The sequence below is a fragment of the Ruditapes philippinarum genome, unplaced genomic scaffold (assembly GCF_026571515.1).
Source record: "Ruditapes philippinarum isolate M1 unplaced genomic scaffold, ASM2657151v2 ctg538_1_1_1_1, whole genome shotgun sequence".
Classification (NCBI taxonomy): Eukaryota; Metazoa; Mollusca; class Bivalvia; order Venerida; family Veneridae; genus Ruditapes; species Ruditapes philippinarum.
This window is the reverse complement of record NW_026867197.1, coordinates 7585-151763: the sequence shown is the minus strand read 5'-3', so window position 1 is coordinate 151763 and position 144179 is coordinate 7585. Positions and strand designations below refer to the sequence as shown.

At 34.3% G+C, this 144179-nt stretch overlaps 10 protein-coding genes and 2 long non-coding RNA genes across 16 annotated transcripts in view; 8 read left to right on the top strand and 4 right to left on the bottom strand.

Moving 5' to 3' along the window:
* The window catches only part of LOC132735239 (CUB and sushi domain-containing protein 1-like), a 15545-nt gene extending 14360 nt beyond the window's left edge, over nt 1-1185 (top strand). The window contains exon 7 of the mRNA XM_060722171.1: nt 1-1185. This exon is cut by the window's left edge and continues 2924 nt beyond it. The gene's annotated coding sequence lies outside the window, so the exon portion shown is untranslated.
* Nucleotides 1186-3456: 2271 nt separating this feature from the next.
* On the bottom strand, nt 3457-5965 carry LOC132735234 (uncharacterized). The gene is made up of 3 exons (XM_060722167.1): nt 5615-5965; nt 4975-5046; nt 3457-4538 (listed from the first exon to the last, which is right to left on the bottom strand). The coding sequence occupies exons 1-3, from the start codon at nt 5868-5870 to the stop codon at nt 4045-4047; spliced, it is 822 nt and encodes a 273-aa protein (XP_060578150.1). The 5' UTR covers nt 5871-5965; the 3' UTR covers nt 3457-4044.
* A 3728-nt stretch (nt 5966-9693) lies between these two features.
* On the top strand, nt 9694-24127 carry LOC132735243 (heterogeneous nuclear ribonucleoprotein R-like). 5 transcript variants are annotated; one of them, XM_060722177.1, is made up of 11 exons: nt 9733-9753; nt 11616-11765; nt 14340-14399; nt 15494-15603; nt 16735-16958; nt 17447-17498; nt 17589-17637; nt 20027-20270; nt 20753-20883; nt 21534-21673; nt 22833-24127. In XM_060722177.1, the coding sequence occupies exons 3-11, from the start codon at nt 14384-14386 to the stop codon at nt 23490-23492; spliced, it is 1626 nt and encodes a 541-aa protein (XP_060578160.1). In that variant the 5' UTR covers nt 9733-9753; nt 11616-11765; nt 14340-14383; the 3' UTR covers nt 23493-24127. The 5 variants fall into 5 exon arrangements, with proteins under 5 accessions (XP_060578159.1, XP_060578160.1, XP_060578162.1 ...); XM_060722176.1 differs by lacking the exon at nt 11616-11765 and having other exon boundaries at nt 9694-9753; XM_060722179.1 differs by lacking the exons at nt 9733-9753; nt 17447-17498 and adding an exon at nt 17357-17408 and having other exon boundaries at nt 11192-11765.
* A 4290-nt stretch (nt 24128-28417) lies between these two features.
* On the bottom strand, nt 28418-32165 carry LOC132735236 (uncharacterized). Its single transcript, XM_060722169.1, has 5 exons — nt 32051-32165; nt 30290-30506; nt 29847-29974; nt 29343-29503; nt 28418-28959 (listed from the first exon to the last, which is right to left on the bottom strand). The coding sequence occupies exons 2-5, from the start codon at nt 30485-30487 to the stop codon at nt 28421-28423; spliced, it is 1026 nt and encodes a 341-aa protein (XP_060578152.1). The 5' UTR covers nt 30488-30506; nt 32051-32165; the 3' UTR covers nt 28418-28420.
* Nucleotides 32166-32388: 223 nt separating this feature from the next.
* LOC132735232 (putative methyltransferase C9orf114 homolog) lies at nt 32389-54820 on the top strand. The gene is made up of 11 exons (XM_060722165.1): nt 32389-32549; nt 39281-39311; nt 39882-40013; nt 44969-45057; nt 49271-49341; nt 49703-49842; nt 50186-50316; nt 51890-51959; nt 52545-52752; nt 53864-54011; nt 54664-54820. Exons 1-11 carry the CDS (start codon nt 32499-32501, stop codon nt 54733-54735), a joined length of 1143 nt encoding a protein of 380 aa, XP_060578148.1. The 5' UTR covers nt 32389-32498; the 3' UTR covers nt 54736-54820.
* A 2753-nt stretch (nt 54821-57573) lies between these two features.
* LOC132735244 (uncharacterized) lies at nt 57574-64069 on the top strand. The gene is made up of 3 exons (XR_009626428.1): nt 57574-57707; nt 63217-63386; nt 63873-64069. It is a non-coding gene; the product is annotated as an uncharacterized LOC132735244 (long non-coding RNA).
* LOC132735241 (serine/threonine-protein kinase rio2-like) lies at nt 58762-61752 on the top strand. Its single transcript, XM_060722172.1, has 2 exons — nt 58762-59796; nt 60807-61752. The coding sequence occupies exons 1-2, from the start codon at nt 59002-59004 to the stop codon at nt 61188-61190; spliced, it is 1179 nt and encodes a 392-aa protein (XP_060578155.1). The 5' UTR covers nt 58762-59001; the 3' UTR covers nt 61191-61752.
* Nucleotides 64070-70519: 6450 nt separating the features above from the next.
* On the top strand, nt 70520-101682 carry LOC132735246 (uncharacterized). The gene is made up of 6 exons (XM_060722181.1): nt 70520-72136; nt 89526-90587; nt 94319-94451; nt 94607-94771; nt 98239-98375; nt 98733-101682. The coding sequence occupies exons 1-6, from the start codon at nt 71741-71743 to the stop codon at nt 99162-99164; spliced, it is 2325 nt and encodes a 774-aa protein (XP_060578164.1). The 5' UTR covers nt 70520-71740; the 3' UTR covers nt 99165-101682.
* Nucleotides 101683-102166: 484 nt separating this feature from the next.
* Nucleotides 102167-105376, top strand: LOC132735231 (uncharacterized). Its single transcript, XR_009626426.1, has 2 exons — nt 102167-104689; nt 104841-105376. It is a non-coding gene; the product is annotated as an uncharacterized LOC132735231 (long non-coding RNA).
* LOC132735230 (uncharacterized) lies at nt 105081-111627 on the bottom strand. Its single transcript, XM_060722163.1, has 2 exons — nt 110421-111627; nt 105081-108522 (listed from the first exon to the last, which is right to left on the bottom strand). Exons 1-2 carry the CDS (start codon nt 110883-110885, stop codon nt 107656-107658), a joined length of 1332 nt encoding a protein of 443 aa, XP_060578146.1. The 5' UTR covers nt 110886-111627; the 3' UTR covers nt 105081-107655.
* Nucleotides 111628-116648: 5021 nt separating this feature from the next.
* On the bottom strand, nt 116649-120394 carry LOC132735242 (uncharacterized). Its single transcript, XM_060722174.1, has 2 exons — nt 120186-120394; nt 116649-117291 (listed from the first exon to the last, which is right to left on the bottom strand). Exons 1-2 carry the CDS (start codon nt 120214-120216, stop codon nt 116654-116656), a joined length of 669 nt encoding a protein of 222 aa, XP_060578157.1. The 5' UTR covers nt 120217-120394; the 3' UTR covers nt 116649-116653.
* An 8260-nt stretch (nt 120395-128654) lies between these two features.
* LOC132735245 (uncharacterized) lies at nt 128655-129976 on the top strand. The gene is made up of 2 exons (XM_060722180.1): nt 128655-128814; nt 129363-129976. The coding sequence occupies exons 1-2, from the start codon at nt 128655-128657 to the stop codon at nt 129974-129976; spliced, it is 774 nt and encodes a 257-aa protein (XP_060578163.1).
* The last annotated feature ends 14203 nt before the right edge of the window (nt 129977-144179 follow it).

The following is a 144179-nucleotide window of genomic DNA, read 5'->3' as shown; positions in this document are numbered from 1 at the left end:
TGTCGCGTTATGCAAAAAAACATTATATGACTAGCTACTTTTTTCAAAACAGATATACAAAATTGTTCTCAATTCATATCATTTATATGTTAAATTTAATAAATACATTACTGAATTGTTAACTTCAATTGTTATTAATTTTCCTTACATGTGTAGTTATGTTTACATTTGCGATTTTTATTACAAAAGCAGTCCATTTTATCAGAGCACAGCATTTCTTTAGTATACATTTGTATTTTTGTTAGTAGTTTTTGTTCTTGAACCAGAAATTCATCTTTATCCCCAAAAATATCTTATTGAAAGGAACTTTTTTGAATGTCCTTGTATTTATATTATTTTGATAACGAGGTCGCAAATTGAGAAAAAAATATATATAATTGAAAAGAACGTTTTTAAATGTGCTTTTATTTACATGTATATAATTTTGACAATGAGGTCGCAAATGGAAAAAAAATCCTTAATGAAGATGGCAATCAAATTCTCAAAATTAGCACACACACAAAAAATTAGCAATTAGCTTTTTTCTCATATCATCTCTCTCCAAGAAAACTGTTAAAATAAATTGTAAACCATTTTTCAGAATATGCATAAGTCCTGTGTCCGTCATTTGGCGACCCCCCTGTTGTAAAAATACTCTGCACCTACACCTGAGAAGTAAACAAACGTGTACACTGTACTATAATAAGTTTGTAAATACTATTTTGTACACACAACACAAGTAATTTCTCTACCATTGATATATGGTGGGCACTCTAGGCTTTTGCCACATGAGGCTTCAACAAAGTACAAGATACTCTCGTCATCATTATTATGCCCTCCAACAACAGTCTCCGGTCTGTTATCCAAACAAATGAACTCTGATTCGTGTTTAAAACCATCGTTTGAACTGACAAGGTATCCGCTGTATTCTTTGGTCCATCCATTGTAACAGTCTATCCTCCCAGGTATCATCAAGCTTGAACCCCGTTGACTATGACAAACGGCACAGGTGGCATCATCATTAAATACATTATGACCGAAGAATTTAGTAGCACCATCGTAATGATGGGGAAAAATTGATACTCAACTCCTTTTAATCTTGTATCACTTGTAATCGATTCGTCGTAGTAGCTCCACTGGGGATCAGGTGCTAAACACAAAAAGTTAGACCCTCCGCCTGTGTTATCATAACTCGAGCTTGCAATGTAGCCTACATTTATATACAAACATTTGTATTAGTACGAGTATTTTTATGTTCTTAAACGTTCCTATAGTATTGATTAACATAATATCAATTATTGAAACTTGGAAACCATGATAATTGGTCAAATCAAAATGTTGCAAGCTCGGCTGTTTGAACCTGTTCACAGATGGCAGTGGTTAAAAGATTCTACCACCAACGCTCCCAAAATCAAGCATTAATAAGTGCTATATTTATGTCAATAAAAACAGAAATACATTGCGACAATTTAGACTTAACATGCGGATATTTCATTGAAATATAGACTTTGTCTTTGGGTGTCACTCAGGATTTTCAAAGATCAAGGTAAAGCTTGTCAGGACAGATTTTCATATTTTTCAATTATTTGTCAATGAAAGTACAGAAAGTTAACAGTTTATATCTACTAGTTACAACGATTCAGTTCCAAGTAAAAATATTCATGTAAATTTGTACATAACTTGTACATTTGTTTGAATCTTAACCAGATGAAACTACTTTTGTAAGAAAAAAGTATCATAATAAAGTCAATGGCAAGGAAATTCCGACTGTAAAAGAATTGCGTTCTTTCCGAATCGGTTCTAATGTATAACAAGAAAAGTGAAAATACTAGTAAGCAAACTTTGAATCTCTGTTCACCTGAGTAAACAAGTTCAGTACCATTTGTCACACATGATGTGCGGCCCCATCGTACATATGTTGAACCACATTCTGAAAAATAAGCTCTGTAGTCATCAACTCAACTTTATTTACGTAAATAAAGGCATCTGGTCCAAAATACACATCACTATAAGTCTATAGAGGATATTTGTCTGTTTTGCATATAAGATAGAAATATATTTCACAGAGTGAACACCGAATGTAATACTTTCACGAGTGGCGCATCCCTCGTATTGATTACAAGAGAAACGGCAATTGCCCAATTGAAATTATAACAGCTCAAGAAAATATGGGTCTTCCATGGCCGAGTATTTAAAGCCATTGTCTTCAAAGCATTGGCCCCTCACCGTTGGGGTGTTCGAATCCTGCAATGGACATTGGAAACTTTCACGTGAGGCAACTACCTAGCTAGTTAACGGAACGGGTGTCCGTTTGTGTCTAAAGGAGCACGGATGGGGTATCTTGGGTCTAAGTAAACAGGAAAGTCGATATGTAACAATTGCAGTGGTAGTGTGACGCAAAAACCATAACAATAAAATCAAGAAATCACCACTTTTTTAGAAAAATACCGAGGTGAACGTAGTTATTGAAATTTAGTGAATATGTCTATTCTGACCATTGTTCTGTTAAACACGAGACAGTATATCAACTCAAGATTCGTTGTATACTTTGTCCTGATATCAGTCAACTTACAAGTTTTAATGATTTAGAGAAAACCGGAATCCTTAAAGATTGAGTTGGTTCATGGACGTTAGTGGTACTAGTAATTGCAAGCTACTGCCACGTCCTAGCAGAATTCACAACCTTAACATGAAAAGTTGAAAGACTTACTAAATCTCAGTACCTGTATTTATTTAAACAGCTTGTTTCAACCCCTCAATTTCTTTTTCCTTTTTAGCAGACGATCGTGTCAATTCATTGAGTGTAATATTCAGGCCAACAATGTCTTTATCCTTTGCAGTTGAAGACCGTTTCAATTCATTAAGCGTTATATTCAAGTCAACAATGTCTTTATCCTTTGCAGCAGAGGACCTTGTCAGATCACTGATTTCTTTATCTTTCTGCGTTAATAGAGTTGTTAAATTTTCAATCTTTTGATTTATTTTGAAAATTTCTTGAGCAATATCCGTTTCACTATGTAGGACTAAGCGTTTTTCACTCTTTGATTCACAAAAAAAGTTGAGAATTAGAAGAAGTTCTAAAACAGCAAACATTTTGAAAGTTTGATGATATATCCTTATGTTCTAATTGACGACTATTTCTGTTATCAGTCGCCCTTTATGTCATACATTTCAGACAGACACTTGTATATACCGATAACCTTTAATAGACCTAAACCTTTTGAGTTCTGATGACACACTAACGATGGACAGTTTTTATTTCAAATAAGCGCGAGTCTTTTTTAAAATTCAATATGGTATGGTGCGGTTTTTAAGATAATGCGAATTCATCAATACATAAAATAAACGTCATTTTAGATACACTTGTGCAAGACGCATTAATAGCAATTTGCATATTCAATATCTCGGTTATTTAATTTTTCTCTGATAAACACTGCTGTGAAATTACGTCGTGGTGGTCATGCTAGACTTTAAAACTTCTTATATCATTTATTTAATACCGTTTATACAGAACGTATAATTATCGTACATTAACAGCGATATCTTACAATAAATATAATTAGCTGTAAGAAATTTGAACTGGGTCACGATGATGATTCTGTTATTTTGTATTTTTCACTTTTTTATTAGAACGTTAGAACGTGTAAATGTTTGTGAAGTAAGCCAGACATGCGAAGACATTCTTGCCAAATCTGGCTGTTCCGACTGCTCTGGCTAGCTGCAATCATGTTCCAACTGACCCGACTAGGCAGTAAAACCAGTACAAAATGTCATCGGTTTATCTGTAGTTTCATAATTAATGACCTCGATCTCTGGCTAGTCAGGACAAACAGAACTACGCCTACTATTACTGACGACATAGTTTAGGATAAGTGTTTTGTGTATGTGTCCGTGTGGCCGCTGGTATAATTGTATCTGCCGGGACGTTAAGCCGAAAATCGCATTATCAAGTTCATCAATTTAAGTAATATGTTTGCTGTGCCCAAGCCGCAGTAAATTATTTTTGCATAAAACCCTGTGTAGGTCACAAAATACATGTAGTAACAAACTTTCATTTTTCAAATTTTATTTTGTACATACTACACAAGTTATTTCTCTGCCATTGATATATGGTGGACATTCCAAGCTTTTGCCACATGAGGCTTCAACAAAGTACAAAACACTCTCATCATCATTATCGTGCCCTCCAACAACCGACTCCGGTCTGTCATCCAAACAAATAAACTCTGATTCATGGGCATAATTATCGTACTCACTGACAAGATATCCGCTGTATTCTTTGGTCCATCCATTGTAACAGTCTGTCCTGCCAGGTATCATCAAACTTGAACCCCGGCGACAGTGACAAACCGCACAGGTGGCGTCATCATCTAATACATTATGACCGAAGAATTTAGCAGCGCCATCTGCATAATGGGCATAGAACTGATACTCAACTCCTTTTAATTTGGCAAGACTTTCTATCGACTCGTCGTAGTAGCTCCATTGTGGATCAGGTGATATACACAGGTAATTAGATCCACCCCCAGTGGTACCGTGACTCGAGCTAGCCATGAAGCCTATGTCATTAACAACAAAATGAGTTTTTATGATGAATTTAATTTAATTCAAGTACAATGTTGTTAAAATTAAACCAAACGTAATGTCCAGGATGGCTAAATTCATAATGTTGCGGGCTCAATGTGATTGAGCTAGTTCAAAGACATTTGTAGAAAAAACTTCAATTTATGTATGGTATATACTTTTTTTTCTTTTTGACCGTACAATTCGAAAGACTTCCCCTTAAAATTTGGTTTATTGGTTGCATTAAGAAGAAAGTAGCCCGGAAAGACAGCAATGAATATACGGAAAATCTGATAAACTGCAGTGAATAATAAATTTTAGAGTAAAAATACAGAAAAATGAAGATACGCATTTTATTTTACCAATTTCCATTTATAAGAATATAATAATATAATATTCGTTTTTCAGAACTGTCTACTAATATTCATTTACCTGAATAAACGAGTTCAGTACCGTTAGTAGCACATGTTGTTCGTCCCCATCGTACATATGTTGAACCACAGCCTGAAAAAATAAGCTCTGTAGATATCAACTTAACTCAACTTTTTTATGAAAATCATAAATACACATCAATATAAATACCATATGATATACATGTACTGAATGAAGTTGCCCATAATAAGATTAGAATAAAATTTTTGAAGTTAAAAGTTCGAACTTTTCAACAATTGAAACACTAACACAAATAATTTAGAAATGGTTTCTTCACTTTGCGGGTTCATCAGCGAAAAACAATCATTAATTCTTGTTCCTCTTGTTGCTCTTTGAATACCAATTACAGAGATAAGTAGGCAGTGAGTGAAATTAGTCTCACTGGTGTTTTGCTTTTTAAAGCAACATATCTTTTGATAACGAGGGACAAAATCTTTTTATTTCAAGTCAAAAACATATAAGGAATACATTTAATGTCTATTTATATTTATGGTAGTTTCATGACCTAACGTGTCAAAGTTTACCATTGTCTTGATTATTTTCATCACAAAATTATGAGATTATAAGATTTACGTACACACAAAGTTTACTTATTGTAAATCATTTGCTAACTAATAGTATAGAGAATCTATCGTTGTACCTTTATTCTCTTCAAAAGCTTTCTTCAACGCTTCAATTTCTTTATCCTTTGCAGCAGTCAATTCATTGAGCTTTGCATTCACGCTTATAATTTCTTTCTCCTTTTCCGCAATTACTGTCGTTAAATTAACAATCTTATTATTTACATTGGCAAATTCCTGCGCTATATCAAATTCACTGTGAAGAACTAAACGTTTTTCGTTGTTTGAATTAACAAATACGACGAAAAGATTGAGAATAAGTATAATTGCAAGCATTTTGAAATTGTAGTTAAACCCCAAATTTGTAAATAACGATAGTCCTCGTAATCATTCGCACTTTATGACTTTCATTAAATTGATAACATGACATTTGTTAAACTGATAACCTCTAATGAAGACAAAATAGGTTTTACTCTCTGATTAAGGCTACTATATGTTTCAGTCATGAACTCATAATGCGATAATGTAATATTGTGAATGAGGTTATAGGCTTGAGATAGGATCCAGAATCCGTAGCAGAAACAAACCTGTATTCAGCAAAGTGTTTAAAGTTTCTTGCTTACAGATACAATGGCTAATACCCCTTGACTGAGTTTAAAACCTCATTAATCTATTAGCCCAACGCTATAACAGTCGTCGAATATTAATTGATCGTTAAAATTAGGTCATTTTTAACAGTCAATTTTTCTTTAGTTTCAAGGTTGGATATTGTATTAGCTACAGCTTATAGCTAACTAAATCCATAAAGGAATGGTTAAATACAAGATCCAAAAGAAATTGTTTTATACTCTTTTAATAGCAGCACTACATTTCACAACTACAGTCTATCTCTATATCATACATGTAACACTAAACGAATGCAATCAAAGGACGGTGCCCAGTAGGTGGAGCTTATGTACTGTTAATTATGAATGACATCATTACAGACATTGCCTGACTATTCAGTGTTGGAAGAATCAAATCATATAACAGGCTTCAGTATTGACATCAAAGGATTTGCAAGACCGAGTTCAAAGGGAAAACGTTGCTGGGATATGCAAGATAATCTGTATTTGGACTGGGGGCTGTTAACGAAAACTTATCTTACTGATGTCTGACAACTTTGTATGTGTAGTCGCAGTTGGGCACGATTATCGAGAGTAGAATAAAATGGCCACAAGAATGTTTAAATCCTTTAATTATGGTTATTTTGCGAACAAAATTACCGATTGTTTGACGTTGTCGCGATACATATGTAAAGGAACAAAGATAAACTTATTTCTGTGTGATAATTATGTATTTGTTTCTTGTGATATTTGAATTTCATAATAAATACAACATCTAACAAAATACATGATATGCATGTATCATAGAAAGCACCTCATGGAATTTTCCCGCCAAAATAAGTATTACAATTGGGTATTTCTGTCGTTGTATCGTCAAACAATTTATTTTTCGACTGATCCACTAATGATAAATTTATAGATAAAGTTATCACCCTTTTCCACATGGTGTGCACAAGATCTAACTATATAGAGTACTATACCAAATGACAAGACGGGGTGTCACCTCCTTGGTGTAATACATTATTGCATGGCTAATGACCAGGGTAAAGTCATATCTTTGATTAACTGTTGTAAGAATATTTTGTAATCTTTTGGATATATTCATAATAATCAGATTGTACATACTGAGTTATATATAGTGATATTGCTCAAACTCTCAAAAATTGATTGGCATTCTGTTTATTATATGAATTAAAATATCTTATATAAAATGTTTCTCACGGAATATATGTTTATTATTATTTTTTTTAATACAGCTTTAAAACCTTCATTATTCACAAAAAAAGGTATTTCAATTCCTTTTTTTGCAGAACACCATCCAAAATCTGTTTGACTTTCTAAGAAATTTACAGGAAAGAACTGAATATAAGTAGAATTTACATTGGTTATTTAAAATAACTGAAATCTGGGAATCTCAAAACTATGTCAAATAATATACAGGATCTTTCTTTCTGTAATGGCTTATGCGTATAATTTTTAATTGATCTAAAGGAATTCCAGAAAACAAACGTTCGATCTGTCTTCTTATGTTTTTTAGATTTGTAAGTTCTTTCAATTTCTGGTTAGGTTTTTCAGATATTTGAGTTTTGTTTAACCATGTTTCCTTCCACAAATTACTTTACATTGCTTTTTCACATGTCATTATTGAGTTAAAAATTGTGTCCAAAACAACGAGACCACCAATAAAATAACTGGCGTGGTTGAAACTCAGCATAGAAATTTAAATAAAAATAAGATATTTAAAAATTATGCATGCGTTGTTGAGAATGATTCTCAACTTGACAGCTGACCTTTCTAGAAAACGAAATGAAAAGATTAACTGTTTTGACATCTGTCTTTTAAGTAGCTTCATTATTTCTCTTGAAAAGCGTGATATGTTTAGTTCTAAAGTAGACTTGGAAGACAACTGTTCTGTCAGAAAATTACCATATTTTCCATTACATGTTCCATTAAACGGTTTTCATTACATGTGTAAGCATTGCTTTCAGAAGGCAAAACTGATTTAAGATTACCATTAATTTAAATATAAAAATTAATTTTCATGATGAAAACTGCGCAAACAATACTGTACGTTATATTATTCATAAAATCAAGAATCTTAATTAATTACATAATTCCGTGATAAAGTTTAAAGCATACACTAAACAAATCTTATAAGTGTGCATATATAAATGGTGTCATATGTGTGTCAATTTTGGTAGGATCCTGCTGAAATTTTCAATAGATACAGTCGAGACATGATATAATATTCCAATTATTAAATTTCATAAGAAACACAAATTTGATGAACATGTCGAATAAATGTGATGTTGCGTTATAAGCAAATGTCACAAAATAAAATTTTAATCTATCATTGAAAACTATTCTAATATTGTATGCCTGTTCTGACTGTTGATTACAACCTGCCAGTATTGTCGTATGAATGTGAACCAACATTTTTCATAATATTGGAGTTTATTTATTCACTATGACACTTTTCGCATACTTGTAGGCGATGGTTTGTGGCACTGCACCAAAACTTCTTATGAGGATGTTCATTTCACCCCGTATAGCTTCTGTTGCATTTAAGTATAGCTAGAAATTTTGGTGATATTCCATTAGGTTGATGTTGTTTATAAATGTTCAGAAAGATTGTTGGCGCTTTGAAAGTGTGTATCTGTAATATCACATCCTGTAGAAACTGCAGTCATATGTTGTTCTTTAGACATTGATAAAACTTTGGTATGAGGTTCATTATATTGGTAGCGATTGGCACTGGGATAACCGTTAATGAACATATGGTTAGTGATGTCCAGCAGTCTTCCTGAACTTCCATGCGAAGTGCAAATTTAAGACAATCGCCCAGTAACGAACCAAGATTTCTTAAAACTAAAATCTACCAACGATAAATCAAACTGCAATGATGCATATTAAAGTCAAGGTAGGCACACGTTGGTTTAGAATAAAAATCACAGATGTAATAATTTTTGTGACATTTTAATAGTTTTCACGCATGTGTGTTGAACTTGCGTTTGTTATGAAATTAAATAACTGGAATATTATACCATGTCTCTCGATTGTATTTGTGGAAAATTTCAGCATGATACGGTCAATATTGACTCACATTATAAGATGTTTTACATACACACTTATAAGATTTTTTAAGTGTGTGTATGTGATAGTCAAAATATTTTGACGTGCCAAAGCTAGATTATGAGATAATTAATGTTCTGGGTACGAATCTCGTAACTATTGTCAATACACAAAATAGCACAATATCTAAACGCGCAATCAGTTTGACTAACGTAATTTAATTACTTTTGAACTTTCCTCCCGGTACAAATTAATGTTGCCCATTGGCCTATTGCGCCAGTGAGCTATTATATGTTATCCCGCATATTCCTTCACTTTCTAAGAATGTTAACTTTGAATAAATCAATTTAATGGCCTCATGAAACTATTTAAAACGTATTTACATCTCAGAAATAAAATCGGTAAGTTGCGAAAATTTGCAAAATGATGTCGATAAATTATATTTATTTTGTGTAGTTTTGTCTTCTTTCGTGTAGTTATTTTTCTTATCTATACTTTGAAAACCAGTCACAGCTTTTAGCATCCGGTCTTTAGCAAGCGAGGTAAAACAGCAGAAAAATTAAATTATTGATCAGATTCTTTGTCCATAATAGCGTTAATAACATTTTTCTAATATTTTCAATACATAGATCTGTATTTCCAACCATAAGTGCATTTCATGTAGCCGCCTTTGTTGGGATTGTTCCCAGCAGCCGGCATTTTGTGGCATTTTTTTGAATAATCAAAACCGAAGGTGCTAGTGGATTTGACCTAAAATGTGATATTTATGTAATAAAATATCCATTTTTTAATATTTTTTTCTTTTTATGTTTTTAATATATGGTTATTTTATTGCATAAATAACATGGTGTCAAATCAATGCCACTAGCACCTTTTTTCAAAACAACCTATGGCTATGGCTGTGTGGAAGAAAAATTTAGCACAATAAATTAGAAAGGAACATACAGATTTCATATTATCTTTAAGCTTATTCACGAATTCGAAAACCTAGCTAAACGCATTTCTAGTACTTTCTGTAAACACAGGTCTAGGGAATTCACCTAAAGGGCGTGTACTGTGTAGAAACGATCTGTATGTTTTTTGGCATTATTTGGATTAAAGTGTAATAAAACAATTATTTCTTTCTAAGTAAAAAATTAAATATATAACTGTGTGAATAATTAAATGTAAAAAAATAAAAGTAAATACATTAGTTTCTGCAGAAAATATCTATTTATAATTTTATTAATAGCAAATGCAACAATGACTGTTTTAACGTACCGGAAAATGGTGTTTAGCTAGGTTTTCGAAAAGGTCAATAATGAATAATCTGAAAATTTCACACAGGACAGCTTAGACTTCCTCACTAATGAACTAATTTGTTTAGTTATGATTATCTACCTATATCAATTATCATATCCCCCATACCGCCACTTTACTCAATTACTGCTAACGATTACACTAAGCAGGTATACATTGAATTGAATTGAAAGACAGCTATGAGATACAATCAGGGAAGCAGTCCCTAGCTGTTATTAAATAGACCCCATGGTTCTTTTACATGCCCACTGATAGCACTGATACATGCGAGGATTACCAGGGTTTCTTACCAGTATACCTCTAGGTAGGTGGAAAACACTGAAAGTGTCTGTGAAAAATCCCAACGGTTTTTCCCAAGATCAAACCCTGGACCTCAGGAGTGATAGTCAGTGGTCTTACCAACTGAGGTATTGCACCACCTTACTGATTATGTTGACACATTTGAGGTCCGTCAAGAATAGTTGATTTTCCACACTACAGTACCTTGTGCCAGACAGATATTTAATGACATTGATTTAATCCAGATAAGAGCTTGGGTGTTTTTTACTATTTTATCTTTTATTTTTAACTTGATGTACAATAATTCAGCAGCAAATGCTGTAGTTTTGGATATTCTAAATCTTTTGTTAACTTTGCAAAATTAATGAAACCAGCAAGTACATTGTACTTGTAGGCTTATATGGGCTTTTGCGCTATTGATATCAAAATTTTCAACGTCAACGTTCTTAAAAAAGATATTAAAGTAGTACTTTTGACGAAAGTTAAAATGAATTTAATTACTTATTTATAGAAGAAACATACATAAATTGTTGATAAATAAGTGACTGATAGATCAACAAACACTAAACAAACAAAAAAATAAATCAGGCATACATGTAAACTTGTCATAATCATATACAATTTAAGAAGGTGAAAGTAAAGTCTAGTTGGCTGTTGGCATAACACAGTTTATACTGATTACCTTGGTATTGTGGTTTTATGATTTTTATAAATATAAATTTATGAAATATTAACCAAGAAGGTACCAAAGGGCACCATCCTACCTTTGAAAAAAAGAAAAAAAAGGCCTCGCTTAATCTTATTTTATTTTTCTTTCACTATACAGATCAAGATTCAAGAGCTGCATGGACATAGACAATGTAATTCTGGCGAAATTGTCATATTCCAAGGATTGCAGATTATACATGTTGTATTAGATATTTTGAATATCCTCTTCTAACTCGAGGAACAATTGTTCTGTACTCTTGAAAAAGAAGTAATTCTCTCTTTTTGTATTTCTTGTTAACATTTATTTGTAACTCAAATATGTTAATTATTTAGTTGAATGAAGTGGTGATCTCGATGGAGTTCTTCAGTGTGTTTTTCAGAAATGACAGAAGTCAGAAAATGTTGCTGAGGCAATTCTGTGTCTTGTGTAAACTGGTCTCAGACATCTGCTTTAATAATCGTTTGTTAATATTTTTTTCTCACACCTCTTACCCGTTGTTCCTCTGTAACTCTTTGAGGAAAGATTACTAAACTGCAAACTCATAGATACAGTTATGAAATTTCCTCAGTATTTTTTTGACATCAAGAGTACTTGAAGTTCAAACCTATTGGTGTGAAATGTATTTCCTCTGTTAGTCTGTACCTCTTTAAGGAAGGTTGTTTATCCTCAGTAGCTCTTTGAGAAAAAGTAACTGAACCTGAAACCCATGATAATATTTATATTTCCATAGTAATTCTTTGAAGGAAAGATACATGAACCTCAAGCACAAGCACAAGTGATTTTCCTCAGTACCTCTTTGGGGAAAGATTGCTTCAAATTGTCTCAAACTGGAGATTGAATTTATCCTTAGCTTTTTGATGAGTAAGTTGTCCACTCAGAGTTGGATATTTCCTCAGCATGACTTATGGCAAACTCAAGGATGGAAATTACCTCTGTTACGTGTACCTCTGAGAAAAGATGGCTGAACCCGAAACTGGATCATGAATATTTCCTCACTACCTCTGGGGAAAGATAGCTTTTTGGCAAACCTGAGATAGGATATTTCCTCAGCACCTCAGTCCTCTTTGAGGAAAGATGGGTTATTGGCAAACCTTAGATTGTATATTTATTTCCTCTGTACTTCTTTGAGGATTCCAAACTGGATAATGAAAATTTCTTCAGTACCTCTGAGGAAAGATGGCTTAATTTTATTGGCAAACCTGAGATTGAATATTTCCTCAGTACATCTTTGATGACAGATGACAAAACCCCAAACTAGTCTAGATAATGAAAATTTCTTCAGTACTTTTGAGGAAAGATGGCTAAATTTTATTGGCAAACCTTAGATTGAATATTTCCTCTGTACCTCTTTGACGACTCCAAACTGGATAATGAAAAATTCTTCAGTACCTCTGAGGAAAGATGGCATATTGGCAAACCTGAGATTGAATATTTATTTCCTCAGTACCTCTTTGATGACAGATGGCTGAATCCAAACTAGATTATGATAATGAAAATTTCTTCAGTACCTTTGAGGAAAGATGTCTTATTCACAAAGTTGAAATCTGAGTTAGATATTTCCTCTGTACCTCTTTGAGGAAGGATGGCTTTTTAGCCATCCTGAGATATATTGGATATTTCCCCAGTATTTCTTTGAGGGAAGTTGGTTGAACTCCAAACTGTATAATGAAAATTTCTTCAGTACCTCTGAGGAAAGATGGCTTATAATTTACAAACTGAACCTGTTTGATGACATGTGGCTGATACCAAACTGGATAATAATAATATCTTCATAATTTCTTCAGTACCTCTGAGGAAAGATGGCTTATTCACAAAGTTGAAACCTGAGATATATGGGATTTTTCCTCAGTACCTCTTTGAGTAAAGATGGCTTATTGGAAAACCTTTGATATATTGGATTTTTCCTCAGTACCTCTTTGAGGAAAGATAGACTAGTAAATTGGGAAACCAGAGATTGGATATTTCCTCAGTATCCAAGGTTGGATATTTCTACAGTAACTATAGAAATATGCCTCAGCTACAAGGTTTAGTGTAATACGGACTTTCATGTTACTGCTCAGAAACTCAGTTTGGAGATGGAACTACTTCCGACATTGAATGTCAGCCTTGAGGAATAGAGGTAAATGTTAGTAGATTAAAGAGCTCTTCATATATGGTGAAGATAAATGACAACAATAAATGTGAAGACAATTTCTGCATTTTGTTTTGTGCAAAAGTTTACAAAGACAAGTATTATTGTTGCCCTGGGAGACTAGTAATGCTATTATCATTACACCTAAGAAATGATTCTTATATGTATAGAATAAAAAAAGGAAAATATAAAATGAAATACTCTAGGCAACATTTAGATAGATATTATTACACCAGACAGAAATTTTCATTTTCTGTGTAATGTTTAAGAAGAAAATTGGGTTGAAATGGACATGGGCATCAATGATGAAAATGGAACAGATGTGCTACAATTCGTTAAATTGAAGGATTTCCCATTCCCGCAACTCTGAATGGCGTGAACTTAAGCTCTTTGTTGATGTTAAGCAAATAGAGTAAATTTATCAAGGGGAAAAAAATATCTTTACATACATATATGACTTCATGGTGAACAGACTTCTGAGACCATCTATAGAAAAAGTATGATGTACCATTTTAAGACTGCTTGTAAAAGAGTGCTACTTCCATATAATATATGTATTCATGCTTGTAAAGGTCTATTAATAAGAGTGGTACTTCACATAGAAGTAATTTAGTGGAATATTTATTCATTATTTTTAATTTTAAATGTTAAGACTTTAGTGTATTCTGGCAGGTTTTAAGTTACACATGTATGTTTACTTTTTGTTTCAGTTCTTAAAATACAGAAATTGGTTTCTACAAAAAGATAAAGCAAGATGCAGATGTCGGATGGTATGTAAAGTTCACAGAGTTCTAAGATGAATAATTTTGATAAAATATTGTTGAATTTTGAAAGTGGATATTTGTGTCTCTATAACATATTGTGTACATTTGTATTTAAGAGCAATAATTATACTAAACAGATGATTTTATATTCATAATAATATTGAGTACATGCATACACTTATTTATATAAAGTTATGAAAAACTTACATATATGATATATAATTTTCTAGTGTACATGTAACTAACAGCGAGCTAAGCTCAAAGGGAGAGCATTCGATTTGTTGTTAACCTGGTGTTGCATGTTCAACCCTTGCGAGAGGCGAAAAATTCTCTTACACAATAGATAATTCTTTTTAATGGCATCTCGAATATATATATATAAATTTGTTATTTCTCACTCACTGCTGAGCTAATTTTAAAAAAAGTGTGGGATAAGTAGTGAAATTGGCAATTACTGGTTAGTTATACAGGAAAACTAGTTAGGTGATGGCCAAGATATCGCCAAAAAAAAATTTTAATCTGCATAAAAACAGATTAACGAGCATAAACAGTAACATGAAACAATTTTTCAGAAATGTTAATTTTTGGACAGAAAGTGTACATTTTGATGTACATGCTGTTATAAAGGTCAGTCAATATCAGTAAATAGAAATGTTATAATTGAAGACATTCAGGTACAGTGATGTTTATCATATGTATTATGTATTACAGGTACAGTGATGTTTATCATAATATTATGTATTACAGGTACAGTGATGTTTATCATAATATTATGTATTACAGGAACAGTTATGTTTATCATAATATAATGTATTACAGGTACAGTGATGTTTATCATAATATTATGTATTACAGGTACAGTGATGTTTATCATAATATTATGTATTACAGGTACAGTGATGTTTATCATATATTTGTATTACAGGTACAGTGATGTTTATCATAATATTATGTATTACAGGTACAGTGATGTTTATCATAATATTATGTATTACAGGTACAGTGATGTTTATCATAATATTATGTATTACAGGTACAGTGATGTTTATCATAATATTATGTATTACAGGTACAGTGATGTTTATCATAATGTATTACAGGTACAGTGATGGAGACCAGTCAGACATGTTTAAATGTCAATATCCAAGAAACAAAAAGTGACGAGGTCGTACAGTGGGAGAATAATGTCCGAACAACCTCACAATTCCAGGTATTTATAAATACACCTGACCCGTCTGATCAGTTAAACTTGTTTTATTTAATTATTTATTTTATCACATACCCGTGCCAATTTTGTGACTCCGTAACTAAAAATGGTATTGCATGGCCGTGCATATATTTTGACGTGACGTCATTAGTTTATTACAAACATAGTGTAATGTTAACATTATATTATAGGTGCGTCAATGAAAAATAACTCTTATTTCCCTTTAAACTGTCTTTGGGGCATGTGATAAATAGAATATTAAATTCGTGTAAATTCATTACTGAATTTATTGAACTCATCTAATAAAATAATATTATGCTCGCCAGAGGCTTGCATAATATAATTTTATTCAACTTGTGCAACAAATTCAGTATTGAAATTGCACTCATTCAATATCCTCTATATCACACACACAGTGGTTCAAACTTTATTTATTTTGAAAATAAAATGACATCCAACATACATGAGAACTAGGTCCTGGTCGAATTTTTTCTTGCTCCTAGAACTACCAGCACTACCAGCTTATTAAAGAGTTGGCATATTGATATAGTTTATGTTTAGGTTAGTACAAAACCTTTAACGTGAGCTATTTGAATAATTTCTCTGCTGTTTGTTTGAATTTTACTGCTTAGTTTGAATTTCTCCTTTAAACCATAGGAATGAAAACATTGGTTATTTAATACAAGTATATTGCAGGCAGCATCTTCCTTGCTCATTTAAAACAGTATGACTTATCTTTATTTCATTAAAAATATTAATTTTAAATAGTAATCCTACATGAATCAAATAAAAAGTAATGGAATTCAAGTGCCTGAAATCAAAATCGAATGGAACATTTGGTGAATCATTGCAGCCCTTGCTACTAACCATTTTCCCATTTTAACTCGTGGGAGACACATTGGATTCTTTCACGGCAAGCTTACAGAATGTCGGTGATTTTGCACAAGTGCATATGTATACATGCCTAAAATAATGCAGGTAGAGGCATCTGAGTACTTCCTAGTAAAAATGGAAAGTGGCCACATGTTCTTTACAGTGTCTGTAAAATGTAAAAGACCTGTCCAACCAAACAAACAATCAGTCAATAGTTCCATTACATGTTATAGTAATTTTCAGCGTATTGTTTTTTTGCAGGAATTGCTACAAGACAACTTAGAGGAGGACGTTATATTTGAGATATTTAAACTTGTTGAGCGTGGTTTCATTGAGCTAGAAGACATTGACGAGACAGTCAGGAAGGCGTTGACTCGGTTCAGCAGGAAGCAGGGCATACAGTTTTTCAAGGTGCTGGCAAACAAAGATCTAAGTCACATAGCTCGTAAAGCTCCCTACATATGCTCACAGACCAAGATTTTTGGGTAAGCAGTTTGTATGCATTGACTGTCCTTTTCTGTGGACTTGACAAGTTTATTTTTTGCTTCAACTCTGGAAGAGGCATATGGAATTGCCATTGAACTGCTGACATACTGTCCGACAAAACAGTGGAACATGGGGGCATCTGGACACATTTTTAATTTAGTATAAAGTGTATCTCTTAACCACAGATTTTTTGACAGTTTATCTATAGACAGCTTTCCATTTACATATTACTTCTTAAACATAGACTTTTGAATAAGGAAGTTTAAGAAATGTCAAATTTTGTTAAAAACTGTTAGTGGTCTTGTGTCATTTAACTCCCATCCTTGTCCTTATCATGAAATATTAAAAGTTATTGTTCTGTTTGAAATGGACTATAATTTCTCTGTACATATTTCAGGTATTATATAAAGAACCAAGCTACGATATTTAATGGACCAAACCAAGATAAGGTCGATGATCTACTGTAATTTCTCTGTACATATTTCAGGTATTATATTAAGAACCAAGCTACGATATTTAATGGACCAAACCAAGATAAGGTCGATGATCTACTGTAATTTCTCTGTACATATTTCAGGTATTATATTAAGAACCAAGCTACCATATTTAATGGACCAAACCAAGACAAGGTCGATGATTTACTGAATAAGACACATTATCCACTCAAAGTAACACAAGGTTTGTTTTGAATATCTTGGCCTAGATATGTAAAGATGAAAATAAGATTGAAAACAGTCTAATAAACTAGTTAACCAGTCTTGTAGACCAGTCAAAATTTAATCGCAGGTTTGAAAAGACTAGACTTAGTGCTGAATTATGTGATTGAAGCGATGGCTTGTTGCAAAAGGGTAATAACTCCTATGAAATAAATAAAGGAGTAAAGACCCTTTCACACCAAGCTGTAGAAAGCTAGTATGCTTGTATTTTTAGCTCGACTATTCGAAGAATATGAGAGCTATTGTAGTCGCCCCGGCGTCGGCGTCAGCGTCTGCGTTGGTTAAAGTTTTTTGAAAAGTCAAATATCTCAATTATTACTTGAGATATTCAATTGAAACTTACAATACTTATTTATAGTAACAAGGTACATCAGATTGACAAGTTGGATAACTCTGCCTACAATATTGACAGAATTATGCCCCTTTTTAACTAAGAAATTTTGGTTAAAGTTTTTTGTAAAGTCAAATATCTCAATTATTGCTTGAGATATTCAATTGAAACTTACAATACTTATTTATAGTAACAAGGTTCATCAGATTGACAAGTTTGATAACTCTGCCTACAATATTGACAGAATTATTCCCCTTTTTAACTTAGAAATTTTGGTTAAATTTTTTTCTAAAGTCAAATATCTCAATTATTGCTTGAGATATTCAATTGAAACTTACAATACTTATTTATAGTAACAAGGTACATCAGATTGACAAGTTGGATAACTCTGCCTACAATATTGACAGAATAATGCCCCCTTGGAACTTAGAAATTTTGGTTAAATTTTTTTCTAAAGTCATATATCTCAATTATTGCTTGAGATATTCAATTGAAATTTAAAATACTTATTTATAGTAACAATGTTCATCAGTTTGCAAAATTGCATAACTCTGCCTGCAATATTTGCGGAATTATTTGCCCCTTTGAAACTTAGAAATTTTGGTTAAGGGTTAAAGGTCTTCAAAGATATTTACTTGAAACTTTACACATGCACTTAGGGTCATAATTGGAGGGTCATAATTTTATGTCACTGACCAAGTTCCATAACTCTATCTTGCAAAACTCTATCTTGCATTAAGGCTGATTCATATCCCCTTTTCTACTTAGTCTCTTGGTTAATGTTAACATGCAAGTTTTACATATCTCAATAACTATTAAAGATATTTATTTAAAACTTCACATATGCATTTAGGGTCATAATTGTAGGTCACTGACAAAGATCCTTAATTCTATCTTGCATTTAGGCTGATTTTTCTCCCCCTTTTTCAACTTAAAAATTCATGGTAAAGTTTTGCTTGTAAGCTGTTATCTCAATAACTACTGAAGGGTTTGTGCCTTTTTTGGAACAATTTTATGTGTTCATAATAATAAAGCAGTGATTTACTTGATAAAACATCTTAATAACAAGCCTTTGTACCTTTTCTGTCAAATTTATGTATTTATAGGTAATTAGTATTATTATACTCAATAAATACCCTTGTGACATTACCTTCCGAATAGTCAAGCCAATACTGTATAATTAGACTCTCTCTAAGGCCTAGACATGAATTTATAAAAAAAAAAATAGCCCTTTATGAACTTAAAAAATTTAACATTATCAAGGCTCTTTTACTATCAAGCACTTAGAATAGTCGAGCGTGCTGTCCTACCGACAGCTCTTGTTTTGTTTGCAAACATTTTCTTGCAGTATGTGTTTGCGCTGACATTGATAAAGTGATATTGATATATATACATGTATATATATATATGTGTGATTTTCAAGATCTGATTAAATATTGATTTACAATTTAGAATATTTATAAACTTTAAAACCCAGGCCTTCCTGTCTTGTGAAAACATCTCTCTGTTTTGTCTGAAGAGAGGTGTTGAGGGGAGTGATGGCCTTGTGTTCAAGATGTCTGCCTCTTAACCCAGGGATCATGGGTTCGAGCCTTACTTTGGTTACGATCATGTTTCTTCATATGACACCAGTACTGGCCTCAAGGCTATAAAACTTTTTTGACACTAATCTCAAGATTTTCATTGGTCAGTGTACAGTCTCTGGGAACTTCTGACCAATCAAAAAACCGAGATCTGAGTTTGAGCTTAGAGAATTTCTTTATTACCTCAGACCCTGGTTGGTGCCAGAAAGCAGACTCAAAAGTGATTGATATAAGTTGCCAGAAATCGTTTTGAAATTGAGCTGAAGTAAATATGTTAAAACTAAAAGCAGTTAAATGTTGTCTTTGGTTTTATTTGGATTTAACATGTATAATTATTAGCAAATACATGCATATTTGGTTATCATCATTGAATTATGTTGACATGATCTGCCATTTCATAATATTACATTAAGTCACAACCGTATTTTTTATACCAGGTCAAAGATGTTATGGACCTGCACCAGACTGGGAAGGCCTGGAACCGGAACATCGTGAGATTTCTGTCAGTAAGATTCCGTCAGACTGGTACGAAGACAAACTGGTTCCAGTGTTTGCAAAATTCGGCAAGATTTATGAGTTACGTATCATGGTAGATAACATCACGGGATTGACCCGAAATTTCTGTTTTATTAAATATTGGGACGAGGAAGAGAATGAAAGGGCTCTCCGGAAGATTGATGGGTGAGCTTACTTATAGTTTAAAATATACTGCAGATAATAGATTTATGAACAGGGTTTTTTTCTGGCCCATTTTGATGACCGATAATAATTGATAATACATAATTTCAGATCTTCAATTTTTTACACAAACAGACTATTTTAACTGTTTACCAGAAACCTTTGTTACCGCTATATAGATTATTGAAAAGGTGACTTAGTATTGATGATAGTGTCCATTGTTTGCTTTTGAACATAAGCAGTTAATTTTCAAGCCTGCTGATAATGATAATAATTACTTTTTAAGGCCTTTACTTATGTTTGCAGTTATTAATGTCAGGTAATAATATTTTGTAGTCAAATTAAAGATGGAAAAACTGAAGTTTTAACATTTATATTCCCTTTACATTTCAGTTTGCAATACTTGTACTTCTTTAAGCAAAAAAAAATCTATATAAAAATGTGTTGTTTTGTTAAAATGGTTTAAACATCGTAAATCTTTACAGAATGATGATCGAGGAAGGCCAGACATTGAAGGCAAATTTTTCATCTTGTAACAAGCGGATTTTTGTCGGAAACGTTCCTAAGACAATGACTGCCGAGGCGTTGAAACAGACTTTTGGTGAATATGTTGAAGGTACAATGATTAATCCATATTTGTGTAGAAAAATATTATTTTTATGCAACTCGTATTTTTGATTTGTCAATGCTTGTATAATAATTAAAAAAATTGAAACAGGAAAATGAAATAATTAATTTCACGACCTTCCTAATTTGTGTTTGTATCTTGAATGTTTGATAAAATCCGTTGCACTCATACAGGAACATCTCTGGGTGAGAGGTAAAGGTCATTCACTTTCAAACCACTTGCTCTGCACAGGGGTGGGTACGAATCCTGCCATTTGATTTTTTTATGTGAGGAACCTATCCTTTAGCTTACAAAGTTGTAGTTTGTGCCTAAAATAATGCAAAGAGGGGCACCATAGGTCTTCCTCTACCAGTAAAGCTGGAATTTCGCCATATGACCCTCACAGTTGTTGTTGAGGCATAAAACCCAACCAAAAAAAAATATATCTATAGGTATCAATGATGTTTATTGTTTGTGTAGTGTTTGGAATGCAAAGAGTTTGATTACTGTGGAGATGTGTTGCTCTACAGAGCCTAAATTTATTGTGAACAGTTTATTACTTTGGGAAAAAATGATACAATTTATTGTTATAAAGAGGTGATTCCTCGACTGAAGTTTGCTCTGTAAAGGTTACAGTGTATTTACTATTTTATGTACAGGTATAACAGATATAGAAGTGTTTGTAAGTGAAGAGAGAGCTGACCAAGGTCACCGTAACCGAGGTTTCTGTTTTGTCGAGTTCAAAAATCATGGTCTGGCAGCTGAGGGGAAGAAAATGCTGTCTGGTATTGGACCAAGAGTAAGTTGCATTACTTGAAATTAAAATAATTGACATTGCAGCCATCTTCTTGATTTTTGTGTGCGAGTATCTTCATTTTGAGATACCCTTGTGATAAATAAAATCTGTTGCACATACCTTGTATTTACATTGAATAATGAATAAACAAAAAGTTCAGTAATGAAAAAGAATTTTTGCTATGAAATGATTAAATACCGTAATTTATTGCAGACTTGTATTGTTTTTGTTTTTTATCTTAAGGGAATATTTAAGTAAGTCAATAATAAATAGATGGAAAATTGACTTTTACCTCTCGTAAAAAAAACAAACAAAACTTCTTGAAATTTTACAAGATAAATGTATAATGATTAAAGGCTTATGGGCCACTATTATTCCTACAATACAGAGGCTCTTAGCCACCATTATGATTTTGGGCTACAGGGCCAGTGGCACATTTGTTAAAGGGGGCGTCTGTGGCCGAGTGGTTAAGGTCTTTGACTTCAAACCACTTGCCCCTCACCGCTGTGGGTTCGAATCCCAACAGGGACTTTGGAATCTTTCATATGAGGAAGCTATCCAGCTAGCTTATGGAACGTCGGTGGTTCTACTCAGGTGCCTGTTCATGCCTGAAATAATGCACGGAAGGGCACCTGAGGTCTTCCACCACCAGTAAAGCCGCGATATGACCTATACTGTGTTGATGTGACGTAAAACCCGAAACAAACAAACAAACATTTGTTAAGTGAGACAGTGTTACTCCTACAGTTATTAAAAGGGGCAGTGTTTATGAAGTGATTTTTGGGCCTGTTGTTTCAAATTGCAAGAAAACTAAAGACTTTTGCAAGGTTGTCAATAAAAAAATTCGGAGACAGTTTCAAGGTGGCCCATTTCAGACATTCATTTTGGCATAATATTATAGCCACCTTCTAACAAGAATCAAGAACTACTAATTTATGAAGTTCAATTATGCCTATCCATGTTGAAATAGTTAGAAAATTATGTCCAGAACCATTCATTGGTTATAAATCCAGATGAAAAAATTGAAATAAGTACTGGTATAAGTAATGGGTCATTAGAGACCTACATTGATTACAAATTGTTGACCAGTTGTACAGACCAGGCTCTATAAAGTAAAACTACAAATGTATCAACAGAATACAATTTTTACTCTCTGTTTCAGCTTTTTGATGGACAAATGTTAAAGGTTGAATGGTGCGAGCCTCAGTATGAACCCTCGTCTCAAGAACTGGTCAAAGTAAAAGCTGTCCATGTTAGTAACTTATCATCTGACGTTACAGAAGAGATGCTGAGAAAGAAGTTTGAATATTACGGAAAACTGTTCCACGTGCAGAAAGTACGAGACTACGCATTTGTTCATTTTGAGGAGCGGGAGGACTGTTTGAGAGCCATAGAGGAAGCAAACAATACAGAGTTTGGTGGACTAACTATCAAGTGTCATATTTCAACTTCGGGACCGTTGAAGAGAAAAATCAAGCGACAGAACGAGAAAGCTCGTATGCGCGGCGAATTTGGATTTGGAAAAAGGAAGGAAAGACAACCACCACCTCCGCCCAAAAGAAAAAATGATTGGAGATTAAGTGATGGTGGCGGTCATAGACAAGGGGGAGGTGGATACAGGCAAGGAGGTGGCGGTTACAGGCAAGGAGGTGGGGGTTACAGGCAAGGAGGTGGGGGCTATGGTGGTGGGAATAACAGATATGGCGGAGGTGGAAATGACGGATTTAGGGCTGGAATGAAAAGGAGGCACGATGATCGAGATGATAGGTACGGGAACTACGGCGGGGGGTATTCCGGTGGGTATAAGCAGGCCCGATATTGAGAAAACTATGAGAATTATGGATGAAATCTCTGAATGATCTAGTTTGCTGAAGACAATTCAGTTGGAAGTTCTTTGATATATTTGACGATGTACAACAGAAAGTACTTTAGAGTGAGCATGACAATGAAAGAAGGAAATGAAATTTTTAGTTTGGACTTTTGTCTTTTGTCACTTCTTTGTACTAGCCACTTCTGCTATTTTACTTTCCTACACAGTGACTTCAAATTTTTTGAAAAGAATTTTGAGTTATTTGTAAATGTCTCATTGATTCATGATGAATTAGATATTGGTCATAAGGAATTCAATAGGTATGAGCATAACATGTACAGGAAAGGAGTTTATCAATAAACTTTATCAACTATGAAATATTAGTTGAAGAAAGTATGAATTTTCAGAGGTTCTTTATTGCTTTTCCGTATGGCAGTATGGTCCAATTTTCAAGTGATATTCATTTTAAAGTTTGGTCTTTTAAATGTCATGCCATTTTCATTTTTCATATGCCATTTTCAAATGTTGTTTGTAAGAAAACAATTCTTTGTCATTAAATCTGTTGTTAATGTTTTGTTTCTTATTTCATCAATTATCATTGATAAATCATGGTATTTTTTAAGAAATAAAAGTCTGAGGTAAAATGATCAATGTTTTATGTCTTGTTATGCCTTATTGTTTGCCTACCAGTTTAACCAGAGGGGACTGTAGGTTTACCCTCCATGCTTACATTTAGATACCTGTATGGCTAGAGAAACAATAGCAAATTGTACTTGATGTTATTCATTCGGAACGATTCTGTATGCTTTTTTTATGGCTAAATAAATAAAATTATTTTAGAAATACTCCTTATAGACGTTAAAATACGATTTTTTTTTCAAAAACGGTATATTAAGCTTTCGCAATCAAACCGAGTTGTATACTTTGTTTTCATTGCGTCATTTTGTTTTTGCTCAGTTGATAACAGGAGACATAAACGATATTTAGTCCGGATTACCGAACGTTCTTATCGCGTTCTGAGTCCGTATGTAATCGGGATGTCCGTATTAAATAAACATGAAAAAAAATTATATATGAAGAAATATTTCAACCGTTAATTTGAAGAAAAGTAGATAACATCAAAAAAGGAGAGGAACACTCGATATACCATCAAGTCTCAATAAAAAGTCTCAATAAAGTAAGACTTGATGGTATACGGTATTTTTTCAAATATGTAAATATTGTTTGAAAACCATTTTTATCGTTGTAATAGATGTCCCATTCGTGTTTAAATATTAAAATTGTTTTGGTAGAGTGTTTACAGGGGCGTATCACGTTGGGGGGCAGGATTTGACCCCCAAGCGTCTGTGGGTCGAAAGTGTGTTGTTTCGCGTATATATGAGGTAAAGGGATAAATACCAGCCGAAATTTTCTGAAGAAATTACATAATGAACATTTTCAAATTTGATTTTTAAACCAGTAACTTATAGGTCTCTTGTATTTACATATACATTTGTACACACACACGTATACATGTAGATACACATTACAGAACTTATTAATGCAAAATTGTTGTATATAAATCGATTTTTAACACAGAAACGAAAGTACCGTTGTTTATACATATATCCTAAAAAAATGAAGGTCCCTTCGCATCAATTGCGGATTTCATAATTGTAAATAAAAGAAACGTCATAAGATGATCAAAACAATTACATTCAAGTACTTGCCCATCATATTCTGGCGTTTTTTTTCCACAAACGCCCCAACAAAAACAATAATTTCTTTAAAAAAAAAGTATTGCAGGTATCAGCAATAAAAGAGTGACATTGGAATTTGCTTATTAATTTGTAGTGTTAATTATGAAGTTTCAAGTCGTATTTGGATTACGATGTTTTTATCCATGCCGGAAACCCGTCTGAAACCTTTAATGCCAGACCGCTCATGTGCTTAAATGACGTCATTATCTTTATGAAAGAACGATTTTAAAAATTATTACGCTACTCTTAAACTATTGTTTACGAAGAATATGCAAGTGTTCATCCGTGTTGTTCTATTTCGACAGGGGCGATAGCGACCGGAGAATATTTCTTATTTCTGTAGAACAGCTACGGATGAATACAAACATACTTAGTGTCAAGCTTTATTTGGCTTCATAAGTATTAACTTTATTTCATCACTATACCTGTCCATTTGCACAAATGCGGTTCTATGAAGTACTATGAAAAATAAAAGGCTGCTATGAACGGACTTTGATATATCATCGACTTTTGTTCTTCTATTCTATGAAAATTTACACAAATGTTTTTTAAGAAATACAACGCTTTCATTGGATGACAAATAAAGCTGAACACTTATATTATTTATTTCAGTTTCTTAATTTGGTTCTACACATCCACTTATGTCTTGTAAACATAACTTTTCTATTATAAAGAAAATCAGTTAATCAAAAAAAAGCGCCGTGCGTTATCATTGATATTTTGTGCGCCATACGTTATCATTTCCGGAAAATGCCCCGATATTAATATTTACAGCAGTAAATCTAGCCAGAATTGGCATGATTGCTTACTTGAGAACATATAACAACTTTTTTAAGTCAGTGGTTTCAGTTAATATACATATATGTAAAAGAAACAGTGAATTTGAGAGAAAAAGCCGTACGTTACCACGATCAAACCGGTGGAAAATTTTCTCGTGAGGCGCATTTCAGATGAAGTACGGGACGAAACATCATGAAACAACATCCTGTGTGCCAGGAAAATTGTGTAGAAGGTTGTTATATGTACTTTAACATCAGAACATCACGAATTTCAGAGAAAAAAGGGGAAAACCTACTTTTTGGCTGCATCCGCCATCTTGTTTGTTTTGGTAACGAACGGCGTGATTCTCCCCCGTGAAATATGGTGAGATGCAATTAAAAATGTATATAAACATCTGAATTTTTCAATCTAATCCGTTTGTTTACTTTTAGAAACTATGAAATAAGTTTGTTTTTTGAAGAAATTGAAATATATATATTTTAATGTTTTTAGCTCACCTGTCACAAAGTGACAGGGTGAGCTTTTGTGATCGCTTTTCGTCCGTCCGTCCGTAAACTTTTACTTTAAATGACATCTCCTCATAAACCACTAAGCCAATTTAATCCAAACTTCACAGGAATGTTCCTTTGGTGGTCACCTTTGAAAATTGTTCAAAGAATTTAATTCCATGCAGAACTCTGGTTGCCATGGCAACCAAAAGAAAAAACTTTAAATATCTTCTTCTAAAAAACCCAAAGAGCTAGAGCTTAGATATTTGGCATGAAACATCTTCTAGTGAGTGTCTACCAAGTTTGTTCAAATAAAAGCCCTGGGGTCAAAATTGGCCCCGCCCCAGGGGGTCATTGATTTTCCCTATATGCATATAGTAAAAACTTAAAAAATCTTCTTTTAAATAACCTAAAGAGCTAGAGCTAAGATATTTAGCATATAACATCCTCTAATGGGTGTCAACCAAGTTTGTTCAAATAAAAGCCCTGGGGTCAAAATTTGCCCCGCCCCAGGGGGTCCTTGATTTTCCTTATATGCATATAGTAAAAACTTAAAAAATCTTCTTTTAAAAAACCCAAAGAGCTAGAGCTAAGATATTTAGCATATAACATCCTCTAATGGGTGTCTACCAAGTTTGTTCAAATGAAAGCCCTGGGGTCAAAATTGGCCCCGCCCCAGGGGGTCATTGATTTTCCCTATATGCATATAGTAAAAACTTAAAAAATCTTCTTTTAAAGAACCCAAAGAGCTAGAGCTAAGATATTTAGCATGAAACATGTTCTAATGGATGTCTACCAAGTTTGTTCAAATAAGAGCCTGGGGGTCAAAATTGGCCCCGCCCCGGGGGTCATTCATTTTCCTTATATGTGTATAACAAAAACTTAAAAAAATCTTCTTTGAAAAAAACTCAAATAGCTAGAGTTTAGATATTAAACACGAAGCATCTTCTAGTGAGTGTCTACAAAGTTTGTTCAAATAAAATCCCTGGGATCAAAATTGGCCCCGCCCCGGGGGACATTGATTTTTCTTATATGTGTATAGCAAAAACTTATAAAATCTTCTTTGAAAAAACCCGAATAGCTAGAGTTTAGATAATTAAGCATGAAACATTTTCTAGTAAGTGTCTACAAAGATTGTTCAAATAAAAGCCCTTGGGTCAAAACTGGCCCTGCCCCAGGTCTGTCATTGTTTTTAACTATATGTGTAAAGAAAAAACTTGACCAGCTGGACCTTAGATGTTTAGCATGAAACATCTTCTAATGGGTGTCTACCAAGTTTGTTCAAATAAAAGCCCTGGGGTTTAAACTGGCCCCGCTCCGGGGGCCTATATACAGGTGAGCGACTTCAGGGCCATCATGGCCGTCTTGTTTCTTTCTTTTGAGATGATCTAGATAGTGCTGTTCGGCTTCAAAAAACTTTACAGTATAGCCGCCATTTATATAGTAAAGCAATGTCACACGTATGTGTGGCTTTTTTTGAAATTTTTAAATGGTCTGATGCCTTTAATGACTTATACATGTATATATACTATGTTTATACTCAACTTTGATTTTTTTATTGTTGATCATTTGCTTATTAAAAAAGTTAAGATATCGTTTAACTGGGATAAAATTAATAATGTTCAAGACATGAGGATAAACTATTACGTGCGTGCAGGTTCTGTCTATATATAAATAAAACACATGGTGTCGAATTACTGGCACAATACGACTAAATGGTACCTGTTATGTCGATCACAGTGTAAAAAAACTAGTACTACTAGACTAGTATGACGTAATGAAAATTTCGTGTCGTTATGCTTCCAACTGGGCAGATCTAAACAGGCATTCGTCTACCAAGCAATTTTTGCAGTGCACAGCTGACAATTCCTTCGAAGCCATTTTACGCATGCCTAAAACTTCGCTTGTATAGAAGGTAATCAAATACAGCTTATTATCTATTAACAAGTTTTTTAATTTCATTGTTCAATTCCCTTAAACAAATAGCAATTTCAGCAGTCTGGTCATACATATCTATACGATCCATTTCTTTACAGAAAAATCCTTCTTCACTTTGAATAGAGATTAAATACTCTCCGATCCCTATAGCAAACCGTCTGTACTTAGCTTCTGTGGTTTCAACAGCCAATAATGCGGCAGCATAAGCCACTGTATGGCTAAAACTGTACAAACATATGCTCTCGTGGCAAGTTAAGGCAAAGTCCATCACGGACTTAGCACTGTCTAAAAATCTCTGCTCATGAGTAGCTTGAAATAATTTGGTCATAAACAGTCCAAAATAACCCAAGAAAAAGTACAACTGATTAGGTGAATCGCGTTTCAAAACATAAAATGGTTCCATATTTTCTGGCGGATTTGTAATTAGAGAGCCAGTTTTCACTGACATGCGCAAAAGTATTTGTTTATCAAAGTTTGGTTGCGTGGACATCATCTTTAACAGCCCCTCACCACACATCTTTGCTCTTTCAATGTCTGTAAAAATGAAACAAATTTGTTTGAAAAATACACAATTAAAGGGTATTACAAATACATAGGTTGTAAAAGATGATAAGGAACTTAATTTGTTTTATGCTTACCAGTGAGATACAATTACTTGGTTTTATCGGTGTATTAAAATCCATATCACTCCAGTATAGCACTCGCAGTGTTTGTGATATAGCTTTGCCGAACTGACGTCATCTTTGACGTCATCTTTGCGTGTGTAACTTAAATTTATTTCACGTGAATATCCTATGTATCAAAAAATCAAAATGAAAATATTGCTTTTTCTCTTCGCGTGATATGAAGCATATTCACGAAAAACAAACAAAATTTCCTCTATACATCAAACAATATACCAAATTAAAAATAATTACCTCCCACATACAAGCAAAGCAGCCCAAAATGAGCAGTACTTAAACAATCCATTGTTGATTGGTCATTCACTTCAGTAATTGATTCTGTGACACAGACTAGATTATGATCCGGGTGGAAGAACGTCTTGCAAAAGTTGAATGCTGGGAATGAAATATCAAACCTATAAATAGACAGACATGATGATTCTCAATATAATTTAAACGCCTTTTGGTGTGTCAAATCTATTAACAAAGTAAAGAAGACCGATGTCAAATACATTAAAATCAAAATTCTTCGTAAAATAAACGAAATTATACTCTAGCCTAATCGAAAGAAAATATTTAATTTTTTTTTCTTTTATCATTTAAATGTCAATAAATTAAAATATAGAAGAAAAATAATGATAGACGTGTTACTAAAATGGGAATGGGCTGAAAAACAAACAGAGTTCATAAAAGAAAGTTCAATTCTACACAGAAATGTACAGTGTCCGGTTTTTTATGGAAATATTTTCACATAAATACCTCCCAATTCTATGTGCACCCATGGCTATCCAAACGTTCATGTATATCCAATAATGAGACATTGGAAAGCTCTTGCTTTTCCTGCTTCTATCAGAAATGTTTTTAAAAGAAATCAAGTCGCCATCTTCCTGTAAAATGTGTGTAAATTTGTACGATAAATAGATACATGTACTTTTATTTCTTCAACATATGGAAAGTAAAAGTATTTGAATGTACATGTACTTTAAAATGGCTTATTCATCAATCAATAAATCTGACATCATTTAATTAAGGCAAGAATACTGGCCGTTAAACATTAGTTAGGAAAGTTACATATCTACATTAAAAGCACTACTGTGTTTGACATCCAAAACGTGAGCCTTTTTATTTTTTTTCTTCTTTAACTGTATTTAATGTATAATTAGCTAACATCTTTTCTCAGATCATATGCAATGTAGATGTACCTGCATAAAATCTCGTTTGATTCTGTCCAGCAGTCTGTGAGCCTCTAATGTGTATCCACTTGTTGACAACAATGTCACCAGCTTACTTTGTGAACAAAGATCGTCACTAACTTTACTATCCTTTAAAATCCCATCAGGACCAATCTTAGCAGCCAAAAGGGCGCTAGTTTTGTCACTTACTAACAGGAACTTTTCCATTCTTCACCACGTGAAAATTCTGAAAAATTATCTGTCGGGTTAAAAGAGAAATGGTGAAACTTGCAGACATTATTTAAATTTCAAATGCCACTCACCCTCACGAAATGGTGTTCTATCACGTAAAATAAAACAGCAACACCCAACTTGTAAACTAATCCATTATCTTACGAAAATTGAAATTTTGTGAGCCAAAAGTATTTCATGAGTCTTTTCTGGCCTGACTGCACAGACATGCAGGCTTTCCTGGCTCTATATTAGTTGCAAATATTTAAGTTAGTTAAGACCACATGCGTAATGTGCGTGTAAATATATCAATGTAGCTGCATGAATACAACAGACATAGTCTCGAAAGAAGCTTTAAGAGTGTTGTTTAAAAGAAAATTTAAGAAGAAAAGTTTAAAATTTAAATCAGCAAGGAGGGATGGGGGATTAAAAAACAAGGGTGAAACATGTTCAGTGTGTGTTGCATATTGCTAAATTGAATTGCTCTGGCATAGGGAATAGGACATCTGAGTGTGTGAATCAGTCCTAGGAAAGATAGAAGATTTGTAATACTCCGAGGAAGAGGTGGCTCAGAGGATGGCCATGACGTGATGTTCGGGAGAAGGGGAAGACATTCTTGAAAATCTTCTATGGCTATAGAAATCACACAATGGTGGATCTAGAAGAAAAGGGGTCACCAGGCATCTCTACATCCAAGTGGAATGTATATTGCTTTATTGTCACAAACAGGTAAAACTTGGAACTGATATTTTGTAGGATGTCATCTATATAAGCGAGAAACAGAAGTAGTCCTAAGCTTTGGGGGACACCTAAAGAATATTAGGATGGACTCAGAGCTGCTATCAAGGCTTTTGTCATAGAAAATGAAAAATGTAAAATATCATGTTAATGAAGGATAACCTGAAATAGGTTAATAATATAATGAAGTCAAGGGAGAGTGATATACTGCTCCTAGCAGGCTAGCGGTTTACATGCAATAAACATATGACATTGTCACATTGCCTTTTATAAATCAACATTGAATTTCATTTCCTACCTTTCTGTCCAATTAATAACAGAAGAAATATCACCTTGGAGACTGTCTGATTTTCTTGTAGGTATAAATAGCTAAGTACATGTACTAAGGCCTAGATCTGACACCTTAAATCACCATAATTTGAAGAAAAATATTAAATTATTATCCTTGCTAAATAACAACTCAAATCAAAGTAATAATTAAATTTTAATGAATGAATGTGCGTCACTGTAAGACTATTATATTAACATCATATTACAAAAATGTTGTTCAAACAGTGTTGTTCAAACAGTGACGCTTACAAACAAAAAATCAAGAAGTGGCGCGAATAACTGGCAGTGCCGTTAAATAAACTATTACGACCAATCAAAAAACGAGATATGAATATCCAATAAGAAAGCTTGTTAAATATTAGGCTAGAAGAAAATACTGACGAATACAAACAGGGAAGCTGTCGTCAATAATTAAATATTTTAAATATATTTAAAATAGTCCTTGCACGAACAAATCTAGTTTTAGCAAGCATACAGAATTTCATCTTTTACCTGGAACAGGACCCGTGAGGTCTCAGAGTTAACACTCATTACAAATAATAAGCCTGGCATGTAAATGATACTAAATCATATTTTTGTTGAATTATTTGCTTGTAAATGGTGTTAAGATATGAAAGGGAGAGAACTTATCTGACTAATTAGAATTGGCATGTAGAATCATATCGAAACAGTACTGTATGTGTATATTTTATTTGTGAGAATATGCTCTGTTTATTTAAATATGTGATTTGAACAGAGAGTAGTGTAAAACGTTCCAAAAGACAAGACTTTATTCGCGTGACCATTTTCTTGCACGGTATATAACGGGTAACGGACTTTAGCACAAACCAAATCCTGATCGTTAAACGCTCTGCACAAGCGTTCAAAGAACAAATGTGATTAAAGAACGTGTTAAAAAGAAAATAGATAAAAGAATATCGCATAATCAAGACAGTGCATCATGGAATCTGGGAACTCGTATTCTAAACCAAACAGAGAGCCTCCAACAAATGTAAGTTACAGTATATGCCATTAGCCAAGTAAAACTTTTAAGTTCATGTTCGTTACGAACGTTCCGTAGGATCCACAGGTAAACGTCGCGTGGCCATGACTTACACTATACCCCCGTTCCCCCTCTACAACCCAAAACCCTAAAAAAAAATTATGAAAAAAAAAAAAAAAAATTATGACTAAAATATTATAAAAGTATTTTACTCTACTTTCATTTTGCATAGAAATATCACTAGCATCTCAAATTATCAGCGCATATATTCATCAATTTTTCACCAATCTTAATAATCTTGGGCTCTCAAATCTTAGATAAATAAATACTCTTTAAGAAAACAACACTGGCACCTTCGCTGATTATACGTAGCAAGAAATATCCAAGCCCAAACTGTCAACAAATGAAACTCGGAAAGAGATCTGATTGCAGCCCGTTCGGTAAAAAAAACACTCTCACGAGTAAAACACACTAAATTCACCGTGAAAGAATATTTCTTTGTATTGCGTATTTAAATATGATAAAATTAAGTTATTATCAGAGCTCCAGATAGCGTGCGTATAAGCGTAAAATACGCATAGAAAATCTAAAATACGCATCACTTTCAAAATTCGTGCGTCACAGTTACGCACAACAAAATGAAAATACGCTCGTATGTCAAAATTTATGCGTGAAAGAATAGAAGTGTAAACATTTGATATGTAGAAAGAAAATGTTTTGAGCATAAAAATACAATGTATTTCAATTTTATTGCATTGAAAACTAAAAATTCTGTTGTCAACAACGCATGTTAAAAACGAAAGTAGCAGGAAATACAGAAGGGAGGTAACTCCCGTAGATCAACCTGTGAAATTATTGCCAGATAATCATCGTAGGAGTTAACACAGTATTAAGTTTGTTTAGGCATCTATTGACATGCTTATGCCTCAATATAAACAAAAATATATTTTAATTTCTTTAACTTTTGTTGTTAGATTTAAATAACATGTTTTTCACCTGCAGTTTTGTACTCAATATTTTCGTACCCAGTCTACAATTACGGACAATTTTCTCTCAGACTAATACTTTTTTGAAGGAAAGATAAAAAAAAATCTTGTTTATGTTTTTTTAATTCTAATCTAATTTCAACTATAATTGTTCGAACTGGAGTATATGATAAGGTACATGCCAACAGAAATAAAGAAAGAAAAATATTGACTCCTAGAAAATTAAATAATTTCAGGGCTTCACTAGTGGAAGTTTGGGAGTCATTTACTCCTTCATTTTTGCCTGTGACTTCCAAAAATCAATACTTTTCCTTCTTTACCTATTAAATGTGACTTCCAATATCAAAGATTTTGAAGTCTTTGACTTCCAAATTTTGAAAATGGAAGCCCTGATAATTTTGCTGTGTATCCTAAACTTGAGTTTCAGTATACTCTGGAAGTCTGACTTTACATGGCATGTTTTGTATTGTTTCACATTAATCAGTATTTAATTTGTAAAGGTTTTTGTAAAAAAAGAAATAAAAACAAACAAACAAACAAAACAATAAGTTTAATTTGTTTATAAAAACTGCAAAATGCTTTTTTGACAGATTTTACCCTTTAAGTTTTTCAGAATTTGCATTTTACCCCTCACTCTAAATTTTGAGGGGTAAAAACCCCTTGGCCAAAAAAATTATCTGGAGCTCTGATTATTTATAATAATTGTTCAATCAAAGCATCTTATGAAACTATAACGCACCTTTTTTCCTATATGTCAAATTCTCAATCCAAAATGAAAGTAAATTGGCACAGCAGAGTTGTTTCCCTTTAAGTATTTTCATTGGTCCGAGGTTTTCCTGTGACCAATGAAAATACTCCATTTGAAAACAATCTGCAGGCCCATTTTACTTTCATTTTGGAATGAGAATTTGACATATAGGAAAAAAGGTGCGTTATAGTTTCATAAGATGCTTTGATTGAACAATTATTATAAATAATAACTTAATTTTATCATATTTAAATACGCAATACAAAGAAATATTCTTTCACGGTGAATTTAGTGTGTTTTACTCGTGAGAGTTTTACCGAAACGGTGCAATCAGATCTCTTCCGAGTTTCATTTGTTGACAGTTTGGGCTTGGATATTTCTTGCTACGTATAATCAGCGAAGGTGCCAGTGTTGTTTTCTTAAAGAGTATTTATTTATCTAAGATTTGAGACCAAGATTATTAAGATTGGTGAAAAATTGATGAATATATGCGCTGATAATTGAGATGCTAGTGATATTTCTATGCAAAATGAAAGTAGAGTAAAATACCTTTATAATATTTTAGTCATAAAAATTTTTTTTTTTTTCATAATTTTTTTTTAGGGTTTTGGGTTGTAGAGGGGGAACGGGGGTATAGTGTAAGTCATGGTCACGCGACGTTTACCTGTGGTAGGATCCAAAGGGACCCGGCACAGTGTTAGGATAGTGTAAAAAAGTAATTCTAGAAAAAATATTATACTTTATATATAATCTATATATTATATATACAGTATATATATTTTTTTAGAATTACTTTTGTTACACTATCCCAACACTGTGCTGGGTCCCTGTGGTCTAATCCAGGAGATTGCCGGTCCCTATCTGCCTATGCCATGGTACCACTGTTCTTATGAGGGGGCAGGGGACCTAAAAATGAAAAATTCTGTATTTCAGTGTGACCAGAAACACAATTCCAAATATTTCATAATCTGTTTCACAGGCAGATAAACCAGTTTCACAGCATTATTCAATGATATATGACATACATTGAAGAAAATAATAGTTTGCATGCATTGCTCCTTCAAAAAACGACTGACAGCAATTTATATTTACCCCCACCCAGCCAAAATCACACCTAAAATATACCAATATGGGCAATCTTCATGAAGGTGCAGCATACTCCAGAATCCGCCCGATTCCTTTAAAAATATCAGTAACACGCAGTGCAAGCTATGGCATTTCAGAAAAGACAAATAAAGTGTCTGTCATACGTTTAGATTTTTCACAAAATTTATCTGAAATTTCTTACTTGTTTGGCGCCAACTGTCAAAGCTTGATTTTTAACTTTTTCACCTCCATTCGGAGAGTCAGAAATACATACAAAGCTACCAAAATGCTTAGTTTCGGGTAAAAACCCAAAAATACATCTCATTTACTACACACACACAAGAAAGAATTACAATGACAGAGAAATATCAGAAGTTATCAGTACCTTCAAAACACCATGTCTGAGTTATTAAAAAATTTGACCGGGGCCATCATTCGAATATGTCCCCTGCCCCCTTATATCCAGCACATTGTATACTTAAAAATAACTTGTATTTACTATTTTATTAAATTAAGTTTAACTGTCGCATCTTGACTTTAAAATACACATGTCATTCATAGAATAATTCAATGATTTAAATAAGAATCATCTACTTCTACTTCTATGTTGAGCTCGTCTGTAATTCCGCTGTGCAGACATCAGCGACGAGTGGTGATGTGAATTGTGCTCCATAAAAACGTGGGCTAAAAACCTGTCCCCCATCTGCGGCATCTATGGTCATTTAGTCATGTTTTGAATGGAAACTTAAATGGAGAGCACTATGGTACCGTGGTATGTAAATTGATGGCCCTTTTTGGCTTCAGTTGAATTTTTTCAACAGAATATGACGTCACTGCTGTTTCAGCAGATGACCTTCAATTTATTTGTCAGAACAAGAAATTATCAGTTTAACTGGTAAATATGGGATAAAATAAAAAAAGTATTTACAACACACTCAGGCAGCTTTGGATTTTCCTATCAATGACAGAAATTTATTTGAAATGAAAATATTTCTAATTTTTTTTATCCAAATTCAAAAAAGTAGCACTTCCACTTTCACTTTAAAGGTGGAAACATTCGATTGGTCACGTTCAGTGTGTTAAGAAACATATTTTCTGATTGCACCGGAATGGGCAAGGACGCGGTACCCTCGGGGAGTACTATACTAGTTATTTTTCGTACACACAGGTTTAATGTTCAGATTGTTCTGAGTTATAAGTTTATCATAAGTCATTGCATCAAAATTAAACCAGTATATTTATATATTTAATGTATATTTACAAGAAGAAATGTTTTTTTCATATCTACAAAAGTAATGGTACACTGTCTTCATTTATGGCAAAATGGATCTTAAGTTAAGAAAGTTTTTTCTTGACAAAAGTTCTTCATGAGTCACATACGACTAGCTTATACACACTGTGAGGCTAGATTTATGACATTTTTAAGATAAATAACCTAATTAAATGCCAGGAAGTCTAAGGCTGGGCCAGCATAATACATTTGAAATGAAAATTAAATCTCGCACATTTTTTTGCCAGCAAAATATTTCAAGCTAGTTGTTTGCTCACCATTAAAAGATGCAGAGCACCTGTTTTTCAGGATTGCATAAGTCAAAGAATGCTATCAGGTCAATCACATACATAGTTACTTTAATTGACATTTAAGTCTGTGGGTCAATTTCCAGTGGTAGTTTGATTATGACAAAGTATTTTTAGCTCACCTGTCACAAAGTGACAGGGTGAGCTTTTGTGATCGCTTTTCGTCCGGCGTCCGGCCGTCGTCCGGCCGTCGTCTGTCCGTAAACTTTTGCTTTAAATGACATCTCCTCATAAACCACTGAGCCAATTTCATCCAAACTTCACAGGAATGTTCCTTTGGTGGTCACCTTTAAAAATTGTACAAAGAATTTAATTCCATGCAGAACTCTGGTTGTCATGGCAACCGAAAGAAAAATCTTTAAATATCTTCTTTTAAACAACCCCAAGAGCTAGAGCTTAGATATTTGGCATGAAACATCTTCTAGTGAGTGTCTACCAAGTTTGTTCAAATAAAAGCCCTGGGGTCAAAATTGGCCCCGCCCCAGGGGGTCATTGATTTTCCCTATATGCATATAGTAAAAACTTAAAAAATCTTCTTTTAAAGAACCCAAAGAGCTAGAGCTAAGATATTTGGCATGAACCATCTTCTAGTGAGTGTCTACCAAGTTTGTTCAAATAAAAGCCCTGGGGGTCAAAATTGGCCCCGCCCCGGGGGGGTCATTGATTTTCCCTATATGCATATAGTAAAAACTTAAAAAATCTTCTTTTAAAGAACCGTAAGAGCTAGAGCTTAGATATTAAGCATGAAACATCTTCTAGTGAATGTCTACCAAGTTTGTTCAAATAAAAGCCCTGGAGTCAAAATTGGCCCCGCCCCAAGGGGTCATTGATTTTCCCTATATGCATATAGTAAAAACTTAAAAAATCTTCTTTTAAAGAACCCAAAGAGCTAGAGCTAAGATATTAAGCATGAAACATCTTCTAGTGAGTGTCTATCAAGTTTGTTCAAATTAAAGCCCTGTGGTCAAAATTGGCCCCGCCCCGGGGGGGTCATTGATTTTCCCTATATGCATATAGTAAAAACTTAAAAAATCTTCTTTTAAAGAACCATAAGAGCTAGAGCTTAGATATTTGGCATGAAACATCTTCTAGTGAATGTCTACCAAGTTTGTTCAAGTAAAAGCCCTGGGGTCAAAATTGACCCCGCCCCAGGGGGTCATAGATTTTCCCTATATGCATATAGTAAAAACTTAAAAAATCTTCTTTTAAAGAACCCAAAGAGCTAGAGCTAAGATATTTAGCATGAAACATCTTCTAATAAGTGTCTACCAAGTTTGTTAAAAAAAAAGCCCTTGGGTCAAAATTGGCCCCGCCCCAGGGGGTCATTGATTTTCCCTATATGCATATAGTAAAAAGTTAAAAAATCTTCTTTTAAAGAACTCAAAGAGCTAGAACTAAGATATTAAGCATGAAACATGTTCTAATGGGTGTCTACCAAGTTATAATGTTCAAATAAAAGCCCTGGGGTCAAAACTGGCCCCGCCCGATGGGGGGGGTCATTGATTTTCCTTATATGTGTATAGCAAAAACTTAAAAAATCTTCTTTGAAAAAACCCAAATAGCTAGAACTAAGATATTAAGCATGAAACATGTTCTAATGGGTGTCTGCCAAATATGTTCAAATAAAAGCCCTGGGGTCAAAACTGGCCCCGCCCAGGTGGGGGGGGGGGGTCATTGATTTTCCTTATATGTGTATAGCAAAAACTTAAAAAATCTTCTTTGAAACCCAAATAGCTAGAGTTTAGATATTTAGCATGAAACATCTTTAAGTAAATATCTACAAAGTTTGTTCAAATAAAAGCCCGGGGGTCAAAACTGGCCCTGCCCCAGGGGTGTCATTGTTTTTAACTATATGTGTATAGTAAAAACTTTAAAAATCTTCTTTTAAAAAAACCCAATGAGCTAGAAATAAGATGTTTAGCATGAAACATCTTCTTATGGGTGTCTACCAAGTCTGTTCAAATAAACAAATAAAAGCCCTTGGGTAAAAATTGGCCCAGGGGTGGTGGGGCCTATATACAGGTGAGCGACCTCAGGGCCATCATGGCCCTCTTGTTAATAATTATAACAGAATTTCCATCAGCTCACGAAAACTCTAATTAAAGGTGAATTTATTTCTGATAGATGTATCTTGTCATAATTAATATAATTTAAAAATGGCCTAACATCATCTTTAGGATTATTTATTTATTTTTTGATATTATTTATTTATGATTCATTTTATTTTTAAATTATAAACATGTATGTCACTATGAAAAAATTTACATATAAATTCCTCAAATTGCTGCATTTCCTGGATCAAGATAAAATGTTTATAAATTTATCTTTTTTCAAATTTGCAGCCAAAAGAATTAAAGAAATGGAAAGAAGAGCGTAAGTTAAATTTTTATTTTTGTGTTGCCTGCTACAGAGAGGCGGCCCTATATAGGAATCACTTCTCCATTGTCTGTCTGTCTGTCTGTCTGTCTGTATCTGCAGGTGCAATTACAAATAAGAAATGATCGTTACCAATCCAAGTTGTGCATATGTAAAACATTCTGATGATTCATTTTATTTTTTAAATTATAAACTTGTACTGGATCATTCAAATAGAATTGTACGGTAGAAAAACGTGATTTTCCAGTTCAATGATTTTTGTCAGAGTAATGGACTGAATGGCTGAAATTTTTCAAGTTTGTCTGGACATAATACCACTAATTAGAGCTGTCCTTATTTAGTACATCAATATCATGGGCAATTTTTTTGTTATATAACCTTAGGCCTCTTAACAATTCAAAATTCTGGGTTTGTCACAAAGGTGTGGAAGGAAATTCACAAATGAACAAAGTTTAAATTTCGTTGTGTACGTTAATAGTTTCCAATAAACTTGATTTTTAAATGATAACAAAATTGATAATAAATGATTCCATGAATAACAGAATCTTTAATTTTCCTGGTGGTCAGGTAAAGCATTGAAAAGAAAATGGAAAGAAGAAAAATTATTAAAGCAGTTTGCCAAGAAGCGACAGATTGAACAGAAGGAAGAAGAAGCTAAAAAAGTTAAAGAAGAAGAGGAAAAAGTACAAGAAAGACTCGGTAGGAAAAAAAATTTATATCTTTACTTTAATGTCTGAAATGAAAATTAGGGGTGTCACATTTAGCAAAAATGCCACCGGTTTAAACGGCGACTTAATAACCGTGTAAAACGTTTAAATGACCATATTAAAAGAATTCTAAGTTTTTTAAACTTCTTTAAACTTTAACTTTGTTTTTATGATAAGAAAGCACATTTTGCTCATATTTTGTTATACTTGACATCAATTAGAAAAACATGCCTGATTATGGAGTACCATTGTCTGTTAGGACTGTATTGTAAATGATAGCGTGCCATTGGAAAAAAGCCAAACTAAAATACAATGTCATACCTTATCATAAATTAACAAAAGAAATGTTAAAATCCAATCTTAAATTTCGTTGTCTGTTGGTCTTAAATACTAACGTTTTCGGTTATTTAATTTTCCGGTTTTTGGCTAGAAACCGGCCGAAGCCATTTAAACGGATAAACATTACACTCCTAATGAAAAGACAGTAAAATTTTTTATTTTATTTAGATATGATATCTTTCTTAAAGCAAGACACCTCCAGAGGGTATAATGAAATAAAAAAAACTCACACAGTTGAACAGCTATATGTATGCCACCACATAGCAGATGTTGTGGTGGCATAAAAATTAAATAAAATTTAGAATTTCAAGTAAACAGTGAACGCTGGTCCAGTTAGATGTTATGAGTAAATTGATAATTTCTAACCTTTTAATTCATGAAACATAGTTGACAAAATTGTCAGTTGTTGGACAAAATTCTGTGTTGTTTCAAAGTACAGTAAACTCCGCTTATAACGAACTCACTGGGACATACAAAGTATGTTCCTTATATCCGGAGTTCCTTGTGAGCATATAGCGAATTAGTTCCTTGTATCAGGAGTTTTTATAGCGAACAGATATACATATAACGAACTGATTGTTAAACATCGTCCGCCATTTTGAAGAGCATTTGATTAAAAATAATTTGTCATTTATTTCTTTTTTTGACACAATACCCCAGAGCTTACATTTTGGAATTTAAAAATCCTTTCAGTTTGCTATTTTAGTTTTAGTTTTACTCCCTTTCTCAATTTCTCATAAAATATCATATTTTGTTTCTTAAGTCAGTGCTTTTCGTTTTCTTTCCATGAATAAAAATAAACAAGATTTTTCATTTTTTCTTCCTTTTATATTGAATATCTTCTATTATATTTTAAGATTGACTTTTACTTATAAAACATATAGAATTCTTTTTATTTCAATCAAGCATACTTTGTAATTTTCTATTGATTTTGTTTGCAAGCATGCATGATTATGTTGAAATCTGATTACAAATGATCATAATTATTTTACTCGAGTAAAACTATTAAAGAAAAGAAATAATAGAATAAAAGGAATAACAGTTTTATCTTTGTGACAAGAACTCATGCTGAAAATATCCTAAATAGAAAACTATTAAATACTTCTATACAAATTCATTTTCATAGATATATTGAATTATATACAACAATATTTCAAAATAAATTGTTCCTTATAACCGGAAGTTCGCTATAACCGTGTTCGCTATAAGTGAAGTTTACTGTAATTTCGTCTTGGAAAAGTGAATTATATCACTGTTAAGCCTTCTTCAATACAGCGTCCCAAGAACTATTTATAGGATGCCATTGATGTTCATTTTTGGCCGGGTTGCACTGGTGCAAACCCGGGTTATAGTATGGTGAATGTTGGGCGGCGGGCGGGCGGGCGTCCGGGCGGCCGGCGGGCGGGGAAAAAAACTTTCGTAACAGTTTTCTCAGCAACTACTTATCACAGCCTCTTGATATTTGGCAAACAGCATTGACACATGGTCCCATACCGTGGTATTCGATTTCAGGTCTGTCGCTCATCCACTTCCTGTTTATCCACTTAGTTAAATTAGTTAGATTTTTTGACATTAATGGTCAATGCTAGGAAATTTTCGTAACAGTTTTCTCAGCAACTACTTATCACAGCCTCTTGATATTTGGCATACAGCATTGACACATGGTCCCATACCGTGGGATTGGATTTCAGGTCTGTCTCTCATCCACTTCCTGTTTATCCACTTAGTTAAATTAGTTAGATTTTTAAACATTTTTGGTCAATGGTAGGAAATTTTCGTAACAGTTTTCTCAGCAACTACTTATCACAGCCTCTTGATATTTGGCATACAGCATTGACACATGGTCCCATACTGTGGGATTTGATTTCAGGTCTGTCGCTCATCCACTTTCTGTTTATCCACTTAGTTAAATTAGTTAGATTTTTTGACATTAATGGTCAATGGTAGGAAATTTTCGTAACAGTTTTTATCAGCAACTACTTATCACAGCCTCTTGATATTTGGCATACAGTATTGACACATAGTCCCATACTGTGGGATTTGATTTCAGGTCTGTCGCTTACCACTTCATGTTTATCCACTTAGTTAAATTAGTTAGATTTTTCGACATTAATGGTCAATGCTAGGAAATTTTCGTAACAGTTTTCTCAGCAATTACTTATCACAGCCTCTCGATATTTGGCATACAGCATTGACACATGGTCCCATACTGTGGGATTCGATTTCAGGTCTGTCGCTCATTCCACTTCCTGTTTATCCACTTAGTTAAATTAGTTAGATTTTTAAACATTATTGGTCAATGGTAGGAAATTTTCGTAACAGTTTTCTCAGCAACTACTTATCACAGCCTCTTGATATTTGGCATACAGCATTGACACATGGTCCCATACTGTGGGATTTGATTTCAGGTCTGTCGCTCATCCACTTTCTGTTTATCCACTTAGTTAAATTAGTTAGATTTTATGACATTAATGGTCAATGGTAGGAAATTTTCGTAACAGTTTTCTCAGCAACTACTTATCACAGCCTCTTGATATTTGGCATACAGCATTGACACATGGTCCCATACTGTGGGATTTGATTTCAGGTCTGTCGCTCATCCACTTCCTGTTTATCCACTTAGTTAAATTAGTTAGATTTTTCAACATTAATGGTCAATGCTAGGAAATTTTCGTAACAGTTTTCTCAGCAATTACTTATCACAGCCTCTCGATATTTGGCATACAGCATTGACACATGGTCCCATACTGTGGGATTCGATTTCAGGTCTGTCGCTCATTCCACTTCCTGTTTATCCACTTAGTTAAATTAGTTAGATTTTTAAACATTATTGGTCAATGGTAGGAAATTTTCGTAACAGTTTTCTCAGCAACTACTTATCACAGCCTCTTGATATTTGGCATACAGCATTGACACATGGTCCCATACTGTGGGATTTGATTTCAGGTCTGTCGCTCATCCACTTTCTGTTTATCCACTTAGTTAAATTAGTTAGATTTTATGACATTAATGGTCAATGGTAGGAAATTTTCGTAACAGTTTTCTCAGCAACTACTTATCACAGCCTCTTGATATTTGGCATACAGCATTGACACATGGTCCCATACTGTGGGATTTGATTTCAGGTCTGTCGCTCATCCACTTCCTGTTTATCCACTTAGTTAAATTAGTTAGATTTTTCGACATTAATGGTCAATGCTAGGAAATTTTCGTAACAGTTTTCTCAGCAACTACTTATCACAGCCTCTTGATATTTGGCATACAGCATTGACACATGGTCCCATACTGTGGGATTTGATTTCAGGTCTGTCGCTCATCCACTTCCTGTTTATCCACTTAGTTAAATTAGTTAGATTTTTTGACATTAATGGTCAATGGTAGGAAATTTTCGTAACAGTTTTCTCAGCAACTACTTATCACAGCCTCTTGATATTTGGCATGCAGCATTGACACATGGTCCCATACTGTGGGATTCGATTTTAGGTGTGTAGCTAATCCACTTCCTTTAAACCTACTTAATTATATTTTCGACATTAATGGGTCAATGGAAATTTTTTTTCGTAACATCACAGCCTCATGATATTTAGTGTACAAATGCAACCCGGCCTTTTCTGTCTTTGACCCATTTTCTAAAAATAGAAGATTGGGAAACAAATCGTCCACTTTACTAATTTACATATAGAGATTGAACCGATAGATTAGAGGTATAGAGGGGGTTTCCTTATTGTTTGTATCACAGATTTATGTTATTAAGATCCATGTTTATATATTTTATCGATGGCAAATTTCATTTTTCCTGATTTGACAATTATATGCAACGGTTTATCTAAAAGTAACATATTTTACCTAAAGAAAGCTGAAGGCCAATTTAAACACCATGATATAAATAAATGCTCATGTATCAGTATGGTAGACAAACTTCTTTGTAATTCCCCTTGTTGGCAAGTTATTTTGAAAAAAAAAGTCTAGTTATTTTGATTTTGCCTTGTCTTTGTTGTTGTTGTTGTTGTTTTAGTCTTGTAAATATTTTATTTCAAACTTTTAAAAAAATATGAACAATTTTATGACAAGGCACAGTTGCAAGATAAGGTGCATTTTCCTAAAAGCAATATTTTTAGGAGTTGAGCCCCTTTTTAAATTAAAATTGATGTTATATTTACTTATTAAATAGGATGATTTCAAATACAGTGTATATCAATTCTCTATCAACTTTGCATGAAACTAACTGGTGTTACAATACATGTTATAAATTTATCTAAATGCAGTGTGGTTGTGTTTATTTAAAAAAAATCTAGAATTATGTTTGATTTCATTCAGAGTGCCTTTGTCTTTTCACTATCAGTCAGTGTGCAAAAGTATTTTGTCAATATAATTCTATAATTTCTTGTTGCCGGCAATACATATAGCTTAATACATTTTAAGTCAGTGAAATATGTTTACATGTATCAACCTAATCCAAAAAGAATTGGTTTTAAGATGCAGTCAGATTATTTCTTTAATACTGCTTTATATGGGAAATAAAATATATTGCAGGTCGACCATATACAGTGTCTATAGCTCTACCTGGGTCTATCCTGGAATATTGTATATATTTATCTGTTATTGCAGGTCGACCATATACAGTGTCTATAGCTCTACCTGGGTCTATCCTGGACAATGCTCAATCACCAGAACTGAGAACCTATCTCGCTGGACAGGTAAGTCAAAAAACAGCTGTTTTTTACTTTCAGCCATTATAAATTGTGATGGGGTCAGTCTTTAGGTCTTCAGTCTTCCATTACTTGAAAAGGACAAAGTCATGGTTTATGCAACTTGGAATGAACATTGCCCATGCCCTGGAGATGACCCATATTCATTTTTAGGTCAATAGGTGAAAGGTCACAGTGACTTTTTTTTATTATGCCTCTTTGACAGCAAACAAAGTATAGGGGCATATGTGTCCAATGGACACACTTCTAGTTCTTTCTGTCTCATCCTGCATGAAGTTTGAAATTGTCCATTAAAAATTCTGAATATGGAAATATCAGATAAAGAGGATCAGAGAGTAAAGAGCCTGGTCAGACAAATACATGTATACAAACTGGCCTTGTTCTGTATTAGTGGCATAGGTTGTAGGTCATATATATTATTTTCATGATGAGTCTTGCTCTTTCATCCGGTAAACTGGTTAGACAAATACATTTATACAAAACTGGCCTTGTTCTGTATTAGTGGCATAGGTTGTAGGTCGTATATATATGTTATTTTTTAGACAAACCTCGCTCTGTCATCAGGTAAACTGTCATTTGAATGTAGACTATGTTTATAATGTTTCACATCACTGATTCTGGTTTAACCTACCATGTTAACCTCTTCACTATACCTGTATGTTACCACAGTCAGTCATACATCACTGATCATGTGATAAAAATTATAATAATCTAAACAGTCCTTCAAAAAAATGTCCGACCTGCCTTTTATTATAATAATGCATTTAAAATGGTTAGAAATTTATATCATAAAGAAAGTTAATTAAATCTTAACTTAATAATTCATTTGTAAAATTTTATTGGTAATATTCAATGCTATTCTTACAATACTTTTGTAAGTACATGAAGTATTAAGTTGCAGTGATGGGCCTGTTGTGTATAAACACCTTATTTTAGAGAACATAAATTAAAGAGAAGTAATGTAAGTTGTTTTTGTGGAGGAGTGTGAAATTATGATCAGTCTGTATACGCGTTTATGTCAATTTTTTTTCATGAAGAAAATATCTGTAATTTGATTACTAGGATGAAATTTTTGTGAAAAAAGAAACAACCTTAAAGAACAAAAACCAGAAAACAAAAAGTTCAAAAAGGCTAAAGTTTAAATATGGGTGTGTATAGATTAAAGGAGAGAAAAAATTCAGTGTTAAATAGAAGGGAATACTTCTTAGAGAAACAAAATAACAAACTTGAATTGTATCTAAATGATGTCTTTACCAAAGAATGTGTGTTAAAGTCTACAAGAGATGAAATTGAATTTATACAGACTGGAATTGAAACTCTTGTGACCAAAATTGCAGATTTGATTCTGGGATATTTTGAGGAGTACAGATCAGTACCTAATTTAGACTATGGACTTTCTGAGATTTTGGAAAAGAGGGAACCAACCAAAACCGCTGGTGAAATTGTGAAAGTCGGAAGTTTTTATGAAGGGACTAAAAATGGTTTTCCCAATGAATTTGATTTTATATTTCTTGTGTTTAATGATGAATGTTCACGTTACTTTAATGAAGAAGAAGGTGTGTTAATATCAGCAACTTATCTGATGCAAGTGCTGATGATGGCGTTTTCGGGACTTTCTGTTGTGGTGGAAAGACATGGCACTGGCAGTATGCTACAGTACCACAGAGACGAAAGGAAGTTATGTTTTCAGGCATATTACGACGCAAAAGGGCCTGCAGCAAAATTACTGTTTCTTTACCAGGATGAGACTAAAAAAACAAGATCTATACATGTAGATTTCGTTCCTGCAATAAAAGTTATAGGTGATAAATTTGAACAAACAGTGAATGAAGTATGCGAGCTAAATGAGTTTCGTACAGAAATTTTAAGCGTTGGAAGTTACTTTCTAGTAGCAGACGGTGGATATGGTATAACATTCACAGAAACGGAGGTGAAATTTATGAAAAGCGTTTTATCAGAAAAGCACGTAAAGGCATACAGAGTTCTCAAATATCTGATCAGTGGTGAAGAGGATGGTGAAAAGCTTGGATATTTTTTGCGCCAGTCAAACCCAAATGAGAGAATTTATACATCTTTTATGTTGAAAACAATGATGATTAATCATCACTTTAAGTGTAAAAGATCAGAATCAATCAATATAGGGCCTTGTCTTTTAAATGTTTTAGACAAAATGAACAGGTACCAGGACATTGATAGCTTCCCAAAGTTGGCCTGTCAAGTGCCAGCTATGGCACAGTTGAAAACAAATTTCCGACACAATCCAGGCTGTGTTGAGAAACAAATTTTTTGTGTCAAAGATGCTGAATATCCAATACGTCTAACACCATACCTTCAGTGTATGACTATATACTTAAGGTTCTTGCAGAAATCTTCTGCTGATGATGAATCATACAGTTATGAAAGAGATCGAGTGAAAAAATCGTTGTCACAGATGTATCTGGACCATCTCACAACTGTATATGATAGAACAAGTTATGTTTGATTTTAAAAAAATGAAAAGTGGAAAAGGTTATTCAAGAAATTGATTGTTTTTAGTTGTATATATTTGTTTGGTAAACTATTAAATAAAGTACAACATGAACAAAAAGGATTGCAGGGCTCATGAACTGTGTGTTTCAAGTTAAGAATAAACAGCATTACATTATGTCCCTTCTCTTAACCACTCAGTGATAGTGGCTTACTTATGTGATCATTATTGATTATTAATGGCAGTGTTGTTTTTTTTTTTTATCTTTTTTTTGAATGGGTCCAGGGCCCTTTGAATTATGAACAGTGAGCACCCTTTAAATATTAATTTGTGATAAAAGTACTTCTTTAAGTATTGTCAAGATTTTATCTATTAATTGGAAAATGCATTGATTCATGTGAAGATCCCATGGTTCATCTTTGTCTCCTGTTTTAAGTCAATTACAATTTTGTTTATAACTACAATTTGACATTGTGAATTTTCATTAAACAGTTGTGAAAAATATAGATATGTTTTGGCATTTTGAATTGGGCCTAATTTCAGCCTCGAAACTGCATGGAAAAGAAACAAACTTCTCTTTTGCAAATCTGTTTTGATTATTGATTATAATTGATGCAGACCAACTTGTGGTTTATCCATTCATTTACCAAATGGTACATGTATATTGTTGCTTGCTAAATCTTAACTATTCATATAAAACCTTGGTACTGCCTCTGTGGTCGAGGGGTTAGAGTCAATGACTTCTAATCCAGTTACCTCTCTAGTGTGGGTTTGATCCCCGGGAGATGCTTTGGTAGTTTAGCACGGAGGAAGGTAGTCTATTACTGGTGTAAATCTCCAAGAACGATGGCTAGGAAACTACCCGCCTATATGACTGAAATACTGTTGGGAAAAGGTGTAAAATGAAACGAACAAACAAAAATAAAACCTTGGTAATAAACAATGGGAGCCTTCCAAATAAAAAGCTAGGTGAGTCAGCAATTATAAAAATGAAAAAAATTATGTGATGTCTCTTTGTAAAAACAGAACATATTGAAGTAAAAACAGAACATATTTAAGATTCATAAACCCCTGCCAAACACAGCTATATACGATCAATTTATCGCGTCCCGTCCCAATTTTGAATCTGGTAAAGACATTAATTTGAAACTTGTGTTGGAAGTTATAAGATTACAGATACATTCTTGAATCTGTTCCTCAAAGCGTCCAGTCCAATACTAAGCAATGAATGTAAAGTATTTTGCTCAAGGAAACAAAGCCAGGCTTGCCCATAACTGGGTATGAACCTTCAACATTGCCTAGATTACAAGTGTGATGTGATAACCAGTTGGCCGTGCCACCACCTTATGTGATGTCTATTGAAATTTTTATACAATTGTATTAAGGTATAGTCTTTCTGTAATGCTTTCCCGCCAAAAAAATCTAATATCGGCCTATATCGTACTAAATCAGTCATTTCCAGAACTATATTATTCATGATCTTAGGTATTCAATACTTATAATAATTTAAATCGTTCATAACCAGCATTTAGTACATAGCAATAAAGGAGGAGTGATTGTAAATAGTCTTATGCCCAATATTTTGAAAAAATAATGTTCCGGAAATATCCGATTTGCTACGATATTGGGCTATGTTAGAATGTTTTTGGCGGAAAATTATTACAGTAAGACTACTTAAACACAACTTTAAATACTTTTTTTCGTATTTTAACAATTTGGCATTTATTGTTTCAGATCGCAAGAGCAGCAGTTGTGTTTAATGTGGATGAAATTATTGTGTTTGATGAAACAGGATCCACAGAAAAGTAAGTGAGAAATAGCAGATAGGAAATGTGATGATTTTATAGTTTTACTTAAAATAGTCCCATTTCAATTCAAAGTAAAGCAAAAGTATTTTTTTTTCATGGAAAAATAATCTTACTCGATTTCATTATTTCATTATTTTTTCTTGTGATAAAGAACAAATTAATGTCATTTATACATGTATAACAAATATAACAAAATTAAAAATTTGATTTTTGAATGTCACGGTATTGCTACTCAAATGGAACCTTTATAATTACAGAGGAGAATTCTATCACTTTTATTACATCATTCAAGTAAATTGTGTTTTGATGTGCAATCGAATGTTTCGAATAATTTCATTAATTTCATGTTATATTTCAGGACAACTGAAGGAGAATTTTCCGGTGTAGGTAAACACGGACGTGGTAACGTGCAGCTGGCACGTATCTTACAATACCTGGAATGTCCTCAGTACCTTAGAAAATCCTTCTTTCCTCAACATAAAGATCTGCAATATGCAGGTATGTTAATAAATAATGAATATCAAATTAGTTTTTTAGATTTTATAATAAATAATAAACTTTTAATATTATAAAATCACAACGGCTTTTGGCATGTATAAACAGTATACTATATTGTTTTATGCAACAAGTTCAATAAATTTAGTATTGAATCTACGTGAATATAATATTTTATTTTTCTCACATATCCAAAATACGAACAGTGTACAGTTAAAGAGTCATTTTTCATTGACAAGCATACAGAATTAATGTAGCTGCCCCATTTTTCTGACAAAAACTAATAAAAAACTGACTGGAACTAATAGGTCCTTTTTTAACTTAGGATTTTTTTTTGATTTTTCAGGTGTGTTAAATCCCCTTGATTCACCTCACCATATGAGGGCCAATGATGAGGCCCTGTACAGGGAAGGTGTGGTAGTTAAAAAACACTCCAAGGAGGGGAAAGGTTCATATGTAAATGTTGGTATAATGAAGGTATGTATTCCCTGCTGTGTGCCCCCTAGATTATATATAAACATTTTATATTGTACTAAATGTCGAACATCATTTCTCTTTGAAGTTTTCAGTTATAATTTTGCATGTGTGTCAATTACTAAAAAGTAAATTAATTGAAACATCACACACATTTGAGATTTTAAAGGCCCACTTTGCCTCAGAAATACTAGAATTCTTATTTTTCAAAAACTATTTTTGGTATCTTATAATAGTTTCCAAAAACACACTAATTTGTTATATACAGGAACTGTCTTTCGCATCATTAGTTCTTATGGCCATTGGTACAATTATAGTGAATTAGTATTTTGTATCGAAGTTAAAATACTTTTTTGTTTACATTTTGGTACCTTTGTCACATAACTGCATGTTCAGTGCTTTTCCAGTTGTATAACATCTAACATGCACTTAATCCATTATTTAAACATTATTAAATACATGTTTGATATTTCTAAATTAAAAATATATGGATTTCTGAGGCATAATGTGCCTTTAAGTTTCGTTTAGCAGACATGACACTAGTCCTATAAATATGACGTTGCTTTGAGATATTTTCAGTTTGACCATCATAAACTATAACAAGCCTGTAACGTCTAATGTATTGGACTAACATGACATATAACTCTAGCAGGTATTTTTGACTGTAATTATTGCCCGTCATGAATAAACTTTACACAATTACTGAACATACTTTTAACATTGATTTTGATTTTGACTGAATAATGGCTCTTTGTGTAGGTTTTTGCACGCAAGATCAGTTTGTACAGTTACTTGCCTGCAGGATCATAAATGTAGGTCAATTTTCAAGAGCAGCAGGGGTTACTTTAACCATCTTAGACATTTGCTAAAATTTCACCAATTATTGGGTGCAGAATTTCTTGCCCTTAGTTTGCTACTTTGATCAAATTGCGAATAGAATTAGGAAAGTCACACAGAATTATTTTATACACTATTTTATAGGAAGCAATACACTTATACATACACACTCCAACCATTCCTAGAGCCAACTAGTACTAAGCAGTGCTAAGTTTCTTGATCAAGGAAGCAAGGACTGCCCCTGACATGTTTTTAACTCAGGCAGCCAGCAATCTGTAGATTACTAATCTGATGCCATAACCACCTGGCCATGCTGTCATTTACAAATCACAAAAAATTGATGATCAAAGACAAATTTTCAACTAGGAAAACTCTTGTATTGACTATTTGATTTTTAGCCCTTTGTTATCTTTGAAAACAATCCTACATGGCTTCTGTTTGACTTTTGAACCCTGAGAATAGCTGAGGGTGCTGTTTGATTGGCAGCTCTTGTTATGATTTTTATATGTTTGAAACTAAAAAGCTACATTTATCATTAGCTACAAAACTCTTTTTGCTAAACCCTTAACCGGCTGGAACTGAAAGTAAAAGGCCTTTACAACCAACACAGGATCAAGCTCTATACTGTTGGCTAACCTACTTTAATTGTATAGGAATATGCCCATAACTGTTAATGGAAAGTTCCAAAAAATGGAAATTCAAGAGGATCAACTTAATGAATTATTTGATATTATGACAGGATGTTCAGGTGGACAAACAGTTGGTCCCTGGTGTCCGAGTTACAGTTAAAATGGACCTGACCTCTATAGGTAAGTTCATACATTTTATAACCTATAATGTTGGTGTGTCTTACCAATTGAAATTTCTTTAAAATTTAGAAAAAAAATTTCATCATTTAAAGTTTCAAAACGTGATTTAAACTCAGTGCAGACCATGATCAAATGACACATAATTGAGCTGCACCGTGACAAAAACAAACATAGTGCGTTTGCGACCAGCAGTGATCAAGGCCAGCCTGGGCATCCACCCAGTCTGATCAGAATCTATGCTGTTTGCTTACAAACCATATTACAAGTAAAGAAATTCATAGCCAGCATCATGGATCTTGATCAGACTGCGCGAATGTGCATGCTGGTTGCAAAAGCACTATGTTGGTTTTGTTATGGCGCGGCTCATATGTTCTGGCTGTTCATGATCTGCACTGGTCACATGGGTGGATTCTGTAGTCACCAGCAGGCTTAGGGTTAAACTTTGTATCTTTGTACTGAGGAAATATGTCAAAGTTGTAGGCTGGTACCCAGGGATTTTCCCGCTGAATAAAGGCTGTGTCCCCTAGCACAAACCCTAAAATACACGACTAGTCTGAAGCATTAACTATTTATAATATTTTTCAGAGAGAAAGAAAAACAAAGGGACAGTAGTCCCCCCATCTGAGCCTCGGACCCATGCAGGTTTGTACTGGGGGTACAGTGTTAGGCTAGCGAGCAGTATAGGGGCTGTATTTACTGAATGCTCTTATAAGGAAGTGTATGACCTTACCATAGGAACATCAGAGAGAGGCTCCGATATTGATGACTTTGAACTAGACAAAAAAGATTTTAAGTAAGTTAGAAATTTTTCGTAAATACATTTATACATCTTCAACAATTATTTATACAATTTTATTTTAGTTTGATTGTGTTGAAAGCTTTAAGCTTACTGTACACTCTAAAATCTATTCCTGGAACCAACCAGTACTTAGCAATGAATGTACAGTTTCTTGCTCAAGGGGTTTGTTGGGGTTTGAACCCATTCAGCCAACAATCCTTAGATTACTTGTTGGTTGCGTTAACCACTCAGCTATGCAACCACTCATAAAGAAGACTCGCGTCATCCATTAATTATTTGCTGAATTACATTGTATTACAAAAAATTAATTCATTTGTTTAGCATGGCTATTTACTGAACAGTAGCATAGGTTTGTTTTCTGACAATAAATAAATAAATAAATATAAAATTAACAGTATTTCACACAAAACTTAAGCTGAAGAGGGGCGTAGGCATTTGAAACTTTTATTGCCTTTTTATGCTGTTAAAAGTATAGAGAAGAAACATAGTCAAACAATTCTTATTTGTGCATTGAGAACTATGAATGCTATTTTTCTATTAACTGTAAACCAAAAGCATATTTGAAAAGAGTCTGTTGTTGCAAATATTGATTAAAAGTATAGCCAAAATGTGTATTAACAATCAAAATTGCATGCAGTCTTTACTTCAGCATTCATTTTGAAAGTGTACGGATTTCGATTAAGCACCATGGAGTATAGACTTTGGTTTGAATGCATTGATATCTGTCAGTCTATCTTCCTTTAATGTCAAACCCCACGTGGGACGTAGAAATGACATCGGAGGCAACAATGAGATACACGGGAATCCGGGCACCAGTCTCTAGCTCTCTCTACACAATTGAATAAACCTCTTGGTTCTTTTACATGCCCAGTGTATAGCAGTGATATAATCGAGGATTACCTGGATTTCTTACTAGTACACCTCTAGGTAAGTGGGAAACACTGAAAGTGTCCCTGAAAATCCCAAGGGTGTTACCCACGATCTAACCTGAGACTTCAGGAGTGGCAGTCAGTGGGCTAACTAACTGAGCTATTGAGCTACTTTCAATATGCAACTCATTATTGTTGCAAAATTGTCAGGATTAAACTATTTTTTTGTATTTCAGACATGCATTAATAGTGTTTGGAGGAGTACATGGTCTGGAGACCAGTCTAGAAGCAGACGAGAATTTAGCAGTGGATGACCCGAGTCTTCTATTTCAACATTACATTAATACCTGTCCCCAGCAAGGCAGCAGGACCATCAGAACTGAGGTAATCTCTTCTGAGACCTTTGATAATTTCATGTGAAGAAGTTATCCAGCTTGCTTATAGGAGGTCTGTGGATCTGCTAGGGTGTCTGTTTTTGCCAGAAAAATGCATTAATGAGCACCTGAGTTCTTCCGACACCTGAAAAATTGGCGTACGATCTTTGCAATGTTGGTGTCACTTGAATAAAAATCAACAACAAGCAAGCAAACTTGTACACTGGGTGTGTGATAATACAACTGTAGCAATAGATATAACCATGTCTGGTTAAAATTTAGCCCAAATGCGACTGAATGTGTGCTCTAGACTTAGCCTGTATTCAATTTGTAATTGTTGTCTTCTGTTAGCAGTCATTTTCAAGCTGGCATGACTGTATACTGGTGATGTAGATAAGATAGTTTTTATCTTACCAGTGTAAAAATATAGGAAAGTTAATTGGAGTATGCATGATAACTAACAGACTATCATTCTGGCATACTGAAAAAAAAACAAAAAAAAAACGTGTGCAACTCTTTTTGGAGTTTCATTAAACTGTGTATGAATAATGTTCTTACTATTTTTACCAGTGTTGACATTTAGGAAAGTTAAATCAGAGTTTTAACTTCATTGCAATTTTAACTATGATGTCATCAATGACGTAATTTTTTCTGTTTTTCAGGAAGCCATTTTAATCACCATGTCGGCGTTGAGACCAAAGTTGTTTACCAAACAGTCGAAGACTGAATCCTGACATTCTCTTTGTTTATTTTTGACAATCTTTATTCAGTAAAGTTTTACATAGATCTATGTATCGAATAAAAACATTTTAGATGTAACGTGTATATTTTATTTATTACTAGCAAATTGTATTGAAAAGCTAGTTTATTTTCATAAACCTATTTGTACATAGCAACATGTCGACATTTTGCATTCTATAGTTGGGTAAATCAACTAAAAGCACGGGATATATGAACAAGAGAACAATTCATTATGACTAATGTTATCATGGTCTGTCAATACTGGTTTTTAAATTTTTTCCTAAAATGATCATTTAAGAGGTTATATTAAAAAAGCTAATGAAAAATATTATTGATAGAAAAATATGTGATAGAAATTTTAAGACTTTATTAATAATGTAACGGTAACTTAATCTAAAGTCGGCGTCGCCATAAATTTGATCTAATCGATGGAAACATCTTTGTTATGGAACTTTTGCAAAGTTCAAAGAAGTAATGTGATGTGAATGAAGCGCAAATTTATTGTTTATATTTATTTATTTGTTTTATGATTTTACAGCGAGTTCAGCATATTTTTGGTCCTATCTCGATTCTCCTGTCCGGTTCTGGATAACTAACCAGTAATTACCCATTTTCCCTAAAGTTAAGGACTCCCACACGATTACTGAATCAGTGTTGAGAAACAAATGTGACCATAACACTCAATGTCCGAGATCAGTGGTCACGGAGATATAAATTCCGCTTTCGACATCGAACCAACCATCCTTAACTAATGAACTAATGCAGGTTCGATCCTCGGTCGAGGAGGAAGTTCTCGGACTCCGGGACAATTTATTCCGGAAACTGAGTCTAATAGTCTATAAATTTTTGTCTCTCTCACACATTTATTGTTGCTTAATTCGGACTTACTCATTACCAAGTGAACGAAAGAGCAGTGATATTTCAGAATACACATTATTTATATCAGACGAGATAATACATTAAAAAGTGACTTTAATGTTGGCAATTAGCATTAACAAACATATTACTAGAGTATATTACAATATTTAACAGATTAAGCTATTTTAATTAGCTGCCGATAGTTATTTTAATGAGAAAGGAAATGTTTTTGTCAGATTTTTCTAGTTAAAGCAACCACGCATATACATGTTTATATATCAAATTCTTATATACACGTATATCTATATGTATAATGAAACATCTGGGAGTCTAGCGTATCAAGAAGCGTAGCTGAGGCAATTTCAAATGTACGCACAAATTTATAAGGTCTAGGGGGCGCGTAGGCGGAGTAGTGATGGGGGTTCATGTTGCAAAGCCCCTGGCAGCTCAAAGGATTAAGTCATTTAGGAATGATTGGATTATCATGGTGGCTGATTTGTACCATTCCGCGTTTTTGTCCCGCGACCCAGCCAAGCGAAAAGTCGAGAATTAACAATTAAAATGGCGGGGGCGCGGAGCGAAAACACGCTGATTAGCGGGGCCGCGGGGCGAAAAGTCGAGATTAAATTGTAAAACCGCGGGGCCGCGTAGCGAAATATTTATTGTTATAGGGTGCTAGTTAGCGTGCTGTGATCCGCGCCCCCGCCAAATTATTCTTAAAAACCTCGACTTTTCGCTTCGTGCCCCCGCTAATTAGCGTGTTGTCGCTCCGCACTCCCGCCATTTTTATAGTTAAAATCTCGTGTTTTCGCCCCGCGCCCCCGCTAATTATTGTGTTTTCGCTCCGCGCTCCCGCCGTTTTATACAGTTATTAAACATCGTTTGACATCCCCGATAATTAGCGTGTTTTCGCTCCTCGTCCCCGCCGTTTTATTTATTGAATCTCGTCCCGCGACCCCGCGGGCGAAGTTTTTTTCCGTTAATCTCGCCCTGCGCCCCCGCTAATTAGCGTGTTTTCGCCCCGCGCCCCCGCTGTTTTATTTCTTAAATCTCGTCCCGCGCCCCCGCTTATTAGCGTGTTTTCGGCCCGCGCCCCCGCCATTTTAATTGTTAATTCTCGTCCCGCGACCTCGTGGGGCGAAGTTTTTATATCTTAAATGATATGCTCTGGGCACTATCTTGTTGCATATCAATGCATTCTGGCCAATTTTCTTAACTGGCCAATTTTCTTAACTGGATGGTGCTTATTTTAATACTGAAATAGTTTAATAATTATGATAAAGTCTTTCAAAGTGAATGCATTTTTTTGAGAATTTAAACCATATTTATGTGATATTTTATGGTCATGAAATTGTATAAATTATCCGACATATTGAAAAAACAATATCTTTGTAACGCGCATGACACAACTGAAACACCGGGAGACGAAAATTAAGAAATAAAACTTCGCGAAGCGGGGTAGCGAGAAGAGATTTAAGAAATACAACAGAGGGGCGCGGGGCGAAAACACGCTAATTAGCGGGGGCGCTGGGCGAGATTTAAGATATAAAATGTCTATAATTCCCACATCTCTGACACGGGCGTATTTTCCTTGTTAAAATACACCGAAATAGTCTAGCATTGATTCTTTTAAAAAATGAAAAACTTCAATCGGACCTTGTACAGAAAGTGCCGGTATTTATTTTACATATGAGGCTTATCACAAAAGAAGTTGATTACGTTAATTACAAATCAGAGACCGTTTTTTATATATTTATAAAAATGAATGATTTTATGTAGATATAGTACATATAATAAAAAACAAAAATACGGTGTGTTCTTTCCATAACTGAGTTTTTACATTGTGTTCTCATTCAAACGATCACATTTTTTTTTACCTCTTTTGCGTATTGCAGCTACGCCACTGGTATCATTGTGCATACATGCACCCTTACACAGTATATAAACACTCTTACCATTTCGATACGAGCAGTAGCTGCAAAAGGTAGATTTATAACGTCGAAACAGTGCACAAGTATTTCATCTCAAGTCATGTTGATAATATTTTGTGTGATTTTGATGCTGTCTGTGGCTGACACAGAGTCGATGCCTGATGGGAGTAAAACTGGTAGGTTTTGATTTTTTTTTTCATTTAAAGAGGTTAGATTTTACAAAACATTTTTATTTTCAATAGGAGTTGAACTTCTTTACTAATTTTTTCTAGAAAACTAAAATATTTGTCACCAGGACGCCGGTTGCGTATTCCGAAATCTAGACTTCCAAAAATGTAACACCGGTATATCATAATATTTTCCTACCAATGTAAAACCTCACAACCATAGAACTATTTATGGCAATTAAGTTTCATAATGCATCTGGTTAATTTGATACACATATATAGGTTATCGTATCACAAAGACAGCTCATTTAGTGCATTGTGAGTATATCGTATCAACAAAGACAGATCATTTAATGCATTGTGAGTTTATCGTATCAATAAAGACAGATCATTTAATGCATTGTGAGTTTATCGTATCAACAAAGACAGATCATTTAATGCATTGTGAGGTTATCGTATCAACAAAGACAGATCATTTAATGCATTGTGAGTTTATCGTATCAATAAAGACAGATCATTTAATGCATTATGAGGTTATCGTATCAACAAAGACAGATCATAAAATGCATTGTGAGGTTATCGTATCAACAAAGACGGATCATTTAATGCATTATGAGGTTATCGTATCAACAAAGACGGATCATTTAATGCATTGTGAGTTTATCGTATCAACAAAGACAGATCATTTAATGCATTATATGAGGTTACTGTATCAACAAATATATAGTAATCTTCTGATGAATTAATATTAAATAAGGTTATGAGAAATACTCGTATTATTGATAGAAAAATACAAATGTTTATAAAAATCACAGTGATTGGTAGTTTGTTTAATAAAATTAAGGCCCTGAAGACATTTGTATTTTTTCCTCTTCACAAATTAATTGTAGATCACCCGATAGTGAAACATTCATATAAATATTGGAGTGAAGACAATAAAAATTGTTTTTATCTTTATAGAAATCTTAACCTTATAATTAAAACATTATTTTATCATAATGACATTTCGTTTTTCGTCACGTGGCATTTGAAATTCAATGAATTGTTCAAATATATTTATGTATTTGGATAAACTGATGACGTACGTACATTAAGTAACGTACTATTTCAGTGTAATACAATAAGCATCTTTTCATAAAACAATAAAATAAACTTTTTTTTAGTTAAATTACCTTGAAATGCTAGACGTAATTACATTAAAGGAACGTTTCTATAAATAAAAACTTTGGCAACGGGAAATAAAAATAGTTCTGGGAAAATAAAGCAGACGACATTTCTTCGTTTATTTGTTTGTGATTTGATTATGCGAGGATTAAAATGTGTTGGCCTTCTAGTGACAACTTACATATTTTATTCTTACTGTCCCGAAATAAATGGGACAAACGCAACGCAGGCGGAAGTTGGTGAGGAATCGGCGCGGATGCATGATGACGTCATTGATTTGTCTAACAAGGAGTTCAAAGAATCGGTTAAATTTATCAACAGTTCAAACCTATATACTAAAGTATCAGACGTTTTGATTTTCTATGCGAAGCATTTTATGATATACGACAAAATGACAATGAAGACAAAAAGCGGTAAAATAACAGTGCCCCTAACGGACAAAATTCAGCGAAATCTTTCAATAATGGTTAATCATATAATGATACTTGAGTATGCATCAACCGCTTTAAAAGATGGTTCGTTTGATTATACGAACCCTTTCGACAGATTCCGCTTTATTCGTAACAACACAGTTGTGATGGACCAGATTGTCGAGCACATAAACGCTTCTTTCCGTTTCCATAAAGATATTGAAAATCCCGAAAAGTTGAAAGTTTACAACGAACTGAAATCTGATGAAAGGAGTTTAAAAGTTGGACACTTGTACAAAAGTATGAGCGATCTCATTCAAATACAGAAGGAAGCCCTGCCTAATTTCTCTGACTTGGTATCTGGGAAATTGTCCGGAAGTAAATCGTCTGCTCTAAATGCGGAAGAATGTCTGCACCTGGCAGAGTATGTTAGCGTTGACAATACAAGTATAGCCGTGCAGTTCTATGAGGCGGCAGTGAGAAGGGTAGATCAATATTGGGCTTTAATGAGGAACAAAACACAGGTATGTTTTCAATATTTGAAACACCGATTTTCATAGGATAATTGGGACATTTATGTTATTTATTAAAACGTTTTTAAAAATTAATTTAAACGATTTTTGACAAGTTACATGGCCATATATGAAATAAACGGTTGTTTGAGATTTGCGAGGCTATGCGAGGGTTATATTGCATACAACCGTATAATTATGGCCATATAACCTGTCAGAAATATTTATGACGAATTTATAACACAGGAGGCATCATTTCTAAGAAAAAAATATGTGCAGACATACTGTATATATATACATTCCTTAATAAGAGGAAATATAAAAAATTTTAATGGATTTACAGCAGCCGTGTTTACAGCACGTGTAACTACACTTGTCGTATTTGTAACGTCGCTTTTCATTGAATAATCGCGACGTTTATATATGCATGCAGTTTTATATACACGGCTGTTGTCAATTTATGAAGAAATCTCACTAAATACAATTGTATAACCTCTATTTAAAATACAGACGATGGTTATCGTTAAAGTTTCCAATATAACTGTTGATCCAGCAAGATATAATTTATGCCTCTTCATATTCCTGATTGCCCAAATGTTTAAATAACTAAGTCAAAATATGAGCCGCGTCACGACAAAACCAACGTTATGCGTTTGCGAGACCAGCCTGCGCCTGCGCATCGACGCAGTCTGATCAGGATCTATGCTGTTCGCTTAGAAACCCTATAACAAGTTGAAAAACTGATAGCGAACAGCATGGATCCTGATCAGACTGCGCGGATGCGCTTTTTGGTCTGTATTCATGTTGGTCGCAAACGCATTACGTTGGTTTTGTCGTGACGCGGCTCATATGTCATTCAGTATGAAAAATAACTATGAAATACGCCTTTTGTCATACATTATTGACGAATTTGAAAAAGAAAAATATTTCTATGAAAATATTATAAATATCATAACAATTTTATCAACAGAAATCTCATCATGGAAAATATAAGATATTATAAACTTTTCTGTTTGTATCAGATAGTGGAAAAAGTCATTGAATTCTACAGTCAACAAGGCTCGGAATGTGAAAACAGAATACAAAAACTGAATAACAAGATTGAACAAATAAAACTTCAAAGAGAAAAAGATGAGGCTGACGACGACGACGACGATGATGTTGACCACGACGAAGATGATGATGACGGAAAGAAAAAAGATGCAAAGAAGGACGGAGAAATTGGGGATTCAAATGCACCAACGGTGGATGATAAGGTTGTTGAACCAGAATCAGACAATTCTGACGAGGAAAAATCTGATAATAATGAAGATGCATCAAAAGACGATAGCATTACCATTGACGAACATGATATAAAATGCTTCAGAAAAATAATCAAGAAATCATCCAGGCATGACGAATTGTAAAAGATATTTTTGTTTCTTTTCCGATCTCAAGTGGCGGTAACATTTCCATTTTTCCTCTTATTTAGATCAAATCCAGCCTGCTCCTCCTTCGTGATTGTCTAGACTGTTTACAGTCGGCTGCCCGTTTTATACTTTTTGTCAACATGTAATGTCATGTAATATAATATAACAGGCACATGTATTTTTGTTGTTGTTTGCAGTATCAAAGCAAAAAAAAACTAAACAAAAAGTTCATACAATTTTATTTTATGAAATAATAAACACAGTTATTTTATTTTATGTAATAGATATCTTACGATATTTGTAACATGGTATCAAGTGCATCGAAAGCAGGTCCGTGCTGGTCGCAAACCCATTATGTTGGTTTTGTCATGACGCGGCTCATATGTGTATTTAATGGTGACTTCTGTGTATTTTCAGATGCGAATTTTTAGAATACACGTTTTTTTAAACAATCCCCCAGAAAATTTCAGATATTAACCTATATAATGAATCACACATTGTTTTCCTTTGATTTGATAACTTAACATATGCTGCTTAACAAAATACATGTATCTTAGCATCTAAAGAGTTATTTTTTGACATGTTTGTCCAATACAATTTAGATTTGCTCCCGTATTATCTAACTAAAACGGTTCAAAATTACTGCTCCTTTGGGGTTATTACTACAGAGTTACGCAACAGTCAGGTCAACTATGGCGACGTTAAACCGGTATCATACAAATTATCACGAAAAGTGATGTACTTTACAAATATCTGAAAATGTCTGAAAATTTTCCAACTGCCGGCGTTACCTACTAAATGTATAATTATTATGCATATCTAGCAGTTTGGTGCGACCATAACAAATTGCATATACATGCATATGTATGTACGTACACATCGCGTGAGCTTTATTAAAGATTGGCATATAATAATCGTGAATTATTCCATGCGGTCTGGAGACCGCAGGGTATTGGTACGCGTTTAACTTTTGAGGCATGGAGGAGCACGTTACCTGTTTTCGGTACATGGAGGAGCATGTGATCTGTAAACCGTACATGATTGGTTAATTGACCTTTTAGAAAACCTAGCTAAATAACGTTTACCGGTACGTTACGGATTTACCTGTAGGGAATAAGTCCGAATTAAACCTAATTAAGAACAAACAAAAAACTATTGCGTGATATTTCTAATTTTCTATAATTATTTTACCGTTTAAGGTGGAACAACTTGAATGATGTGTTTGAAATTATCAATGTTTCTTTAATATCTATCTCAAATTTTACGAACAATAAATTGTTTATACTGAAAATCTACAAAATTAAAATATTCGTAGTGGCATCTGCAATAATAAATAGAGATATTTTCTGCGTAAACTTGTGTGTTTACTTTATTTATTTTTTGCTCGGAATTATTCATAAAATGGTAGGCCTATTTAATAATTTCCTAAAAAGAAAAAATTGTTTTATGTTCGACCTTCTCCGGTCTTCAACGGTCACCAGTTTCCAAAGACCTTCTTCTGTATTAATCGTTTATTCAATTGTCAACTATATTCCTGATACAAACGTTTATTCATCCCCCTTCCCCCCCCCCCCCCAAAAAAAAAAAAAAAAAAAAAAAAACCTGCTAGTGTTGGTATGCACAAAACACATTTTTATTTTACATTGTATTTTTAGGGGAAAATAACAAACATTTGAACTTTTTTATCTTTGTTTAATAAAAAAATTAAAAATTAAACTACAATATAACTGATTAAATCGCAATATAACTGAGTAACCCACAATATTACTAATTAGATCACGATATAACTGATTAAATTACAATATGACTGAGTAAACGACAATTTTAACTGATTAAATCACTATATAACTGATTAAACTACAATTTAACTGATTAAATCGCAATATAACTGAGTAACCCACAATATTACTAAATAAATCACTATATAACTGATTAAATTACAATATAACTGATTAAGTCACAATGTATATATATGTATGTATTGCTTTTGTTGTTGTTGCACTAAATCTATCGTTACATCTAGGCACTGTACCAAAAGAAATAAAATGTCCACCATTGACAACTTTCGGTAGAGGAGGAATACTAAGCATGTGTGACCAAGGCACACGGTGTAGTGATGACGCCCAATGTGACATGAAGTCGAGGTGTTGTCCTACCAGATGTGGTTTTAGTATGTGCCTGTAATTATAAAAGGTCAGATTTTTTTTGTCATTGCTCATGGTGTATCGAGAAATAAGATAAAAGCACAGTCATATGGTAGATAAATGTGATGAACATAAAATTAAAAATAAAACTTATATCAGCTTAAAATTCTAATTTTATCAAGTTTTCTTGAAATTGAACAAAAGTGCTTGGTGAATATCGAACAGTCTGATACCTGACTCCACGATGAGATAATTTCCGTCCTGTCTGGAATCAAGCTTCCTGCAAATTGTATTTAAGTATTTGGACCACCCTTAACTTCTTGCTTATGCTCTTTTCGAAAATGTTCCAATGATACCGATAGTTTAGATAATTAGATTAAAACACGTTGGAATCTTTAACATAACGCCAATCTTGTTTACATGATACGGAATTTTCACTCGATTCGCCAATATTTCATTTTTTTCTTTAATATTAGATTTGAATAAAGAAACGACAAAGTTTTGGAGATTTTCAAAACCGGATTTTCTTTTTCAGGATTGCCATATGATGCGTGAAATTTATACTGGCGTAACATTGAGCAAGGTCTTTGTGTGTTGCAGATCTTTCCTGGACTTTGTTGGAATTTTTTAAATAACATTAACACAGTGAATTTCTTTTGTAAAACCTTGCATAATGATTTCTTTAAATAGTATATTAATCTTTATATATTTATCCATTATAATAAATTTATTACTGAATATGATACATATTTTCATTTCCCATCCAGGTTCGTTGGAGGCGATTATAGGTTTAAATCCCTTCCGTCCGTCATCACATCCGTTAAGTATTGATCCTTTCATTTGTCCTTTACAAAAATAAAGAAAATAATACATGTGCATACTACTTACATGCAACTTCAACACATTTTTGATATGTCTGCGTTTAGAAGTAAATAGCAGTCATATGTATTCTTATTTTTTTCAAGACGACTATAGGTTCATACCTCGCCAGTCCGTTATCCCGACCATACGATATTGATACCGTCATAAATGAATCAAAGTGCTGAAGGCACTGCAGTTGGGACGTATGAAGGATCAAATAACTATTTTTTCTATTTCGGGGCAGATAATTCAATGAGTGAAGGGTCTTGCCGGTTGATAAATATAAAGTGCACAATTCAGTAAATGAACAGTAGTTGATACAATAATTCTATGACACACATGTTCAAATATAATATTTAGGTTACATGTACTTGTAGGTCCATCATAAACCGTTATTGGCCCTTTTTGACAAGAGCAACAAGTGAAAATAGAGCTTCCAGAGGAATCTGCAAGCTCGATGTTTTTAACACATGATATAATAAAGTGAGACAAAGCTATGAAAAAATAATCAATGGTGATATATATCAAATTTTCTGTATCAGTATCAAGTAAACACTCAAATGGTCAATATTTTTTGCATCACATTATATGAATGTGACCATGTCATTAGAACTTATAATGGCTTTTGTTTACTGCACTTCTCATGCTAATCTCTTTCACTGTATAAAGTTAATAAAGTTTCAATCAAATTCCTTCAATATTTTAATCCTCTCTCTGAACAGTATCATGAAATATATACGGAGATAATTAAAAAACTAAGTAATGTAGAATTTCTGTTATTTGACACAGGACTTCTGCTAACTAGTCTCTACAACTGTATTTAGTTTGAGTGTGATATCATTGAAAAGATTTACTCCAGACAACCATTATTCTAAATGTTGTTGTACATGTATTTTAAGAGATGATAATTGTAAAATTAAGCTAGAAAAAATTAGGGTTCTTTGACAAAACACTTTCTTTCACTTGATTGTTTTCGCTGTGTAAAAGTTTAATCAAATTTCATCAACTCTTTCCAGTATTTCTCTGGACAAGCATAATTAAGTACATATATAATAAAGGTAGATAATTAAATAAGAGGGCCATGATGGCCCTGAATTTGCTCACCTGTATATAGCCCCATCCCCTGCAAGGCCAGTTTTAACCCAAGGGCTTTTATTTGAACAAACTTGGTAGACATCCATAAGAAGATGATTCATGCTAAACATCTAAGCTCTAGCTTATTGGGTTTTTTAAAAGAAGATTTTTTAAGTTTTTACTAACACATACTGTTAAAAACAATGACAACCCTGGAGCAGGGCCAGTTTTGACCTCAGGGCTTTTATTTGAACAAACTTTGTAGACACTCACTAGAAAATGTTTCACCTAATTATCTAAACTCTAGCTATTTGAGTTTTTTCAAAGAAGATTTTTCAAGTTTTTGCTATACACATATAAGGAAGATAAATGACCCCTGGGGCGGGGCCAATTTTGACCCGAGGGCTTTAATTAGATCAAACATGGAAGACACCCATTAGAACATGTTTCATGCTGAATATTTAAGCCCTAGCTCTTTGAGTTCTTTAAAAAAAGATTTTTGAAGCTTTTACTATATGCATACATGTATAGGGAAAACCAATGATCCCCTGGAGCAGGGCCAATTTTGACCCTGGGACTTTTATTTGAACAAACTTGGTAAACACTCATTAGGAGATGTTTCATGCTGAATATCTTAGCTCTAGCTCTTTGGGTTTTTTAAAAGAAGATTTTTTAAGTTGTTACTATTTGCATTTAAAGAAAATTAATGACCCCCTGGGGCAGGGCCAATTTGACCCCAGGGCTTAAAAATCTTTGTAGACAATCACAAGAAGATATTTCATGCTTAATATCTAAGCTCTAGCTATTTGGGTTCTTTCAAAGAAGATTTTTTAAGTTTTTGCTATTCACATATAAGAAAAAAACAATGACCCCCAGGGCGGGGCCAATTTTGACCCCAGGGCTTTTATTTGAACAAACTTGGTAGACACCTATTAGAACATGTTTCATGCTAAATATCTTAGCTCTAGCTCTTTTAGTTCTTTAAAAGAAGATTTTTTTAAAGTTTTTACCATATGCATAAAGGGAAAATTAATGAACCCCTGGGTCGGGGCAAATTTTGACCCCGGGCCTTTTATTTGAACAAACTTGGAAAACACTCATTAGATGATGTTTCATGATGAATATCTTAGCTCTAGCTCTTTGGGTTCTTTAAAAGAAGATTTTTTAAAGTGTTTACTATATGCACATAGGGAAAATCAATGACCCCTGGGGCAGGGCCAATTTTGACCCCAGGGCTTTTAGTTAAACAAACTTGGTAGACACTCACTAGACGATGTTTCAAGCCAAATATCTTAGCCCTAGCTATAAGGGTTTTTTGAAAGATGATATTTAAAGTTTTTTTCTTTTGGTTGTCATGACAACCAGATTTCAGCATGGAATTAAATTCTTTGCACAATTTTTAAAGGTGACAGCCAAGGGAACATTCTTGTGAAGTTTGGATGAAATTGGCTCAGTGGTTTATGAGGAGATGTCATTTAAAGTAAAATTTTACGGACGGACGCCGGACGAAAAGCGATCACAAAAGCTAAAAACTAAGGAATGGAGTTATGGTTCTTTGACACTTTTGAAAATTCGAGTCGTTCAAGTTGATGTAGATTCAGTGATAGTTTGGAATAAGCATTTTAAACTTAAGGGAGATAATTAAAACATGAAGCAAGGTAGAGTTATGTTTCTTGAACATTGCACTTTCTCTTAAAAGTCTCTATCACTTTGTGAAGTTTACATGAAATCCCTTCAATACATATCTAGTTATATTCATATTCCGGACAAGAGTGTGAAGGACTAATGTCTTCCTAAGTTAAGACCGTGTATTTTTTCCTTTATCAACTAAAACCTCAAAAACATCATAAAGAACATATTTTTCTCCCATGAGCAACCTTTTTCCCCAAAAGTACAAGTCTGTATGGAACGAACACAGATATTTATCCATAATATTACTTGAGTCCAGACTGACAGATGGTTAAGACCGCAACTATATTCTCTCCCTTTCAGGAGCATAAATTATAATAACATGCTAAATCTCTGTATAGTTCTATATCAGATACCAGTATGATGAACCTTGCTTTTGTACCTTTTAAGTAATATCAAAATTCAGCTTTCATTGACATACAGAAAGGGGTCAGCCTTTAGTCCCCTCAGTGAAAACAGAAGGGGACTAAAACAACAATTTTATTCTCATAGTTTCATTTCTCAGGTTTATTACTTTTCATTAAACCAGACAAGCTAAGATACATGTTAAAACCACAGGCACTAGACACAATTAATTTACCCATGTACGCTCATAATACTATATATAAAGAATAAAGGTCCCTTACGAGAGAAAACTATCATGCAAAACAAACAGAGACTGTTTTGTAAAAATACACCAGATCACTATTTTATCTTTGTGGTTGTCTCTAGGAATAATGTATCCTATTATAAACACTTTTTACTTCATCGAAATCCTTCAAAATGCTCCAAAATACGAGCAAGTTTCCAAATTTCACTGAAATGTCATTGCACGTCGTTTTCGACGTCCAAACGATGCGTGTAAACATAGGTAAATTCTGGTCAATTTCTACAAAATCAACGAATAACTTTTAAAATTTCGACATACTTTCTTTAAAGCAAATTGTATACAGTCAAACTGCGAAGTCTTTACTTCTCATCTGTCTGACGATAACGCTAACAAGCTAAAAAAATAAAAGTAATTGACAGCTCCGTTCCAGAAAGTAACCATTTCCTACATTACCGCACTGAATATAAGGTAAAGTAATGATTGGTTAAGCGGGAAATCCGAGCTTTAACATTTTCCTTCAACACAATGTCCATGACTGGCCATTACTATTGACTGGGGATTCAACTCAGACTAGCTCTCTAAAATATTCCAACTAGTCCAAAGTGTTCATGGTGCCTATACAGTTATGATCACTACATCTGGAAACTGGAGATTCCCACCGACTGTGATGTTTATCTTCATTTGCTTGACAGTGACACATGTCCATCTTAAAAATAATGCAATAAAAATTATATGAAGTGCAATAATTTGCAAAAATATCCTTATCTTATTTGTCTCTTCTTACATTTATTATGCAGAGCACTAGATTTGTGTGTCTGTCATACAAAATGACTTTCAATAATACTATTTAAATATATTTGAAATACAATTTCTTTAATAAATACTCATAGTAATACTAAATTCCTTTTTTCTGATATTTTTTCTGTCGCATAAGTGCAGACAGTACATTGTGTACACCGGTCTTACTGACCTGTGTGAAACCACTCTAAGCATGATGGAACGCACTACTTTTACATGGCAGCTTTAACACCGAAGTGATAGAACAAAACGGAAATGGGGCCACTTGAAAAATTAAACTTTTTCCATACTCTGTTGGTGTAATAGCCTTTACATCATTTTTACTCAAAACATGCGCAAAACACTCCTTCTGACAATCCTTCATTGGTTTTACAAACCCAGTTTCGTTCAACACTCGTATTTCGTCAATTGTTAGTTTAAATTAAAACCGAAAGTGAAAGTAGTTTTGAATATTTGAATACATAGTAACACAGTGGAACTATCAATTTTGCACTTGCAATATTAAACTCTGAAAAACAATGATCCATTGAAAGCAATGAACGATATTGTGTTTTATTAAATAAAACTGTCATCCCTACGCCGACTTCTTTATGTCAGAGTTATTTTACCCTCATTTGGGGTGAGCAATGCGTTGTGAGAGACTGGTATGTATACAATTCAGACAGTATACAATTAATTTGTTTAGACCCCATACAATTTAAAGGTATAATTATTTATTGGCTAAAAATAAAGTAAATAATGGTTAGTTTAATAACCAATATGTGTTTGTTCTTTATTTTTTAAGGTATCTACTTCAAACTTCAAATATATATTTCTTATCATTACACAAATGTTGTGTGGCAAGGTCCATAACTCTAGCATGACTATTTCTAGAATTATTCCCCTTGATCTTGGAATTTATGTTAACAAATGTTATTTTTTTACTATATCTTAATACATAATTATACATAATTGATTTTTCTTTCATAGTTGTGTCCTCCTTACTGTGTCCAGTATTTTAATAGTCGAGCTTCGCTGTCTCCTGTGACAGCTCTTGTTATGAAGTTTTGTGCCTTCAAGAACGGTTTCTGAGACTGTCTAGGTCTCGAACGTTCCGACCTTTTCGTTCAGTCAATCTAAAATCATTTTTGGAATTTCTGAAGGTCATGTAGATCTACAGTATTGTCTTGAGTTTATAAATCTTCAGTGATAAGCTTTGCTGGCTGTGATCAATTAGGGCCTATATCATTTAAACTTTAAAAAACATTGTTTGCAAGACTTTAGTGACTATAGTTCGTTCAACGTCAGCAGCCATGATAGTTGTGATTACGTCATTCTGCTCGTGCGCTCATTCACTCGCCCAATATGGAAAAATAATGCCAAGTAGCAAGGCGGCCAAAATTGCCTTATGACCTACATCTTGCCATAATAGCCCTAAATTGCCCTAATTTGTGTTACTATATATAGTAACATAGGTATTAAAGAATAATTATGCATATCTAGCAATTTGGTGCGACCATAACGAATTGCATACACATGCATATAAATGTATGCATACACATCGCATGAGCTTTATTATATATTATATACAATGTATTAGCATAATACAATAATTGTGAATTATACTATCCGTAATTCTGCGTTAGCATTACCGATGTATTTATATGAAATTAAATAGACGTTTTTGCTGTCCTACTGTAACAACGTTGGTAGAACGTCATAATAATGATAATGAGCATAATAATGATATTAAAATATTTGAGATGTGTGAACTTGACATCTGGCTGGCATGGAATCTTGAAGATATGAAAACTTTAAAGTATGTCATATTATTATCCTCCGCCGATTGAACTGGGAGGGATATTGTCCGACTTTTTAACATAGAGTTATGGCTCCTGAATAATTATGGTTCTGTATACAGAGCATTATTCATTTTGAGCTACTTTTCGGTAATTGCAGACTGGATTTCAAGGAAACGTTATGGGAACTGCGGTTACTGTTGTTAATAATAACCATCATGGACTATTAACGACTAATTGCACACATAATTAGTGCATAGAAATGTGTTTTGTTTCCAAATGGTAACAAAAGAGCAATACTATACAAACGGTTTTTTATTATTATGTGGGAAAAAGCGCGTGACACAATTGCAAGCAGCCACAGACTACTCAATCATGGTCCGGAAGTGTATGGAACGCCTGGACTGTCTTATGTTAAGATTGAATGATATGCCTGGTTGAATGTCGTTCTGTTGAGTCTGAGATACAATATGTTGGGAGGAAATCCGAATATGTTGGGTGGAAATCCCAATGTGCTCAGTTATTGAAGTGTTATGTTGTGTGCTGATTACATTTTCTTCAGCCAAGTCAATGTAGTGTCGGGTGCATTAGTTGTTTTGTTCAGTTCTTGAAACAAACAGGCATGTTGTAACACAATTATGTAGAGTAAAAAAGATATAATGTGAGGTGTGACAGTCATTATTTTCGGTTATAATAATGGTGATTGGTGCCATTCTCATTATGTTCAACCATTAAAATAAACAATTGAGTGGTACTATCATTTTGTTTGGTTGAGGCAGTGTATTATTTGGTGATACTTTCATTATGTTCAGTTGCAATGATATGCTGTTGGGTGCTTTATTCATTCTGTTCAGTCGTGAAATAGAACAGTTAAATGGTACTATCATTATATTGTGTGCTGATTATATCTTCTTCAGTCAAGTCAATGTGTTGTTCGGTGCAAAGGTCGTTATGTTCAGTTACTAAAAAGAACTGTTTCTTGGTACTATCATTATGTTCAGTTCAGATGATATAATGTTCGGTGCAGAGGTCATTATGTTCAGTAGTGAACTCAAACTGTTGTGTGATACTGTCATTATGTTAAGTTCAGAAGATATACTGTTCGGTTCAGAGGTCATTGTGTTCAGTAGTGAACACAAACTGTTGTGTGATACCGTCATTATGTTAAGTTAAGATGATAAACTGTTAAGTGCAAAGGTCATTATGTTCAGTAGTGAACACAAACTGTTGTGTGATACCGTCATTATGTTAAGTTAAGATGATATACTGTTCGGTGCAGAGGTCATTATGTTCAGTAGTGAACACAAACTGTTGTGTGATACCGTCATTATGTTAAGTTAAGATGATATACTGTTCGGTGCAGAGGTCATTATGTTCAGTAGTGAACACAAACTGTTGTGTGATACTGTCATTATGTTAAGTTCAGATGATATACTGTACGGTCAAATGTCATTATGGTCAGTTAAAATGATATGCTGTTGTGTACAACTGGCATTATATTCAGTCATTTAAATTAACGAGTATGTGTTGACATCATAGTGTTCAGTTGTAACAATATGTTGTTATGTCGTACTATTTTCATGTTCAGCTGCGGCAGTTTGTTGTTTGGTAGTAATGTTATCATGCTTGGTTAATAAAACATGTTGTTGTGTGATGAAATTGTTACGCTTAGTCTACTTAATGCTATTGGTGGATTTGACAATGCGCTGGGTGGTCATACAATTATGTTGGGTTCATTCGGATATCTTCGGGTATTTAAAACATCTTACTGCAAACAAGATGGCGGGGAACGTGCACCTATCACGAGCCCTTGCAGAAATTGGGCATTCTTCATTATTAATTGGTTTCATAAATCAAAACGTTGATGACCAAACAGCTGCGAAGTTAACAGACGCAGAACTTAGCCGCCTTGGACTTGATACCATCGGGGACAGGCACAAATTCCGTGCAAAAATGCGTACCGTGGATCAAAACACAGGCATAGATACGGACCATCTAGCTGCATCCGAGGTATTCAGAATTGTATTCTAGTTTTTATTAATTAGTTAATCATTATTGATAGATTGACCCTAAATATTTCATTATAGCGGAGTTCTTAATCACATTTGGACTAAAATAAGCTCCCTTGCATTTTTTAACGCCATTTGCGGGCAGCACGAAATACCCAAATATACCCAAATATACCCAAATATTGCCCAAATATACCCAAATATTGCCTAAATATACCCAAATATTGTCCAATTATACTAAAAATAAATGTTTTATACTAAAAAAGTGCTGTTTTAATCATGAATACAATATACACTTTCACTAAGATATAATCAAACATACCCAAATATACATTTTCCTATCATTGTGTTTTGAACCAAGATACAGCATATGTACTCCATTAAAGCTTTTTTTTTAATAACATGGACTTCTTCCTCTATTATGATATGAAATTTCAACAAAATTACACCTTAAAAATGTAAGTGTAGACAACAAATATCATATCTTGAATTAAAATTGCATTCATAAAGAAGCGATATTGTAGATAAGCAAATGTCACAACTTTATTTTCTTACAACATCTTAACTGCCCATTTCAACGGAATGAATGAAAGTTATAGCAGGCTTAGTCATGTCATTTTATAAATATTTATTTATTTCTCATTATAATCTATATTTTATACAAACAAAAATAAATATTGCTATATTTGGGTATATTTGGGCAATATTTGGGTATATTTGGGTGTATTTGGGTATATTTGGGTATTTCGTGCCGCCGCCATTTGCAACTTCTTTTTGGTACAGATACAGGTGATTTTTATATTTTGTATACAGGCTATAAAAATTTGCAAAATTCCTCATTCTCCTATACATACATACGTTGCATATGAAGGCCCATTTCATAATACAAACATATTATGTGAAAGAGTAATAGTAAACCAAATAAAAACACTGTGTAACTTGTAAGGCCACACCAAGTTCAGTAGTGTAGTACCGTATGGTACTGGTTACGGGAGTTGACGGAAGTTAACGGAAGGTTCCGGACCAACCGGAACTAGTGTGTTAGGCTGACAGTTGGGCGCCATATTTGTGTGTAAAATAACTAAGAAGAATTAGGCAATTCCTAGCTTGGCTACGATCCAGACGTGGAAGGTAAGTCGATTGTTTGTATTGTCAATCCCTTTATAATCAATCGCGACAGTTCTATATTGGTGGCAGCGGTAATTTTTACGAATTCCGTTCCGAAAGATAGACGCTACCAAAGGTCCATAATTTTACCGATTGTGTACGAATTTGCCCTCAAATTCTGCACTCATAGAACGAAGTCTACCTGAATTCTTGGTTTTGTTCATAGTGGGCCAATCTGCTTGAACGATTTAAACCAGAATTTCTACGTAAATAATCGTAGTTAAGCGGGAATTTGCCCTCAAATTCCGCTTAGGTTAGACGTTGCCTGGAAGGACCAAATTCTTTGGAATTTGTTTATTTTTCGGATTTCCTTTTCGTTCTGCTGCCACTGGTACAGTAACTGTTATATTTTGATAAACCCCATTTAGCCCTTTTGCCATATAAAGGGGGAGAAGATAGATATTGAGATTTATTTGGTTAAAACACATTTTAACTTGAATATTTCTCAGTATCTTTTCGTTGTTATGGAGAATATCAATATAAAGGGAAAGTTCGAGATATTTTCTCAGGAAGCAGAGGTTGTGCAACCACCCTTGGTTGCTATTAACTTTGCGTCTGAGGAAAGGCTACAGGCAATTCCTAATGTGGGTGCAAGCCTAGCCAAGGCGCTCATTGCAGTTAGGGAGTGCTCTGGTAATATAACCAGGGAGATTTTAGAGGCCGTCTGTCGTCGCAAGTTCTCCCCTGAGATACTTGCTATGATAGACTTTAGACAGAATATGTCTCTGTCAGCTGAGAATACTGACAAGCTAGGCCAGTCTAGCTTGGAGGTAGACACGGACGAGGAGGAGGACGATATTCAGCCAAGTACGCATGATTGGTTGGAAATGGTGAAGGTGGTTAAAGCGGCAACCAATGTTCTGGCCGCTCACAAGCAGCAACAACGGTCATCTGTTTGCACCCTTGCAACAGACGACAAGATTTTTCCAGATAAAAATCTGAAGTTGATGACTCCTGCGGATTTTACTGCCAAAAAGTCAAAATCCACACACCCCCCTACCTTACCACTTCCAGACTATACCACCCCTAAACGTACCATACGTTTTGACCAGGTAGTGGATAGTGATTGCAGTGATGACTCTATGTTCGCCAGGGCACCATCTGCCCATAGGCGTTCTAGGGTTCGTAACTGGATATCTGCCTTTCCCGAACACTTATCATATGATGGTAAGAGTACTTGGGAACCGTTCTTTTTAAAGTTCACTCGCTATGTCCAACAAGGCGAGTGGACTGATGAAGAACAAGTTAGCTGCCTTGTCTGCTGTTTAGATGGTAAAGCGCTCGAGTATTATGCGCTTGTCTGTGAACAAGGTCAGCTTACCTACAAGAGGCTGGTTAGCAAGTTGGCTGCCCGATTTGGCCAACATGAGTTGCCAGCTGCTGCACAGGTAAGTTTTCAGAATGCAGCACAAGAGACAACCGAGTCCCTAGATGAGTGGGCTGACCGAGTGCTCACTCTAGGTTATAGAGCTTTTAAGAAGCTGCCAGAGGAGTTTGTCACTGTCCAAACAGTGAACAGATTCTGTCAGGGTATGGTTGACAAAGAGGCAGGTCACCATGTTTGCATGCAGCAACCTGAGTCTGTGCATGCAGCCATACAAATGGTACGCCAGTACCAGCAGGTGTATGCGGCCATGTATGGTGACCGGAAGAAGCCGGAAAAGGTTTTTGCTGTTGCTTCCCAGCCATCACGGGAACAGCAGGCAGAGCCTATGTCAACCGATGACTTAAGCAAAGCCTTAAATGACCTGGAGCAAAGACTGACAAAAACCTTTTTGTCAGAATTGTCCCAACCCCACAGGTCAACCGGATGCTACAATTGTGGCGAAATAGGGCATTTTAAAAGAAATTGCCCTAAGCTTAACGACAACCATAAGTCGTTAAACTAGAATGGGACGGTGAAAAAGTAGGTCGTTTCCCGTCCCTGTCTGCAGACAAGACCTGCAAAATTAAAAAATCCCGGTTGGCTGCCAATTTCAGCCAAGTAAGCACGGGGGGAGTCTAACCAGACCCTGTTGTTGTTTGTCAGGTCAATTCCTCTTCCCAGTTTACCATGGGGGTCCAAGTAGGGGATGTCCAAGTAACAGCAGTGGTAGATACTGCTGCCCAGGTGACCATCATTTCTGATAAGGTCTACAATTCCCTGAAGCACAAGCCCCCCAAGATAAGGGATGTAAAGCTGCAAACGGCTGGCAGGGAATTGTCTATGGCAGCCTTTGTAGCTGGTCCGGTTAAGTTGAAGGTTGGTCACCAGTGGTACCAGGTCAACATGTTTGTTGCCCCCATTGAGCAACAAATGCTGTTGGGCTTTGATTTGCTTCGTGACCCTGGCAAATCTGTGCTAGACATGAGCAAGGCAGAGCTTTACTTTGATGGTATGCGCATCTCCCTAGATGTCCATTCATCAGATAGTCCCTTGGTATCCAAGGTCACGGTGTCTAAGAGACAGGTTATCCCTCCACACTCTGTGGCGAGAGTCCAATGCAAGTTACACTCTCCCCTGCATAGCTATATCGTGGAACCAGTGAACCAGAAGAAATTTCTGGTTCCCCGAGTGTTACATGAAGGCACTAACACCCCTGTGTTGTGTCTTGTTAATCCATCAGATAGCTACCGCCTTGTCAGGAGGGGAACAGAGATAGGGAGGGCATTTGCCATCAGTGAAGTTGTCAGGAATGAGTGTGATGTTGAAACATCTTTGCCCAGCAAAGTGTTTGAAACATCAGGTGCGGTTGGTCCAATACCACCACACCTGCAGGAGGTCTATGACACCTCTTGTGGCAGCCTTGATGAAGGTCAACGGATTCAATTAGCGCAATTGCTGATTGAGTTCCAAGATGTCTTCATCAAGGGTGAACTTGACCTTGGCGACTTCACTGATAAGGAACGTGATATAGATACCAAGGAGGCAAAGCTTGTGAAGCAAGGTATGAGGCGAAAGCCAACATGCTTTGCAGGGGAAGAAGAGGCCCAGCCTCAGGGAATGCCGAAGGATGGGGGTGTACAAGATGCCACATCCAAATGGGCATCTGCTCCAGTTTTGATAAGAAAACATGACGGCTCTGTGCGTTATTGCATAGACTATAGGACGTTGAATAAGGTTACAGTCAAAGACGTGTATCCTTTGCCTTTAGTCGATGATTGCATGGACACATTTGCTGGCAGTGTTTGGTTTTCAAAATTGGATGCCAACTCCGCATTCTTCCAGTTGAACATCAGAGAAGGCTTTGGTTTGTGTGGTGCCCCAGCCACATTTGCCAGAGCAATGGACTTAGTCCTGAGAGGTTTGACATGGAAGACAGTCCTGGCATTTCTCGATGACATCATCGTGCTTGGATGCAATTTTGAGGACCATCTCTCAAACTTGCGGGAGGCTCTTTCGAGATTTCGGAGGCATAAGCTAAAGCCGAAGGAATGTATCTTCTTCCAACAAGAAGTAGAGTTTTTAGGCCGTAAAGTTGGCAAAGACAGCATTGCTATGACAGAACATGACATAGCAGTGGTGAAGGATTGGCCTGTTCCAAACAGTGCCAAGCAGGTAGAGAGGTTTATTGGGTTGGTAAACTATCATAGAGTGTTTGTTAAGGACTTCTCTAGGGTAGCAGCCCCATTGTACGCCGTCACAGGCAAAGCCAACTTTGTCTGGGGTGAAGAACAAGCAGAGTCATTCAGGACTTTGAAGTGCTTGTTGACGCAACCTCCAGTGTTAGCGTTGCCAAATCAACATGATGAATTTATCTTGGATACGGTCGCTTCCAATGATTCGATTGGAGCAGAGCTCTTGCAGGTGCAAGAGGGCCAAGAGAAAGTTGTTGCATTTGGTAGCTGTGCTCTTACCAAGGAGCAACAGGGTTATTGTATGACCAGGAAAGAGCTGCTAGCAATAGTTCGGTTCACCAAACAGTTCCGACACTACTTGCTAGGAAGACCATTTGTGGTCAGGACTGACCATTCAAGTCTGAGGTGGTTGATGAATTTCAGGGAGCCACAAGGGCAACTGGGGAGATGGCTGGAAGAGCTGTCCCAGTTTAACATGGTGTTGAGACATCGTGTGAGTCGCGAGCATTCCAATGCTGACGCAATGTCAAAAATACCACTGCAAAGTGGGACATGCCGAGGTGGAATTGCTGGTGCGCGGCTGGATCAGTTGCCTTGTGGTGGATGTGAAGATTGTAAAAAGGCCCATACCAAATGGGTCAAGTTCTTCACAGATGTAGATGAGGTGGTACCGTTGGTAACCAAACCAGTGGAGTCTTCGGATTCCGGTTTAGGTGGCCAGCAGGGTACCAGGGTTTCTGTCATCTACAGGATTGATTTTCACGAAAACCAATCAGATACAGATGGCCAGCCGGTCCTTGCCAATGAGGTCGGTGAGCATGGTCAACAGTCCCTCTCTGAAGGCCAAATCTTCAGTGGAGGGGAAGAGAAGGTAAGTATAGGTTGCGTTAGAGACCGAACATCTGATATCAGGGCCATTCCTGATAATGTAGATGTTCCGTTGCTGGCACAGATTTTAGAGGATATTCCTTGTGGCCAGCAAGGATCTCGGTGCCCAGTGCCGGGATGTATTGAGGAACTTACCCAGAGACATGCTATGGAGGCCCACCTCCCTGGCATATTCCAAATGTGTTTGACAGGTGAAAGCATTACGAACAGAAGGATTGGTGCTTTGAAGCTGGTGATCAGGTGGTTATTGGGGGTGTAATAGCACTTTGTTTGACCTGGTAACTTACCTGGAGTGTGCTGGTGTTCCGGTTTCTCAGGAAACTTGCACCAGTAATCACAGGAAAGCAGCAAAGGAGTTCTGTGAGGTTCTTAGGGTACCCTTGCCCAAAGATCTCACCCCAAAGGTAAAAGGTAATGCTGTGACAGTTTTGTTGCAGTGGCGCTGTCTACTGTCATTGATATCCATGCTGGAAAGACACCAGGAAGACAATCTGAAAGCCATGTTCAGCTTGTCAGCTGAGGAGTCCCAACTCCTTAGCGTTCCTAAAGTGTCTGACAGCCATTGAGTGTCTGGGTTTGAGGCTTGGCTGAAATCGGTACGGTTCAGTCAAGTAGGCCATGTTGTCCAGCCCTCTGGCATCATGGTCAAGTACCAGTACCGGTATGAACCGGGAAGCTCTAGTCTGCCCTTGGACTAGAGAGGCGTCAGTGCTTGGTTAACTTCCTGGAGCCACAGACCCCTCCTAAAGAATAGGACGGGGAGGAGTGTAGTACCGTATGGTACTGGTTACGGGAGTTGACGGAAGTTAACGGAAGGTTCCGGACCAACCGGAACTAGTGTGTTAGGCTGACAGTTGGGCGCCATATTTGTGTGTAAAATAACTAAGAAGAATTAGGCAATTCCTAGCTTGGCTACGATCCAGACGTGGAAGGTAAGTCGATTGTTTGTATTGTCAATCCCTTTATAATCAATCGCGACAGTTCTATAGTAGGAAAAAATATATTCAGGAGCCTGAATTTCTGACAAACCAAAATTTGGACACAGGTACTTGAAAAATCTACTTTTAATGTTCCAAAGGAACTTGAAATTCTATCAATATTAATGATAATATCCGAAATATACCCCTTATACAGTATAAGTTTTAGTATAAGTTTATTTATAGGGGGCATATTTTGGATATTATCATTAATATTGATAGAATTTATTTCAAGTTCCTGTGAATGTTCTATAGGGCTATATTATTATAAACTGATAAACTGATGCTTGCTTTATGTGTTACAAGTAGGCTAAAACTTACAAAATTGGAATATTACAAATTTAATTTTGTTCATGATCTCCATTGGGAAAATTGCATATACTGTCAGTGTGTATTTGCAAACATCATTTGAGGCCCAAACATTATTAAAATGATACAATTTTTCCAATCTGCTAAACAGGCTGGTGAAAATGCCCATTTGGGCTTATGACATAATAGAAAAATAATTAAGATATTTCTTTTAAACTTTAATTGTCTGTTTATTGAGCATAATATATGACATAAAGTTAAACAGAAAGAAAAATATTTGGTAACTGTCACTTTTGTGAAAATAATTTCCCCTTTTGCATGTTTATATGACACATAATTTTTGAAGTCCTTAAAAAATATGTTGCAATGTAAAATTCTTAAAAGAAATGTGTCCAACATCTTCATTTTGCTTAAAATTATTGCGCCAGTACCTTTATTCTATATATTTGGATTTAATATTCTGTTTCTGGCATTAATACTTTGACAATTCTTTGACAGTGAACATTATACATTGTACCTTTTGAAACTGCATGAAATGTATGCTCAGACAGGTGTTGGCACAATGAATTGGATCATAAAGAAGTTATTTAACCTATTTTGTTTTATACTTTGTATATGTGACATATTTTTTAAGGACTTGGAAAATTATGTGTTATATAAACATGAAAAAGGGGAAATATTCTCTCAAAAGTGAGTTACCAAATATTTTTCTTTCTGTTTATGTTATACATTATACTCAATAAACAAAGTTTAAAAGAAATCTCTTTATTATTTTTCTAGAAATATGATTTTTATGTCCTAAGCCCAATCGGGCATTTTCACCAGCCTGCTAAATAATAATAAAATTCAGACGAAAAAATGTTCATAAATTTTAAAAAATATTTCATCATATAGGACTTCCAACTGTCCAAGACAGTCAGTACATTATTGACCTGTAAAGTGTGGCCTATGTGCCACCAATGTCTTATTGTCCCCCGCCTTTTCGAAGAAAAAAGGGGGATATAGTAATAGGCTCCGTCCGTCTGTCCGTCCGTCACACTTTCGTGTCCGGTCCATAACTTTGTCATTTATCAAAGGAATCTGAAATAACTTGGCACAAATGTTTGTTATAATAAGACGATGTGTAATGCGCAAAAACCAGACCCCTAACTCCAAGGTCAAGGTCGCACTTGCTCATTCAAGGTCAACATTGTCTATTTGATGGTATATGTCGTGTCCAGTCCATAACTTTCTTATCTTTGAAGGGATTTTGTAAATACTTGCCACAATTGTTCACAATAATGAGACGATGTGTCATGCGCAACAACCAGTCACTTACCTCCAAGGTCAAGGTCACACTTGGAGGTCAAATATTAACATAGTCTTTTACAGGGTATATTTTGTGTTTGGTCCATAACTTTTTCATTTATCAAAGGAATCTGAAATAACTTGGCACAAATGTTTGTTATAATAAGTCAATGTGTCATGCCCAACAACCAGACCCCTACCTCCAGGGTCAAGGTCGCACTTGCTCATTCAAGGTCAATATTGTCTATTTGAGGATATATGTTGTGTCCGGTCCACAACTTTCTTATCTTTGAAGGGATTTTGTAAATACTTGCCACAATTGTTCACAATAATGAGACGATGTGTCATGCGCAACAACCTGTCACCTACCTTCAAGGTCAAGGTCACACTTGGAGGTCAAAGATTAACATAGTCTATTACAGGGTATATTTTGTGTCCGGTCCATAACTTTTTCATTTATCAAAGGAATCTGGAATAACTTGGCACAAATGTTTGTTATAATAAGTCAATGTGTCATGCCCAACAACCAGACCCCTACCTCCAGGGTCAAGGTCGCACTTGCTCATTCAAGGTTAATATTGTCTATTTGAGGATATATGTTGTGTCTGGTCCATAACTTTCTTATCTTTGAAGGGATTTTGTAAATACTTGCCACAATTGTTCACAACAATGAGACGATGTGTCATGCGCAACAACCGGTCACCTACCTCCAAGGTCAAGGTCACACTTGGAGGTCAAAGATTAACATAGTCTATTACAGGGTATATTTTGTGTCCTTCCATAACTTTTTCATTTATCAAAGGAATCTGAAATAACTTGGCACAAATGTTTGTTATAATAAGTCAATGTGTCATGCCCAACAACCAGACCCCTACCTCCAGGGTCAAGGTCGCACTTGCTCATTCAAGGTCAATATTGTCTATTTGAGGATATATGTTGTGTCCGGTCCATAACTTTCTTATCTTCGAAGGGATTTTGTAAATACTTGCCACAATTGTTAACAATAATGAGACGATGTGTCATGCGCAACAACCGGTCACCTACCTCCAAGGTCAAGGTCACACATGGAGGTCAAAGATTAACATAGTCTATTACAGGGTATATTTTGTGTCCTTCCATATTTTTTTTATAGATCAAAGGATTTTGTAAATACTTGCCACAAATAGTCACTATAGTAACATTAGTAAGACCATGTGTCATGCGCAATATCTGCATCCCTACCTCCCAAGTTCAAGGTCACACTTAGAGGTCAAAAGTTTACGTATTCTGTTTTAGGGTATATTTTGTACTTCTTCAGGATTTTGAAATAACTAGGCACAAATAGTCACAATAATAAGACAATATGTCAGATACAACACCTGCACCCCTACCTTCTAGGTAAAGGTCACACTTAGAGGTCAAAGGTTAACAGAGTCTGTTATATGGTTTATTTTGTGCCCCGTCTATAATTTCTTCATAGATCAAGGGATTTTGAAAATACTTGGCACAAATAGTTACAATGATAAGATAATATGTCATGCATAACACATGTGTCCTTACCTCCAAGGTCAAGGTCACACATAGGGGTCAAACATTTACATACTCTGAAATAGGGTATATTTTGTGTCCAGTCCATAACCTGGGATTTTAAAAATACCTTGCACAAATAATCACAATAATAAGATGATATGTCAGGTGCAAAACATGGGCCCCCTACCTCCAAGGTCACACTTAGAGGTCAAAGATTGACATAGTCTGTTATAGGGTATATTTTGTGTCCGATCTATAACTTCTACATAGTTCAAGGGATTTTGAAATTACTTAGCACAAATAGTAATATTAATTAGATGATATGTCATACACAACACCAGTTCTTCACCCCTACCTTTAAGGTCAAGGTCACACTTAGAGGTCAAAGGTTAACATGATAGAATTTTACATTCCGTGTTTCATTTTACTAGTATTTCTTTAATAAATTCATTGTTGCATTTGTAGATCTAGCATTGATCATAATTTTGGAATGAAAGTCCTGACAGCCATACCTCAATCTTTTGAAATAGCGCAATTTTATGCTTCATATAAAACTTCCTCGAGGCGGGGGACGTTGGTAACTCTGTTACAAATTCTTGATTATAAGGCAAAGACATGGATCCAAAAGTATATTAAAAAAGATAATATAAAGATATCTGGATGTTTCAGCTCCTGGACATTTCGGCCTTAGTCCTTACACCTCCTAGACATTCCGGGTACTTTTATATAGTCTTGTATACTGTAGTGGTGGTTGACATACCTCAATGTAGAAACACCTGCTTGGATTACATTGTGATAATTGAGATAACTCAATATCATACTTGCATGATAGTTTCTGAGAGAATATTTGAAAGCATATTTTTGAAATTCATATACATATAGGAAATTTTATTAAAAAATGACATTCTTGTTAAATTAAAAAATCAATATAATGATGATTTTTAGCTCACCTGTCACAAAGTGACAGGGTGAGCTTTTGTGATCGCTTTTCGACCGGCGTCTGTCCGTCGTCCGTCCGTAAACTTTTGCTTCAAATGACATCTCCTCATAAACCACTAAGCCAATTTCATCCAAACTTCACAGGAATGTTCCTTTGGTGGTCACCTTTAAAAATTGGCCCCGCCCCGGGGGTCATTGATTTTCCTTATATGTGTATAGCAAAAAATTAAAAAATCTTCTTTGAAAAAAAACATATAGCTAGAGTTTAGATATTAAGCATGAAACATCTTCTAGTGAGTGTCTACAAAGTTTGTTCAAATAAAAGCCCTGGGGTCAAAATTGGCCCCGCCCCAGGGAGTCATTGACTTTCCCTATATGCATATAGTAAAAACTTAAAAAATCTTCTTTTAAAGAACCCAAAGAGCTAGAGCTAAGATATTTAGCATGAAACATGTTCTAATGGGTGTCTACAAAGTTTGTTCAAATAAAAGCCCTGGGGTCAAAATTGGCCCCGCCCCGGGGTCATTGATTTTCCTTATATGTGTATAGCAAAAACTTAAAAAAATCTTCTTTGAAAAAACCCAAATAGCTAGAGTTTAGATATTAAGCATGAAACATCTTCTAGTGAGTGTCTGCCAAGTTTGTTCAAATAAAAGCCCTGGGGTCAAAATTGGCCCCGCCCTAGTGGGTCATTGATTTTCCCTATATGCATATAGTAAAAACTTAAAAAATCTTCTTTTAAAGAACCCAAAGAGCTAGAGCTAAGATATTTAGCATGAAACATGTTCTAATGGGTGTCTACAAAGTTTGTTCAAATAAATGCCCTGGGGTCAAAATTGGCCCCGCCCCGGGGGTCATTGATTTTCCTTATATGTGTATAGCAAAAACTTAAAAAATCTTCTTTGAAAAAACCCAAATAGCTAGAGTTTAGATATTAAGCATGAAACATCTTCTAGTGAGTGTCTGCCAAGTTTGTTCAAATAAAAGCCCTGGGGTCAAAATTGGCCCCGCCCTAGTGGGTCATTGATTTTCCCTATATGCATATAGTAAAAACTTAAAAATCTTCTTTTAAAGAACCCAAAGAGCTAGAGCTAAGATATTTAGCATGAAACATGTTCTAATGGGTGTCTACAAAGTTTGTTCAAATAAAAGCCCTGGGGTCAAAATTGGCCCCGGCCCGGGGGTCATTGATTTTCCTTATATGTGTATGGCAAAAACTTAAAAATCTTCTTTGAAAAAACCCAAATAGCTAGAGTTTAGATATTAAGAATGAAACATCAGAGGTATCATTGTTTTTAACTATATGTGTATAGTAAAAACTTAAAAAATCTTCTTTTAAAAAACCCAATGAGCTAGAGGTTAGATTTTAAGCAGGAAACATCTTATTGTTGGTGTCTACCAAGTTTGTCCAAATAAAAACCCTTGGGTTTAAATTGGCCCTGCCAAAGGGGGGGCGGGGGGCGGAAGTCATTGTTTTTCATTATATGTGTGTAGTAAAAACTTAACATCATGAAACATCTTCTAATGGGTGTCTTCCAAGTTTGCTCAAATAAAAGCCCTGGGGTTTAAACTGGCCCCGCTCTGGGGGCCTATATACAGGTGAGCGACCTCATTAAGTTAATGTCTTTCATGTTTATATTAGTCATACCAAGGGTTTTCCAAGGGGTCATTTGGGTCAAGGTCACCAATGTCAAACATAGATTTTTTTTTAAATATTGTTACTGATAGGAATCTGAGCCGGGGGCATTAATGTGTTAAACAAACACGTTCTTGTTTTTTACTATTTTCCATCCTTAACTGAGTGAATAGGTAAATATTTTTTAAATATTGCTACTGACAAGAATCTGAGCCACTGGCATTTGTGTTTAACAAACACATTCTTGTTTTGTATTCCAAGTTTGTTTCTTAATTTATTTTGAATAAGTCTAAAGTTTGAAAATATGGGCTGTATGGAATCTGAAGTGGCAGGCATACCCAAAACAGGGTTCTTAGGTTTTATGTTTGGTAGAGAATGAAAATTTCCAGTTACTCCAGAAAGTCACTTTTTCTTGTTAGTTTGACTAAAGTAAACCATTACTTGCTTTACTTGTACAATTTTTTCACACACAGATTAGCTCAAATATACTTCAATATATTAGGTTTATGCTGGTATGATTATATTAAAAAAAAATTTCTTCTTTTAAAAATCCAAAACGGCTGGAGTTTATATACATCTTTTAATTACTTTCATAATATGTACTTTTTAGCTCGACTATATGAAGTATATGGAGAGCTGTCCTACTCGCACCAGCGTCCGCATCCAGATTTCAGATTAAAGTTTTGGTGCAGTAAAATATTTTTCACTATAACTGTCATTTCTTAAGGTATCAACTTCAAACTTCAAATATATGTTCCTTATCATCAACCACATCTTATGTGACAAGGTTCATAACTCTAGCACCAATGTTTTCAGATTAATCTCCCCTTGAACTTAGAATTTTCCTTAAAAAATACTATTTTTAGCTCACCTGTCACAAAGTGATAGGGTGAGCTTTTGTGATCGCTTTTCGTCCGGCGTCCGTCCGTTGTCCGTCTTCCGTCGTCCGTAAACTTTTACTTTAAATGACATCTCCTCATAAACCACAAGGCCAATTTCATCCAAACTTCACAGGAATGTTCCTTTGGTGGTCACCTTTAAAAATTGTTCAAAGAATTTAATTCCATGCAGAACTCTGGTTGCCATGGCAACCGAAAGAAAAAACTTTAAATATCTTCTTTAAAAAAACCATAAGAGCTAGAGCTTAGATATTTGGCATGAAACATCTTCTAGTGAGTGTCTACCAAGTTTGTTCAAATAAAAGCCCTGGGGTCAAAATTGGCCCCGCCCCGGGGGGTCATTGATTTTCCCTATATGCATATAGTAAAAACTTAAAAATCTTCTTTTAAAGAACTCAAAGAGCTATGGCTAAGATATTGAGCATCAAACATGTTCTAATAGGTGTCTAACAAGTTTGTTCAAAGAAAATCCCTGGGGTCAAAATTGGCCCCGCCCCAGGGGGTCATTGATTTTCCCTATATGCATATAGTAAAAACTTAAAAAATCTTCTTTTAAAGAACCAAAAGAGTTAGAGCTAAGATATTTAGCATTACACATGTTCTAATAAGTGTCTACCAAGTTTGTTCAAATCAAAGCCCTTGGGTCAAAATTGACCGCCGCCCCGGGGGTCATTGATTTTCCCTATATATGCATATAGTAAAAACTTAAAAAATCTTCTTTTAAAGAACTCAAAGAGCTATGGTTAAGATATTTAGCATCAAACATGTTCTAATAGGTGTCTACCAAGTTTGTTCAAATAAAAGCCCTGGGGTCAAAATTGGCCCCGCCCCGGGGGTCATTGATTTTCCTTATATGTGTATAGCAAAAACTTAAAAAATCTTTTTTGAAAAAACCCAAATAGCTAGAGTTAAGATATTAAGCATGAAACATCTTTTAGTGAGTGTCTACAAAGTTTGTTCAAATAAAAGACCTGGGGTCAAAATTGGCCCCGCCCCGGGGTCATTGATTTTCCTTATATGTGTATAGCAAAAACTTAAAATCTTCTTTGAAAAAAACCCAAATAAAAGCCCTGGGGTGAAAATTGGCCCCGCCCGGGCGGGTCATTGATTTTCCCTATATGCATATAGTAAAAACTTAAAAAAATCTCCTTTTAAAGAACTCAAAGAGCTATGGCTAAGATATTGAGCATCAAACATGTTCTAATAGGTGTCTACCAAGTTTGTTCAAATACAAGCCCAGGGGTCAAAATTGGCCCCGCCCCGGGGGTCATTGATTTTCTTTATATGTGTTTAGCAAAAACTTTAAATCTTCTTTGAAAAAAACCCAAATAGCTAGAGTTTAGATATTAAGCATAAAACATCTTCTAGTAAGTGTCTACAAAGTTTGTTCAAATAAAAGCCCTGGGGTCAAACCTGGCCTGGCCCCAGGGGTGTCATTGTTTTTAACTATATGTGTATAGTAAAAACTTTAAAAAAATCTTCTTTTAAAAAGCCCATTGAGCTAGAGCTTAAATGTTTAGCATGAAACATCTTCTTATGGGTGTCTACCAAGTTTGTGCAAATAAAAGCCCTTGGGTTAAATTGGCTCTGCAACATTGGGGGTGGGGTGGGGGCTGGGGGGGCTATATACAGGTGAGCGACCTCAGGGCCATCATGGCCGTCTTGTTAAGTTTTAAAGGTATCTACTTCAAACTTTAAATACTTATTCCTTATCATCAATTACATTTTATGTGACAATGTTCATAACTCTTGAAGCAATTTTCACAGATTTATCTCTCTTTGAACTTAGGATTTTCTTTAAGAAATATTATAATTTCTTTACTTTTTAAGGTATCTACTTCAAACTTCAAATATATATTTCTTATCAAAACACACATGTTGTGTGACAAGGTTCATAACTCTAGCGTGACTATTTCTAGAATTATTTACCTTGATCTTGGAATTTATGTTAACAAATGTTATTTTTTTACTATAACTTAATATATAATAATACATAATTGATTTTTCTTTTATAGTTTTGTCCTCCTTACAGCTTCCAGTATTTTATTAGTCGAGCTTGGCTGTCTCCTGTGACCGCTCTTGTTCCGATTCAAATCTGAACTTTGTGATATCAGTTTTAGATTTAAATTTTATATCTGTTTTTAGCTCACCTGTATGTAACATCTTCTAATGGGAGTCTACCAAGATTGTTCAAATAAAAGCCCTGGGGTCAAAAGTTGCCAAGCCCCAGGGGATCTGACATTGATTTTCCTTTATAATGTACATTGTTAAAACTTAAACAATTTTCTTTAAAAAAAAACCAAAGAGAGAGAGCTTAGATATTAAGCCTAAAAAATCTTAGTGCCCCAGGGTCCAAAGTTGCCCTGCCCAAGGAGGTTATTGATTTTCCGTCATATGTATATAGTAAAAACTTAAAAAATATTCTTTTAAAAAACTCAAAGAGCTAGAGCTTAGACATTAAGCATGAAAAATCTTTCTAAAAGTGTCTACCAAGTTTGCTCGAATAAAAGCCCTATAAGGTCAAAATTGGCCCCGCCCCAGGGGGTCATTGATGTCTCTTATATGTACACATTTTTTGGAACTGTTGTTTTCCTTTCATAATATGTACTTTTTCAGATACAAATCTGAACTTTGTGATATCAGTTTTAGATTTAAATTTTATATCTGTTTTCAGCTCACCTGTCACAAAGTGACAGGGTGAGCTTTTGTGAATGCTATTCGTCCGGCGTCCGTTCTTCGTCCGTCCGTCCGTAAACTTTTACTTTTAATGACATCTCCTCATAAACCACTAAGCCAATTTCATCCAAACATCACAGGAATGTTCCTTTGGTGGTCACCTTTAAAAATTGTTAAAAGAATTTAATTCCCTGCAGAACTCTGGTTGCCATGGCAACGAAAGAAAAACACTTTAAATATCTTGTTTTAAAAAACCGTAAGAGCTAGAGCTTAGATATTTGGCATGAAACATCTTCTAGTGAGTGTCTACCAAGTTTGTTCAAATAAAAGTCCTGGGGTCAAAATTGGCCCCGCCCCGGGGGTCATTGATTTTCCTTTTATGTGTATAGCAAAAAGTTAAAAAATCTTTTTTGAAAAAAAAACAAAACAAATAGCTGAGGTTTAGATACTAAGCATGAAACATCTTCTAGTGAGTGTCTACCAAGTTTGTTCAAATAAAAGCCCTGGGGTCAAAATTTGCCCGCCCAGGGGGTCATTGATTTTCCTTATAAATGTATAACAAAAACTTTTAAAAAATTTCTTTGAAAAAACTCAAATAGCTAGAGTTTAGATATTAAGCATGAAATATTTGCTAGTAAGTGTCTACAATGATTGTTCAAATAAAAGCCCTGGGTTCAAAACTGGCCCTACCCCAGTTGTGTCATTGTTTTTAACTATATGTGTAAAGAAAAAAATTGAAAAAATCTTCTTTTAAAAAACCCAATGAGCTAGACCTTAGATGTTTAACATAAAACATTTTCTAATGGGTGTCTACCAAGTTTGTTCAAATAAAAGCCCTGGGGCTTAAACTGGCCCCGCTCCGGGGGCCTATATGCAGGTGAGCGACTTCAGGGCCATCATGGCCCTCTTGTTTTACACATGATCACTTAACCCATTACCCAATGAGCATTTTGTGAAAAATGGCTGTTTTCATTGAAAAGTCTCCGGTTACAAGTTTAGTTAAGTTGCTATAAAACCATAAGAACTGCTTCAATAATAATCAAACTTGGCACAAATGTTGACTGGACCATTGCCTTTGTAATAACATGCTCAGTCTTAAATTTCCTGTTACCATGGCAACTAGGGGACATCTAAAAACTGCCAAAATTCACTATTTTGCGTTGATTTTTTCATAAAAATGAATTCAAAGTGACTACCCCCCCTTCAAAACCCCCAGACAGAAGGGGGCACATCCCCTTTCTGGCAACCCCCTGATGTTTGGATGGGGGATGACGCCGAAAAAGTGGTCACTTTTTTAAATAACATAATTATCTCAATTAAAAACAAGAGTTTGAGGGCCTAAATAAGGCATTTTTTCACCATTTGAGAAAGCAAAGGGAGGGGGGGGTGAAAAAGGCGTATATATCTGGTAATGAGTTAACTGTCATATTTTGTTTAGGAGTGTGTACAGGAAATGTTAAAAAAGGGATATTTTACAGGGTTGTGTATATAAATCTGTTTAACGTAAATTGTGACACAAATCACATCTTGGATATGCTTTTTCAGGTGGCTTCCAGTCTTTTGACAGAGAGGAATCGATTGTTTGGAAGACACAGTCAGACTGGAAAGAAAAAGAAAAAAACATCAAAACTGACAGGGTGGACAGGACAGTTCTTTTGTTTAGCTAGCTCCACTACTGAAAGAATACCAAATGTGAGTGAAAAAGAAGTTTTGATAACAGCAGGATTGGGGTTAAAAAAGATAAGACTGGAAAACGATGATGATGAATCAGAGGTTATGAAGAAGTTGATGTCTTCAGGCGCTGGCTTTCCCCAGCTTGCAGAAGCTGGGGGGTTTGAACTGTTAAGATCAGAACAGAATTGTAGGATCTTAAAGGTAATTGGATCACGGTGGAATTCAAAAGAACTAAAAATGTATGTTGGTGGCCAAGCAAAAATTTATATTAGGCCAGTACAGAATAACCTTTCAACACAACCGATGACTTTACCTCCTATTGAAGAGGACTATAAAACTATGTGTGATATATGTAGCTCCTCCATTCCAGTAAGGCAAATGAGAGAGCACATGCAAGAGTGTGTTGATCTTCCTGATTTGTCAGGGAGTATTGTTTTCACATATCCTAATACTTCACCTGTCAACTCACAAGTGACTCATTCAGAGACATATGGAACAGAAAACATTCTAGTGACAGGCTCTGTGCCAGCTGGTGAGAGCTCTGAAATGACTGGTAGAACTTTTCCTAATACGTCACCTGTCAACTCAGAAGTGACTCATTCAGAGCTGAATGATATAGATAACACTCTAATGACAGGCTCTGTGCCAGCAGTTGAAAGCACTGAAATGACAGTCTCAGGAGTTGTTGACAGTGTAGTCAATTTTTGTGTTAGTCATAACATTACTAATCCTGTGGAAATATTAAAGAAATTACAAAAGGACATGGTAACTGGAAGACCATTAGAAATAGAGGATGTCACTCAGTGTCTAGATGGGGCAACAAACTTTATTTTAGTTGACCGGTCCAGGCCATTAGATACAGCATTTGATGAGCTATCTAGCCTGACGCCCTCAGAGTTGAGATTAACACTAGAGGTTCAATTTTATGATGAGGTATGTATTTTTATGCCTTTGAACACAGCAAGTAAGCATACATGTGATTTGTTAATCTGGACAGTTAGAAGAATTGTTAAATTTTGTCATGGAAGTATTTCATTTCAACAGATAGAAGCTTATGCCAGTGCTAGTAAGCATGAGCAATGTAGTAATTTCCATTACTGCTCATGAACAGACTCAAGAAACCCAAGTCTGTAATTTTCACTTTTTGCTTTGTTGTCATTGCTTCCAAGGGATCACCCCTTTCCAGAATTCTTACACTTCACAACAGGCTTACAGCAGATGTACAGTGCCCTGTAATTGAAAAAAACTTGGCCAATATGTTCAGTGGTAGAAAAATAGACTAGGACTCTCACAGGTTATAATTCCCCGCCAAAAAGGCGGTTGGGGATATAGAAATAGTCTCCGTCTGTCTGTCCTTCCGTACAAACGTATAGAACTTAAATGACTATGGGAACAATAGGTAACAGTAAATTTCCTTTGATGCTATTCATTCAGTGAGCTCTTATTTGGCTACTTTTTCTTTTACCTGGCCAAAAGAACAATAGAGAGAACAAAAGAATAGCCACTTAAATACCAAACTTTGAGGATGTCCGTCTGTCCTCCTGTCCCACATTATTGTCCGGAGCATAATTTAAGAGTATTTGAGGTATCAACTTGAAACTTCATAGATGGATAGATCATACTGAGGAGCAGTGCAGTGCACAAGTATGATAACTCTACCCTGCATATATTTGCAGCTATTGCCCTTTGTTATTTTTCAATCTTAATTTTTGTCAAAAGCATAACTCAAAAAGCCTTTGAGATATCAACATGAAACTTCATAGGTGGATAGATCTCACTCGCGAGGTGTGCAGTGCATGAGAGTGATAACTCTATCCTTCATAATTTTTTAGTTATTGCCATTTGTTATTTTTGATACTTCAGGAGCTTATCTCAAAAAGTGTTAGAGGTATCAACTTGAAACTTAATATGTGGATGGATCTCATTGAGGAGTGCAGCACACAAGGATGATAACCTACCCTGGATTATTTTTCAGTTATTGTCCTTTGGTATTTTTAGCCATCAGTATTCACATAGGTTTCAAATCTGTAATCACTTCAGCCATCAGTTTTCATTACCAAGAGACCTCTTAAAATTAATTATTCTGCTCTACAGCATATATATCTTCCAATGAGCAAACACATTCTGCAGGGGGATGGCCATGTTTACATGGCTCTTGTTTAATTTTGACCAGCTTTGTTCAAAAGTTATTGCCCTTGTATGACAAGCTGGTATTATATTAAGTCCAATATCTTAAGAAAGAATAATTGAGGTACATGTATTGTGTTCAAACATAGTACAAATATTCGGTAGCAAAAGGGCAAGAAGAAGGATTTTGTAATCATTAATGAGCTGGTACTACTCAAAATCTTGTTGCTTTCTGACATTTTTGTGTCGCCTCTACACAGGGATCACTTCTCTGTCGTCTGTATGTCCGTCCGTCACAAAACTTGTCTGGATTACTCCTCAGAAACTACTGGTGCAATTACTCAAAACTTTACTGGAATAATCTGTACCAAGTTTAGTCATGATTTTTAGTTTTAAAGTTTACCGGACTTACCTATCTTATACCACGGAAGCAATTTCAATGAATCTTTACAGGATTGATCTGTAGCTCTAATACTTGTGCATATTACCCAGGATATACAATTGAATGATTTTTGGTCAAGTTGTGGCACTTGAATAAAAAACATGTTTTTTTTGTGTTGCCAGCTTCACAGAATCTTGTCCAAACTACTTCGTAGAAACTACATGTGCAATTTTTATTCAAACTTTATAGGAATGAATGGTACCAAGTTTAGTTGTGCATATCATTGTTTTTTTTGGGTTTTTTGGGGGCTCATTAACATTTTTCGATTTAGTGATTATTCTCAGAGTAATGTCCATTAATGATTTTGATTTTTAAAAAAATTTGTCCGGACTACACCTCTTATACCACAAATGCAATTTTAATGAAGTAAACATACCTCTTATCACACTATTTTAACTGCTTAATTAATATCCACAAATGATTTCACTTTTGAAGTCCGAAGTAAAAACAAACATCAATTATACGTCTTGGCCGTAGATGCTAATGCCTCGTTTTGACCACTGGCTGCTGATAGCTGCGTCTTCTCTCTGTGGGGCCCATTAATGAGTTTATATGAAGGATAAAATGAAACTTTACAGGATTGATCGGTAGCTTAAGTACTTTCACATATTACTCGGATTTTCAAATTGAAGGATTTTCACCTATGTTATGGGCCTTGAATAAAAACTGTGTTTTGCTCCATTAATGATTTTTGGGTCTCCTGCTACACAGTAGCTGCAACATGCAATTGGCTATAATGAGAAGACACATGTCATCACTGATGACCCTTGTTGTCTACTGAGCCACTTTTCCATTTCATTATTCTTTGGATTGAAGCTCTTAAATGAGTCTTAACTCTGGCTTATGATTTGACAGTTTTGGCTCACTTTGTCTTTTCAGCATGTTTATTTTTCAAGTTTCTTTTTTAGCTCACCTGTCACAAAGTGACAGGGTGAGCTTTTGTGATCGCTTTTCGTCCAGCGTCCGTCCGGCGTCCGTCCGTCGGTAAACTTTTACTTTAAATGACATCTCCTTATAAACCACTAAGCCAATTTCATCCAAACTTCACAGGAATGTTCCTTTGGTGGTCACCTTTAAAAAAATTTCAAAGAATTTAATTCCATGCAGAACTCTGGTTGCCATGGCAACCAAAAGAAAAAACTGTAAATATCTTCTTTTAAAAAAACCATAAGAGCTAGAGCTTAGATATTTGGCATGAAACATCTTCTAGTGAGTGTCTACCAAGTTTGTTCAAATAAAAGCCCTGGGGTCAAAATTGGCCCCGCCCCTGGGGGTCATTGATTTTCCCTTTATGCATATAGTAAAAAACTTAAAAACTTTTTTTTAAAGAACCCAAAGAGCTAGAGCTAAGATATTTAGCATGAAACATCTTCTAATGAGTGTCTACCAAGTTTGTTCAAATAAAAGCCCCGGGGTCAAAATTGGCCCCGCCCCAGGGGGTCATTGATTTTCCCTATATGCATAAAGTAAAAACTTAAAAAATCTTCTTTTAAAGAACTCAAAGAGGTAGAGTTAAGATATTTAGCATGAAACATGTTCTAATGGGTGTCTATCAAGTATGTTCAAATAAAAGCCCTGGGGTCAAAATTGGCCCCGCCCCGGGGGGTCATTGATTTTCCTTATATGTGTATAGCAAAAACTTAAAAATCTTCTTTGAAAAACCCAAATAGCTAGAGTTTAGATATTAAGCATGAAACATCTTCTAGTAAGTGTCTACAAAGTTTGTTCAAATAAAAGCCCTGGGGTTAAAACTGGCCCCGCCCCAGGGGTGTCATTTATTAACTAAATGTGTATAGTAAAAACTTAAAAATCTTCTTTTAAGAAACCCAATGAGCTAGAGCTTAAAGCTGGAGCTTAGATGTTTAGCATGAAACATCTTCTTATGGGTGTCTACCAAGTTTGTTCAAATAAAAGCCCTTGGGTTAAAATTGGCCCTGCTGGGGGACAGGTGGGGGGGGCGCTATATACAGGTGAGCGACTTCAGGGCCATCATGGCCCTCTTGTTTTTATCCTGAAGTTGTTTCTCCCATTCAATTGTATGGTGAGGAAATTTTGAACGAAAGAAATGCAAAGTAATGTTTGTTTCTACTTTAAGAATGCAGAAGATTATGGTGGTCCAAGGAAGGAATTTTTTTGGTTAGCTTTGAATGCCATAAAAGAGAAGTATTTTAGTCATGGTTTGCGAGATTTACTTGCAGATGATTATGTAGCAGTGGGCACTGTATTTGGTAAGTAACATTCTCTGAAACTGGCCCTGCTGGGGGACAGGTGGGGGGGGCGCTATATACAGGTGAGCGACTTCAGGGCCATCATGGCCCTCTTGTTTTTATCCTGAAGTTGTTTCTCCCATTCAATTGTATGGTGAGGAAATTTTGAACGAAAGAAATGCAAAGTAATGTTTGTTTCTACTTTAAGAATGCAGAAGATTATGGTGGTCCAAGGAAGGAATTTTTTTGGTTAGCTTTGAATGCCATAAAAGAGAAGTATTTTAGTCATGGTTTGCGAGATTTACTTGCAGATGATTATGTAGCAGTGGGCACTGTATTTGGTAAGTAACATTCTCTGAAACTAACCACCTTGAAAAGTTAACCCTTTAAATGTTGGAAATGAAATCAAAGTTTTTGCCACCAGTGTAGAGCCAAACAGCTTGCATTTAGCACATTACCTTATAATCCAGTCTTGCCAGGTTATACACTGTTGGCCATCTCAATATGTATATGGTTACATCCCATAATTTATAACAAAGAACTCCTCAATATTCAAAGCTTTTCTGCATAAATGTATAAAAAGTGGAATATTACAGTAAAACTGTCATAAACTAGGAAGACCTGTGGTTAATTTAAAAGGTGAAAAGAGCCTCCAAAACAAGATTTATAGATTTGTACCTGATTGATGAATCTGAGGCAGTTCCGCGTCAGTTTGAGCCCCAGTCTGGCCACCCAACTTTCATAAAATCCTTTCTACCACCATTCAAGTAGGGCACTTTGTTAATGGCGAAAGTATATGCACTAAGTCCTGGTTAACTAAGTTGGATAAGGCTGTCCAGAAAAAGTGTGAGTAGCTTAACTGACCACAGTTATATGACTGAAATAGTGTTGATAACAGGGAAAAACCCAATCAAGATAAAAAACTTTTGAAATTATTCTTTTCATTTTTAGCTCACCTGAGCATGCTCAGGGTGAGCTTTAAGGATCGATGATTGTCCGTCGTCCGTCGTCCGTTCACATTTAGTTGTTAACACTCTAGCGGTCGCATTTTTGCCTCAATCATCATCAAACTTGGTCAGGAGGCTTATCTAGTTGATAGCTGGGATGAGTATGAACATGGGTCATCTCGGATGAGAAACTAGGTCACAAGAGCTAAAAATAGAAAAACCTTGTTAACACTAGATGTCACATTTTTGCCTCAATCATCATCAAACTTGGTCAGGATGTTTGTCTAGGTGATAGCTCGGATTAGTTCGAACATGGGTCATTTCGGATGAAAAACTAGGTCACAGGAGCTAAAAATAGAAAAACCTTGTTAAAACTCTAGTGGTCACAATTTTGACTCAATTGTCATCAAACTTGGTCAGGAAACTTGTTTAGGTCATTGCTGGGAATAAATCGAACATGGGTCATCTCGGATGAAAAACTAGGTCACAGGAGCTAAAAATAGAAAAATCTTGTTAACACTCTAGTGGCTACTGTTGTGATCCAAATATTCTGTTAATTGGTCTGAAAGTATGTTTTGATGATTTCTAAGTCAAGATCGAACATGGGTCATCTTGGATGAAAAACTAGGTCACATCGCCCAAATATGGGAAAACCTTGTTAACATTCTAGTGGTCACATTTTCGACTCAATTATCATCAAACTTGGTCAGGATGCTTGTCTAGGTAATTGCTTGGATGAGTTCGAAATTGCATGTGAAAGTAGGTCACCGGAGCTAAAAATAGAAAATCTTGTTAACACTCTAGTTGCTACTGTTTTGATCCAAGTATCCTGGAAATTGGTCTGAAAGTTTGTTTTGATGATTTCTAGGTCAAGTTTGAATATGTGTCACCTGGGTAAAAAACTAGGTCGCACTGCTAAAATATGGATAATCCTTGTTAACATTGTAGTGGTCACATTTTTCACTCACCTGTCATGAGACTTGGTCAGAATGCTTGTCTAGGTAATTGTTTGAATGAGTTTGATAAGTCAGGTGAGCGATCTAGGGCCATCATGGCCCTCTTGTTTTTGAAACCCCCCTCAGCTGAAATATGGACATTTTTGGAAATTGACCCATTTATTGCTATTTAAAGCTCAGTAAGTTCAGGAACACTGTATGTTTATGTGTGATAAAACCTTTTTAGCTCGACTATTCGAAGAATATGAGAGCTATTGTAGTCACCCTGGTGTCAGCGTCTGCGTTGGTTAAAGTTTTTTGTAAAGTCAAATATCTCAATTATTGCTTGAGATATTCAATTGAAATTTACAATACTTATGTATAGTAACAATGTACATCACATTGACAAGTTGGATAACTCTGCCTACAATATTTACAGAATTATGCCCCTTTTTAACTTTGAAATTTTGGTTAAAGTTTTTTGTAAAGTCAAATGTCTCAATTATTGCATGAGATATTCAATTGAAATTTACAATACTTATTTATAGTAGCAATGTACATCACATTGACAAGTTTGATAACTCTGCCTACAATATTTACAGAATAATGCCCCTTTTTAACTTAGAAATTTTGGTTAAAGTTTTTTGTAAAGTCAAATGTCTCAATTATTGCTTGAGATATTCAATTGAAACTTACAATACTTATTTATAGTTACATTGTACATCAGTTTGCAAAGTTGCATAACTCTGCCTGCAATATTTGCAGAATAATTTGCCCCTTTGAAACTTAGAAATTTTGGTTAAAGGTTAAAGGTCTTCAAAGATATTTACTTGAAACTTTACACATGTACTTAGGGTCATAATTGAAGGTCACATCTCAAGATTCATAACTCTGCCATGTATTTTGACTGAATTATGCTCCCTTTTGTACTTAAAAATTCTCCTTTTCTTGGTTAAGTTTAACATGCAAGTTTTGCATATCTCTGAAACTATTAAAGATACAAATTTGAAACTTCATATGTATATTTGTGGTCATAAATAATGATCACCGAACAGCACTCATATCTGTGTCATGTATTTAGGCTGATTTATCTCCCCCTTTTTTACTTAGTCTATTGGTTAATGTTTACATAATCTCAATTACTATCAATGATTTTGATTTGAAACTTCACATATGCTTGAAAGGTCATAATTGTAAGTCACTGACCAAGTACCATAACTCTATCTTGCATTTAGGCTGATTTATCTCCCCTTTTCTTCTTAGTCTCTTGGTTAATGTTTACTTGCATGTTTTACATATCTCAATTATTATTAAAGGTATTTATTTAAAACTTCACATATGCATTAAGGGTCATAATTGTAGGTCACTGACCAAGATCCATAATTCTATTTTGCATTTAGGCTGATTTTTTGTTACCCTTTTTCAACTAAGAAATTCATGGTAAAGTTTTGCTTGTAAGCTGATATCTTGGGACAATTTTATACATTCATAATAATAAAGCAGTAAATTTCTTGATTAAACATCTTAATAACAAGCCTTTGTACCTTTTCGGTCAATTTTATGTATTCATAGGTAAGCATTATTATACTCAATAAAACATCCTTGGGACAACTTTTTGGAATAAAGCCTTACTGTCCCCCGACAGTTCTTGTTTTACCATAATGTAATACATAATTATACATAATTGATTGTTTTTTCATATTTTTGTTTTCCTAACTGCGTCCAGTATTTTATTAGTCGATCTTCGCTGTCTCATGTGACAGCTCTTGTTTCTATTGTTATGGATGTTTTAAGATTCGTCATTGAAGATTGGTTAATAACTGTTTCATCTTAAGTGTATAAAGTGTTTTTTTAAATATATGACTTAATGACCTAACTTATCTGCTCAGGTGAGCGAAACATTAAAGCTGTTGCATTTTATTTCAGCTCTCAGTATCCTTCAGAATGGTGCATTTCCCAACTTCATGGATGAAAATGTTCTCCAAGAACTATGGCATAGTGAAACACCTTCTCCAAGTATCATTAAGCTGAGACAAGGGCTTAACACTCTAGGAATCATGGAGGTAATTTTTATTCTCTTACTTCTTATAGATATGGTATATGATTGTCTTGCCAATGGGATTTGGCCTTTTTATTGTCCATTGCTTATCAATCTCTTAGAATAATTTCGACTGTGTATGTATTTTTGATAAGCTTGAAACAAAAGCATGTACCAAGCAAGATAAATAGCAAGGCTAGGGAAAGTTTGAAGACAAAAGTGTGATTTCATCAAAAAAGGCCAAGGATCAAGTCTTTATATAAATGAAAGAAAGCTTGTGCAGATTTCCACATGCTGTTTTAATAATAGAAAAATAGACTTCAACAACATTGTGTATACCCATTACTATCCAAACAATTAACATTAATTTTTTGTTTAACAGATTGTGAAATGGTTGCCATCCATGGAGTTTCTGTTTCACCCAAGTATTGTGCCACTGACAGTGAAGAAACTAACAACCATTTTGAAGCCTGTATTTAGTGAGAATGGCTCAAACAATGCTGTCTTAGAAAAGGAAGTGTATGGAAAATTCATTAAGTACATGAGGGAAGTGGCAAGTGGTAGGCGACTAGGGATGACACTCAACAGTATGCTTAGATTTGTGACAGGTGCGGAGGATGAGCCAGTTTTAGGATTTCAGCTTCAGCCATCTATATATTTCACAGAAAAAGAGTCTTTCATTCCTACTGCACAAACATGTATTAACAGACTTATACTGCCAAGACCATCAGTTTCCATGGAACTGCCAGAGGATGACAAACTATTTCAGTTTTATGATCTTGCATTTGCTAACGAGTTTTTCGGGTTGAAGTAATTTTTAATCAGATGTAAGGGTGACAGAGGCACAAGGCAAAGAGCTTTAATGTTTCCATGTAGCTTTATACCATGGACATGTGCAAAGTTTGTTTTGAAACTGCTATGGTAAATTGGCCACTGCCTGGGGTTTCCATTTTGAACTTAAACTGTTGTACAGCAGCTGTATATAAAAGTCTTAGGCACAGATCTTTGAGATTGTGCATGTAGCATTGGGACTTATTCCAAATTTGTTAAAATCATGATCCTTGAAATAATATTGGTCCCACCCAAGTAGTCACATGGATAACATAAATGATAATTATATTGTGCTGTTGATTACTATTCCTGGATTGTGGATCAATAACCATAAATGCTTTGATTGCTTATTTGCCTATTTTATAGCAATACAGGGCCATCATTGCCCTCTTGTTTTGTAGCTCACCTGTCACAAAGTGACATGGTGAGCTTTTGTGATCGCTTTTCGTCCATGGTCAGTCCGTAAACTTTTACTTTTAACGACATCTCCTTATAAACCGCTAAGCAAAATTCATCCAAAGGAATGTTCCTTTGGTAGTCAACTTTAAAAATTGATCAAAGAATTTAATGCCATGGCAACAACAATAAACTTAAAAAAATCTTATTTTAAAAAACCTAAAGAGCTAGAGCTTCGATAGAAAGCATGAAACATCTTCTAGCGGGTGTCTACCAAGTTTATACAAATAAAAGCCCGGGGGTCAAAATTGGCCCTGCCCTAAGGGCCATTGTTTTTCCCTTTATGTATATAGTAAAAACTTAAAAAATTCTCTTTTCATAAAACCTAAGACCTAGAGCTTAGATATTTATCATGAAACATCTTCTAATAGGTGGCTACCATGTTTGAACAAATAAAAGCCCCTGGGTTTGAATTGGCCCCACCCCGGGGGGCCTTTATACAGATTATGACATTAATCAGGCTGTCCAGCGTCCCTAAAATTCCTAAAAAATTCTACTTTTTTTCAGTTTGGCTAAAATTCCTAAAAAAATGAAAAATTCAAAGGGAATTCCTAAAAAAGCCCTATTTTTTCACTTAAATTCCTATTTTTTTTATCTTTGTGATAAACATATTGCGAAACAACCATATTTCAATCATAACCTAATTTCGAACACAGTCTGACTAAATTGCATAATGTCACATGTTGTATTTACTTCAACTCCTGCAGAAATGCCATACTTGATTAATTGTCAGATGTTTAGTGTTATCAGAAAAAATAATAAGAAACTGTTTGTTTTAAATGGTCCAACTTTGACTATATCAAAAGAGTCACCTGTTTAAAATTGTGATACAAAAATTTCCATGGAAGTTACATTTTTATTGGCTACAGAGTTTTACCTCAGTCTAAGGTGTATTTAAAGCAACTATTTACATGATGAACCACTAAATTGCATCAAACTTTATTTAGGGGTCCTTATTAATAAAATCTTAATTTGTAATCAAGTTATTTTCAAGTGATGACTGTAGAACAGATCTTTTGTAAGTGATACCAGCTGGCAGATGTAGACAAGTTTCCATAATAGCTAATTATAATGTGAGTAGGGTAAACTGGCAGTAATGATTTGATGCCTTAACCATTTTGCTACCCAATAAGCGTACTAGTCTTAAGAAGTGACACCTTCAGCTGCCCTTTTTGTACACATTAACATGTACTGAACATATGTTCTAACATATTGTGTAAGTTTTTTACAATTTGGAAAAAAACTGTTGAAAATCATTGAAAAAACTGACACTGTTGTGAAATTTTCTACAATTTTTAGTAGCCTGATTAATCTTGAACAAATTCTTTATAGGTGTATACCCTGGTGTTTGAATTTAAGTTTAATTATTCCTTGAAATGACTTGAGTGGGTCATATCGTTTTTACTGTCTTTTAAGAAAGATCAAGACTGGTTGAAAATCTACCAACCTTAAAATGAATAAATTTTGATAAGAAATGCATTTATAGCTAAAATAAATCTAAAGCATAATTTCCCCAGGGCCCTTCCATTTATTATTGGCTAATCAAAGCTTAGCTAATTGAATATTGGTTGTTCCGGGATTCTTATAACTTTGAAAATATTTTCATTGTAGTTATGTTTTAATGTAATTTTTCAGCTCTTTTTAAAGGCAGTTGACCAGTGAATCCATTATTTCACTGGTGACTATGGAACACTGGTAACACCTTTGCTATAACCAAACTAGAGCATTATTTGTGAGTTACTTTTGTGTTAAATATGCAAAGTTGAGCCCATATCATGGTCTTTTGAGGCCATTATTTAGTTATAAAATTCCAAATTTTAGCCCTAAAATTTCTTATATTTACCCTAAAATTCCTAATTTTAGCCCTAAAATTTCTTAAGAATTGCCCTAAAATTTGCCCTAATTTTTTGTCAGAAGGTGCTGGACAGCCTGCATTAATGTAACTGTAAATAGCATGATTTTTGTGATTTCTCTTTGAAAACTGTCTCTGAGATTTGAGATAAGCAATAACTTAAATTAAAAAAAATGTGTTACTGTTATTAGTATATTTTGTTTTGTGTTTTATTTTTGTTTGTTTGTTAAAGGTTTAAGCCAACCATTGTTTAATGTGCATGATATAAGCTATATAGAGGCTCAATGTGAACATTGTAAGAAATTTCATTTAGCTTGATTGATAAAGGATGAACAGCTGTTATGTCCCTCAACCTTATCATGCAACTTAAGATTACACACAGCCTTGCTTTATAAAAAGTTTGTTTTTTTTTTTAAACTTAAATTTTCAGTTAAATTTAAAGGGACTGTTTCCCTTTTTAAACCCTTTTCATGCCCATTAGAAAAAATTTTTGAGGAAAAAGGGAAATATCTTACTTTTTCATCCTGACTTTGGGTTTAAATTTTCAAATTTTTTCCACTTTCTTTCAGAGAAAATTGACAGGGAAAACAAATTTCCCCATAACTCAAAATTTTAAATTTTTTTGGCTAAAAGAAGGAAATAATCAAAAAACCCTGTTCGAAAAAGTTTGCATTTTTTAATTTATTTTTGGTTGAAATTTTTATAGTTTTATATCTCATTCATTATTCAAGATATTGACATGAAACTTAAGGTATGTTTTACTTTCAATACCTACACTAAGGTAAGAAACCTAGTCACTGTTTGACATAAGTCTATATAGATAAGACAAAATTATGCCCCTTTTTAAGTTAGATTATTTTTTTTTTAAGTTTTACCTGCATATAAAGAAATATGGTTTTTAGCTCACATGAGCACAGTGTGCTCAGGATGGGCTATTTTGATCTCCCAATATCCGTTGTCCATCGTCCAAATTTGCTTCAAACAACATGGATTTTCATGAAACTCAGTAAAAATGATATGCACATTACCATCTTTGCTTTGATTGGAGTTAAGGCCTTTGGATTAATCCCTATATTCCATATATATATATATATATATATATATAGCATAAACAATGTAACATGAAACTCTTTTTGTGCAGATTCTGGCTAACTATTTATGGGAATTCAATGAGGATTTAACCTTCTGAATCAAGAGTAGATGCACACCTGTAAACTTAAGAGGTCAGAGGTCCCAAACAGAGTTCTTTTTGTGTCTACTCTTTATCTTCCTACTCTTTGAAAATGGCCTGCAGTGTTAAAATAACATTTTCAGCTTGCATGTAAATTCACCAAAATTTACTTGATGCTTTACTTTTTAATGTAAATGTACATCTATTTGAATTTATTTTCTTAATAAGGAAGGTCATTTTGTAATGTATGTGACATCACTGTCTTGGGAATCACTGAAATGTCGGACCTGACATTAAATGAATGCATTAATCTTAATCAATTTTATTTCTTCAATTGCTCAACTAACTGTTGTAATTAATTTCTGTGAGATTTTTTCTATTGATGGAACAATGATCTGAAAACATAACCCTGTTTTGTTGTTTTTAAAATCCTGCTATCTCATATTCTGTTAATGTGTGTTAATGTTTGTTTATTCGTGGGCATAATTTTCTTACTTTTATTCTTGTATTGCTAATTATACCCCCGCACAACAAAGTTGTAAGGGGGGTATACTGGAATCAGCTTGTCCGTCCGTCCGGCTGTCCGTCCGTCCGGCCGTCCGTCGGTTTTTTCTTGTCCGCCCAATAACTTAAGATTCCTCTGACCCTTAGTCTTCATATTTGGCATGGAGGTTAGTCATGATTAGTAGATGACCCCTATTGATTTTGAGGTCACTAGGTCAAAGGTCAAGGTCACAGGGGCCTTGACTTCAAAAAGCTTGTCCGCCCAATAACTTAAGATTCCTTTGACCTACAGTCGTCATATTTGGCATGGAGATTAGTCATGATAAGTAGATGACCCCTATTGATTTTGAGGTCACTAGGTCAAAGGTCAAGGTCACAGGGGCCTTGACTTCAAAAAGCTTGTCCGCCCAATAACTTAAGATTCCTTTGACCTACAGTCGTCATATTTGGCATGGAGGTTAGTCATGATTAGTAGATGACCCCTATTGATTTTGAGGTCACTAGGTCAAAGGTCAAGGTCACAGGGGCCTTGACTTCAAAAAGCTTGTCCGCCCAAAACTTAAGATTCCTTTGACCTACAGTCGTCATATTTGGCATGGAGGTTAGTCATGATTAGTAGATGACCCCTATTGATTTTGAGGTCACCAGGTCAAAGGTCAAGGTCACAGGGGCCTTGACTTCAAAAAGCTTGTCCGCCCAATAACTTAAGATTCCTTTGACCTACAGTCGTTCATATTTGGCATGGAGGTTAGTCATGATTAGTAGATGACCCCTATTGATTTTGAGGTCACTAGGTCAAAGGTCAAGGTCACAGGGGCCTTGACTTCAAAAAGCTTGTCCGCCCAAAACTTAAGATTCCTTTGACCTACAGTCGTCATATTTGGCATGGAGGTTAGTCATGATTAGTAGATGACCCCTATTGATTTTGAGGTCACTAGGTCAAAGGTCAAGGTCACAGGGGCCTTGACTTCAAAAAGCTTGTCCGCCCAATAACTTAAGATTCCTTTGACCCACAGTCGTCATATTTGGCATGGAGGTTAGTCATGATTAGTAGATGACCCCTATTGATTTTGAGGTCACTAGGTCAAAGGTCAAGGTCACAGGGGCCTTGACTTCAAAAAGCTTGTCCGCCCAATAACTTAAGATTCCTTTGACCCACAGTCGTCATATTTGGCATGGAGGTTAGTCATGATTAGTAGATGACCCCTATTGATTTTGAGGTCACCAGGTCAAAGGTCAAGGTCACAGGGGCCTTGACTTCAAAAAGCTTGTCCGCCCAATAACTTAAGATTCCTTTGACCCACAGTCGTCATATTTGGCATGGAGGTTAGTCATGATTAGTAGATGACCCCTATTGACTTTGAGGTCACCAGGTCAAAGGTCAAGGTCACAGGGGTCTTGACTTCAAAAAGCTTGTCCGCCCTATAACTTAAGATTCCTTTGACCCACAGTCTTCATATTTGGCATTGAGGTTAGTCGTGATTAGTAGATGACCCCTATTGACTTTGAGGTCACCAGGTCAAAGGTCAAGGTCACAGGGGCCTTTACTTCAAAAAGCTTGTCCGCCCTATAACTTAAGATTCCTATGACCCACAGTCTTCATATTTGGAATGGAGGTTAGTCATGATTAGTAGATGACCCCTATTGATTTTGTGGTCACCAGGTCAAAGGTCAAGGTCACAGGGGCCTTGACTTCAAAAAGCTTGTCCGCCCAATAACTTAAGATTCCTATGACCCACAGTCTTCATATTTGGAATGGAGGTTAGTCATGATTAGTAGATGACCCCTTTTGATTTTGAGGTCACTGGATCAAAGGTCAAGGTCATAGGGACTTTGACTTCAAAAAGTTTGTCCACCCATTAACTTAAGATTCCTTTGACCCACAGTCTTCAAATTTGGCATGGATGTTGATCATGACTATAAGGTGACCCCTATTGATTTTGAGGTCACTGGGTCAAAGTTCAAGGTCACAGGGACCTTGACAAAAAAAAAAGCTTTTCTTCTCAATTGCTAAAGAATGTCCTGTCTGCAATGTATTGATTTTGACATTTTCACATTTGAAGCATGTAGAATACATAACTTAGCAATGCACTGGCTTAGTAACCTCAGATTTGGCAGGGAGGTTGTCCTTGCGCTCTAAATGGCCACTGTTGATTCTGACAAAGTGGTATGCGGGGGTATTCACGCCAAGATAGTGGCAGTTCTAGTTTATTGCATGGTGTGGCTCTTTTCAACCTAGTATATTCAGTAACACTGTTGTTTGTGACATCACAAACTGTCCTGATATATACTGGGGAAGTTTTCGCCCATTGACTGAGATTGTAAAACCTGTCTGGACAGAAAAACTGTCACAATATATATTAATTCAAACTTTTTTACACACACCCAAAATTCAATTCAGACCAAAGAAATTATTGTTAAGTGTGACATTGCAAAAAAGGCAAGGCTGGTGGGAGTCATTGTTTTTACATTATTTTAAAATTTCAACAGATACTTGCACCAAAAGGTTATGAAAGAAACAGTTATTAGTTATTAGAGACTTTATTGTTTAATTGACAATTTCTCAATGTCTGTAACATTTCAATGCCGGGTGAACGCACAATCCATATCAAAATCATTCAACGCAAAATGCTGACAAGGAAAAGACTTGTCAAAGCATTTGGAATATTAAAACTAGAAGTAAGGACAACTTCTTTGTATCTTTTCTGATTGCTTTACATGACTCGTTTTTGTACAAAATACAGGTTGAAAAAGTGTTTGCAGTATCAGAATTTTGAGGATGCGCCCGCATAGTATGGCCCCTTTTATAACTTGAGAACCATTTATTCCAGAACCTTCAAACTTCATACACTTATGGGCCTTGATGAGTAGAATTCGTCTATTAAAGGTCAAAGTCACTGTGGACTGAATTTTAAAATGACTTCACTTCATAACTTGAATACCATTTATATCACTGTCTCCAAATTTCATACACTTATTGATCTTGTTTACTAGATGACCTCTAATTATTAAGGGGTCAAAGGTCAAGGTTACTGGCGCTTAAATATTAAACCATTTTCATTTTATAACTTGGTCAATTTCAATTTGGATCGTCCAACTGTCACTGCTGTATCTCCAAAAACAAGAAAGTAGGTCAGTAGGTCAAGTTTAAGTCAACTGACCCCTAAATTAATAGGTGTCATGTACTTATCATGACTAATATTTGAAGAATATGTCTAGTTTTACAATCTGATAGAGATTGGTGACCTTTAGTGACCTACTTTTTGTTTTCGAAGCTACACCAGATATGCATTTTTTGCATACCAATGTCATCTGTTACTAAAGGGGCACATATTGACATTGTATTTGACCTACTGACCTATTTTTTTGTTTTTTGAAAATACGGCAATGATATCTGGACCAAATTAACAGGTTGACAAAGCAATTAAAATGGTGCACTTTGATGACCTTGAAAGTGACCTTTATTGAAATTTGGACCACATAGACCTGTTTGCATACAAGTGTTGTTGCTGACTTGGTTTGACCTAGCCTTTTGCTAAAGTTATGTTTACCCTCCTCCATAAGGGGACTTTGTTATTCATGGCAATACACCCTTAACTTGTTTAAATACTTCTTAAAGAAACCGGATAAAGTGATAATGTTACTTAATGTAGTTCCATATTAGGTAAACTTAGACCATCTGAACTGTTTACCAGTACCCGATGCTAAATTACGCAAGTATCTGACAACTCTCTTTAATGAAGATGATTTTGGCTTATCTCGCCTTTGACAACGCAACGCAATGGATTAAAACCATGCATGCAGGAATCTACAGTTTTAAAGTTTCCAATAATTAAAGCCCGTTTAGTCATCTTGTACAATACACTAGAGACGATTGTAACTTAGCAAAGTTAGCAAGCTTGAAAGTTTAAACAAGAAAAATGGCACACTTAATCCGAAGTATTTTCAAAGTGAAACCGCCCATGAAGATGAAGGGCGTCCGCGCCAATAAATTGAGCACAATCTATAAAGCATGGGTATTGATTGGATACCTTGCTTTTGGGTTTACAATATGATAATCAGAAGTTTGATTGAGTCTGATCATGAGCACTAGTTGAAATTGGTACACTGCTCCCGCACTCTAGTTACGGCTTAAGAAGTATTAAATTTTCAAAACAAAAATTGAATAATACCGAAGGACCAGGAAATACAACAAAACCATGCGATAAAACAGTTATAGGATGTGGTGTTCGTCCCCTACAGGTATATATTAGGTATATATTTCTGGTTTTCGAATTAATTTCGGCCTCGCGGCATTGACAGAGGAGCCCAATGCCCTAATATACACCAGTAACAGCCTCGTACCCATCCTATAGCTTTTACAAATAGGCAGAAATGCTATTCATTTTAAAAAGATTATGTTGTAACAAATCGTAACAGATTCAGCATCCATCTAGTTTTATATTTATCATTTATAGCATTTATACAACTCTTACATTACACATTTCATATTTAGTCATCAGAAAGCTGTAAAATTGAGACTGCATTTTGGTAAATTTCGATCCCATAGTTAATGCCGGTCCAGTTGTGTGGACAATGTAACTCAAGCTGTTGCTTGCAGTAATCACTGATATGAATCTCGGGGCTGGTGAAAACTGGACGACTGTCACCGACATAGACGCTATTTTCGTCTTCATCTTCATCAGAAGTAAAATCTGCGCTCTCGGGTATAGGAATCGGATTATTGGCTATGCCAGCTGTCCAAAGTCTTAGTGGTGAAGATCTCGCAGTTCGCAGTCTGTGTGTACTCCAAGCTTCGCACCATGAGGCGAGGCATACGTTTATCCTTTGCAAGTAAACAAAATGCAGAGCAAAGATATGTAGGGGATCCATTATATCTAAAATCCCTTCGTCCTCCATGAAAGAAAATAATTCTGAGTAAAATCCTAAAACACCATCATACACATCTCTCCAAAGTCTTTCAATCCGTTGATTATGAACGCTTTTGCCGGCTAACACACTTCCAATGCCCCTCTGTCGAAGTATGAAATCTGCAATTTTAACATTTTCCATCCCCTTGTCTGTTCGGATTCGCAGAGGTGTGCCAAACTTTTGTACCGCCTCTCTAAATATTTGTAATAAGGAATCCGATTTGTTATTAGTTAAGGCCTTGATATACATTATCATTCTACTGAATCCGTCGATACCACCGGCAATGACAATGTTCCATCGAATTAACTTGTGGTTTGTGTCCAGGTGCCACACACAATTTGGGCCTTTAACTTGATAAACGCGTCGGTGAAGGCGTCTGCGTGTTCTATAACGTATCCCATTTTTATCATGTTCTTGCAAAACATCTCGAAGACGCGATCTTGGTATCTGCAATGTACAATTTTTTTTAAATCTCATTTAAAGGGATATAATGGGCATATTTCACATATTTTAATGCGTACTACCGCTATAAAAACTGGATTTTTTTAACAATCATGTGATACTGCTTTACTTTTAGATATACATGTAGAAGGAGTCCTTTATGAACACCTAATTTCTACATTTAGTCAAGTTAAATACAATCAAATCTAAAGTACATGTGAAACATAATATATTTAGTGTACTTGTAACAGGCATATTGAAGGCCACGAGAGGTACCTATATCTGTTTAAATATGTATCGTCAATCCCTGATATCTTGTTTCAATTTTGAGCTAATAAGTAAAATAAATACCTTTACTTTGTTTTACTCGGACCAGGAAGCATTTTGGAAAGTTTACATTTCTGTCGCGAAAAAAACAAAGGGCATTAAAACTATGGTCAACTAGCTGTGTCAAACTCAGGGCCAGTTTGTTGCATACAAGCCGATTTCGGTTTGAAACGTCACAGCAGTATGAATTTTCATGAGATTTTACTGTAGCAAATGTGACAAGGAAAGTCTTTCTTACAAGATACATGACCCCTAGTTTTCTTATCATTTAAATCAGTTTTATCATAACTCTAATGATTTATTCTCTAAAATGGGTCTAGTCTTTGAAAAATGAGAGTTTAGGGACTACTAGTTATCGGTATATGACAAACAGTTAGGGAAGGAATTAAAATGGCGGCACAGCGCCTTGCACCTGGAACTTTCTCGCAAAGCGTTGTGACAGAAACAGCACAATCAAATAAATTTAAAAGATTTTTTAAAGTGACACAGTAACAAATTTGCAAAGGAAACTATTTCTTCATCTGCGCAAGGATTTATATGTGCAGAATGATCGTAAAGTGTCCCAAGTCTCGCGTACATTATCACTCGGCCTTTTGTCTTAATCTTGTTGTGTCTCTCTTCTAAATATCTGTTTTTTACATTTTACATATTTTAAAGTAGTTTTCATCTTGCAGTAGGGAGTGCAATACTCTACAAAACAAGACCTCATCGATGCATTTTTGTCTAATAATAAAAGTTTTAGTGAAAGGCAAATTCTGTCAGCAAACTCTTAGTTTGCTGAAATTCATCATTCGAAGGGAGGTTGCCATCATTTAAATGAAAAAAAAAAGAAAAAAGAAATCAATTTCTAAAAAATATAGCTGTTTTACAGTGAAAGAATGTTTTTCTTACAAGGAAAACAAGTTTCAGCCAAATATCTTCAAACACTAAAAAGAGGTGAAGTAGTCCGCATGTAATGGCCATTGAATGCTTAAATATCTGCAAGTTTCCAATCTCTGTTTATTATACAACTTTGAACTGCGCCAATGAGTTCACCAATAGCCGTTGCCATGGTTTCAAGGCCATGTTTTCGTGAAACCGGTCATTTGTTGCAACTACTCGAACCTTGGGCACCGGTTTTGATTCAACATCAAATCTTTTTCAAGCTTAAACCATAAACTAGAACAAAACCAGCAGGTATACGCAATAAATGCACATTTGAGATATATGTTTTACTAAAAAATGTCGTAAATTTTCCAAAAAATTGCCCATATGATTTTACTGCTTATTCGAAATCTTGCCAGTTTATCATTATTAGCTCGATCGATCTTGTTTCAAATGGACCTTAATTTGAACTTTGAACTAAAACATAATTTTTGAATTAAAATAGGCCAATTCTGGCCTCAGAAATAGGCCCTTAATGCCTCATAATCTAGCCTGATAACAGGGATATTACTTATACCGAACCTTAGTTCTTTTCAATGTTACGTTTTGAGATTTCACCCGAGGATATTTGATAATAACAATGTAAGTACATAATTGTCATTGATCCATGTATCTGTACGACATAACATGCACAAACACAAACGAAAACTTACGTGAATATTCTTCTGACGAAGAAGTTCTCTGAGCATTTTTTCTCCACATCTTGGGAATTGCTTGACAAGCTTAATCACAATTTCAGTGAGCACCTCGTCGCTGACGTGTGAGAAACTGTACTTTCGCAACCCATAGCACATCATACGCCTATAAATAGTGCTCTCAGAAACGGCACAAAAATCCGAAATTTCTTTTACTGCGAATCCTATGTCCAACATGCTCTCGAGAATTGTCTTAGGAATTCTGAAACTTGAAGGTCCAGCTGTCGAACCAGACTTTGGAGGTTTGCAGTTTCCAAAATGTACACAAGCTGTCCTCAGGTTCATAACGTCATGTCTATTTTCAATTCCTAAACAGTTAAATTCGTACAATGATAAATCACAGATAATATCAGGTGTTATTTTTTCCCTTTGAAATACGATAATATGTCTATTAAGCCCAAGATTAGTCAAAATTTCATCCATATTTTACAAAACCATTAGAGAACTTGTTCCGAGTAAAATATTCACAGAGTGAATACATTCCACATATGTATGTTTGCGCAACAAAATGTAAGATCAACCGAACACTGTCAAAAACAAATAATACATATTAATTAACAAAATATAAGGACAGCTAAACTTAACATGTCTTTTTCTAAACTGCATAAAATGTCAGTGCCACCCAACAACATACTATATGAACTGAAAATAATGACGGTACTACAAAGTAGAGTTCTATTTTAACTGCACATAATTATTTTAGCACCGATTAGCAAATCATTTTAACTGAACATAATTACATTGAGACCACACAGTATATCATCTGAACTTAACATAATGACGGTATCACACAACAGTTTGTGTTCACTACTGAACATAATGACCTTTGCACTTAACAGTATATCATCTTAACTTAACATAATGACGGTATCACACAACAGTTTGTGTTCACTACTGAACATAATGACCTCTGCACCGAACAGTATATCATCTGTACTTAACATAATGACAGTATCACACAACAGTTTGTGTTCACTACTGAACACAATGACCTCTGAACCGAACAGTATATCTTCTGAACTTAACATAATGACAGTATCACACAACAGTTTGTGTTCACTACTTAACATAATGACCTCTGCACCGAACAGTATATCATTTTAACTTAACATAATGACAGTATCACACAACAGTTTGTGTTCACTACTTAACATAATGACCTCTGCACCGAACATTATATCATCTGAACTGAACATAATGATAGTATCAAGAAACAGTTCTTTTTAATAACTGAACATAACGACCTTTGCACCGAACAACACATTGACTTGACTGAAGAAGATATAATCAGCACACAATATAATGATAGTACCATTTAACTGTTCTATTTCACGACTGAACAGAATGAATAAAGCACCCTACAGCATATCATTGCAACTGAAAATAATGAAAGTATCACCAAATAATACACTGTCTCAACCAAACAAAATGATAGTACCACTCAACTGCTCATTTTCATTATTGAATATAATGAGAAGAGCACCAAACAGCATATTATTATAACCGAACATAATAACTGTAACACCATACAAAATATCTTTTTAACTCAACATAATTGTGTTACAACATGCCTGTTTGTTTCAAGAACTGAACATAACAACTAATGCACCCGACACTACATTGACTTGGCTTAATAAAATACAGTTTGCACACAATATAACACTTCAATAACTGAGCACATTGGGATTTCCACCCAACATATTGGGATTTACGCCCAGCATATTGTATCTCAGACTCAACAGAACGACATTTAACCAGGCATATCATTCAATCTTAACATAAGATAGTCCAGGCGTTCCATACTCATGTACTTGAACATGTTACACGGGTTTTGCGCTTGTATGAGTTTTGGCTGTTATGGCCCTTGAATAAAAATGGTTTTAAAAAGTTTGTCCAGACTACTCCTCTCATACCGCTAGTGCAATTTCAATGAAGCTTCATAGGATTGATTGGTAGCTCAAGTACTTGTGCATATTGCACAGGTGTTTCGGTCGAATGATTTTTTTGGCCAAGTAATGGCCCTCGAATAAAAAGGTGTTTTTTGTGTTGCAAGCTACACAGAAGTTGGGTGGACTACTCTTCAGAAACTACAGGTGCAATTGCATCCAAACTTTACAGTTATAATCAGTACCAGATCTAGTTTTGCATATCATCGACATTTTCGTTTCAATGATTTATGGCCCTTTAAAATTTTTATTTTTAAAATTTGTCCTAACTACTCCTCTTATAACACTAATACAATTTCAATGAAACTTTACATGATTGATCTGTAGCTCAAGTACTTGCTCATATTACATGGGATTTCCGGGTTTTCCGGTTGAGTGATTGCCCTTGAATATATGATACACAGTAGCTGTAACATGCCATTGGCACACATGAGGCGACACATGTGATCACTGATCGCTCTTACGTATATGTTTTTTCTTCCATTGCATATCATTTAATAATTTAGCACCTTATATATCCTCCGTTGACATTTACTCTGTTGAATGCGATTCTGTTTAAAACTTTGTTTTCAAATAGGATTGTGTGTACGATGATCTAAAATTCGGTTAGTTAAGAAATATTTAAAACAAGAGTGCTATGATGATCGTTACATCGCTCACTTGAACATAAATGCTCTTCATGACAAGTATCAAGTAATATTGTAAACTACAAACAAAAGCGGAAGTAACTAGTTGCTATGGAATTTACAGTTTGCTATGAAAAGTCAATGACTGCTTTAACGTCACTGGTTGCTATAGAGGACAATGGTTGCTATAGAAGGAAACGTTTGCTATGGGAGTCATTGAACGCAGTTGATGCTTGATAAAATCAGTGGTTGCTATAGAAAGTCAATGGTTGCTATAAGTGTCAATAATTGCTATTTGAAATCACTGTATGCTATGGAAGTTAATGGTTACTGAAGAAAGTCGCTATGGCAGTCTATCGTTGCTATTGAAAAAGCTAAATAAGTCTATGGTTGCTATGGTAAGTCAATGCTTGTTTTGAATGTCACTGATTGCTATGGAAAGTCCATGTTGCTATAGAAGTCTATGATTGCTACGGAAAGTCACTGGTTGCTATGGAATGTCCCTTGTAGCTATTGAAGGTTGAAATTCAAATGGTTGCTATGAAAATTCATTTGTTATCATGGAAAGGCACTAGTTCCTATGGAAAGTCAATGGTTGCTATAGAAAGTCAATAATTGCTATGGTAAGTCTATGGTTGCTATGGAAAGTCAATGGCTGCAATAATGGTCACTAGATTCCATGGAAATTGATGGTTGCTGTGGAAAGTCAACAGTTGCTATGTAAATCAGTGGTTGCTATGTAGTCATTGGTTGCTATGGAAATTTCTGGTTGCTATGGAAAATCACTATGTTGGTCACCTTGGCGATACAAAGGGTCACTGACCATTTCTTTTTGGTTATAGAATAAATTGACCTGTTTTTGGCCAGTTATGTCATTTTCTTGATTTTGTATAAATGGCAAAATTTGGTAATCTTGGTTAGAATTTGAAAGCCTTTTATGTGTGTCTAGGTGCTCGTTTAAAGTATTAACATAACAGGTCCAATCTCTTATATTAACTGCTCAGAAATGTCCATAATTAAGGACATTTATAGAGTCTACTTTGATTTTCAGACTAAGCTTAACAAGTAAGTGATATGAGGTTGAATTTCATGTTTGATGTGTGACATGATTATTTGCTGAAAATTATATGATGCAACTGTTCAAATTAATGTTTATGTAACTTATTGTTTCAAAATCCCTCAATGTATGACAAAGTTACAATCCGGTCACAAATGAAGTGGGGACGCACAGACTGATCGACAGTGCGATTTTAATATGCCGCCCTTTGGGGGCATAAAAAATATTGAGGTTTTATAAATTCACACAGATATGTACTGCCTATCCTTGATTAATATGTGACATGTTCGATTCGTCTTTTATTTGGAATATCAAGAAACTGAGATTTTTTCTTCTTACAATTTGAAAGACTATAATACACAAGTGAGGGCGATTTCAAAATATATCTTTTCTGATCTTCTTGTATTCAATTAACAAACACCATATCAATATAATCTACAAAATCAAAAGATAAATGTATGTAATTTAAAATCAAACTTTATTTGTCAATAAAAACTAAATCAAAAGATTGGGAGGGGAGAACGACACATCAAAACACCAGGTCAGTTTATGTATTTATTCTATCTATTCTATCGGTTTCAGGTACTAAATACCCTTCACCAGGTTATTGGTTAATGTACATGTAAATGGTATGTATGGCATATTTTGTATACCTTTGAACAGACATGCTTAAAGCGAAAACAGTTATATTTAGACATTTTTTCTTAAAAGCAGTTCACCACTTTATTATATTATTTATTGCATTCATGTACATGTACTTGGATATAACACTTGTATTGATTGAGTAGTCCTTAACAAAAATAGAAAAAAAAAAGAAAAAAAAGAATAACAAATAATATATATTCAAGGTTTAGAGAATCTGAAGCTGCCTCAAATGAAAGATCAGTCTGTATTCCTGATAAATCTTACCCATTACATAATGATACTAAAGGTAGTACACCCCTACTCTGAAGAGTATTCAACTAGGCAAGAATCACTGTAAAGCGTAATGAAACTGAGGGGCGTGGGTTCAAAACCCAGAAGGGGCATTTTTTTTTCTTTCTTTTTTTTTCTTTTTAACATTTTTTATTAATCTCTCAGATCCCAAATGGGAAAAAAGAGTTTCATTTTAATTATATAATTATCGTAGGCATTTATTTACTAAATAATGCCAAATTTAATAGCAAATATGATAACAGATATTTTCGAAATTTAATAAAACAAAAACTACACGGTTAAAGTGTTTTAAATTTTGCAAGACCAACCAATATACATTTAAGAAAATTAAGGCAAACTTTGAAAACAGCCCTTCATTTTGGAAAATTTTAGGGATATTTAAAATAAGATTTTTTACATAGGGAAATGGTCAAATAAGTGTTAAAAGTGGGTGGGGTAGGGTTACATTTTTATACATATTAAAAACATTTCGTTTTAAAGCAATCATTTTGCTTGTTCAATTTGTTACCTAAATGTCATTATTTGTTTCTTAACAATGAGCAATAGAAAAACATTTTTCATAATGATGTTATTATAGATTATTTAGAGTTTCCTCATTTCTAAAAAAAGCCCTTCTAATGGCAAAGTTTTAGTTCAGAAAAAATGTCCATAACTCATAAAGCACACGGTAAATTTTTTAAATTTTGCAAACACTGAGGTGACATTTAAGGCATATAACTGTCCTATGTTGTCAATTTTACAGTTCCTTATAGTGCCCATTAGGGGTGTTCTACCTTAAAAAATGTATCGATAGTAACCCTCCTTCTCTTTTGGTATTGGATTTTTACATCATACAAACACTACAACTTTCCATCTTATCTGGTTGAGGATGACCTCAGGTATCCTTTAAAATAGTAAACCAGATATGTTTCAAATGCTAGCTAGACAGCTTCCTCACATGAAAGAATCCAAAGTCCCTAGCTGGATTTGAAACCCCAGTGGTGAAGGGCAAGTAGTTTAAAGTCAATAATTTAACTACTTGGCTATACACCTCCCTCTTTTGACCCACATTAACCATGTAACAAACTTGACTGAGATTTCATTGAGGTGAATTCTCATAAAGTTTTGTTAATATCAGATTGAAAACAAAAAGGTTTTTAATTAGACATGAAGACCTTGTTTTTTGAACAAACAAACATTTTCTAAATATTCTGCAGAAAATATAAGGTCTTAGTAGATACAAGGCTCTTCTATGATTGCCCCAATGTGATCAAGTTTCTATCTTGATCAACACTTTATTGAGACTAACAAAATAGAGAAATTCATGAAATTTTGAGAACAAAAACACATTGTTATTAAGAATGTCCTCAAGGCTTTACAAGACTCAGACAAGTACAAACACGAGTGTTACTCATCATATTAAATGGAATACAAAATGAAACAGAAGACCCTGTACTGTGCAAAAATGTATCATAACATGAAGGTATCGCATATGATATATCAAACACTTGATATAATACAATATTTCCATACTAACATACCTTATGGTATATCAAAAATATATTTTTTAAAGTAGTTGTAGAATTATTACAGCAGATCTATAATACTGATGATATTTCTTAAGCTCTACTAAACCATTATCTGCACTTAAGTCAGCACATTCCTGTATCTTAAGGATGGCTTGACTCTGAATTCTGAAGTCACTGGCTCCATTGCCCAGGGATACAGCTCTTGTTGTGTTATACATGGTACATTCACTGGCCTCATAACTTCATCCTGGTATATGTGAAGGTCATCTCGAAGTTTTATTATGAAATCAGAATGTTTCTCTTTCATCTCATGGGTTATTCCTGAACAAAAGATTCTGTAATTAAGAGTCAGCCAGAGAAATAAAACAGCTAAAGTGCGTATACTTTTTCCTTCAAACAGTTCTACAGGTTTAGATTGCAATAAAACATCATTTTCTGTATCAAAAAAGCAAACCATAAAATGCTTTGATTTGATTCCTACACCAGGTATCATGTAATTTTCCAGTTTTTCTCTGTTCAGTTTTTGTTTTAAAAATGAAAAAACAATTGTCTGCGCCAAGATCTGATTAACATCTTTTTTTACAAAATTGTCTGCAACTTTCTCTTCAAGTGAAGAAACTGATTGATTGTCACATGTAACATCATGATGATGATGATGATCATCATCTTCTTTAACATCATCATCACCAAAAAATAGAGATACTGGAAGATCTTTCATTATGATGTCCGATTTTCCATGCCATCCTTTTAAACAACCTGAAAAAATACAAAATACTTTAAGTAGAGTTAAGTTGAAATGTCCAAAGAAAATTAAAAAACAGACTAAATGTTTCTAATGTTAAACATCCTCAGTGATTAAATAGGGATTTGGTGTTTTAAACATTTAACCTGTAAATTGCACATGCTTTAATAGAATGTATATTATTTTCTGACCAAAACATACCTATTTAATTGTTAAAAATATGATAAACAAGATCAACAAGGAAAGGCGGCGTTCAATGAACGCAACCCCCACATGACCCAGCAACAAGAACCAATGGCAAGGAGCCCAGGGGGACCCCATACAAAAACAGGACAGGGCAAAGACAGAGCACGGACAGGTTAATCATTAAATGATAATTAATTTGTAACTGATTAGGAATTCAAAGAAAATAAAAATAGGCCCACAAAGGGGAAGGGGACAGGAGACCGGGGGGAGGGGGTAGGGAGTAATCAAAGAAATAAAAACTAGAGGCAATGGGGAAGATACTTACCGTAGACGAGAAAACAACAAGGGACACAAGCAAAAGTGTCACCAAAACAGTATGAAACAACATAAGACATACATCTGAGGAACACAGTGGGGCGCCGCCTTGGAACGGTCAGCAGCATAATAATGACTGCTGGGGAGTTTAAACCGGTTAATGGTGCACCAAACCTCGCTCTTAGCCCCACCATGTTCCTATAAACGAGACAGTGTAAATAAAATGAATCCCCGCCAAGTGAAATTCTAACAGTTGTCATGGTTACAAAAGGTTAAATAAGTAAAACACTAAAATGATCATGTAGAAACATATAAAAGTAAACCCAATGACCATAACAAAAGTACTCAATGTCCTAAAGGAAGACAGAGCAACAAGAAAATCACCTACAAGGGCCCGACGAAGCAAGGCAGAAGACGAACATTAAGACAATTCAGTCCCAAAGGGCTTTACGAACTATCCATCATAGAGTCTTCCACTTGGTCCGTCAGATGCAATCAAAAGAGGAAAGCGTAGTGTCCAACTGTAAAAGGGTTGAACACTAAACATGCAGTATGTCTTAAAATAGTAGGGTCATAACCTCTTTTAATAAAACGTTTAATGATTTTAGTAAAAACAGCAGAAAAATTACCATGACCCAAAATCTTACGAAGTTTGTAAATCACATCGCCATAAAAACCAGGCTGGCATAGCTCTCAATTAACTGTTTCCCCCTTAACTTTTATAGAGCTTCCACAAGAGTGACAAATGCCACAACTTGATCTCTATATCACAGGTTATTATGTTCAATGATCAATTTTACATCTAAAACTGTCCACATGATCCAAATTTCATAGCTGTACATCAAAGAACTACAAAATATGTCACTGTGCCAAATTATATGGGTCAGCTGATATCAATTTTAGATTTTAACTGTGCACATGGTCAAAATTTAAAATCTGTACATTAAAGGTCAATAAAGTAGGTCATATGTCAAATTATCTAGGTCAGCTGATTTAAAATGAAGGTTCAATTTTTCATCTGAAACAGAACACATGGTCCAAATGTCACAGTGTTATAAGAACAAGAGCTGTCACAGGAGACAGCGAAGTTCAACTAATTAAATTCTTGACACAGTGAGGAAGACAAAACTATGAAAGAAAAATCAATTATGATATAAATATATTTCTTCTTTTGACAAGAAGTTATAGTTGTTAACATGACGAGGGCATAATTCTGAAAATAGTCACACTAGAGTTATAAACCTTGTCACACAACATGTGTGTTATGATAAGAAATATATATTTGAAGTTTTAAGTAGATACATGTACCTTAAAAAGTAAAGTTATTATATTTCTTAAAGAAAATTCTAAGTTCAAAGGGAGATAAATATAAAATATTGCTTCAATAGTTATGAACCTTGTCACATAAGATGTGGTTGATGATAAGGAATATGTATTTGAAGTTTGAAGTAGATACCTTTAAAACTAAAGAAGTTATGGTAAAAAATAACATTTTTTGAGTAAAAAAAATCTAAGTTCATGGGGAGATAATTCTTGCAATATTTGTGCTAGAGTTATGAACTTTATCAGATAAGATGTGGTTAATGATAAAGCACATATATATGAAGTATGAAGTTGATCCCTTAAGAAATAAAGAAGTAACAGTAAAAGATAATATCTTTTAAGGAAAATTCTAAGTTCAAGGGGAGAAAATTCTTGCAATATTGGTGTTAAAGTTATGAACCTTGTCACATAAGATGTGGTTGATGATAAGGAACATATATTTGAAGTATGAAGTTGATACTTTAAGAAATGAAAAAGTTTCAGTGAAAAATATTTTACTGCACCAAAACTTTAATCTAAAATCTGGATGCGTACCCCGACGCCGGAGTAAGTAAGACTATGTATAGTCAAGCTAAAAATAAGAGAATTTCATTTGATAGTCAAAGACAATTAAAGGTCATGGTCCAATTAATCTGTTGTCAATCCCAGCACATGTACTGATCATATATATAAAAGAGTTAATACATGTAACAGTATAAGCTGTTTTGAAAAAATTTCATATTTCAACACATATATTCATTATAGCCGTTGATTTTTTTAAAAAAACGGCTTTATTTTAAGTTTTATATATATATATATATATATATATATATATATATATATATATATATATATATATATTATATATATATATATATATATATATATATATATATATATATATATATATATATATATATATATATATGATCAGCACATGTGCTGGGATTGACAAATATACATTTTATTTGAATTTTAAAGGCGTTTAGAGGTCCACACCCCCAAGTGTCTGTGTTAACATCAGCAAAAACTGCCAAGATTCCTAATTCACCTACAGTCATTAGCAGACTATACTTATCAAATAATCCTAGAATGTATACTTTACCATAGCTTGTATCTCCAACTTTTCCTACCATCTCATCCTTCAATTCACAGAAACACTTTCTTGTAGCTCCTTGCAATGTTGGTCCTGGGCCTGAATCGATAGTGTAGGTACTATTGACTGCTAGCTTCGACAGGAGATGCTGCGCAAGTGTGACAGACCATGCTACTTTACTGTCTTTTCTGCCAAATAAAGCACTGTGATCTGTAAGTCACAAATACAAAGTTCTTTGTACAGATGTACATTTCAAAAAGAAAAAAACAACATTAACAAAAAAGCAACACACAACTATGAATAGTTTCTTATAATTCTCATTTGTGTAATTATTATGTTATCAGAGGAATGATGAGTGATGTTGTATAAAGATTAAAAATTTTAACATTTTTTATAGATGTCTTGAAATTCAAACAAATATCTTCAAATATATAATATTACAAAATTTCAAAACAAACTATACCCAAAGTTATTATCTACTATTGTATAAGTATTTTAAATATTGATAAAATAAGCCACATCCCCATTAAATAGGGGTAATTTAGTTATAGAAACAGGACATACAAATCAGAGCAATAAAAGCAAAGAATAAAAAGCAGGAATATGTGACTTAATATCTCTTGAACATTAATTTTAGAGATATCTAAGCCCTGAACCATCGTTGAAACCCATGGTACACATTCCGTATATACTACATTTATTATGGTAAATAGCCTGGGTTACAGAGGAACAAAGATACATAATAAAATGGGCAATACATCAAAAATAATTCAGACACGAGTCATTGGTCTTTTACTCTGCACTTCTCTTTTATAAAAATATATCCATCTAAAATGTTGCCAAGTATCTAGTTGCAAGTTGGTATTTCATATACTTAATGAGTTATGGTCCTTGAAAATAAAACATGAAAATTAACAGAGGGTGATAACAAAAAAAAAACAAACAACAAGAGCTATGTCAATATGGCCATCCCCCCAGCCGAATGTGTTTGCTCATTGGAAGAATGTATATGTAGTAGAGCAGAATAATTCAGAGGTCTTTTGGTAATCAAAACTGATGGCTGAAGTGATTACAGATTTGAAACCTATGTGCATACCGATGGCTGATGGTAACAAAGGGCAATAACTGAAAAATAATGCAAGGTAGGTTATCATTCTTGTGTGCTGCACTCCTCCTCAATGAGATATATCCATCTACATTTGTATGAAGTTTCAAGTTGTTACCTCTAACACTTTTGACATATTAAGGTTCGGACAAAAAGTATGAAAAATAACAAAGGGCAATAACTAAAAAATAAGGGAAGAGTTATCACTCTTGTGCACTGCAAACCTCCTGAGTGAGATTATCCACCTATTAAGTTTCATATTGATATATATCTCAAAGGCTTTTTGAGTTATGATCTGGACAAAAATTAAGTTTGAAAAATAACAAAGGGCAATAACTGAAAAATTATTCAGGGTAGAGATATCATTCTTGTGCACTGCACTCCTCCACAATGATCTATCCACCTATGAAGTTTCAAGTTGATACCACAAATTATAAGATATAATATTATGCTCCAGACAAATATGTCAGACAGAAGGGCGAACAGACTGATGGAAGGAAGGACAGACAGAAGGACAGAGACTAAGTTATATTTTGAGTTTCAAGTGAATACCTTACATAGTAAATACCAGAGACATCTATAGGTAACACTTAACAGAGATTATATAGGCAGCTTCCTAGCCAGTCAAAATATCATGTGTACCAGCTAAACTTAAAACTTGCAGCAAGTAAAACTTATTAACCAGATATCAAAATCAGAAAAATAATATGCTTATGCATTTGTCTTTGGCTGCAGGTTAAAATATTTACAGTTCCCATTTTAATAAATGTTACATCATTTATTTAAAGAGAACTACTTAATAATTTTTGTTACAAAACTATTCATATGACAAAAAACTGGCTCAGTGGGTATGTTCTGCCATGTTTTTCTAAGTGAAAGGCATGGAAAGTTACCAATATTCTAACATGCAGCAATAGAAAAAAGATTTACCTTTCAAATGGTATATAATATTTAAGGATTAAAAGTACATCATTAAGTTTTATTTGCTACAAAATGCCTAATTTTTCACTTTTTGACAGGCATGACTGATATTTCAATGGAGTATATAGGAGCTGCTTATCCCTGTTATCTATGTCTCTGTAAAGAATCAGGGTCAGCTCAGCCCTAAAACATACTCGGCCCCTGAGTCAGCTTGGCCCTATTCCAACTTGGCACAGGTCAACTCGGCCCATAATTATACATTACTGGTAATGATTGCTTTTATTATTTTTTATATGTTTTCATCATAACTTTCATTGTTTAACATTTTGACAGTAAAAGACCTCTACTCAAGGATATTGAAAAGTTTTATTGATGAAAGTACAAATTTGTATACATGTGAGTTTGTAGAGAAAGAAAGAATTTACAATTTATATGTATGGTTTGCCTACTCCAGATGTTATTATAAAAATATTGTTAAAACAGCATTGGTTGTATTAAAGAACAAACAGGATTAAATACAATAACATTACTGTCACAAAATTCTATCTAAAAACTCTATTTATGGATCAATATTTAACATATATTTAATGTCTTGATATATCTTCTTAACATAGATAATTTCAAACAATTCGTACAGGTACATTACCCTGCCAACTTTTTCAATTTCTGTTTGTAAGTGATGGTACATTGTACTTCTGAATAACTTTATAGTAATTTAAATTACTCCTTAAATTTTTATTAACTGAAGAATCAATATCTTAATTTAAGTCTAAAATAAGGGCCGAGTTGAACTGTGCCGAGTTGATCCGTGCCTAGTGAGTATAGGGCCAAGTTGACCCTTTACCCTCTGTAAATACTTAATACGTAACTGAACAAAAAAATAGGCAAAATTCTTGTGCACTGCACACCTCCTTAATTTTTTTATCAACTTAACAATCTAAATCTTAATATAGGTTTTTAATAGAGGGCCGAGTTGACCTGTACCGAGTTGGTATAGAGTGTACCCGTATGACGTCACGCGTACCTGCGGCGGCCATATTGGTAGACAACAACAAGGTGACACAGGGTTAAAAATCAGGTCGATAATGTTTACATTCTTTAACATTAATTTTCTCAAATAGACTTCAGATATGCCTTCCTTTTGTGCAGTGTTTGGCTGCTCTAACAGACATGATCGTGAAAACGACAGATCATAAGTTCAGCCATTTCACATTAAGTTAAGCAATTTTTCAGAATATGTGTCACATGAATTTCACAGTAGTCAGCTCGAAAAATTGTTGCATATTCGTAAAATTATATCTTTTAGTGAACTTATTACATAAATATTTTTAAAAACAACCTCAAGTATAAAGAACTACTCTCAATGAACGGAAGCATATAACTTTTGGCCGTGAATTACGTTACAAAAACACTCATCATATTAATTGTCTCTAAAAAAAGAACAAACAAGAAACTGGACTCTAGTTATACGCTTTTTTTTATTTATTTAACTCTTGAACATTGAAAACAATTAATAGTTAACATGAACTTGCAAATATATAAACAACATGTAGAATGAAAGAAATACATTAATTTCTGTTTTGATTGTTTTGCTTCAGAGCTAAAATTATTTCATATGTCAATTAATATAGATACAAATTCCTGTGACATATTGTGAAATGAATATTAGTATTTCGACAGGTGCAACCCTTTTTTCAAATAATTTTCCATAATTGTTTTAAGTGTTCATATGAACCTCGGCGTAAAACAGTCTGTACTGATATACACTAACGGTAACGTTATTCACCATAATTGAGTATTAGTTATAAGCGCTTTAAACAAAGTTTTACTTCAAGTATGGACATCAACAAATTTAATAAGATAAATATTGAGTTATAAACAGATCTTATAAGAAATACAGATTTGTGAGAACACTCATTCGATAATAATCGTTTTGCGCTAGAAGCGTTTTAATAATATCCAAATTGAATTTCGTTGCCATTTTTTAAAATTTGCTGTAAATGTGTATTTTATTGAAGTTCATATTACAAAATACCAACTAAAACATGTAACACTAAATAACTGAACTGTTCATAACTAATCATAGAGATATGTGTCACTTTCTTCATCTTAACAAACGGTAGCGTAATTCACTAAACACTTAACCAAACACTTTAACTTAAAATATAATGTTCTGTATTGATAACACGTGTATTAACCAGAAGTTTTTCAAAGACAGCCATGTTTCTCCAAAGTTAAAATGTTTCTCTTCAATACTTCTTTAAATGTTTTAATTATCAGGCTTCAGAGCGATTTTCATAAAAATAATTGATTATTATCAAATAAAAGTAGCTACATTTATCTGGTAATGACATTATTACTTCAGTTTCAACAAATATTAAGCAAGCAAAATAATTCCATAACAAAGCAACAATAATTTTTCAAAACCATATCAATACAATGTTTAGTTTCCTGGAACCTCTTTGCGGTAACGTAATTCACACAAATTGACTTATCATCCAAACAATGTAGTACTACGCTATAAATTCTTTATTCAATTTCAATAGAGTTCATAAACTTGTAGACTGCTTAACTGTTTTTCACAAGTTATTTTTTACGATAACATTCACTTATATTTTTTAAACATGTCTACGATTGTATTTATATCGCATTCCGGTATCTTGTACATTTTCCGTGTACCGTGTGGAGCAGGCTCGGTAACTGTGCATAGAATGTGATGTTTAGCTCTCCATACTTTGTCATCGATAGTCGGCCACTTGAATGTTTACCCAACTTTGCCCTTACCGTTAGCCATAAATAAAATGTGATATTGCAAATTCTCATCTTCTGGGTCGTATTCAATTATTTTGCCTAAATACCAGCTTTCATCATACACTGCTGCTACGTAACTACCTACCGAGAATGTTGCCGGGGTCTTAATTTGCGCCTCTTCTGGTCTTGCAAGCTGTACAACCGGTACGTTTTCCATTTCGTTTGCTTCAGATGGATTTATATTATGCACGCGGCAGCCTTCACGCGTTGGTTTAAATTGTCCGTCAGCAAAACAATGTTCGCAAACGCATGATGTGTTTCTGATGGCAATCTCCGCGGTCTTCAACTGCACAACACTATGTATTTCTAATGTTCCCTTAATTGGTTTAATATTCCAGGCAGGCAATTCCAGTTGTGCTTGGTCGCATTCAATCTTTGGTACAAATACGTACTTAATTTGACTTTTATCTATTGTTTCACCCCAATGATAATAATCCTCTGCCAACTGAATAACCGCTACTTGTCGCTTTACTGCTAAGTCAGCTAAACGCTTGGATGTTCCCCCGACCCCGTCGCAGGGCTCCTTTCCATGCCCCGCTTCCCAGTACTGCCAAGAAGCTTTCATTCCAAATATTTTATCATGATTGGCCACGAGGTACATGATTCTCTTATTCCTATATTGTGATGTGGGTGAATCTGTTACGTAATGAATGCAATTTGTATTTGGCCGATTAGCTTTTACTTCCTCGCATTTTTTTTTCATAAAGGAATAAACTGTTCCAGAGTTATGCGACGGCGTATGATGTATGACCAATTTTACCCTTAGCATCTTTAAAATAAACTACCACTGGGTGAAGGGTGACTGAACATTTGTCAAAATAAGCATTTTGAATTTCATCAGCATGCCCACATGAATAGTTTTCGGCAAAGTCCATTTGGCAGAGAACGTGATCTCATGGCATTTTTTCTTTCAATGCTGTAATTTGAACATACTGAGTTTTTACCCTTTCTGTGTGCTTTCGAAATTCCGATAAATCGTGCGTAAACAAATCTATAAACTCATTTTTCGGCATTTCTAGATTTGCTACCATCATACGTTTAGTCATTCGTCCCTTATGTTCAACTTCTTTTCGTTTCCATTATGTATATTTAATTGTGTCTGAAGGACAGTCTCTTAATTTCTGTATTATTTCTTCATCTGAATTGTTAGATATCAGTGTATCTGGATTTTCAGTTGTCGAAACGCCTACTGACTTTAAACCTTTTACCTTAAGTGACATATTTTGATGTTTTAGAAACTACCCGCCTATATGACTGAAATACTGTTGGGAAAAGGCGTAAAATGAAACAAACAAACAAACAAATTTGATGTTTTTGGCATAAGCATGTTCTTCGGGCACTAAATTGCACCAGTTTTACGTGCTTTTGTCTGTAGCTACAAAATGAGGTGAATCCTATTTTCATGTGCGGATTTTCAGACTTAAATTTCAGGTGCAAATTGTAGAGATAATCATTAAGTACTCTCGTTCGAGTCATACCAGACTTTGTTTTCAGTTTAACTCGTTTTCCTGGTAGGCAGGTGCTGTTGTCATCGCGCTCTAAAAAGCGTTTTACATTTTCTGACGTTTGCAATTTTTGAAATGCCTTTCTACGTTTTCTCAATTAATGTCCTGTCCCCGCTTTATTGATTTGGCCCCTGTTTACTCCAAGTGCTCTACTTGAATTTGATGTCATTCTATACCTTTTGATTACTTTGCCCACATACTATTTGCAGCGCTGTACGCTGCCTCGCTCTACCGCGATTAGGAGCTATGTTTCGTTTCACTTCTTCTACGATACTGTTGTGGAATGTTAGCTGCTTTATGAGTTTGGGTGCTTTTTTTGGTGTTAGGCCTTCACTTCTTAATAAATCAACAGACTTGCTTCTTCTTGGTGTCATTGGTGTATTTAATTCATTCTCGGAAGTTTCCGTTTTCTGTCGGATTTTGTTGTCGAGCTTGAGTTAACAACTACTTTAGCGTTCAATTCTTTTGATTTTGGAGTTTGTTGAGATTGAGCATTATCCCTTTGCAGTCGTTTGCGCAAGGTGTTGTTTCGTTTCTTTAATGCTGAAAGGCGTGATTCTAGTTCCTGTATCTTTGTGTTTGGCTTTCTTAACACAATGTTTATTTTTTTCCAGCTTCCCCTTTTCTCGGCGAATTCATGTTAACAACCATTTTTTGATTTTGCTCTCTATATGATGTGTACTTGGCATTAAGTTCATTGTGGTTGAATCACATGGTCCTGGTGACTGATCATCGTTTATCGCTTCCTGATTCTGTATTATATTATCTTCTTCTCCTGCACGACTGAGCTCATTATTGTTGACTTCCTTCTGATTTTGTCTTAGTCTTTGCATGCATTTTCGGACGCGTTCCGTCTGCTTTTAAGCTTATTTGGGCCTATTTCTGTGTTGGCTTGTAATAAGATTTGACTCGTTCAGTCTCTTTTTTCAGATAGTTTCTGCCTTCTTTTGCCTTTTTTCGTTCCCTATAGGCTCGCTGAATCTCGGCCCTGCTTTACCCATCGCCCTGAAACGATATGTGATGTTTGTGAATTACGTTACTTCTCTGTGAATTACGTTACCATTTGGTAAAGCATTTGTAGCATAAATATGTAAACAATAGCAATCAACGATATTTTCTTTTTAAATAAACAACATGTCTGGTATGCAGCTGATGCAAAATATATTTGTATAACCCGATTTATAAAATGAAATTGTTCATAAAAAAATGTGTCACCTACCTCGAAAATTTTCTTTCAAATTTTTTGACAAAAAACAAATTTTCCCGCCTCGAAACTTTCCGGAAATTAACACCGTGTAGCAAGTGCGGTGTTCCGGTAAAACGCACCCCATTCATTTGGATCCCTAGGACCTTATTTTCGGCGTTGTACTGGAAATGATAGTAACGTAATTCAACAGTAACGTAATTCACAAATCGAATGTTTCTTGGGTTTTATTTTATCCATCCACGTAGAAAAATGACTTGATTTAATCATTTCTTTAGATCATTATATTGTGGTTTATAAGGGCTGTAGTAAGTGGATATTATCAAAGTATGTCTGTACAAATACAACCAGTAACGTAATTCACAAAATCACCGTTGTATCGGGGACACATTTTTGAAAGGTGCTCAATGTATTTTACTATTTTCCAATAGTAAATTCAGTTTGCCTATGTTGTAATAGATACCTTAATGTGTTCTCATGCAGTAGTTGTGTGAATATAAAGCAGTTAAATATAAGTTTGACAGTGTATTTAAAACGGTAACGTAATTCACGTGAATTTTTGGGACAATTATATCTTTGCCAAGATTTTTTTTACAGTATAGTTTTTCAGCGTTTAAACTGTAGTAATTTTTGCTTCAATGTGCACACTTGATAATAAAAGTGAAAAAATATCATTCTGTCGACATCAATGTGGCACAGATCACCTGTTTGTGAGATGACTGTGGCAGTGGGACTGGAATTTTCCTGCATTTTGCACGATTCAAAAGGAGTGCATGAAGATATTATGAATATAATGTTTACAAGCCTATATGTTTTTTGTTTAAGACATTCGTCTTGTAACTGAAAACACCATTTTTGTTAAAATATATATGATTTGTAAGCTACACAAGCATGTGACGCTATGTATGTGCATTTGCTTAACTTAACGTGAAATGGCTGACTACAGATTGCCTAAAGTTATTAAACACCAGGGTGAAAAGACACAGCAGCTTTCTCAAGATCGACGAGATAAATGGTTGGCTAATATCGCTCGAGTTGATCTAAAGGCCTCCAGCTATGATAACCTTCGTATCTGCTCTGATCATTTTATCAGTAAGTATAAAGTAATTGGGTTATATATTTTGTAATATAGAATAATTATTATGTTATTCATTTTTGGGGGTCGTTCATGAATGATGAGGATCTGCGGCGCTGTTCTACCACACTCCACAGTACCAGTTTATGCAAGGCATCTGTGACATTTTTCTACGACATATGCATTAAAAAAAATAAATGCATTTAATTAAAAAAATATTTTCTGTAAATATGCATTTTTTATCATATTATCATTTGTTAGATTTTTTATTTAAACAAATGTTTGGTGCTTGGGACTACATAATTGAGCCATGTCACGACAAAATTAACATAATGGGTTTGCGACCAGCATGGATCCAGACCAGCCTGCGCATCCGCAAACCCATTATGATGGTTTTGTCGTGACACGGCTCATATATATAAATAGTGGCTTTAGTGCTCTCAATATAGTGATTTTCTCCCCTTAAAAATGAATAGTGAATGGTGAAGAATGCAAAATATATGATGTAAAATGAGTCCTTTTTTGCCAAACTTATACATTTAAATAATTTTGTATTCCTTTTCAGATAAACCCGCAGACTTGTATGATCAACTCAACCCTGACTGGGCACCAACAGTGAAAATGGGCCGCTGCCATGTCCTGAAAACACCCACACCAACAAAGTCACGGTATAACCGGTCATTGATCAGATCATCAAAAAAGTTAGACACTGCTGCTGCATCTGCGCTATTGGAACTTAGTTGTGGTAATAGTGAGACAGACCCTGACCTGGAGATGGAAAGTGGTACAGCATCACAGACAGATGTAACATGCAGTCTGCTAAAAGCAATGGATAGTGAAGTGCAAAGACTTCAAATGGAAAATGCTAGATTACAACAAAAAGTTGACAGTCAAAACTTTGACCTACCATTCTTCTATGGGGATGATGCAAAGGTAAAATACTACACAGGTCTTACCAACTTTTCTGTACTCAAAGCCCTATATGACTATGTAGAGCCAGACATTCCAATTACACATAAAAGTGCTCTTAATAAGTTTCAACAACTTATGGTGGTGTTAATGAAATTAAGGCTGAATGCATCCAATCAAGATCTGGCAGTCCGGTTTGGTGTGTCTGATACTACAATATCTAGGGTTTTCCAAACTGGTTTTTTAAAAATTTTACAATGGGGCTACTAAAACCCAACAAATTTACACTGGCCCAAAACAAAGGGGAAAACTAAAAAAGGGGCCCCCCCAAAAGGGCCTTTAGGACACTTTTTGGGAAACCCAAAAGTGGGGGAAAATTTAATTGACTGCTTTAAAATTACAATAGAAAGGCCATCAAACCCTTAAAAGGGCGCTGTGAAAACCCTTTGGTAAAATTATAAACAAAATTAAAAAACACCCAAATCCTTATGGTGGGGAATCCCCAGGGTGTAATATTTCAAAATCAAAGCAAATGAGGGGCCAGGGAAAAAGTGATAAAAACAAAAAACAGGGGATTTGGTTTTCCCTAAATAAACTTGAAACCGGGGTGATGTGAATTTTGGGCAGAAAAATGGGTTTAAAATTCAGGATAAATTTTGGGGGGACTATGTCTGTAAATTTTATGAACCGGCCTTCACCAAAGGAAAAGCTCAGTTTTGGGCGTTGGATGCCCGGAGGGGGAAAAGACGATAGCAAACAGCCCAAATTTTTCAGGGTTTAAAACGATTTGTTTGGGTTGTTTTTAGACAAAAGAAATTCTACCTTTCTTTCGGGGATACCCCTTTGATTTTTTTCCCGGGGTCTGATTCAAGGGGATAAATTTCCCTTTCTTGACAAAAAAAGTTCAATTTCTTTTTGCGGCCCTTACAAAGGGGGTTTGCCCTCCGTTTTACAAAAAAATTTTAATTTTTTAATGATTGTTAATTTGGTTTAGTTCAAAATGTTTTTCCCTTTAAAAAAGCTACAAAACATTTGTTTTTTATTTGTGATAAATTTGGGTTTTACTTTTAAAGACATATACATGTAGCTCTTGTCTATTCACCAAAAATGTATATACTTTATTATTTATTTGCTAAAATGAATATATATGTATTTGCCCAAATAATTATATTTATATGCAAAATAATTATTGAATATGTCTTTCATTTAGTCACAGTGTATTTATTTATTTATTTCAAGCAAGGACATATTATGATTCAAGCTCTTAACTTCATGGTATAGAATATGCTCAGATTACATCTATGATACTGATTTGAGAAATATTAATTCTAATGCTAAATGTCTTTCTTTATTTTTAATTAATAATTTATTCATTGTAATATAAAGATGTTCACTTAATACTGATTTAAATCTCAAACTTTTTAGTGAATTCAACAGTAAAATGAGAAGGCGATAAAAGTGCAATTATTTAATTGCTTTCTTCTTGTAATATAATTAATTAGATTATAGATATAATTAATTAATCATTTTCTAAGGTAAATTGTTTGGTAGTAACCGTAGTATATTCACAAGTAAATGTAAAGTATGTGTAACTGTTTAACTGACAATTAATTTGAAATACATGTATCATAATTAAGCAAAGTATGTGTAAATGTGTTATAATTTTTTTTTCTTTGTTTTTTTTGTTTGTTTGTCTGTTTGTTCGTTTGTTGATTCATTTCATTATCATGCTGTTGAAATAATATCGTTGATTAAATTAACAAAAATAAATTATTTCTTTTGTAGTGTCTTTGAAAAGATGAGAACATTATGAAAACTGTACCAAACTTTGTTCACTTTAGAGTAACCTCTGAATTATCAACAAGAAATATTTTTGATATCACTTTATTTAATATTATGATGGAGTAACAGAAAAAAAATTACTGATAAAAACACAAGTCATAGGATTCCTATTTGACAGCAAATAACAAAATTAAATCAGTTTGTTCTTTTCAACTTAATACAATTTTTTTTATGCATTTTCAACTGAATACAATTTTTTTATGCACACAAAGCACAGTATTCATTTTCACTGTGATACACTGATCTATTTTATTCATACATTAGTAACCTTCCTGCGTTTCCTCTTAAACCGGTCAAGCTTCCTACAGTCAGGACAATACCAAACTCCTTTTGGTTCTGTCTTTAGTCCAACACATCCAAAGTGAAACCACTCAAATCTGCACTGACTATTTTCACAGGCTACCATTTGACCATACTCTATGTCCTGGCAATAGCAAAATACTGCTTGGGAAGAACTATCTTCTGTGGAAACAGTATGGTCAGTTGTTCTCGTAAAGAACTTTCCCAACAAGCTCTGGAAGAATGGCTACTTGGAAGATGTGAAGCGCTTTCTCACATATTTCTGACCACTTCTTTTCGTCAAACAAAACTTCCTCTATATATAAATCTTTCTCGGTCCATACCACAAAGAATGCTCTTTCCATACCACAAACACCCAGTTGTGTTTGCACTTGGTACCAGTATGCATGTGATTTCGCAAGTTTATTTACACCATTTTCATCCTTCTGTAGGCAGAAATCCTTGTCGCTTACATTTGAAATGATTTCAGCTCACGTTCAAAAATTGGGGAAAGGCAACAAAAAAAATTTTGAGTGAGTTTGTTTTTTGGGGCTTTTGGGGTTGGGTAATGTGCCCTTTATTTTTCCCGGTTCATTTGAATGCTTTAGACCCACCCTTTTCCCATGGTAACCCCCCATTTAGTACCCTCTTTTTGGGTAGTTTTACCCTTTGGGAAACAAATTTTTTCTTTTTTTCAAATTTTTCTGAGGGTTTTGCGGAATTTGGGTTTGGGGGGCAAACGTTTTTTAAATTCGAAAAAGCTGTCCCTCTCCCAGAGGGGAAACCCCTTTAAAAAATTTGGAAAAAAAGGGTTGCCCTGGGAAAGAAATTAACCAAAAAAATTCCCTTTTAAGAACAGATTTCGGTTTGTTTGATTTCTGTACATGAGGGAAAAATTTTTTAAATGAAAACCCCCTCAGCCCCGTCTTTTACTGGTTTTTTTTCCGGGAAGGGCCCTCAACATGATCTGATTGTTGTTTTGACACTGTCACTTCACGCCCATTCTCAATAAAATAAAGCATTTGAGGTTGAAAAATATTAAAAATTTGATGTTGTCATTGTGTCCATTTTTTGTCGCGCTGAAGTAAAAAAGTTTAGGTATTTTGCTAGTTTGCCAGAAAATATTTTGAACAAAAAAACTAATGATATAACAGGATGGCATTTATTTCGGTAATGACACTGTATTTCTTCGTAACGTAGATTTCAGCTCTAATAATGTAACATATTGGCTGCATATTAAAACAAATGTCTGTATAATATATCAAAATCTGTAAATTCCTCTATCTAGAGGGGGGATTTTATAACCCCCCAGAAAAAATTAAAAAAAGTTGGATTACCTTGCTAATTTTTCAGTCAATTTTTTAAAGTTAAATATTCGTAAAAGCAAAAATAGTCAATTTTGAAAATATTATTTTATGTCTTCATTCAAAGGATATATGTCATATATAATATATGAGAGGTCGAATGCATACACAAATTTTGTATTAGCAATTTTTTTCTCAAAATATTCAACTTTCCACTTTCTTAATATTTGGAAAATTTAGTACTAAACAGTTCGATATTTATCCCCATATAGGATGTCACGTATGTTTCATTTTATTCAAATGCAAGTAAAGGTTGAGAAAACATTTTATTTTTTGTAAAATAATTTATATTTATGGATATTATTTTAACATTATTATATATATGAATGAAATACGGCCAGTAAGCTCTTTGCAGAAACGAATTAGTTGTTGCTGAGAACATCAATATCTTGTTAATATATTTTTTAACATTTCTGCTGGTACCATCAACATATTATTTAACATATCTTTCCTTTGTAAAAACAATTTTGTGTCTTCTTACATCTAATACCAGGTTACCGTTACTAACAGGCATGCTAATCCCAACTTTATTCTTTAATTTCAAAAATTGTTGAATTGTAAGTTGGAGTAACGTATGTTTCACACTCGCTTATTTATGAAACTTTATCACGGAATTTTTAAACTTACATTTAAAATCGACTTTTTTATTTAGGAATCAAATGCACATCATTCTAGTGTCATAAAAATGCGATTTTATGTATTTATATATATGCATGTGTAAACAATATAAAGTCTTTTTGATAAAAGTAACGTTTGTTTCACTGTGGTTACTTAAACAAGTAAAAAACGACCAAAGTGAACAAAATTTACTTACTAATGTCAAACAGAACTTAAATGTTGATGTTATACGTGCTTTCTGACTTCAATTCCTTTTGATAAACTTACTTTAAAAAGTTGATAACGTATGTTTCTGTAACGTATGTTTCATTTTTACATTGAAAGTGGGTTAAAAATGACACAAGACCGTTTAAGCCGCCATAATTTGTGGTTAATATATCAGATTTACACACATGTTAATTTTCTTTCTTGTTTGGATTCTTCTTTGAATGGATTGGCTCTTAAATAGTGGTAACGTATGTTTCTTTTTAAAGTGCTGTGAAAAAGATTTGAATAAAAAATGAAAATTTCCGAAAATAGAATGATATTTGAGAGGCTGCAAGCTTATTTTTACTTATAATTATATATATGCTGTATTATTAAGCATGCATCGATTCAATTATGTAATTTGGGTTTCACTTCTTATTGTTTTAGGTTTGTCACTATTTATTTATATGCATTTGGCGACATTTAAAATAAACCCTTTAAATCCCAAATTTTAGTTTTTAAAAACCAGCCAAAATTTTTTTACCAATAATCAAAGGGGGGCCACATCACCGAAAATGACAAAATCGAAACATTTTTTTGTTTTTTCGGGAACTTTTTTTTTCTAAAACACCAATTTCAAATTAAAAAATTTTTAGGGGGCGCAGAAACGTATTTTAATTTTAGGGCATTAATTTGGTACTTTTTTAAAAAGAAAAATAAAAAAGATAAAAAATGAAAAAATGAGGTGTCCCTTTAGAAAAATTTGGCACCCCCTTTTCTAACGACAATTTTTGGACCCCCCAAAAAAAAACCTTTTCGTATAAAAAGGCTCCCCATTTGGAACATCAAATCCCCCTGTGTTTTATTGGGGGAATAAAAAGGGGATCAAATGTTTTTGTTTTCTGAAAAAAGTCATTATTTTTAAAATTAAGGGGCACTGTATCTTTAAAACCCCCGTAAAAGCAATTTTTGGAAAAGGTCCCCTGCAAAAAAATTGCAATGGGTTTTTTGGGGAAAAAAAACAGATTTTAGTAAACCACAAATGCGTTTTGAGTTACACTGATTTAAAGGGTTTTTTTAAAAGGGCCCCACCTTTCAAGTCTTTTTTTTCCCGGGGGTTTGGGGGTGTTTGAACTTCAAGCGGGTAAACTCCCAATCTGTTTTTTAAAACAATAGGGCGGCAAACGGAAACAATGGGGGCCCTTTTCGGGTACGCTCTTTGGGGGCCAAATTTGGGGAACCTTCATCCTAAAAAAAACAAAACATGTTATTTTTTAAGAAAATGTTTTTTTAAAAATTTTGATAAAAAAATTTTTTTCTCCGGGAAATGTAAGGGATATTTTTCCCTTTACCTTTTACTAAATTTTAAGGAAAATCAAAAAGCTTTAATAATGTTTTCTCTGTAAAAATATCTTCGGGGGGAATTTTTTTGGGTTGCTTTTTTACCCCAAAGTATTTTTTCCCAAACACTTTCCAAACCAGTTAAAAAAAAACATACCAGCAGAAAGCTTTTTTCGCAACTTCCCCCATTATTAAATTTAAAAGGGAAGTTGTTCGTAACGTTAAAGTTTTTAAATTTTCAAAATATCGTGTGCGTTGGGGGGCCCTCAAAAAAAATTTATTTCCCCTCACCCGTGACGATTTTTACCGTCCCCTTCTTAAAACTCTTTTACGGAAGAATAATGAATTTCGCTCTAAATTTTGTGAAAAAAATTTTGGGAAAAAATTCTCTCACTCTTTAAATTGTTTTTTAGTCCCCTTTCCCCCCACCCGTTCGAAAAATAATTTTGTAAACCCTTTTTGGGAAATTATAAAATAAAATTTTCCCTCACCCGTGTACGAGTTTTACAGTTCCGTTCTCTCACCCGTTACGACAGATAATGACTTCGCTCTCAATCTTTGTGATAATATATGACACTTTTTTCACTCATTTTGTGTTTTATAGTGTCCTTCCCTCACCCGTTACGACAAATAATGTCATGTTTTTGGATTATAAATGAAACTTCCCTCACCCGTGTACGAGTTTTACAGTGCCTTTCTCTCACCCGATACGACAAATAATGACTTCGCTTTCAGCCATTATATGACACTTCTCTCACTCATTATGTGTTTTATAGTACCCTTCCCTCACCTGTTACGACAAATAATGACTTCTCTGTCAACTTTTTTGATTATATATGATTATATATGAAACTTCCCTCACCCGTGTACGAGTTTTACAGTGCCCGTCTCTCACCCGTTACGACAGATAATGACTTCGCTTTCAGCCATTATATGACACTTCTCTCACTCATTATGTGTTTTATTGTTTTCTTCTCTATCCCATTAGGACAAAAAATTGAAGTGACTTAATCATTGTAAACAAGTTACACTATAGGGGCGTCAATGAAAAATACTTTATCACTTCATTTTTGGGTATAAGATAAGGAGACTATTTTAATTATATTCGTGTATATTCATTATTACAAATTTATTGAATTCATTGAATAAATTAATATTATCCTTGCCAGAGGCTCGCACAATATAATTCCAGTCCAATCGTTCAATAAATAAAGTACTGAAGTTACTCAATATCCTCATTTATGACAAGTTATGCCAACATAACGATAACAGTCTGGTTCCCAGCAGACTTATCGTTAAATTGTAAGTTACAAAGGTTAAACCACGCCCACTATTAGAAAGGCGGTTCTCTCTCAACCGTGTACGAAGTACGCTTTGCTCAACCGTGTACTTTTAGACAGACCCACAATTTGGTAAACAAGAAAAATATTACATACATTCTTATGTAATATAGGTACGATTGCATACTACTTTTTGTGAAGACTTTATGTTTGCTGAATTAAAGGTGTAATGTAAAATGAACAAACATGTCATGAGATATTTTATATCTTTAAACATTTTCATGGAATGTAATTAATGTATCACCATATTAAAGTTGCATGCCTTCAGATGAGAAAAATGATTTCAAGGAAATCAAAATATAAAAGAAAATTCTTTTACTGAAAACAATTGTAGTCTTTAATTGTTCAGTAATTGTTATGCTTTTATTTACAGATTTTAATGCCTTCTCCTACCATAGGTATAATATTAAATGCCTGCTTCTTCACCTAACTATGTAGTTGCGTGACCATGATTAGCAATTTAGCAAACCAAATCTAAGAGATAAACCTATTGTAAAAATAATACTATGACCACAGCAGATTTCGTACAGATAATAATCGTCGAGGTATCCCGATTGAAACCACATAAAGGTAAGACTAAAGTACGTAAGGGAGAATTTTGGCGCAAAGAAGCATTTATTTATTTGTATTATTTTTTCATTTTTTTCTGATTTCAAAACGTGAACGTATGCACAATATTTAATAAAAATATGACTAGTTTTTTTCTGGAAAGACCGTCTACCCAATACCTAATTAGATGAGCATTAGAAAGAAAATTTGTTTATCAAATTAACTAGTTCATACTAAATCCCAAGGATAATACTCGCCACCCCTGATTTATGTACACATTTATATATGCTTCATCACAGATATGCACACATATTATATAAGCTCCATGGTTTCATTAAAATGGAAATATATCGATTTTTCAAAATTTATATCAGCTGAACACATCGATAATCATATATCACGAACACTGGACATAATCTACTGAGTGTACCAGAAAGAGCTTTTTGTGTCTTTCGGTATTGACATATATGCGTTTTCGGAACCGTGAACGCTGTTGGTATTCTCGTCATTTTGCACAAAACAAGTATGTCCTCGGTAAAATTCTTATTGTTTAAAAACTATTAATGAAAATTTTAAAAGCATTGTTAATTGTTTACAAGTTTATAGAAAGTTTACAGATCTCAATTATCCTAGAAATTTAACAAGAATGTAAACTTGTGTCCGATACTCCTTTAGAATATTTTTTTTTAATTTGGATATGTATATATATATACGTACGTTTTCATTATTATACTTATTTTAGAATAACCAATTAAACTCCTTGATTTCAGTTTGTAGTTTTGAAATGAATTTATGAATTTTAGTTGCGTAAATGTAATGCTTGTGTCTGCCATTTCCTTTTGCTTCTACCAAGGAATGTGTCAGATTTTCAGACGAAGTCCGTCTGAGAACGGGTCGACTTCCTGTAAAATTTACAGGGAAGAACTGTATATAAATAGAATATTCATTGATCATTTCTAAATTACAAACTGAAATCATTGAATTTTATTGATCATTCATAAATAAGCAAAATAATCTAAAAGATCTTTCTGAAACGTACACGCACGCCTAAATTTTTATTTAATCTAAAGGAGTTTCTGAAATAAACTTCCTAGTTAAATTTTTCGGATATTTAAAATCTGTGAATCGTGCTGGCTTTCTCAAATAAAAAATCATACAGCATTTACTCAAATTTTCATAAATTCTCTAGTGAAAACCTTATTCATGATAAGAGTAAACTGAGTTAACCTGACATTTTATAAGTTTTGCCAAAATAACGAGAAACGGAAACGCATGTGCATGAAAATACCGAGAGGCATAAAAAATATTATTAAAAAAAAACTTTTCTGTTACTTTCAGCATTCATGATATAAAATGATGGTTGACATATTCCATTCATTTAATTTTTTTTATATTATTAATACAATGTACAGTATACTAATTTGTTTGTAAGGTACATTTACGAAAACATGGCAGTTTCATTAAGAAACATATTTTGCAGTGTTTCATTGATATCATCATAACATACCATGACCAAACTCCGGAACAACCTATGTAAGTCAAAGTAGTTTTCCTCGCCCGAGTATCATTTGTAAAGATACCTCTTGTTTTCTATAAAAGTTCATGTAAACTTAGTGACCATTTGACCGCAGAATTATGATTTATATAACTGTTGCAGATGTCCAATTGGCAGTTTTAAGAATTTGAAAATTCAAATCATTGGCATTGCATTTTCTACTCCAATATTAAAAGTAGTACATGTTTCCCTCTATAAGTCTGTATAAGTTAATCCCAGGACAAGGCCAATTTTCACTCACGGTACAATATTTCAAGAACTTTTGAAGAAGTATGCTAAGCAATGCTACATATCAAATATCTAAGCTGTGGGTAATGTAGTGGTGACTACATATATCAGAGTCAGTAATAATAAAAAACGTGAAATACAAACTTTTATCAAAGGGTAGATAACTCAAGGAACATCTGAAATACAAGAAGACACACTCTACAATGTCAATTGTACATTTTGTAATGTCAATCCAGAAACCATAAAACATTTATTTTGGGAATGTGACATAGTCAACATGTTTATAAGGGACGTGCAGGGCTGGTTAACAAACAAAATTCTAAATTAATCTTTTCATTTTTCAGAACAATCTGTCATTTTCGGCTGTTCCCGATTCACAGTTCCAGAGAATAATATATTATTATTATTAAAACATTATATTTACAAATGTAAAATGAAGTCCGTATTGCCATGCTTAGAGACTTTTAAAAATCAATTACTATTTTTGGTTAAAACAGAAATAATTAATGCCAAAAAACTGCTTAGGTTTGAAACAATGCAGGATGTATGAAAAGAATACATAAAATAAATCAATGAAAATGAAAGTACCTAACATTATTAGCTGTAAGAAAATTGTGACACTTATTGTTGTTGTAACTTAACTCTTTAATAATTGAACGTTTGTGCAGAGTAAACTTTGCCTTTTTTAAAAAATATAATAAGAAAATACATATAATACTTTGCAAATGTATGAATTTGTGTGTATCATTTCAGAACATTGTTATTGCATCAAATTTCATGGTATTGTATTATTGAATTATTTTATGACTTTTATTGTTTGCATTGTACAATAAAGAGAAATAAAAAAAAATGTCAGATGATAGGAAAGGAACATCATCAACATCAAAGGGAGGCAACAGCGACCATACTTACTCAGGAAATCTATTAATTATCCCCCTTGATATAAACAGATAAACTAAAAACAGTATTTCTTCAATGGGGAATAAATATTCTGTTGGACATGAGACAAAAACGACTTAAACAAATGTGTTGTCTATTTACAGACCTGAAATTCAACTTAACAAAATGTTTACTGACTATTCCTTATAAGGTGAATTTCATATTTCATTACAATGTCATTCTACATACCCTGCCTGATATTTTGAAATAATAATCATCTCTGTTGTTATTTTACGCTGTGAAATAAATGTTATATCAATTAAATCACAGGCTTTTAGTATTTCTTTGCAATGACAGAGTGCTTTAAGAAAAAAATCACAAGTTTTCATGGACTATGGCTGTTATAAACAATTATGTAAAGTCTAGCATATGTTTTACTTGAAATACACTGTTATTGCCTAAAAAGTAAAATGAAGGGGAGCAGAAACATACTTTTTCATCCAAAAATTAATAGGAGATTTTTTTAAATGTAAGACAATGTAAGGAAAGGGACAAGTAAGCACTCACCAATATTTATCCCAAGGCCATCAACACCTTAAATATGTCTCTTTAACAAAGCGAATTCGTAATAAATATACAGTCCCGGAATACCCTATGGCTGCAGCAAATACCCCGGTTCACACACTTAAGTATGCAATTGGGCTCAAGGCTCAAATGGTCAGCACTGACACACTGTGACACATGACACAGGTGCGAGACCTCTAAATCTTGTTCAACATACAGAAAATTTATTATGAACCAGGTAAAGAAGTTAAAGAACAAGCATGGTGTGCCACTTTGCATCAGGAAAATTGGCATTAATAATACCATAGCTTATTTGTCCTTTCTTTATACACCCCTGCCATATCATACAACCATGACTGTTAAGCACAGATTTTTCATTTATTAATTCTAAAATCGTAATATATATCGCATATAAATTCGTTTATGTTTTATTAGTAACCATCACCAATTTCTTTAAGATATGTATTTCAAGCCTATACTGTAACGTTTATTAATCTGTTCCATATGTCTGGATTTTACAACTGTATATTTCTTTGATCGTATGACTGCACAATAACAGCAGGAGGCGCGCAAATTGTACACTTTCACATGGGAAGGGAGATGGCTTGGTTTGATTAAGTTAGAAAATGGTTCCATTTTAACTTTTATTGAAAGGGAGGCTGTAACCTATACAGGAAATGACCTCTCGGCTTTATTTTAAACGGACGTTTTTAAACTGAAAGTGGCTTTTATCAAGATTTAAAAAAATGTATATATTATTATATAATATTACATAATGCAAAGAAAATAAACCATTTGTGTAATTTGTGGCACTCTTTAATTTATAAATACGGATTTATTTCTCTATTATGGTCAACGAAAGGCAAATAACTGTTGACTGATTCCACCATGCAGCAAATAATTGTACATTTTGATATGAATTTCTAAAATATGTATAGTTGAGTTTGGAAATGATATGTGGTTTGTAATTAAATTCAGTATTTATGGGTTTCTTTTTTGAGTACATAAAATCACTTTTGCAGTCCTACAATTAACAAAATAAGCACCAAAAAGAAAAGCTAACAAAGAAATTAAGATGATGAAAAGCATGTTTAAGTAATGATGATTTTGATTTAACACTTAAAGTGATTGGAAAAATACAATTTATCTGTTTGTCTCTTTCTTAAATGTAAAATAATGTTTAAAAATATTTGTCACATGATTTCGCAACATGCATTATCATGGCAGAGATTGTCATTTGCTCATCAAAGGTACGAAGTATTCGCCTTTATTATCTTAGTTTGTAAAATGATTGTTTTTTATTTGTGTTTTTGCATGTCATGCCAAAGGCTTGTTGCTAGATTGCATCAACAGGCTAGCCTAAGGATCATACCTGGTCGATGTAGGGCCAATTTCTTATTACTGTTTCCTGACATCGCTCCGCTATTGTTTTGGTGTTGGGCCGATATTAGGCAATACATATTGGGCCTATATCATTAAGATATCGGCCTGATATTATACTGCCGATGTCGGGCCAACATCATTCCTTATTGGGCTTACCCCGGTACGGAATTAGAATCTAGAAAGTAGTTCTTTTAATTTTTGAAGTGGCCCAGTTTAAGTTCTTTCTATTTTGATTGGTCATAATTAAAGCATGTGTGTAGTTTTTGTGTGTTATAGGATGACTTTAAAAGTTGTTTTTTGTGTATTATCCAGGAACTCATTTGTTGGCAGAAGGATAAAAAATGTACTACCCACCAGCAGTCAAGAGATTTCAAAGTGGTGAATTTAAACAGTGTTACAACAGAATGGAGATATTTGAAAAAAGTAGATGGCTAACATGTTATATTTTGGGCCGCATTTGACTAAGTGCTGATGTTTAAAGTTAAAGACAGTATATTATTCATCAGGAACAGTAGAATTGGAAATTAAGCCTGAAATGTGACTGATTTACTATAGAACAAAGAATACGAAAATTCACTAGGCCGTCTCGATTTGCAGCTGAGGTTAAATCCGACTTCGGGCGGTCCTAGAAAACAATGTAGGTTTCATGTCGGACCGATATAGAATATTGGCTGGACTTTTTACAAGCTAATTTTCAAGACGCTAATCGAATGTCCGCAACGTGTCACGTCCTACCTTAACAAAAAACATCATATATGTTACCTAAAATCGCAAGGCCGGCGTAAAACGGCAAAATCGTAAGTAGCATGTGACTTCAAAATAGGTAACAAGAATGGCGTATGATTTGACTATACATTTATGATAACAAGAATAGATAAACATTACATCTATCAAATCGTCGAACATGTAAGCTGTTCATTATATATTTATGATTGCTATTTATAAGTTCTTTATAAGATACTTTTTCTTTATATTGTGGATATAGCAAACTACATGTAAATGTCATGGGCCGAACGAGCTCCTTATTACCGAGTTTCACTGTAGGTAACGATTTTCCCTTCGTTATCTAAATGTAAAAATCTTTGTTTATTCGCTTAATATAAAAGTAGGCAATGCCTATGAATGGGTAAGTTAGATATATATTTATTTCCTTTAAAATATACACATGTAGTTTATATCTGGCAAGCAAAATTCGGGCCCGCTTTGCAGTCCCGGTCTTTGACTTCCCTGTATAATGTATCATATCTGTTACAAGAAACTACATAGTGAGGTCTCAACCAACCATTTAACACATACATTAAGTTGATATTAGCAGACTGTGATTTTCCCTTCTATTATATCATATTTCATGGCGTTTTCTCGTTTTGATATAAAAACCATGTAAATAAAATTGACTGATATGCTAAATCTACATTTTGTTATTATTTGTATATTTTATCTTAAGTTTATTTACACCGACTTCGATACTTATTCTTAGATTACCTTGTGAAACATCAAAGATAAAAACTCAGGTATAGAATAAATATAAATATATATGTGTACATATGATTATATCATCTTTATATCTGACGAAAATATAATTCCGCGAAAACATTCTTTAAAAAAAGCGATTAACGCCAAGGAAACGCCTGCCTCCCAATTGATCTTTTCTCTGCTTTGGCTACTATACTGATAGAGATATTTATCTTAAATTTAAGACTTTCCTAAGAACTAGAAATATGTTTTTTCTTCTTTTTCTTTTCATTAAAATTCTACTTTGGGAAGCAGGCGTTTCCTTGGCGTTAGCATACACCCGTCCCAAAAATCTTCAAGATTCCCTCACCCATTCAACTCTAAATAAACGGAATATGAACGGTAAAACTAAAAAGTGTAATAGAAAAAGATGTACTCATAAATATTGAAGAAAATAGTAAATTCACAAGTACAAATACTGAAGAAACATTCGAAATGCATTTTGATGGAAATTGTACTTCAAGTGACCTGATTTATTTAATAACTTGTAAAAAATGTAAAATACAGTATGTCGGCCAAACCCATCAACAGGTATCAAAAAGAATGAACAGCCATAAATTTGATATAAGAAGTAATTATAAATCATCCCAATATTCTTCTAATGTTGCAATTCATTTCAATTCCGTAGATTATTCACTTGATGACTTTTCCTTCATGCCGATTGATAAAGTTCATGATAATATGGGGAGACTTTTGAAGGAGACATATTGGATACATAAGTTAGAAACATTTTGCCCGAAGGGTTTGAATGCAAAAGTGCTTTACAAATTATAAAATCGTTTTTCAAGTATATATACTTGCAACTTTTTACAAACTCATCAATATCTTTTTTA

Bases quoted from the DNA above. Each gene is read 5' to 3' on its own strand.
- LOC132735234 (XM_060722167.1), bottom strand. From the start codon at position 5,870: ATGCTTGCAATTATACTTATTCTCAATCTTTTCGTCGTATTTGTTAAT. The intron at 5,047-5,614 runs GTACAACGATAG...TTATTTTTTCAG, and splicing joins AGCTTTTGAAGAGAATAAAG to GCTGTGGTTCAACATATGTA. The intron at 4,539-4,974 runs GTAAATGAATAT...TTAATGACATAG, and splicing joins TACTGAACTCGTTTATTCAG to GCTTCATGGCTAGCTCGAGT.
- LOC132735243 (XM_060722176.1), top strand. The intron at 17,499-17,588 runs GTCGATGATCTA...AACCAAGACAAG, and splicing joins ATGGACCAAACCAAGATAAG to GTCGATGATTTACTGAATAA. The intron at 20,884-21,533 runs GTACAATGATTA...TTTTATGTACAG, and splicing joins TTTTGGTGAATATGTTGAAG to GTATAACAGATATAGAAGTG.
- LOC132735236 (XM_060722169.1), bottom strand. From the start codon at position 30,487: ATGGAAAAGTTCCTGTTAGTAAGTGACAAAACTAGCGCCCTTTTGGCT. The intron at 29,504-29,846 runs GTATTTATGTGA...GTCTATTTATAG, and splicing joins GGTGCACATAGAATTGGGAG to GTTTGATATTTCATTCCCAG. The intron at 28,960-29,342 runs GTAATTATTTTT...TCATTTTTACAG, and splicing joins GCTTTGCTTGTATGTGGGAG to ACATTGAAAGAGCAAAGATG.
- LOC132735232 (XM_060722165.1), top strand. From the start codon at position 32,499: ATGGAATCTGGGAACTCGTATTCTAAACCAAACAGAGAGCCTCCAACA. The intron at 49,843-50,185 runs GTATGTTAATAA...TTGATTTTTCAG, and splicing joins TAAAGATCTGCAATATGCAG to GTGTGTTAAATCCCCTTGAT. The intron at 54,012-54,663 runs GTAATCTCTTCT...TCTGTTTTTCAG, and splicing joins GCAGGACCATCAGAACTGAG to GAAGCCATTTTAATCACCAT.
- LOC132735241 (XM_060722172.1), top strand. From the start codon at position 59,002: ATGCGAGGATTAAAATGTGTTGGCCTTCTAGTGACAACTTACATATTT. The intron at 59,797-60,806 runs GTATGTTTTCAA...TGTTTGTATCAG, and splicing joins TAATGAGGAACAAAACACAG to ATAGTGGAAAAAGTCATTGA.
- LOC132735246 (XM_060722181.1), top strand. From the start codon at position 71,741: ATGTTATCATGCTTGGTTAATAAAACATGTTGTTGTGTGATGAAATTG. The intron at 72,137-89,525 runs GTATTCAGAATT...ATGCTTTTTCAG, and splicing joins ACCATCTAGCTGCATCCGAG to GTGGCTTCCAGTCTTTTGAC. The intron at 90,588-94,318 runs GTATGTATTTTT...TTCTACTTTAAG, and splicing joins AGGTTCAATTTTATGATGAG to AATGCAGAAGATTATGGTGG.
- LOC132735230 (XM_060722163.1), bottom strand. From the start codon at position 110,885: ATGGATGAAATTTTGACTAATCTTGGGCTTAATAGACATATTATCGTA. The intron at 108,523-110,420 runs GTAAGTTTTCGT...TGTACATTGCAG, and splicing joins TTCGTCAGAAGAATATTCAC to ATACCAAGATCGCGTCTTCG.
- LOC132735242 (XM_060722174.1), bottom strand. From the start codon at position 120,216: ATGGTAGGAAAAGTTGGAGATACAAGCTATG. The intron at 117,292-120,185 runs GTAAAGTATACA...GTATTTTTTCAG, and splicing joins AGTTGGAGATACAAGCTATG to GTTGTTTAAAAGGATGGCAT.
- LOC132735245 (XM_060722180.1), top strand. From the start codon at position 128,655: ATGGCTGACTACAGATTGCCTAAAGTTATTAAACACCAGGGTGAAAAG. The intron at 128,815-129,362 runs GTAAGTATAAAG...ATTCCTTTTCAG, and splicing joins CTGCTCTGATCATTTTATCA to ATAAACCCGCAGACTTGTAT.